Source organism: Coregonus lavaretus (assembly GCF_964263955.1).
Source record: "Coregonus lavaretus genome assembly, chromosome: 4".
Lineage (NCBI taxonomy): Eukaryota > Metazoa > Chordata > Actinopteri > Salmoniformes > Salmonidae > Coregonus > Coregonus lavaretus.
In genome coordinates, this window is record NC_139991.1 from 7,853,640 (window position 1) to 7,958,412 (window position 104,773).

The 104,773-nt window shown below is 44.1% G+C and overlaps 1 protein-coding gene across 1 annotated transcript; it reads right to left on the bottom strand.

The window, feature by feature from the left end:
• Positions 1 to 2,593: 2,593 nt before the first annotated feature.
• Positions 2,594 to 97,239, bottom strand: LOC311127339 (transcription factor 12-like). Its single transcript, XM_084159167.1, has 20 exons — positions 97,182 to 97,239; positions 95,217 to 95,305; positions 94,931 to 95,003; positions 75,393 to 75,475; positions 70,939 to 71,041; positions 43,324 to 43,388; positions 38,133 to 38,268; positions 37,521 to 37,573; positions 23,746 to 23,848; positions 22,895 to 23,034; positions 22,117 to 22,261; positions 21,925 to 21,995; positions 15,449 to 15,593; positions 12,334 to 12,410; positions 10,195 to 10,380; positions 6,714 to 6,834; positions 6,409 to 6,574; positions 6,001 to 6,236; positions 5,727 to 5,883; positions 2,594 to 5,566 (listed from the first exon to the last, which is right to left on the bottom strand). The coding sequence occupies exons 1-19, from the start codon at positions 97,207 to 97,209 to the stop codon at positions 5,738 to 5,740; spliced, it is 2,166 nt and encodes a 721-aa protein (XP_084015293.1). The 5' UTR covers positions 97,210 to 97,239; the 3' UTR covers positions 2,594 to 5,566; positions 5,727 to 5,737.
• Between the last annotated feature and the right edge of the window lie 7,534 nt (positions 97,240 to 104,773).

Genomic DNA, 104,773 nt, shown 5'->3' on the forward strand with positions numbered 1-104,773 from the left:
TGTCGGTCAACCTGTTTGTCAAAGTATCCCTTTATCAGTTTCAAATATACTCTGTTGCGAGCCACAGTTGCAACAGTTAGGCCCTACTAAAGTTAATCGTGCTGATATCAATATGAATAGCCCATATTGATGTTGATTGCCATTTATGAATCAAAATGAAAATGAATACTGTATGGAACACTTCATATGGCAGGGTCCATCACGTTCTATATCATCATCATTAATCATAAGAGAAAACATTGGTGAGCTATTTTACAAAATCCTTTAGGACCAGTTAATGGATTTTCCATTAGCCCTAATAGGGATTTGTGATTATAATAAAGCTACCAAAGAAAACACAACAGAAAAGTCCGCAATTAATAGGTTCACTTTTTTTCTGTTTTTATTTTTTACAATTTGTACGCAGATAATTTATGTCTACTGAAGCATATGGATTCACTGTAATGTGTGGACCACTCCCAATTTGCTAATCTATTTTTAAGACCAATAGCGTCATCTAGTGGATAATCACTTACCTCTGTTCAATTTGCCTAATGAATACTCTGGGTATAGGCTGCTGTTATTACATTTACATTTACATCATTATACAGCATTTTCATACAGTATGAAGTCCGAACTACAAGAAACCTCCCAAAAGTGTTGAAATTGAAATGCTAAAAAATTTGCAATGTTGACTTTGTGATTTTTGTGAACATTACAGTGCTATAAAATAACAAATTACAGAGTTATTACAGCAGAATAACAGATATTTTTATATTTCTATTACAATACTTCCCATAATTTTTTTACACCTAGTTTCCAAGCATGATGATATATATATATTTTTTATCATTCTCATTCTTTAGTTGCTCTGAACCTTGAGAGAGAAAAACCAACAATTGACCTCAGTCCTTGTTGTGGCACAAAGTAGGTATTCCAATGGCTCACCCAAGGACTTTAATAAACGTTAAAATCACAGTTACTTCGTTTAGAGGACAGCGAAGGGCATCAGCCACATTTTATTTGGGGCCTCAGCTGCCCCATCCCTTTGTTGTGGCCCACTATGTTTTCATTTCTGTGTCTGTGAGAGGACTGAGAGTGGGTGGACTGTAAATGTGTCTTTAATCTCAACTCTCTGGCGCTATGTCGTGTTACAGTGCTGCACAATAGGGCTCTGTTCTCCTCCGAGGTGCTGCAGCTGGGACCTCCAAGCATGCTCAGTAGAGTGCGCTGTCTGACCCCGGCTGAGAGAAACTGCAGGCGTTCTAGAATGGCAATGGAACACTATGGCTATACAGTCAGGTCAAAATCAAGATTTACTCTTGTGATGGTGTGGCTGATGTTTTTATGTAACATGTTTGTCCCATTTTGAGATTAATGTTAATCACTGTTGTTCTGGGTGGATGGGTTATGTTTTATCAGTGATAGAGAAAACGTATTTGGGACATGCACAAAGATAACAGGAATGTATCCGTAAGAGGGGAAATTGTCTATTGCGAAAGCAATCTGGGTTTAGAAAAGAAAATGTACCAAGGAACAGATGCTTAATAATAAAAAAGGAGTGGAGACAGATCATTCTGTGGGAAGGAACAATAAACAAACAGACAGACCGACAGAAAGACAGACCTACAGACAGAGATAGGCTTGGGATCCACTGTGTGGCAGTAGGCCCTTTGGTTTGGCTCCAGAGACATGAGCCAAGACTCATCTGTCAGCAGGCCCACCATGGCTCACTCACAGGCAGCCAGACCCACAGGAAGTCAGCCTTCAAACATGGTGGTCCCACTCTTATATAAAACATGCCCATGACTCTAGGTGACCGCAAATAAACACTCCCGGGCATGATAAAAGCAGGAAGGAATAAATACACACACACACACACACACACACACACAGGCAGACACACACAATCACGCGCACACACACACACACACACCACAGGGGAAGTGGGGATATAGAGCCCCAATATGTAACTTTTGATTCCAGATGAAATGCTGTGTTTTAAAAGATGACAGTCATAATTTACAGTGCATAACTTAAGCTAGCCACAGACTTTACAGCAGTCAGCATCTTCTCTTGTCTGTCACCTCTGTCAGTGCTCTGAACTTGGATATGACCTGTCAGGATACCATGAGGAATTGTCTCACACGCTCACGTACAAAAGGATAATGCTCTGCAGCTGTGGTGGGTCACTGAGACAACTTCTGGGATTTAAATCTATCTTATAATTGGACAAGGAGGGCTGACTGATGTCACAGCACAAATATGTGCAGATAACTTCCTAGTTAGGAATGGACAGCTATGCTTCTGCAAATGTCCATGCAAATATCCTCATGTTTGCATGTCTACCCCTGACCTGCATGCCTGTTGACATTTAGTTTGAATGCAACGGGCACCTTTTAAGTTCTTATTTGTGAATGACAAGTGTGGCATTTTTTTTCTTTCATAATTGTAAACAACACACACAGCAGCTGAATTTGACAAAATGAGTTGTCTATTCATTTGTGATGCCGTAATACTTCATCCAAAAGTAATACCCTCTCAAAGTTATTCTGTAAGTGAGCATAAAATGAAATTAAAAAAGAAAACAGCCTTTAGAAAATGAGACTAAATGTATGCTGCTATCACACTTTATTAAAAATAGAAACATATATTCAATACAGACTACAATGGTCCACTGATATTGTTTTAAAAATGAGTAACATACTATAAAACACACTCTTGCACAGAGTTCCTCATTTGGCCTAGATCCACTGTAGAAAAGTCTTCTGATGGGGAAAACCTGGGAAGGGTTGTTGCATCATGGTACTGTCCTTGTATTGAGCTCAACCAAATGCACCACCAGCGCGTCCTTTCATAAAACCATCACAAAATTGCATGGAAATAACAGAAAAATTAAAGATGGAGAAACAGAAAGAAAGATGACATCCAAAGAAGGAAATAAATCCACATACAATTATGTTAAAAAAGATGGCACATTTATTGCTACATAAATGTTATATACATGTTGTGTTTTCTTTTACAGAGACAGATAGTTAAATTTCTTGCTGCTGGTTTTTGATGTGCATCAACAATACCTTGAATTTTTGGACACAAGTACAAATCTTTTATCCACCAACAATGGAGACTGAAGATCAAGGTGGAGAGCACACCTTCAGGAAATTTGAGCATGTACAATACCTCAATGTACTAGACTGCAAGCTACAATCCTATTATGTTTTTGGGATGCTATTTGTACGATTCTGATAATAATGAACAGGTTATGGTAAATAACCGTACATTTTACTATCTAATATAGTAAAATAAAGTAAGAAACTTTTTACTCAAAACTTTCGATTTAAAAAATCTAGAAAGAGTAATATTTAGAATTCAATAAATTTTCTTACAATATTATTGTATAAAAGACTAATAACTACAGTGAAAAATAAGCCAAATGTTTTTTTATCTTATTTTTGTTCTTTTTTCATATATTATACGAGGAAAAGCATCTGGGAATACAGCAAAGTCTAACATAGGAGCAAAGAGACAGACAGCAGAACATTTGAAAATGACGGGGGAAATGAGAGAGCAGGCAGTGACATACATTATAACCTCAATCAGAGTCTGCCAGCAACATCAATACAAGCTCATGAATACTGAAATGATGAACAAGGCCACATACAGTCAGAGAAAACACGACAATACGTTTCCAAGTTTATCACAAAAAGAAAATGATTGTAAAACCAAAAATATATTTTTATAAACTCCTTGGGGTGGTTTTCAATGGCATCCTTCATTCTATTACTTAATTTTCACAGAATAGGCTACTCGTCTCTGGATGTGGCAGCCTTGTTTTAAAGGTGGATAATAATGGAAGACAGTATACAAGGAAACAAATGGAATCAAAACCAGGAGTTAAGACCAAAATACTTTTTTTTTTTTAAAGAAAGTAAAGCATGCACACAGATAAAAAAAGTGGTGACCATTGTTCTTCATCCTGAAAAATAAAATACAAATTCAGCTCAAAACTGCATTTGTTCATCATTGTACTATACCTGTCTGAAGGACCAACTGTTTCTGATGTTTAACAGCATGTGAACTCTTAAAGCTCCCCCTTCCCTTCCCTAGAGCTTACTGTAACCAGTAGCTTCACTGCTCGGATCAAGACAAAGACATTCTAAATAACTTAGAACTCCTCTCTGCTAATTCACGCTTGACATCATATGCTTTACTATGAAGCCTAGAGAAATGATTTGTATACAATTACAAATCAACATATAACTTTTGATTACTTTGAATAATGGTTTTTGTAACTTTTTTTCTAAAGTTATTTTTAACAGAAAAAAAATGATGTGGAAAGTTCATTCAGGCCAGGTGATATTGTGGTCGTCGTTTTTGATTCTACTTCTTCACTAAGCAATCTCTGATAAGACAGCGCTAGGTAATTACAAAGAGCATGACCACGGCTGTTCAACTAACCACAGACCATACTGTAATATAGAAAACAAACTGCAATATCAGAAATATCTCATTGTTTACATTTAACACTATATGGCAAAGGAATGAAAAGGCAGTGAAGTCCCTTTTCCTTTAGTTAAGACACTAAGAAATATGCAGGGAATGCTAAGGTTTGTAAATGGTTTGCTCTCTGTATTTGAACTGCTCACTACTGAGAATAAACTCCTTATAAGTCTGTAGTTGACCTTTCTGGAAAACTAGAGTTTGCCATTTTTCTGTCACCTGTGACACAGAGTTGATAGTGTTCAGGCTAGTGTATGTATGGAACACTATTTAGCTGGGCTCATACACACCACTCACGTTTAGTCCTCTTCCTCTAATTATGTCAGTAACATGAAGACTGTGCTATACCAAACGGACACATGAGTAGGTCGTTTTGGTTTAAACATGCTGTTCATTGCGGCATGAATAAAACATAAATATAAATAATATATGTTCTTTTTTTTTATGGGATGCTTAAGTCTTTTAGCACTCAATACCGCCAATTGATTTTTAGTTGGGCCCTAAAGACTTTAAATTGCCGAATATATACATTTGTGTCTTTCTCAGGAGCCTGAGTATCTTAATCTTAGCTCAGGCTAGCCCGAGACTGGCTAGGGAGGAGGGCTGGGCCATACTAGTGACACTGGCAAACTGTAGATCAACTGAAAAGACACAGGCTTCTTAAAGCATATGAATAACTTTCCCTTTAGACATAGACTTTACAGCTCAGTAACATAATAAATAGAAAAAATTATACAAAAAAACATAATTGCTGTTACAATGCATTCGTCAATTCAGTTTAGGCACAAGGCAAACTTCCACATGGGAGGGTGGAGGAGATCGCGACAGTCTCTGATTGTTCAGATGCGACACGCTGCTTGCAGACAGTGATATGTGCTGAAGTTTTCTCGTGGGCAGAAATTAGTTGGATGTCATCACAGGGACCTGGACACTGGGCTTTTCTTCAATCTTAGGATTGTGTTAGTCTGGGGTTTAGCTTCAAGTGGTCTGTCGCCTCCAATTTGTGTCACACACTGTGAGTCCTGTCTGCCATTGGGAAGCAAGGGCACCATCTCTATCTTACAGAATTGATCTGGATCATTTTGATCTGAAGGGGCAAAAACAGGAATAACTCAGTCACAGATGTCGAACAGCAAAGAAAATATGATGTTTCACAAAGTCAGTAATATGGTATCTCATCACAGCTATTACTGACAGAGTGAGAGTGTGTGGATGGTGCTCCATGGAGATGGACCACCGTACTGTACCTGTGTGCTCCTCAGAGTCGGCCCATGGGGTTGGATGTCTCGGTGAGGCCGAGGTGGACCCCATGGTGGGCCTGCTGGTCCCCAGAGACCCCATGGCCAGACACCTTCTCCTCTTCCCTCCTCTTAAGGCAGGCTGCTTTGGGGTTCAGATTCCGCTCTGCGTGTATAGAAACAGATTCACTTATGTTATAACTCTTCATAAGAGGTGGTATTACTCTTCATAAGAGGTGTTATAACTCTTGTGTGTTATATGTGAGAGTGTAGGAATGCTGACCTCTGACTTGTTGCTCCAGGCTCAGTATGACTGCCACGGCCTGGTGCAGGATGAGCAGCTTGGTCTGGGGCTTCTCGCTCTTCAGGTGCAGCTGAACCATGCGGCCCAGCTCCTTGAAAGCCTCGTTGATGTCTCGCACCCTCAGGCGTTCGCGGGCGTTGTTGGCCATCCTCCTCTCACGCTCCCGCTCAGCCTTCTGCTCCGGGTTCAGGTTGTCATCATCCTCATTGATGCTGCTGCAGAGGGGGAGAGGCCCAGAGGCGCAACAGTAAGACTGAGGCTGATTGTTTTTGGCTATTCACATGTGGAGATCGGACTCCAGAGAGGTTTAGGGACCTTCTAAGGGCACTGAATGTTTTAGACAGAAGGTCATAAAGATTCATGTTTGTGGTTGTCAGGTTTATTTACCTTGTCCGAGTGCCTCCTCTGGGAGTCTTGATGTCTCTCTTGTCGCTTTCGTCTCCGGAGCCGAGGTCGTCGGAGGAGTGGCCATCATGCATGTCGTCTCTGTCCTGGTTCTCTACCTTCAGCTCCAGGGCTGCAGCCACCTGACCAGCCAGACCTGCAGCCAGACCTGTAACACACAGACACAAAGGTAGAGAGTCAGTTCAAATGGAATCTCCTATCATTTACAGCCAACATTTCACATGTAGTTATTTTAGCGCAGAGGATGAGATGGTCATGGGTGAAGTTGGGAGTGTGTCATGTCATACCTCTGAAGGTTTCCACTTGGTGGTTGAGTTCAGCGGTGGACATGCTGGACATGGAGCCCATGCTGGGCGGCCCTCCGTGACTGTTGATCAAACTGCCAGCCTCATCACGGTGAGAACCACCCTGTCAGAACACAGAGAGAGAGAGAGAGAGAGAGAGAGAGAAGAGAGAGAGAGAGAGAGAGAGAGGAGAGAGAGAGAGAGAGAGAGAGAGAGAGAGAGAGAGAGAGAGAGAGAGAGAGAGAGAGAGAGAGGAGAGAGAGAGAGAGAGAGAGAGAGAGAGAGAGAGAGAGAGAGAGAGAGAGAGAGAGAGAGAGAGAGAGAGAGAGAGAGAGAGAGGGAGAGAGAGGAGAGAGAGAGAGAGAGAGAGAGAGAGAGAGAGAGAGAGAGAGAGAGAGAGGAGAGAGAGAGAGAGAGAGAGAGAGAGAGAGAGAGAGAGAGAGAGAGAGAGAGAGAGAGAGAGAGAGAGAGAGAGAGAGAGAGAGAGAGAGAGAGAGAGAGTCAGTGGGAAACAGTACAAGTTCAGCTATAGGGAAGGGTTCTGGTCTGAGTGAGTCTGGTACACTCAGGAAAGGAACAATTTCTAATCAACCAGAGAGAATGCTTTTATGACTCAGATATCTCAGACTTGAAAAGCAGAGAGAGATAGAACGAGAACTTTGCTGTTCAACTTCACTTTAGACTGACCTTCACTCAAACAAATGGAATGCTGAAGGCTGTCTGTTCAAAAAAGAAAGAACAGCCTTCCAGAGCTGTCCATTGAAAACGCTTGCAAAAAAGCATTTTTGGCTTGGATTTCAAAACAGGTTTTTCTAAACACTTGTCATGACAAATTGAACACAATGCCTGACCTTTTTGGTGAGCTAAACAATCATATTTCCTCATATTAAAAGCAGGATCTACAGGTGGAGCTGCAGTACAGGAGTCAGTTTCCGAGAACTAATGATGGTTGTCAAGTCCCTCAGTTCTGACACCGGGGGGTGCTTTGGTGCTGTACTTCACCATAACAAAATGCATAATTCATATTCAGGATAAGGGAAACACAAACACACATTTGTTCGGCTGTATAATATTTTTATAAGAATCAGTGCAGTATGTGATGGTAAACCTATCCCTGTTTCTTTCTGTTTACATTTCTATTGCTTTTCTCTGTTGGGTTAGCCACGGTCATTATGTTCTGAGGGTTCTTCTTCTTCTTCTAGATGTATCTGCCTCTGATCTATTTGGAAGCAATATAAGGCAAAACCCACTCCAAAGACAGACCATTTCCCTATTTTTCCCTCCATATTGGTTGTGAAACAGGGTCCTCCCACCATGCTGCACCACCATCGCTGAGCTCGCTGGGGTTTACCACATGTTCCCCACTCAGCTATCCGGTTCTCTTCTGGGAACTAGGGGAGGAGGAGGAGAGGAAAGCAGTACGGGGGGGGGGGGGGGGGGTATCTTCCCCTTTTCTTATGGAATGTGATCCCAAGTCACTGTTGGCCTCTGTTAACCCCGCTGCCCCCAAACCCTCCCCTCCTCCTCACTACGCTAATCTCTGCAGCGCTCTCAACAGGTGTCCAAACAACTCTTTGTCTGGAGGAGGAGGAGGGGCGCGGGGGTTCTGGCGAGGGAAGAACGCTGCCATTTTCCTGGCTGGGCCTGATTACCATACAGCTGAGGACCTCTATTTGGGTGGAGACTGTGGTCTCAGACGCGCGCTTCCAACCATTCAGATTTGTTGAGTTGGTTAAAGAGAGGCGGTGAAAGAGAGAAAAGGTCTGTCCTGAGTAAAAGGCTGTGGCTGTGCCGTGCTGAGGCGGCTGAGCTCTGTCTGAGCAGCAGTCTGAGGGGACCCTCTCTCTCTCTACCACAGAGGAAGCTCTGTGCTCATTCAGACACAGCCAGTTCTCTTCTAGTGTCACAGCCCACCATCACCATTGTCCCTCTACACTCTATAACCAGCACACCAAACTGAACTGCACCATGGGAGAACAACTAAAAAGCACTTTCAGTCACAGAGCAGGAAATACTATCCTGAGAGTTCCAAGGACCACAACACCAATATCAAAATGGCCATGACTGAAAACACATGGTGCGCTGGGACATTTTCTTCCTGAGTAACAAACCAGAAATACTAGTCCCTGTATTTTAATGATTCTGGGCAAGAGGGACACAGGCTCCAAGCTTGCATGCTGCGAAGGCTGCGAAAGGCTGTAAACTTGTCTGTAAAATGGCACTGGTTTCAGGTTTGGCAGTACAGATACAGGAGCACCAACTCCAATAAATGAACAGTAAGGGGAGAAGTAGTACGGCAGAAATACAGAACACATCCAAACCTTGTCCACTTCCAATAATAATCAAAAGTGTTGAAAATTGGATATAATAATAATAATAATATGCCATTTAGCAGACGCTTTTATCCAAAGCGACTTACAGTCATGCGTGCATACATTATTATTTTTTTTGTGTATGGGTGGTCCCGGGGATCGAACCCACTACCTTGGCGTTACAAGCGCCGTGCTCTACCAGCTGAGCTACAGAGGACCACATATGATATGTTTGTTACCATAGGGCAGGGATCAAATGCCTCCCAATTTTCTTGTGGGTTTGTTGGCCCGATTACCATGTGAGTAATGCAAGGACTAGTCTCACAGATGCTACTCCTCAGCAAGAATGTTTACTAATCAGCGAGTGGAAGGGAGACAGGTTCCTGTGAAGAGCTGGGACTGAGTCTGAGATCTGGACAGTAAATGATGAGGTAAGGAAATGCTAAGCATGTTTCAGTCCTCGGCATCCTCCCCTCTCCTCCTCCATCACATCCCCTGAGTGCCTCCATCCATTTTCTTCAAAAAGGGAGTTTAATCCAAGAGGATCTTAATCCAACCATCCACCCACGTACGCCAGAACTGATTCAGAAAATTCAGGAAAAATACGGCCTAAATTATTTCCCATCACCTAGGGATTAGTGTAGAACTGTCTCCCTCTGTTGAAACTTCCACTACAGATGTGCTCTCCTCTCCGATATGAAATAGTTCAGATGGAGGATGGGCAAACATATAATGCTCTGCACCGAGACCTGCATCCCCCCGTTCCCCAGGAGCCGCCTCATAGGAGTGCAACAGACAAACACTTTCCAGACCAAAGCAGTTTTGCCTGGTTTTCTCATTCAACCCTGTATATGAGGTCTTTCTTAAGGAGAGTAAGCCTTCGGCCAACCATTACACATATGGAAAGTATGTGAGTTTAAATTAAACTGCTCTCTGTGGAAAAAGGCAGAGTTTTTGCACATGGCTGTGGACTCATTCTGAACAGGTGGCCGAGGCTTGTTTATTAGCCTATTTGGAGAAACGCAAAAGCACATATGCCTCCCCTCAGTTCAAAAAAATGACTTTCTTTTAAGTATTCAAACTCAATTCTTAAGTTGCAAAACACATGAAACATAATCTCATTAACATCTAAAACAATCAATATCTTTTTTTTCTGCAAAGTTAACTCATACCATTGCTGCTGTCCGACTAGCAACCAATCCGGCGGCAGGGAAGTTTGCTCCGAGGGCTGCTATTGGCCCATTCTGTCCCAGCAGGCTGTGTATGTCGCTGGGCAGACTGGTGGTGGAGCCCACGGCATGGTTCCGCAGGACGAGGATGGCATCATCCAGTCTGTCCAGGCGATCCTCCATCCGAGACTGGGAGGACCATGAGAGAAGAGGAGAAGGGAGGGGAGAGGGGTGGGAAGAAGAGGGAGAAGGGAGGGGAGAGGGGTGGGAAGAAGAGGGAGAAGGGAGGGGAGAGGGGTGGGAAGAAGAGGGTGAAGGGAGGGGAGAGGGGTGGGAAGAGGGAGAAGGGAGGGGAGAGGGGAGGGAAGAAGAGGGAGAAGGGAGGGGAGAGGGGTGGGAAGAAGAGGGAGAAGGGAGGGGAGAGGGGTGGGAAGAAGAGGGAGAAGGGAGGGGAGAGGGGTGGGAAGAAGAGGGAGAAGGGAGGGGAGAGGGGTGGGAAGAAGAGGGAGAAGGGAGGGGAGAGGGGTGGGAAGAGGGAGAAGGGAGGGGAGAGGGGTGGGAAGAAGAGGGAGAAGGGAGGGGAGAGGGGTGGGAAGAAGAGGGAGAAGGGAGGGGAGAGGGGTGGGAAGAAGAGGGAGAAGGGAGGGGAGAGGGGTGGGAAGAAGAGGGAGAAGGGAGGGGAGAGGGGAGGGAAGAAGAGGGAGAAGGGAGGGGAGAGGGGTGGGAAGAAGAGGGAGAAGGGAGGGGAGAGGGGAGGGAAGAAGAGGGAGAAGGGAGGGGAGAGGGGAGGGAAGAAGAGGGAGAAGGGAGGGGAGAGGGGTGGGAAGAAGAGGGAGAAGGGAGGGGAGAGGGGTGGGAAGAAGAGCAGAGAGAAGGACAGAGCAGCTTAATATAAGCACATTAGGACCAAAAAATGGAGGACATTGTGATTGTATGGCGTGACTTGGGGTGAAAAAACACCACAGGGATACCAAAAGCATAAAAGAAAGACAATCAAAAACAGATGAAGATTTCAACCTGAGGAGGGGCACAAGGGATGCTTGTGTTCATAACAGACAAGCATCCTCGTTTGTATCTATAGAAACTGATAAACGGGCTGGCACACCACTCATTTGGAGTACCATGACTATTAATTTGGCATTAAAGCGTCTTATGCTCCTAAGCTGATTACTGTAGCAAGCTGAAATGTCAAAATATAAATAATAAACAACAATAAAAAGCACAGAAACAAAACATTTGAAATTCCAATTAAATGGAACGGAACGGAGGCCAAGAAAAAGAACTAAGGATGTGAAAAGGTGTCAAACAATGATGGGTAAAGTCTCCATCTAAAGGGCAGGAGTACCTCGCATACATCCTTTAAGAATGACATGGCATCCTGGAGATGCTCATGAAGCTGCTGATGGACTCGAGTTTTCTGCCAAAATCAGATAGAACAGGAAAGCATGTGAGCACAAATAAACATTAGTGGAAACGTCAGAGATAGTGTAGACTGAGATAGAAGGACAGAGAAAGAACAGTCAGACAGAGACAGATATATGGTAACTAATCACTGTGTCAGGCAGCATCAAAACGGTGGTCCTGTTTAGATAATGACTCTGACCCCTCGCCCTCTCCTCCCACCGTGAGGTCCCATCCCTCCCACACATTCATCGGTTTGGTCGCTTCACAAAAATCCCATTGTAGGTGGCATACAAATATAGTGGGTAAATATTTATCCCCACAGCCGATGGTGTGAATGCGTGTGTGTGGGGTGAAAAGTGATCCCAAGCCATGTTTCTGGTCCGCATGCAGACAGGCAGCTAGCGCAGGAATCCTGGAGCAGTGGTGGTTCAGTCAACGCAACAGCTGCCAGGCTCCCCAGCCCCCATAACTCCAGCCCCCCACATCCCACACCCCACCTTCCCCCCAACCCCACCCTGGCCCACGAAGTAGGGGACAGATGGCAGGAGACACGCCCCAAGGGACGGGTATTGTTCAGCACTCCCACCCCCCCACTCCCCCTCCGACATTTGTCAGCCAAGAATCTTCATGTAATGCTACCCCTGCCCTCCGCGAGCGAACACATCTACTGTGTGCGTGTCCATTAAAAAGTGCTCAGGGTGTGGGGGAAGGGAAGAGAGGGGAGGCAGGGAGACTTACCAGTGAGTGCAGGGAGTTCTCATAGTTGGGGGAGGAGGGGGTCTGTCCGGCTGCACCACGAGACCATTGGTTGGTACCTGAGAGAGACAGAGAGGGAGAACCACAGTTATCCACCTGACATGGCTGATTCAGACATCACAACATGGCTGATGATAAGAGACCTGCATCCTGCTACACTCTACAGGGGCTGACTGACACACAGTACATCCACATCCTGTCTGGTCTGTTGTTGTTATGCTGTGAGAGGTATTTTCATCATTGGGGTTCAGCTGCATCATTTCCTGGTGACTGGGCTGCATCCTGCAACATGAGCCAAGGCCGTGGGTGGACGGCCCCAACATACACCAGCACACTGGGACATGGTCTACATCCGCTCATTAATGAGCTAATAGCCCAGAGAGCAATGTGAACAGTGATAAGAGGCCTGGCTGGGACAGAGGCTGTCTTCCCCTGACACTGACAGAGTGATTCTTCCACGACAATAGGAGTCCCTTACTCCCTCCAATGAGCCAGAAAGTTCCAGAAGGCTCTAGCAAGGCTGCACTCGTGGGTGCTCCTCTCGTCCGCTGATCTAAGCCCAATGTGATTGGCTGACAAGTTTCCAGGGGTCACAACACAAATATCCTCTGACCAATCACATGCCAAGCTGAGGTATAGTGTAACAGTCCAACAGCTCCGTGGCTTGCCAAAATACGCAGGCCAAGAGAGACTCAGAGACTTGACCTGAATTAACTTTCCATTCTGAGATTCTAGAGACAACCAAGAGACCAAACAAATGGTGGAAACATCTAACTAAGGAATTCCATTCTATCCCAGACTGGGTGATCTCTAGAGCACATTTGAATTTTACATAAAGCAGAGGGGATCACAATGTGTGGGAATGATTATAATCAGTACATTAAATGTGCAATAGCACATATAAAACAAATCAACTCAATTTAATTAGTGTGAAACTAAAATAATCTGCTAATCAAATTGAGGTATCCGATGCAAAAAAATAAATAATCTTTGTCTCTTTATCTTAGCCAATTTTGTATTAAATATTCCAACTAACAAACAACAGTGCACCAGGAGGTAATGCACTACACCAAGCCTGTGGTGTGCACATGAAAACAGTTCAAGTCTCCTTAATCGATTGTGACAATGAGGAAACCTCCCAGGTTATTTATACTGGGCTGTGTCAGTGAGCCAGCTCCAGCTATGGGCCCTCACTATACCGTCTGGTCTCCATTACTGTGGCAGGAGGCCAACACACAGCCCACGTACTGTAGCATACTCTACAGATGGATACATTGTTTGTCAAAACAAACAGCAGGACCCATTTTCTTCCTGTTCTCCTCTAAAATGGTATTTCAGTATTTGAGAGAGAAAGATTGGGAACCGGGAGATAGCTAGCTAACGTTAGTTTGTTTCTGACAAACACTAGGATTACATCTCCACTTGACCTGGGGGAACTGTTTAGGATTTTCCATTGATTCATCGTCAGCAGTGTAAACTAAGCATTAGTCCTCTTCTGAGAGAAAGTCTCTCCACACAAAGGTCCTGGAAAAGCCAGGCTTTAATTAAGAGGCTATTAAAAGTAACTTTGGAACAGGAAATGAGGGAGCCTCTCTGCTCAGCCTCAGCGTTTCCCTGGCACAAACCAAACAGGAAGTACTCATAACTAAGCCTCCCTGGGCCTCTGGTCCCCACGTGGAGGAGAGGAGGAGGAGGAGAGGGCTAATTGAACACACCAGCCAGAGTTGAGTTGAGCAGCACCAGGGTGTATATCTGTTCCTGCCTGGTTGGGTTATGAAACTAGCAAATTCTAATGAACAGATGGAGCAATTTGTGGTTAATCTGAACATCATGCCAAATCATGCCCCAACTGACCTCTAAGTATAGCCCCTTATTCTAATTAACAAACTTCAAACACATACATTGATATTAGATCGCAAAACATGAAACAACTATGCTAATGAAGAAATACATTTTCAATCATCCCAGTTGCCCTTTCAAGCTACATTAACTTTAGTTTTTATGGAGGCGTTCTATTAAACTAATGGCAACAGATTTAGAAATGGATAGGTTATGACTTTTGGGAAGGGTTTTGGACAAAGGCAGATGTTTTCTCACATGGAAAGGTCATGGATGTGGAGTATTTGTTTTGCATTTGTAAATTGAACAGAAACTGTAGATTCACTGAGGATTATGATTGTAAAGAGAAACTCTGTTTCACATTGTAACAAAAGTTGGTGCCCTTGGTATCATGTTGTCTCATTATTTGTATAACAAAACAATCCACACCCAAATAACTGGTGTTCTCAATCTCCAGGTGACAGAAACTTAACTGATATAATCTAAATGGTTGTTGACATTCTACCTCCTCTGTCCTCCCAGGTAGGGCATGCTGCCCTGAGGCCTGGCTAGCTGAGGTATAAAGTGGGTGGTGAGGGGTCGGCATCCCCCTGTGTGAGGCTGATATACTCCTCCTCATCAGCTGAGTCACTGTCGCTCCTCGGGCAGATAAATGAGGCCTTTTGCAGGCCGGTCGGTCCATGGGGGGAACAGCTGTCCACAGACCAGGGCAACAGCTGAGGACGAGGGGGGCATACGTGGGGACAGCTGTCGCCACTACATCACCACACACGGCACAACTGCCCACTAAAACAACACGCTGGTCTCTCTCTCTCTCTCTCTCAACTATTAAATGTCCCCTGCACATTGCTCTGCTACATACGGACCCAGTTTTAGGGAAATTCATTATCGGAATTATCCGGTTGGTTATCTGGTAGAATGAATGCAGTGACTGAGAGGAGAGGATGACAAACTCTAAGATAGTCTCTTGGCCCCTTTCAGCAACTGAAGAGAGCTGACTCCTTATCACTATGTAGCTAGGGGCTGTCTGGGGTAAACTGCATCAGCAATGTCGTCAAAACAATAGAGACTCGGAAGACCATCGTGAGATAAACATCACTTGCAGTGTTCACCTACAGTACTAAGACAGAGCCTTATGGAGGAAGCAGTGCGGATGCTCTGAGGAAGCAATAACCACCACCTCTCCATGGCATTGGGACTAGTTTAGGCTGGTATAATTCTATAGTGCAGTAGATCAGAGTGCAGACTGATGTTGTACCTGCCCTTCGAGAGGGGGCGCCGGTGGTCACCACTGTACCTGCTGAGGCAGCAGCACCTGCTGTGCCAGTCAGGGGCGACGGAGATCCTACAGGGGTGGAGGGGTTGGATGGAAAACTACTGCTGGTGTGGTCAGGTGAGTAAATCTGTGGAGAGAGAGGGGAGATAGAAAGGGGGGAAGATGGAGAGAAACGGAGGGAAAGAGAGTGAGGGGGATGACAGAAGGAGGGAGAGAAATGGGGAAAGGGAGGGAGAAAGAGAGAGTTCTGTCAGTAAGGCTGAACATGCAGCTCTTTAAAATCACAACCTATCGTTTCCCCATACTTCTTTATAGCCTGTGTCACCATCCTTCAGCCTGCGCACAGCCGAAATTGGCTCATCAATTCTGGGGATTTTACAACTGGGGAGCCCATAAAAATGTTCAGAGCATACATATGGGCCTTTAACAGTGAGCAGCGGCTTCAGTTAAAGCTCAAATAAACGTAGCGTAAACCATATTCACTGTGACACCTGAAGGCTCTGTCCAGTCTAGTGCCCTCCTCCAACTCTGGTTTGTGTTGTTTTATTTAGATCTCCCCACTAGCCACAGCATAGATCATATCATACAGATACTGTATCTACAGTAATATGACTGATACACTATTAGAGGAGAAAGTCAACGTCTTTACTTTGTGGGGAAACAGGAACAAAGCGGTTGAAATCCTTTAAAGCTAAAGTGGACTAAAATCTGCCCTAAATTCCATGAATATCTTTTTAACATGGTGCTATATAACTCCAGTACAAACCAGGGTGGAGGCCAAGAGAGAGGGAATGCCCGGCCATAGACAGGGAGAGATACAAAGGCCAGCATTAATCCCCCAATAGTGATGGAGCGGTGGGGGTTATTCTGAATGAGCTGCACCACCGCACCTCTCCATGCTAGACCACGCCCTGAATTGGGCCCCAGTGAAGGGAGAGAACAACTAAAACTGGATGAGTACTAAACAATCAGATCGGACCAGTTGAGGTGTCTTGTATGGACTATAAAAAACAGAGAGAGAGAGAGAGAGAGAGAGAGAGAGAGAGAGAGAGAGAGAGAGAGAGAGAGAGAGAGAGAGAGAGAGCGAGAGAGCGAGAGAGCGAGAGAGAGAGCGAGAGAGAGAGAGCGAGAGAGCGAGAGAGAGCGAGAGAGAGGATGATGTGATTCCGAAGCAAACAGATTACATCTTTAAAACTTCCACAGGGATTTCATTTGTTTAGAGAAATGATGGATTAAAGCAGACAACACATCCCTGATTTGTTCCCTTTAAGAGGATATTTTGTGCCATAATGGAAAGTGTATCCCAGTAAATCAGGGTATTAGAGGTTTGAATCCCACTAATTAGCAGAGGCAGTAGATCCAGAAGGATTTCCCTCCAAGTAAACATCACATCCTACTCACAGGAAACCGTTTAACTTCAGTAAACACAATGGAATGCCGTTATTAATAATCTTCTCTTTTAAGCTTGATCACCAAGCTTTTGTGTTTCAATCAACTTTTGAAAATCCAAATGGTTTGGCTATTGCATGTCACTCTGTGTACCAAAATATATGTTTTTCCCTGTGGGGACTTAGAATACACGCTTCTTCTTCTCTATTCTTTAAAATCACATTTCTCAGTCAAAAGCATTTGTCACTGCTCAGTATCTTTACCCTGAGACACTAAATCCTGTTGAGAAGTAATGACCATCAACTGTGATCACAAGTGTATGTCTCAAATCAATGGGACTCAAAACGAATTAGCCAATATCTCTTCTCTTTCCAAAGCGGGCCGTCTATAGCCGTGACTCCTGACCCTGCAATATACAACGGGCCATTCTTCTGGTCCCGGGCTACTTCTGCTGTATTCAAACTGCAACACGACTCATTTTACCAACAACAAATGAGGCTCCGCCTCCTCATCGGTCACGCTCCCCCGGGCAGCGGGGGGCCAATAAGCACGGCCCGTTTAAAAGGCCGGAGAACAAAAGGCCCACAAAGGGCGGCCCGCAGAGTTGAGCCACAGCAGTTAGGAACCCCCATCGCCCCCCCTGGCCTCCCCACTCCTCGTCTCACCCCAGCCCAACCGTGTCCATTTCACCGCAGCTTTGTCATGCTAATAGAATTGAGTCTGAGAATACAAAAATACTTAATTTGTGATTATCATACCCCCTCACACACACTTTTCTCTTTCGGGTGCGCGCCACTGAGCCATAGCACTTCCCAAATGTAAACCCATTACGCTTTTCCACATTCTACTTCTCTCACTTTTTACTAGGAATAAAAGCTACGGTGGGTTTCATTTCTCGGAGGTGAGATACACTGTATAGACAAAAGTCTGCTCAGCTCAGTGACCTTCAACGTGGCACAGTCATAGGATGCCACCTTTCCAACAAGTCAGTTCGTCATATTTCTTCCCTGCTAGAACTGCCCAAGTCAACTGTAAGTGCTGTTATCGTGAAGTGGAAACGTCTAGGAGCAACAACGGCTCAGCCGAGAAGTGGTAGGCCACACAAGCTCACAGAACGGGACCGCCGAGTGCTGAAGCGCGAAGCGTGTAAAAATTGTTTGTCGTCGGTTGCAGCACTCACTACCGAGTTCCAAACTGCCTCTAGAAGCAACTTCAGCACAAGAACTGTTCGTCGGGAGCTTCATTACATTTACATTTACGTCATTTAGCAGACGCTCTTATCCAGAGCGACTTACAAATTGGTGCATTCAGTACCAACTCATTCAAGGGTTTATTTTGTACTATTTTCTACATTGTAGAACAATAGTGAATACATCAAAACCACGACACAACACATATGGAAACATGCAGCAACCAACAAAGTGCCAAACAACTCAAAATATATTTTATATTTGAGATTCTTCAAAGTAGCCACCCCCTACCCCGATGACAGCCCCGCACACCCCTGGCACTCTCCCAACCAGCCCCACGAGGCAGTCACCTGGAATGCATTTCAATTAACAGGTGTGCCTTGTTAAAAGTTAATGCGTTTCAGCCAATCAGTTGTGTTGTGACAAGGTAGGGGTGGGTATACAGAAGATAGCCCTATTTGGTAAAAGATCAAGTCCATATTACGGCAAGAACAGCTCAAATAAGCAAAGCAAACTTTGAACATTTCTTTAAGTAAAGTCACAAAAAAACAAGCGCTATAATGAAACTGTCTGTCACGCCCTGGCTCTGGGGACACTTGTATGTTGAGCCAGGGTGTGCATTTCATTTGTTTATCTAGTATGTGTATTTCTATGTTGGCCTGAGTGGCTCCCAATCAGAGGCAACGAGTGTCAGCTGTCGTTGGTTGTCTCTGATTGGGAGCCATATTTAAACTGTCTGTTTCCCATTTGTGTTTGTGGGATCTTGTTTCAAGTCTGTTTATGTTAGACCGTGAACTGTCACGTATCGTTTGTTGTTTTGATCGTGTCTCTAATTAAAGAGTATGTTTGCCTGCAACGCTGCGCCTTGGTCCTCATCTGTTCTGGACGATCGTGACAGAAGATCCCACCTCGACTGGATCAAGCAGCGTGACGAGGAGAGAGGATGGACTTGGGAGGAGATGAGTGCGAGTCTGGCAAGAGGGATGGAGGCCTTGGCCACGGGTAGGAGTGAAGCCCATAAATTTTTTAGGGGGGGGCTAACGCCGTGGACGACGGGGCAGCAGGAGGCCGCCAGGTTACGGGAGTCACTGGTCACCAGGGGGAAGGAGGATGTAGAGGCACGGCGAGAGGTACTGGCGTGTGTTGCCAGTCCGGTCCGGCCTGTTCCTGATCCCCACGTAGGGCCAGTGGTGTGTGTTCCCAGTACGGTCCGGCCTGTTCCTGCCACTCGCACCAAGTCAGTGGTGCGCTTCGTCAGCCCGGCACGGCCCGTTCCTGCTCCCCGCACCAAGTCAGTGGTGCGCTTCGTCAGCCCGGTCCGGCCCGCTCCTGCTCCCCGCACCAAGTCAGTGGTGCGTTTCGTCAGCCCGGCGCGGCCCGTTCCTGCTCCCCGCACCAAGTCAGTGGTGCGCGTCGTCAGCCCGGTCCGGCCCATTCCTGCTCCCCGCACCAAGTCAGTGGTGCGTTTCGTCAGCCCAGCTCGGCCCGTTCCTGCTCCCCGCACCAAGTCAGTGGTGCGCTTCGTCAGCCCAGCACGGCCCGTTCCTGCTCCCCGCACCAAGTCAGTGGTGCGCTTCGTCAGCCCGGCGCGGCCCGCTCCTGCTCCCCACACCAAGCCAGTGGTGTGCGTCGTCAGTCTGGCACGGCCCGTACCTGTTCCACCGGTGGCTGGTCCGGCACCGGTCAGATGCTTCACGCCGGAGCTAGAGCAATCCGCTCCACCAGTGTGCAGTCCAGCTCCGGCCGGCGGGGCCAGACCGGACCGGGGGTACTTTGGGGGGTTGGAGAGGGAGCGGGGATCAGGCCCGGAGCCGGATCCGCCGCCTAAGCGGAGTGCCCACCCGGTCCCTCCCCTGTGGTGTTTGGTGGGCGCGGTCGGAGTCCGCGCTTTTAGGGGGGGGGGTACTGTCACGCCCTGGCTCTGGGGACACTTGTATGTTGAGCCAGGGTGTGCATTTCATTTGTTTATCTAGTATGTGTATTTCTATGTTGGCCTGAGTGGCTCCCAATCAGAGGCAACGAGTGTCAGCTGTCGTTGGTTGTCTCTGATTGGGAGCCATATTTAAACTGTCATTTGTGTTTGTGGGATCTTGTTTCAAGTCTGTTTATGTTAGACCGTGAACTGTCACGTATCGTTTGTTGTTTTGATCGTGTCTCTAATTAAAGAGTATGTTTGCCTGCAACGCTGCGCCTTGGTCCTCATCTGTTCTGGACGATCGTGACACTGTCTCTCATGAGGACCGCCACAGGAATGGAAGACCCAGATTTACCTCTACTGCAGAGGATAAGTTCATTGGAGTTACCAGCCTCAGAAATTGCAGCCCAAATAAATGCTTCACAGAGTTCAGAGCTTCATGAAATGGGTTTCCATTGCCGAGCAGCAGCACACAAGCCTAAGATCACCATGCACAATGCCAAGTATCGGCTGGAGTGGTGTAAAGCTCACCGCCATTGGACTCTGGAGCAGTGGAAACACGTTCTCTAGAGTGATGAATCACGCTTCACCATCTGGCAGTCCGACGGACTAATCTGGGTTTGGCAGATGCCAGGAGAACGCTACCTGCCCCAATGCATAGTGCCAACTGTAAAGTTTGGTGGAGGAGGAATAATGGTCTGGGGCTGTTTTTCATGGTTTGGGCTAGGCCCCTTAGTTCCAGTGAAGGGAAATATTAACGCTACAGCATATAATGACATTCTAGACGGTTCTGTGCTTCCAACTTTGTGGCAACAGTTTGGGGAAGGCCCACAGGGCTCTGTGCACAAAGTGAGGTCCATACAGAAATGGTTTGTCGAGATTGGTGAGGAAGAACTTGACTGGCCTGCCCAGAGCCCTGACCTTAACCCCATCACCTTTGGGATGAATTGGAACGCCCAACCTCACTAATGCTCTTGTGGCTGAATGGAAGTAAGTCCCTGCAGCATTGTTCCAACATTTAGTGGAAAGCCTTCCCAGAAGAGTGGAGGCTGTTATAGCAGCAAAGGGGGACCAACTCCATATTAATGCCCATGATTTTGGAATGAGATGTTCGACGAGCAGGTGTCCACTTACTTTTGGTCATGAAGTGTATATTAGGCCCGGTTAAAGATTAGTTCTGGGAGTTATTAAAATGAGAAATAGTCAGTAAGAGGAGGGACAGAAGAGCTCTCTGTGAGGTTTTGTGGCTGTTGAAACCCAGAGTACTCTAACTGGACGGAGGATATATTCATCCTCAGTAGTGCAAAGGTTTATGAGTTATTGTGTGTCAAACGTGCAGGGAGACATGATCGAAAATGGCACAAATTCCAAGGCTTGATTATTCAAACTGGTGCGTAATCCATAGGCTTTAGGAGTGTGTTTTTTTAACCTACAATTCCCTTTCTTGTATACTCTGAGATTAAGTCCACAATTATCCTGGCTTAGGCCCAAAAACAACTGCAAACACATCCCTCTGGGCTTATTTAATCAGCATTCACTATAGCACTTAATACCCATCGTGACTACCGAGGTCGCTTCCTTTACAGACTAAAGAGGGCCATTAATATACTGCACCATCTCAATTCAACACAGGAATAACAAATATATTTGATATTAATGTGTGTGGAGAAGGTAGTGTAGGCAATAACACAGGATTCACACCCAGAGAGGGGATCAACCTAGAGGGGATATCCACAGAGGATTCCTAGCCATCCATGTAAGCCTAACGCCTCAATCAAACTGACATTCAGAGGGAGAGAGTGCAATTTTAAGTGCTGCATGGATTGTGCCTCCACTTACAAGTAAACCAATAGGGCTTTACCCCAAACAAACAACCTCTGTGGATTTGTAACATGGTTTCTATCTAAATCTCCTTTGAGGCTTTCCCATTTCCCCGGAGGAGAACAGGGGTGTGCTGTACTCACCGAAGCCAAGGCTTTGCCCAGTGCATCTCCAGTCTGCTGGCTTCCAGTGGCGTTCCCCCGATTTGCAGCAACTACATAAACAAGGAGAGGACATTTATAACACAGAGCATAGATTAAAGAAGAAAGCATAATTATGGACATTTATCTCGCCTATTGATATTTAAGAGTAGATCAACCAAATATTCGGCGTACCCATGACCCCGTCGGTGGTGTTGACAGGCGGGGTGTGTGTTGGGTTAACGAATGGTGAAGTGCTGGCGTTGCTGCGGTGGAAGCTGGACATTGGAGGAAGACTGGCATTGATGTCTGTCGGCGATACAGAGTGTGGAGGGTAGTTCTGAAAGACAAAGAGAACAAAACACGTGTACATGAGGACAAAACAATATTGTGTGTGCATACACTTGTTCAGTGGAAAGAATCGCATTTTGCATGGTGAAAAACTATCACTTGATAAATAGAGGTTATATGAATGTGGAGCCCAGACAGACAGAGGGCTTTGGTTGAGCAGCAGCTGCAGGCTCCCCGTGAGTCCCAGTGAGACACAGTGGGCAGACAGAGCAGAGCAGATGAAACACTGATAGAGGGGGTCAGCCGTGTCTTACACAGATACCGCCCAGACAGCAACATCAGATAGAGAGATAGCCAGGCCACGGCTCACACCGACCACTCTCACTACGGGCTCAGCAGAGAGGAGGGGATGTGCTCTGATGGGGCAGAACAGGACATGGATGCTGAATACACATAAGTCACAGTGTTTCCCCTAGCTAGACTTTTTCTGTAGGCAGGGTGGGCAATATTGTGGGCTGCAATATTGCACACCACAAATATTCAATTGAAACCAATGCAGGCCAAATGTTTTATGAGTATGGGGCAATAGAGCTTAAAGGGGAGGGGGTAGACTGTCTAAGAATAGGTAGGGGAAACATTGAGACTTACAGTATGTGCTTACATCACTAGCTGGGTTGCTTACCAGGCGGTCATGTGAGTGCATGTTGACGTAATTTCCTGACTGCGGCATGTGAGATGAAGATCCTCCCAGCATTCCTCCATAACTAGGCTGGTTGATCCCATTGGAGGAATTCCACGGGTCAGAAGAGTTGTGGGTCCCATCTAATGACAACAAACAGAGTTAAGTTGAAATGGATCCGTCTTGAGTTTCATCCCTATTCTTCACAGTATAATGACTAATTTAACAAAAGGATCATCCAATTGAAGAGACGTCCTGGATTTGATTCCAGAAGGGAGCAAAGACGTTTTAATGGCTTTAGTTTAATAACCAAAGTCAAGTTTACATAAAATGCAATATGCCTGAACCGCCGTGAAGCAAACCACAACACACAGCTTGATTATGAGAGCCCAGAGAGACCTTTCCACATAGGGCAGTCCCCCTCCTCTCTGCTGAGTCGCTGGATCACACAAGGGGGTTGTTCACTCTCCCAGTCTGGTCTTAGGACTGAAACACAAGCCCTGTCCTGGACACAGCTGAGATAACACTAAGCCTCCCTTGGCTAACAGAAAGCAACCCCATCCCTTCAAAGACCACTGACTCTGAGCCCAGGCTCAGTGAAATACTGTCTACCAGAAGAAAGAAATGGCTAAATCAAGCTGAACATTTGAAACTGTTTAGCGACATCAGAGAGAGTGACTACAGAGAGAGTAACTGAGTGTGATGTTAGGATGTTTGTCCAGAAATATTTTCTCATGGGTCCACTGTCCATCAACAGGCAGGGGAAGACATTGACAAAGACAGATTGAACAAACAGATAAAACTGGCTTCTTTAGACTCCATGACAGAGACTGTCTTAAGTCAGAATCACTTACCAAAGAAAGTGCTTGCAAACATACTGCTGGGGGGTTTGGGAGATGAGTAGGAGGGGGAATCTCTGTTGAAGTCTTCTGTGGAGTTGGGAGACGGGGCATACACCTGCCAAAGGAAAACAGACATTATCAACATGAATAACAACAGGAGGTGCACAGGGCAGTCTAGAATTTTGTCCAAGTCATTATCCTCTAAAACATAGCTTGTGACTGTTCTCTGTATGTGGTAGGAGCATAATGATGATGATTTGGTTGAGTTATTAGGATGATGCTGAAGAGGAACAATTCTAATCCCACACCACCCTGCCTGGTGGGTTGATCACAATCTAAAGCCAGTGCATTAAGGATGGATTCATTAACCATCATTAGATGAAAACGAGTATCTTTGACTAAATTCATCCCCTATTCCTTACACGACTGTCATCTGTAAAGTAGCGTTGTATGTTGAAGCCAGAATCATGTCTACTTTAATGAATGTAGTGAACGAACTGAGCCGTGGCGGTTTAAGAAGCCAGAGGTGTGGCAGCTGGGCTCATTTGGAAGGCTCATGGAGGGAGGACTGGATTATCAGGGGGTGTTTGCCTTTCAGATTGTCTCAGTTCTTAATGGAACTATAATGACACAAGCACACACGCGTTCATAAAAACACTCTGCAAATTGCAGCTCGCCAAAGAAACAGAAATCAAATCAGAAAATCAAATATGGGGCCTGTGCTTTTCTTTATTTTGCTACCTGGCTGTAAGCTGGCGAGGGATATAGGGAGGGGAAGAGCGGTGAGGCACAGAGCGCTGTTGTGCAGCTGTGGCTGTGCCAGGCTGGGTGGGAGGATCAAAGGGCCGTGAGGCCAAACATTAGTGATGTGGTCTCTGACTTTATCCACTCCAGATGGAGGGAGAGAGAGCAAGGGAGAGAGGGAGCTAGTGAACTCACCACGCCAGAAAGAGGGCTGGTCCCTCAACCCTAACACCATCACCATGCAGCACAAATCACTACCAGACCTGCCACCCAGCCCCCCCCCCCCATCCTCTAGTCACCAGCAACATAAATTCCTCTTTCAATGACCTAATGGCATACTCATCTGTTTGCGTGAACAGAGCCCTTCAAGAACTTCAAAGGTTGCTTCCTAATGCAACAAGATGTGTCAGTGGGCATGGAGAGAATGTTTTGTTGTCCTACTGAAGTATAATGATCTTATTTACGAGACACAACCCCAACAAACTTAATTTGTCATCACTTTAGTACGTACGTCAAGAGAAAGACACGCACATATTCACTCACACACGTGAGCGACATATCAATTCCTTAAGCACCCAGTCAGTCAGCTTAGCCAACAGTCAGGGCCACGGGGTCTTGCTGAGCGAGCAGTGTGTGTGAGCATGTGATTAGCTGTGTGTGTACCTCCAGCACCCTAAATCTCATTTAGCAGGGAGGGGAGGGGATCTCTTGGGTCCTCTGGCTCACACATGTGACCCAGGGTGTGGGGACTCCCGTGGTGATTCCAGGTTAGCCTCACACAGGAGCCCTGGCTTTGTCCCAGTCTGAGCCTCAATGGGCAGCATATGGCGGTGGATGATGCTAATTGTCCTCTTTACCCTGGCCTAGCCAGTCAAGGCATTAATAAAACATCCCAAACACCGGGCGCCTCATTCCCCTAGCCTCTGGAGGAGAGGGCCCGCCTGGCTTTCCTTTTACTACCACATTAATTAAAGAGACGTCACTCAGGGCCCATGCCACCAGGACCAGCACAGTTGTTAGAGTTTGGGTGTTTTGTTTCTGTATATTTTACGCATCACGTTTAATGTAAGAATATCTGTAGCCATCATAATCCATAAGCAATCATTAATTCAGGGTTTGTGGTTTATACACTAAGCTAACTCATGTTTGACTTAATATCAACAAGCATAAGATTTCACTGTCAGATTGGAGAGAATGGGGACAGTAGGTTCTTGGCAGAGCTTCATTCTGCAACTCTCTAGTCTCTCTGTGGCTGATCTGAGAGGGCTGATGAGTCCCTCCACACATCACCAGCCTGCAGCACCCGCCTTTGATCTCAACACCACACCAATCAAAACAGCACATGGAAAAAAACATTAAACTGTCAACATATGGATACACCAAATGACGACGGTGAAAATAACATCTTAAAAATAAATGATCACCGCCGCAAAAAACAGTCCAACAACTGAGGAACTCACAAAGACACAGCTGAAAGCAGTGGGCTGCTGGTGTCAACAGAATATCCTGTCTCTGCACGTCACTATGTGGAATCAAACCATGCACGAGGGCCTTTCTTTTCAAGTCTAAATCTAACACACTTATAGAGGCTTAAAGGCACGCACGCAGCTCCAACACAATGGTCCCCTGCTACACAGCCCCAGCACCACCTTCCTGATGGGGCATGTTCAGCACTGCAGCCTAGTACCAGTCAACCCTTTAACAGATACATCTCACGCCTCAAGCTGTTGATGCTTAAAAGCTCCAAGATTTAAGTCTCAAGAAACACAATTTTCAAAGACCAACTGCACTCTGATAAATGAGGTGATACCAGGTGTTATATATGTGGGAAGATGTGAACATGAAGTTTAAACTCTGAGGCAAAACTCATACACCTGATGTTATCTTGTGCTGTAAACAGTTATTTCATATTTCCTAAGGTGGGAAGAAAAACAGTCATTTACTGGATGCCTCCTTGGTCCAATCCTCAGTGCACTTGAGGGATATTAGACAGGAAAGGCCACACCTTAGATAAACACACTCCACCCACCAAATTCTCCCAAATATCTGAATTCTCTAAAGCTTGGGCTACTCATTTTCTCTGGAACTGGATGAAACAACAGAAGTAAAACTACTTCACACACCATAAAACACAGAAATCAATTTTTTTTGCCATAAAACCCATAATCACTCTCAAACTCAAACAAGTAAATGTGAGTTTTGTTGATGCTCACAATAAACACTATTTATCTCTCCCGCAAAGAATAAAAGATAAAGAGCTTGGTATTGGTTGGTTATTTATCGACTGCTCTGGATCATAAAGTTCAACTCTGACCCATGCTGCCCACATGCTCCCAATTTTCTCCCTCTACTGACCTTTAAGACCTTCCTGGTAATACCTAATATAAAAAGATCAAAGTGATCTGTGGTGCTGTAGGAACGAAGCGTATTGTCCTAATGGGGTATGAGGAGTGCTAAAGCACAAGCATGTTGACCTCATAAAAGTGAATCTCACAATGGTATAGAAATGTTCAACTCCCTGGTTTCTTTAAATCAGAGAATGAGGTCCAATGGGGCCTTGACTCTGAAACGTGGAGTTAATGTTCTAGATGGAGCTGAGTGGGTGTTTCAGTGTTTTGCTCTCTGGAGAGAAGCTGGGAAACAGAGGGAGCTTTTTCTCTCCTCATCTCTTATTCAGCAGCAGTGCCAGTGAGACTTTTACACCTGTGACACAATTACTGCAAGCATCTGAGGAAACTCAATTTAGCTCAGAGGCAGGTAAACCAAAACACAAATGCACGCAACCACACACACACACACGCACACTACACACTCTCCCACATCCACACACTACTACACACTCTCCCACATACACACACATAAAATAAAGTTTTTGCAGGAACACAGAAATCAAAGAGTTTTTTACTGAGCAATCCAGGAATTACATTAGGCTCCCTGTAGAGTCCAGAATGCCGATGTGATTAAAAACAGATGGAATAACAGCAACGTTGGTGCTCAGAGCTCAATCTACAAACAGGAAAGTCTAACCTCAACAGGCAGCCTCTTTTCCTTAATCATTCCCAGACTTCCACGTGTTATTATTTCAACCCAGTCTCAGTGCTGAACCAACCATCCAGTAAAAATACATTCACAGCTAAAAAAAACGATATTTTCAGTGTATAACACTGAAGTCTGTCTACGAACAGAGGTGAGAGAAAAAACATGATGTGTTTTACTTTTTTCAACCACACACATCCACATGTTGAGATTTGTTCCTACTTATATACAATGTATGTGCCTTGCTTATATTCTGCTTGATCTCTAATACAGAAGTATGTGCTGAAATCTACTTTAAGTTTTGACATACATGGTTAGCTAAAAAAAAAGTGAGCCATCTAGATTCAGGCTATAACATGTCTAGAACATATTGAGAGAGAAATTAAGTAAGTCCTCTATTTGAACTGCAAAGAAAAACAAATGGTACTGTCACACAGCTGTAACTGAGGCAACGGAAAAATCAGTCCACAGAGGAGAGAGGGAAAGAGAGAGAGACAGAGAGAGAGAGAGAGAGAGAGAGAGAGAGAGAGAGAGAGAGAGAGAGGGAGGGAGAGAGAGAGAGAGAGAGAGAGAGAGAGAGAGAGAGAGAGAGAGAGAGAGAGAGAGAGAGAGAGAGAGAGAGAGAGAGAGAGAGAGAGAGAGAGAGAGAGAGAGAGAGAGAGAGAGAGAGAGAGAGAGAGTAAAGCAGAGAGGAGTGATATACTCTAGAGCCGAGAAACATGCTGTGCAGCCGGACAACCCAATATTCTGTAACTCCATACCCGAAGGCCAATTACAAACGTGGACACACACACACACACACACACACACACACACACACACACACACACACACACACACACACTCTCCCTCTCTTTCTCCCGCAGACAGAACTCACCGATTTCCCGTTGTAGTAATACATTAAGGAGTTGCTACCCATTCCAGGGACAGGGTAGGCGCAATACATGATAGCTTCGGCTATTAGACTGATGACTGGAGCAAGTGTACTGTTTCAGAACACGGCAGCAGCAGCACACAAGCCTTCTCCCTAGACATACATCGAACCCGTTCAAAAGGGACTAATTCTTTCAGTCCTGGGCTGGCCCTTCACACATGGATCTACTCAGAGGAAACTTATGCAAAGCAGGGCTGAACCATTCGCCACAGCGTTAGGGGGGTGGTTGAGAGAAGGGGAGGGGCTGAAATGGTTCTTCCCTGTAAGCCTCATATGTGCTGAGGCAAAGAGGAAAGCGGATCGGGGGAAGGGAGGGGGGGGGGGAGTGGGGGGTGTAAAAAAGATAAAGCGAGGAGGTGGGACAGAAAACAAATGATTTAGAAAGAGGAGAAAAAAATGATAACTCCCAAGCATAAACATTTAGATTTTCTGCAGGGGAGCTGGAGCTAAAACTATTTAGCTTTGGGCATGGTATCATCAATTTACTTTATTCAAAAGCAAACAAATTACTGGGTAAGTAACTGCAATAAACATGCTCTCCCACACAGGTTTTAATCCTGAGTGGGCTAATCTGTTGTTTTTGTAATAACTGAATTAGTCCGCTAGCAGTGAGGTAAAATGAAGGGATAGGGTTTCTTCAGCTACACAACCATCTGGACAGGAGTTTAACCTGTTCCCACCCTCAACATTATGCCAATTAACAACCAATATGGGAAAGTGGACTATCAACAAGGAAAGGAAAAGATGAAGGGAAAATAAGAGTTTAAATTACATTTGGATTATATTTCTTAGGTAGAATACCCAGAGTAATAAAAACAGACTGGGAGAAGGAGAAAGAAACATTTAGAATGTTCTAGAACATCTTAGTGAGAATGTTCATGTATACTGTGTGCTTCCAAAACAATGAAACTTTCCCTATTGTCAGAATGAACCCACTTCTCACGACGGTGACTGTAAACAGAGAGAGTTGTTAAACACACGCAACAGCTGCAGAGGGGCCGGGCCATGACGTCAGACAGGCAACAGAACTGTGATGCTCCATTTCCTAAACCCCCGGGGGCCTCAGGCTCAGACGTACACCACAGGCCAGGGGGAAGCAGAGGGGTACAACCGAAACAGCCACAGCCATTTCATTTCACTGTCTGCCTGTCACTCTCAGACCGCTCTGCTGTTCCATGTCGGCCTCCATTGAAGGAGGAGAAAGAGGAGAGGTGGAGAAAGAGAAGAGGAGGAAGAGCGAGGCCAGAGGAGAGGAGAGGACTGACCCGTGTGCCATACAGAGCCTTTAAAGCCCACTCCATCCAGCCTCCCTGGAGCCTTTCATGTCTGCCAGTGGAAGCTTCCTGGACTAAACACAGTCCTGTGCACTCATTGAGAGCATTATTGTTATAGAAAGATGAAAGCCTCCCCTTCCCAAAGAAAACAAGGCTTTATTATGTTTTTCCTTTAGTACTATTATTATTTATTCCTCTTTCTTCTCCGAGATTCTTTTAAACTCTTCCAAGGCACTGGGGTCTACATGCTGGTACCACTTTATATCTGGACCCGTTTCAAGTTGATGCTTTAAGGAAAATGTGCGTTTGAAGGGTCCAAAAACGGGTCCGGACACAGAAGGCCATACTGAGAAAAAAAGACTTGAAAGCTCAAAGAGAGTGAGTAAAGAGAGATGGACTCAACACTGATAAAAGCAGACGTGTTACTAAATGTAGCTGCAAACACAGGGACACTTTGGGATCCTTTACATTTGTCTAACAGACAAACAGATATTAGTTGTATTAGTGAGAAGACACCCAGGTTGTCATACTTCATTTCCTGAGCTACTGAACCATGTCAGATCTCATCCTAAACACCAATCTTCTTAAGACAGAGACAGAATCACCACCCTCTATCACACCATCAACATCCAACCTGGGCCCGGCCCCTGACCCATCAGCCACCAAGAAACAGGACAAAGATTTTAAAGACCAGTCTGCATCTGTGTCAAAGTGGGCCAAGTGTTACCTCACTGGCAGCCACCCAGCCATGCACCTGTCCACACAACTCACCTCTAATCACATTTGAGCCACTGGCCATGCTTTTTTCCCTGGGATTTCTTTGGGTGTTAAAAAAGATCCACCGCAAATCCACCAACTGAGGTCACCTCCATCTCATGCATGGATTTAGCCATGATGTCATAAGACAGGATGGGGTGATTGTTTCCTGTAAGAAGCTCTGGTTTTTATTTGGGGGAGCGGGCAGTGGGGGGGTGTTCTTAATCTGCCCAAAACCCCACAAGAAGTTCATAACACAGCGTGGCCTTGACTTAATTACACATTCATTACACGTTAACGCCAATGATTTACGACTGCATAAGTCAGCACAGAACAGGCATTTTCTCATCTGTAGGCTGTTCCAGACCAGGCATACAGTACAGTGCTACTGGCTCTGCTTCAGTTTGAGATGTTAGAGTATCTCTAACTGCTGAATCTCTAACTACAGACACGTTTCCTCCTCTTCCAACTCCCCCTGACCTTATTTCCCTAACGCTTTGCATGTGTGTATGAAGCAGAAAGGTGCTTTAGAGTTATTTATAACGCACTCAGTCTGTGTGACTGAGTAAACATACACATCCTCTAGTGCTGGTTCTGCCAGACATATAGCTATGGTAATCCTGGCTGAGCCACTCCTGGCCTGGCTGACTGATTGACCTGACATAGGAGATACACACACACACGTACACAGAGAGACAGACCGACATACACAGAGACACACAGAGAGACAGACACACAGACACAGAGAGACAGACAGACAGACACCCTACCCTCCCCAGAGTTTACTCAGACTGGGCCATCGATCTCCAGCCCACAGACATGCCTCATATGATCTTTTTCAGTACAACCCTACACTGCTGTGAGTTAATTCACCATAGGCTGGAACACCCACTCTCTCGCTCACCCATCCAAATATGATCTGAACCACATTCCCAACTGACCACAAAATAACACTCCACCCAACTCCCTTTCATCAACTCTGCCCTTTGTCTTCCAAATACTCCTGGACATACAAACCTCACTCCCCCATACAACTGTTCATAAACTTATTTTGTGATAGGAGCCTGCTCTAGCTCCATAGCAACATCACATCAAATTCCTCCCTTGTGTCTTTGTATGTTCTCAGTCATCAAATACGACTCTGGAACCAATGAATTGTATTAATAATATCATGGATGTCACGACAACGACAATGTGTACTCCACAAACACAGAGATCCAATAAGCATTACTAAAGCTGCAGGATGGAAGGAGGCTATCTCTGAGCCACGACATTAAGACTGAGCCTCTCTATCCAGTTCAGCCTAGTACAGTAGGTCAGTGTTTTGCCAGTGTCCTCTAGTCTTTCACTGGGCTAATCCACAACCAGGCACCCAAGAAGGACCAATCCAATCAAAGCGCCCTGACATGGCTCTGACTTACACACTCTGAGGAAACCCCTCACCGCATTACGGGGAGCATCTGACCTACAACTGGGTCTGCAGCTACAACCTATAGCGTGAGCTTCACATGGTGATGCTCTCTTAGACCAGAGGGGTATACTACAAAGCAGGATCAATGAGTTAGCCAGCTAACTTTGATAAACAACTAGGAATAACTATTTATTTTCTGGTTCATTAAGAAGGCTAAACTTAGATATGTGTTTTTGGTTGTTGAGTCAATTAGACCATGGCCATTTCAAGCGTATCTAAAAAAATATATATATATTTCAGAATATTTAGACAAGTTAGCTTGATAACTCATTGATCCTGTTTTGTAGTATACCCCACTGGCCACTCTGGCGTGGCTTAGAGTTCAACGACCTCTGACTAACACACTCTATTAACCTAATCATTAGCGATTGTTGACAGAGCACCGTCCCAAGCCTGCCAGGCAGCAGTCTAAAATCAAGGTCTGCAATAACGTGGTGCACTCACGCAGACAGGCCCTACATAAATAATTTACTACAGGCCGAAATGTGAGTAATGACTTTAATGTGTGCATTCATTTCTGCTTCATGTTCTTTTAACTCTGTTTCTCTCCTTGTAGATGAAAGCAGCCGGGACCTCTGGAGTTGTTGGCCTGCTCCTTTATCTCTGCCTCTCATGTCATAGGTAAATTTGAGCAACCCAAAGACCGATAAACACACCCAGGCAAAGCCCATGGAAGGGAGGGGGTGAGGATCTCTGTTCAGGATCATCCCAGTCAAACGAGGGACATCTATCTAATCAGCCATCTGATGAGCTCATCTCCAGAGGGCATTCAGACTGGGGTCAGAGCACAGCAGAAGAGCCTGGCACACTGCCCCCTGGTGGTCTGACTCTGACCTGCTGACCTGATAGGACAGGGGCATGGTGTTGAGATAATGGGCATCATGCCAACCCAGAGATGGATGTGAGCTGGTCTGTAGCCAGGAGGCAGAGGTAGACAGAAAGACAGTCCTGTTCTGTTTAGTACTATAAATATTCTAGAATTGACTTTAGAAAATGAAACAGACCATGTCTCCTGTAGCTCAGTTGGTAGAGCATGGCGCTTGCAACGCCAGGGTTGTGGGTTCGTTTCCCACGGGGGGCCAGTATGAAAATGTATGCACTCACTAACTGTAAGTCGCTCTGGATAAGAGCGTCTGCTAAATGACTAAAATGTAATGTCAACCCACATTCCATGCACCATAGAAAGTATTGTCAGCTATGTCACAATGACCATTCTCTTAAAATTCTCCTTGAATAAAAAAATAGAGAAATTAAAATAAATGCTTCATCAAAAATGTTTAGATACAAGAATGTCGAGGTACATGACGAATGTTGTCTGATAAGTCATCTGATGCTGTGAAACAGCCAGACAACAAGGGAACCCAGATCACTTGAGACGATACAACTGTGCCTACATGAAAGGGCCACATCAAACAATGATTGTTTGGCTGTATTTGCAGAAGGCTTTGCTGACGCGTTTCATCCCAAGGCACGTCTACTCACAAGAGCTGCCCTCTGCCAGGTCCTGACCTGCCCTGGTTCAAAGAGAACCCAAAATGAGCTCTGCTTCCTGCCTGCCTGCACCATTCTGCTCCGCCTGCAGATGGCTGTCTAGTCAAAATACATGTAGCTGCATCGATGAAAGGGAGCTGTAGTCTCTCTGAGTTCAGCAAAACACACACACACACACACACACACACACACACACACACACACACAAAGGAGATAACCTCTGTGTGTCATTCACCCGACCCCTGCGAGGCAAAATCCTGGGTCTTAGTCTCAGAGCCCGGAGCAGAGCAGACTTCCTCTCTTCTAGTCCCTGTTTCCCTGCTAAGTGCAAGTCTCTCAGAAACAAGGGTGTCTGAGTGATCTGTCAAAAGCAAATGACAATCTTTTTTGTCATTCACAGCCAGGGTTCTCGCTAGCAAAAGTCCCTGAAGGGAGTTGATTCCGCCCCCCCATCTCCCCCCTCTCCCGCCACTTTCTTTCTTTCCCTCCTCCAGACTAGCATCACCACAGCCAAGGAGGAAGTGTCACATCAAGCCGTTGTGCCAGTGACAAGGGCGCGTAAAAAAAGCCTGCCTATTTACACACACCAGCCATGCCCTCCCAGCTACACATGAATATCCTACAAGATACAGCTTTTCCCCATGAGCCACAGAGCTGCCACCGTGGCACGTCTCTCTCCTCTGTCTCCCTGTCAGACGGACCCTTAACGCAGGTGCCCGTACAGCTGCCCGTCAGCAACCCTGCTCTGCAGCAGGCTGTCCATCCAATGATAAACCGTTATGTCTTCACTCAGCGCGATGCTCAGTTTACAAAGTGATACATCTAGCTATGACCACGGACAGTCCACTGTATCATGAAGTAAGCCTTACAATACTTAAGTCTGATACAGTCAACTTCTGATCATCTGCAATGGCTAAGGACCTTGTGTTTGTGTGGATTGTACATTATACTGGATTTATGTTCTACTTTTAATATAAATAACAGAAGCAATAAATAATGTGTTTGAATTGGGACTAGTGGACTCCAGTGCACATATACACTACATCAGGGTTCCCCAATATACAAAATGGTTTGAAATGATTATGTTTTAGTCAAATGTTATATCTGTTTGGGCTTCTTGCGGTCAATTTGCAGTCCACCAATTATTTGTAATTAAGTTCCGGCCCCCTGACCATCCTCTCATGAAACAAATGGGCCAATGGCTGAATCTAGTTGATGATCTCTGTACTACATCATGTTCATGCCACATTGCTCACTTCATTTGTATTTTACTAGGTACACAGTTTATCTATTGACCTACTATTCAGAGGAAAATGGTGCTTATTACATTTTACATTTTAGTCATTTAGCAGACGCTCTTATCCAGAGCGACTTACAGTTAGTGAGTGCATACATTTTTTTCATACTGGTCCCCCGTGGGAATCGAACCCACAACCCTGGCGTTGCAAGCGCCATGCTCTACCAACCGAGCTACATCAGGCTGATAAAGTTGGTGACACGCCTACATACGTTGGACCTTCCTTTGAGCCAGAATAATACAATAATAATCCTGCAGCGACAGGAAATGTGAATTATTATGTGGATTCAAATTAATGGAACTGTTTTGTAGGGGTTGATACATTTTTCGTTAGGGCAAATCAAGTCTGACATTTTAATGTGGAAATTACAAACTTTAGAATACTTTTTAAACATTGACTTTAAACACTACAAGTTTGTATTTCCTTCTGTGCAGGAAAATTCTCAGTAACAAAAGAGCCATCAAATTAAGATCCTACATCTGTACAGTAGCTCCTGTCGCCTAAAAGGAGCATGTACGTAAAATGAACTGCAAAAGTGGGTTAAGGAAAAAGTGTGTATATGAGATGAGATTGGGGTATAAACATGTGAATGTTTGCAATCAGCAGCTGGCTGGCTCTCCCTGATGGCCTCCACATCCTGGTATATACTACAGGGGAACAACCTAAATGCACAGAGGATGTGCTCCCATAAATATTATGATTGCAATATAAATCCTACATATACACACATCATATACACACATCAGCCGCTCATTTAAAACACACCGCTCTTCAAATCTAAACCCCCTCAACAATTTTTAGGTGAGGATAAAAAATTGAAATAAAGTTTGAAATAAATAAATAAATGAGAATTCCCAGTAGGGGGAATAATGATATGAAGCATTGTATTCATTTTGTTTATCAAGCAGCTCTTTAGGCCCGGGTGCTTACACAAGCAAAAGCCTTTCAGCAGCATCTGCAGCCAGCTGCATTTCTGCCTTACAGGTACACTGCAGGGTTCTCACCCGGCACGGCACAGCACAGCTGCCCCCGGCAACCCTGATCTGCTCCAGGTGTACCTGTGCCCTCGACACCCCTAAACCCCACCACCTCCACCGCTGTCTGCCGCCCACACCAGCCTAGGTCCCTGCAGATAACCCCTGTACACGCACGCACACACACACACACACACACACAAACACACCTCCTACCAGCCAGTATATAACCTCTAAACACCTATAACCAGTTGCAAGACAAGCTATGGCAGCTCATATCCCCTCCACCTCCTCGCCCAACACCTTCCACCAGGCCCATACAACACCTCCTAAAAGCCTCCAGACCAGCCCTCCATCACCGCCCACTCAACCTCCATCCCAACACCACCCACAACACAGGCTCTCTCTCTTTACCTTTCCCTGCAACCAGAGGAAATAAAATAAATACAGCCCCTTTTTCCCTGTTAAAGTCTTGGCTCTGTCTTGGGATCAGAGACTAACTCCTCCAAGAGCCAGGCCTTGTCTTCTCCACACAGAGTGACAGACGATGAAGCTGCATTAGCTCCTCTGCTTATTCCACTCAGGATTGTACTGCTTTGATTCTGCTGTTATGAGTCACATAGTGCACCTGCGTCCATGTGTTAAGTAGAGACAAATAAAAGCCCTGCGTCCATTTACACAACAAAGAGATGTACCCCGCAAGGCAACCAATCTTTCTCTGCCTCCCTCCCTGTCTTCTGGCACCGCCCCACACATCCCCTTCACCTACTTCAGGAGAATTTTCCCATGCCGCTGCTTTCCTCCCTCTATTCCTGACAAACTAGTATTCAAACATAAATTCAGAGACAAAACACATCTCTCTCTTTTATGTCCTGTGGCTTGTTCCATATTTGATTTCAGAGGAACAGCGGTGGAGCTCGCGATTATCACAGCTCCCAAAAGCAAATCCAGTCTCTGAGCCACCCTCATCAAAGCCCCCTTTTTGTTCTCTGGGGAAGAATCCTTCAGCACCAAAGTAAAGCGGGATCTCTGCTAAAACCAGTTGGTTTTTTTTATTAAAAGCATCGACTTGTACCAGCGGCTGGGAATTTAAGGCAAGGCTTAATCGCCGCTTTGAGAATCCACCAGGATTTTCACAATGAACATCTGACTTAGTGATTTATGCATATTAATGAGGCCCGGCCCAGGCGGAGGCAAGCTGAGCTCCACACTTCCTCTGCATTCTAATGTCTTCTGCTCCACCGGGATTATTACCCATGGAAATGTCTCTGATTCTGCGCTATTAATCTCTGTCTGTCCTCCTGTTCGGCTACATAATGACTAATTAAACATCAAAAGAGCAGCGCCGGGGATCCGCTCTGACAGCTCTGCTCCCCGCGCCCCGCATAGCCCCTCATCCCAGGAGAGGAGCTGAGGAGACCACGCTGTGACAGGACAGACCCCAAAATCAATCACCCCAATGTACACACACATACACACACTCTAGTACACACACACACACATGCGCACATATACACACACAAAAACAACAAGGCAGGGCTATGGGCTCCTTACACATCAACCAGGTACCACCAGTGCCACTGCAGAGGACGTCTTTGAAGAGTCAAGGAAAACAAGTGAAATCCCAGCTAAGTTTGTGCGACAGTAATGTCAACAGCTCTCTTTGTCTGTGTGTGTGTATTTGTATGTGTGTGCACAGTGTGTGTGTGTGCACGTGTGTGTGTTTGTGTGTGTGTTTGGTTAAGCTCACTGAGAGATCTATTTATATATGAGAAGTATAGCAGGCAGATGAAATGATCTTCCACTCACAGATGAAGGCAGCCCAGGAGGGACCTTACGAACTTTCTTTGTCTGTAGAGGATCTGTAGAAAGATAAAACAGGATTGAGGCAATAGAAAAGGCCTTTGTGGGATGTAAACAACACAACAGCTCATTCACACACTGGCATAAAGAGGGGAGTGACGAAAGGATGCCATCCCTGGCCTAACATGCTTTTCTTGCACACAATCAAGTCAAATCAAAAACAATTTGTCATGTAAAACGCAAAACAATTTGTGCGTGTTGTGTAATCTATTGTAATCATCAGGATAATCATTATTAGCGTTAAAATAGGAGTTTAAATGGCTAAGCAAAAGTCATTCATCCATTGAAAACACAGGGACTCCCGCAGGCTTGTTCATGGAGTTAGTGAAAACAGATCAATGGTCTCTTACAAACAAGTTCACATTCTGTAAAACAAGTGCTCTGGCTTTGGCTTTGCTACATCGTTTGGTCAGCTTGAGGTTTAGAATTGTGTCAGCACATACTGCTCTAAACATGACACTAGACTATAATGCCATTGTCAGGGACTATTTTGTACCAAAAATGAGGACAACTTGCCCTGCTCTGTACCTCTATAGGTATGGGTTAATTGGCACTGACCAATGGGAGCAGGTTCCGGTATGGGGCGTCTTCTGGGGTTGGCCCCGGTGAAGGGAGGGTAGAAGGGAGGGGCCGTTTTCCCCGATGTGGTCACAGGCCCAGGACTCACCAGACCAATGTCCGGTCGCATATTGGCCTGGAGGAGACAACAGAGAAACAACAGATAAGTGGAGCACAGCAGATGTGAAACTAGTGTGTGTGTGTGTGTGTGTGTGTGTGTGTGTGTGTGTGTGTGTGTGTGTGTGTGTGTGTGTGTGTGTGTGTGTGTGTGTGAGAGAGAGAGGAGGGAGGATGTACTCGTACAGTCAGGGGGTGATCTCATGCACTGTCAAATTTTATCTGTGAGACACTTGGCCATGAATCAGCCATTCCCCTAATGATCTATTAAAGAGCATTAATCAATCCATTGAGCAGCTTTATGGAGATGTGCTCCAGTGGGAATAAGGGGCCACTGTGTGTTATGGTACCATAATTCACTAACAATCTGCCCTCAGACAAAATACATTTCTCTTTAACGGTAAAGACAGTAAATACCTCTTTTCACAACAGCAGACGAGCGCAGCCACCTCAATTAATGCATGTCCACTTAGTAGTAAAAGAGTTCTTATTCAAAATGTAAAATATATGTGTTAATGAGTGCTTCCCGTGGAGCTGATAAAAGGTATAATGTTTGTTTGAAAACATTCTGAAAAAATGGTACTGTTCTATAATGCTGGTAAATTATGCTTTGTTATGGAGCATCAGCATAAGAAATTGAATCACAAGATACAAATTTCAGTTACTATTTTTTATACACACACAGTCATTTGTGTACTCCTGTGTGCGCCACTGTTAGCAGCTCCACTGAACTCCAAGGAGACATCGATCCAATCAGTCTGACCTAGTGATTTCCCTCTCCTCCAGCCTGCAGTGGAACGGTATTGATCAGCAGCGATCACGGCCTGAGGGCATCCTCAGACACAGCCAGGGACATGTCCTGACTTGCAGGAGCAGCTCTTTGAAGGGAGGGGGCGCAGGGAGGTGCAGGGGGGTGGGAGGCGCATGGGGGGGGGGGGGTGAGAGGAGGGCAGCTCAAGGCTCATTAAACCATCTGTCTGATCTCAGGATCTGTGAGCTCCCCCGAAAACCACGCCGGCTTAACTGGACAAAACGTCCGTCCCAGAGACCTGGGAGTCACCAGGCCACCAGCCTGCTGGACCTGTGTCTGATCTCAGGCACACGTATCCAATTAGTGGAGGAGAGCCGAGATGACACAGAGCTGTACCAAAACCTGCCTCTGATCTGACAGTCCCAGATTAGTGGGCTGGAGTCCAGAGTCCTCAGCACCCTCCTCTCTTGTTTACTGTGTCATGTGACTGAGCTGAGGCACCCTCTGGAAGGTTCCAGCAGCCTCCAGGCTCCACCAGTATCCACTCCACTCCAGTGACCACTGTGCCCCCAGCAAACAGGCCAAATAAGGGCCTGGACCAATTAGTCTAATTTGCTATGGACCGTAAGTGGAGAAGGAGGGAGGGCCGAGGTGAGTGAGGACACCTCAGAGGAGTGAGCTGCTCTGGAGACTGGAGCCCTCGTGTGCTACAGTAGACTGAGAGGGCTGGGGATTGACACGGTAACCAATGACATTAATCTAACATAGGTCAGAGGGATGACTTTGACCTTGGTCAGCATCATTATTATTATCTGAATTCCCTGGGTATTTCACCTACGATAAATACAAATATTTCCCCAAAATCTAATCAAAACCCCTCACAATAACACCAACATGGTATTGAGGTGGTATTCTAAAAAGACCATAGATTCTGATTTTAACTGATTGAAATGAAGGCCATCAAGTCCTGTGAAAATCAAGTCTGCCACCGCTTTACTGCAGTAGAAATGAGTGGAGAAGCAGGCTCTGCAAACTGACAACCTGTCACAGAGGCCACTGCATTGACATTGACATGGCACAACAGACCAGACCAGACACTCTTCTGCTGCCTTTGTTCAATTATATTAAATCCTCCCAGCAATATTAGCTGGTGTTTCTTTTTTAGAAACTACTGCATGGAACAAAAACCATACAAGAGCCACAAGAGGTCAGATGAAATACCAATTACCATGTAATCTACACATAGTAAAGCATTGGAAACTCAAGCGAGGCCAGGGTTTATTGGTTGTTGATTACATAGATATTTAAATCATCAGAATCCTATTTAAAGATGACAGAAAATGTTGTTATGCTTTCATGAAACTAAACCCAAAATCTTTGATTTTCTGGAGAGAAAAAAAGAGAGATAATTGAGACGAAGAAGAAAATAGACAGATAATTGAGTGAAATTGAGTTAACAGCCAAGGCTTGTTCTGTTCTGTAGTCAGTGTGTGTGTGTGATTGTCTAAGGAGAGGTAGAAAATGTCCTCCCCTAGCACTCCAATAACACACTTGCATCAAACGACATTGCAGTCTATCATGTTGCTAATGCCCAATACCTGACACAAGGCTTTATTATGGCAAGAATCTCCTGAATCACAGGGCTTTCTGCCCAAGCCTCTTCACATCTCAATGACCATCTTCCACAGTGAAATGTCACGCGGATTTGAGGAGATAATGGGAGTCGTCTGTCAACTGCATCCTGTCACTTTAATCAGGCTAATCCGACTCGCAGGAGGCACACAGGAGCTACCTGCGGAACAGAGCGCTGCTGCCGCCACGGCAACACAGCAACCCGGCAACCTGACAACCCCTCTCTCCCCTTCTTTCTCCCAACCCCTCTCTCCCCCTCTTTCTCCCACTCTCTCTCCCCCGTTCTCCCCCTTTCTCCCCAGCCCTGTTCATTACCTCATCCCACTGGGGACATAGGGCCAACTCAACATGGGCACACACAGAACAGTGTGCCCGCACTCCCAGTGAGAGAGAGAGAGAGATAGAGAGAGAGAGAGGGATGATATGCTGAAGGACTTCAATTAAATCAGATTTCCTGCTATTATGATCAAGGCAGAATAACACCTTACCATACCACAAAGACAATGAGTGGATAAACTGGGCTCTTTTTCTTTTACTGGTGTGTATATAACAACTGTCCAAAAAGATAAAGCCTGAAGGTTTAAAACGGGTTGATTATTGTGAGACAGACATGCTCAGTGGAATAGGGGGCCACAGCTGGCTACAACACTTTGAATATTTAACCCAATAAGACGTGGGGAGTTCTTCATCAAGTTCAAATGATGCAATAATCCGTTGCTGAGCGAGGCAATTTGCCTAGACTTGATGACAAGCCCACAACTGATGGTCTGTTTGGCAGATATCTGGCCCTATTACAGGACTTTCCAAAAACCTACCTCTTGATAGATTGTTTGTGTGTTTCGAATTTCCATTCCTGGTCCTCCGAGAAGAAAATACAATGTTACCTTTTATTAGGTTAGTGTGGATGGATTATGAAATCTCCAGCATACGGGGGTTGTGAACATTTAGGCTGCTCATTAAAAGATAAACAACGCCTGATAAACTTAGCACCTGAGAGCTTTGCTTATGCGTGATTCGGCTGGGCAAGATTCAGCGGTGGAGCCCTGTCGATAATCAATAGAAGGGTTATACAATATTAATAATGTATTTTCCAGCCAGCATTCTTCCTTCATTCTCTAAAGAATGAAATGGCTTTTTTGGTCTTCCTGTTTTTTTCTAGGACCAGACAAACTGAATCTCTGCCAGCCTCAGATCTCAGCAGCTGCAGGCCTGCATCAATTCCCCAGTTCCCACACAAAATGTCTGAACTGGCATTCCCTCTCCAAAAAGCTCTTTTATGAATGAGTAAACGAGCTCTCGACTCACATCAGCTATATTTTCACTGTGTCTGACTGGAAGCACAGACCTCTGTATGACCACATAGTTGTTAGTAGTAATGTGTACAGTGTGTACAGTGAGGGGATAGAAAAGTGAAGGGTACTACTCTGGCACATGATTAGCTTGAGGTTAAGCGAGTGGGTTAACAAGTGGGTCAATGAGGTCAGAGGCTCCCTTGATCTTTAGGTTAAGCCCAAAGAAGTGGGCTCTATCTTTTAAAGACATCTTTCAGACGTAGCCCTAAACCTAAGTCCAGACTTGGCATGCAAACCCCTAATCCCAATATCATTGACCATAATGTGGAATATAAAAGCTCAGTACTGGGAACAGTGGAGGGTGGAGTAGACTCTGACGGAAGCCATTTTCTGTGGAACTTCTCTTACTGGTCTCACAGCCAGAGCAGAGTGAAAGGGAATACAGAGAGACTGGCGACAGAGTGGGAAGAGTCAGAAAAACAGTGAGTGAGAGCGAAAGAGGAGAACAGAGAGAAGAATGAACGAGGGAGAGAAAGAGGAGGAAAAAGTGAGAGAGAGAATATGAGAGCTCTCCCCATTGACTTGCTGACGTCAGACCGAGAGAGAGAGAGGGAGCTGTGGCTTGTGCACACAATCAGGCCTTTGTGTTGAACATCTGTGTGGCTGTGAGAGGGGAGCTGGGCTGAGCCTGGCTTAATGGAGGTGCTGATAGTGGTGTTTCTCTGTGGTTTTCGGCTGCCCCTGCTAGACCCTGCTAGACTACACAGGGCACGGAGAAACCCCTCAGCCCAGACAGCGAAGACCTGAGGACGCCCCACTGTAATCACTCACTCATTATCTCTAAGCCTCCACACCTCAGAATATTCTCATGAGCTTTCTTGTTCGCTTTATAAACATTTACATTTTACATTTTACATTTACATTTTAGTCATTTAGCAGACGCTCTTATCCAGAGCGACTTACAGGAGCAATTAGGGTTAAGTGCCTTGCTTAAGGGCACATCGACAGATTTTTCACCTAGTCGGCTCGGGGATTAGAACCAGCGACCTTTCGGTTACTGGCACAACGCTCTTACCCACTAAGCTACCTTAGTGGTAGCTTTTCACTCTAATTATACTACCAACAAAGGCATTGTATCTGATGAGCTGGACATGCCAATTAGTTTTAACAATGTATTGAGAATGCCCAAACAAGGAGAATTAAACAAGCAGAGTTGACCACACTATATTTATATTTGAGTCATTTAGCAGAAGCGCTTATCCAGAGCGACTTACAGTAGTTAGTGCATACATTTTCTTAGCGGTGCCCCGTGGAATTGAACCCACAACCACGGAGTTGCAAGCGCCATGCTCTACCAACGGAGACTCACTAAGCAGAAAATAGCGGATATCAAACTTACCTGGCAGCCAGACACGCCAGGCTCTCTTCCATAGGCTGGAAATGGAGCCCTCTCTGCTGATTTACCTGTGGAGACACAGAGAAAACTGTTTTTAGACTAACACCATTGACACCACATCATGGTCTAGAAGTCATGGTTCTTATTCATTGTGTCTTCAAATACTAAATCATTCACACTTATACCAGTCACATATTAGGCCACTCTTTAGGCCATAAACCACTGCTCCATATCATAATGCAGATCTGTACAATATGTTACGTAGAATACGTATTCCTTAAGCTATAAGAGATCCTCCTAGACAGAGTTGCTCCATCAGTGTCACACGTCTGGTGTGCAGCACTCCTCCTGAGAGAAATGCTTCCAGGCAGCTGTCAGGAAAACAAATAAAACACACAACGCACAAAACACATGAATCATGTTCCTCACAATATACTAAACTCAGCACTTTTACCCCAGCGGGAAAAAACAAGAGGTTCCTACAAGAAAATGATAAACAACTTTAACAACATCGTACATTATTTTTGTCAGACTTTCAAACATTGCAAGCACCAGACGCAGCACTGGAACTAAATTCGGTTGACTCTGGGGAAAAGGTAAATATTCTAGTGAGTTTAAAACTTGCATAGCCAGGAGATTCTGTTACGCTCTGACTGAACAGAACTTCATACTGGCATGCCCAGGTGAACAGAGGCACATGTTGGAGGATTCACGTCTCTGAGTATTGCTGCGGGGCACAGTCGTACTGCATCTGCACACAGTCTCCAGAGAGCTAGAGAGGAAGCTGCCAAAATCAGGTAGGGTGGTTTAACTGACAACGCTGCTTCCCTTTTGGTAGCAACACAACTCATTTGATATGATATAACATTTCTGGGTTAGCTCTCTCGCAAAGGAAGGAGCATTTAGTTGTGGGTTAACTACATACCCCGAGCCACCGCAGAGGGAGAGAACATCTGTTTTGGCTGACTAAAAAGGTTATACCTGTTTTTTTTTTTTTACATTTCCTAAGCTGCACCTCAGCCTCTGCATGGTTTGGTCTCCATCATGGGCGGTGTGTTCAATAGGGCGATATGGGCGACGCACTGCCAAACGGGAAAAGGAAGGGATTTTTTTTCTAATCAATTATATCATGGCAACAGTAGTTCAGTGTTCACGTCTGATCTGCCAGCCACTAAATGTCCAATCAGGCTAAAGTCGTGCTTCAAATGTCCCCGCCCGTTTTGGGGCGATTTCAGTCAGGTTGAAAATCGCCCAGAAGTCTCTCATAGCCTCTAATGTAAAATATTTTTTTTTCAAATTTCTGAGCTTTCAATACATTCTCTATGGGTGTCTGAGGGCTTGCACTTACGCGCTTTCGTCATACGTAACGTAACGTAACCATGAACGGCAGACAGCAACGCTTGGACAGCGACTGGTGTAACCGACATGCACCATCTTTCAGAAAAGATTAAGAAAAATGAGCTGTCAAAGACCCACATTGATAGCTGTTTGAGATTGTCTGCTTTGGTGAGAGTGAATATTGCCACTCAACTGGATGAGGGATACAGGCTAGCTGTCCGCCGCCACAACGATGAGGTTAGCAACAGCAGAGTCGTGAACACTGTCTACGAGAATCGAGACGACCTCATAGAATGTTTTGAAGCCATCCGGACGGGTTCATTGGGTTCATTTGACCAGCCCACCGTACCAGAAGCTACAGAATAAGGACATCGATGCTGTCTTTATCAAACGTGCCCTCGACAGCTTCGCAAGCAGTGTGCAGGCCATAAGGTAAGATAAAGATTAAACAATATCATTCGATCTTTCTCAAAGCAGAGCTTTATTTGAAAATGTATGCATGAAAGGAGACTGCATTTGTGTTTGAAATTACATTATTGTCATTATATATGGCCAGTGGTGTAATCTATCTTATTTTATATACTATGTGTACTGTACAGTGGTGCTCATAAGTGTATGAACACATTCTAAAGCTGACTAAAAAGAGGAATAAAAAAATAAAAAAATCATCTTTTGGAAATTGATCTTAATGACTTAATTAAAAAAGTTGGAAAATCCAACCTTTAAGGACACCAATTTTCTTTTCTTTTTTATTCCTCTTTTTAGTCAACTTTAGCATGGGATCATAAGCTTATGAGCACCACTGTATACTGTGCTGAACATCCAGGCTATGTGAGACACAAAGGCTAACTTAAACACTAAAGACTTTATGCATCCCTGCCCATTTTAAGTGGAACTGAAGTATTTGTACTATACATGGATACATTGCATATACCTGTGCATCACATAGACAACAATACTGTACAAAGCCAACAAACACATTGGTCTGTTTGCCTTCAGGGACTCCTCTCAACAGCAGCTGCAAGAAGCAACAGGAGCCAAAAGACCCAGAACAGCTTTGAGAGAAGAGGAGAAGCAGAGGCTGTCTGAAGAGGTCTGCAACACCATCCTGGATCACACCAAAGAAAGGTTCTCTTTCTCTGGCCACCCTGTGAGTGCTACCTTACTGCAAGCAGACATGTTTGAAAGGTACTGCCATTCAAAAAAATAAAAAATCTGTTCATGTTCATTTTTACAAATCTATACAATTGGCCAGAATATGGTTGTTCATATTTACAAATCTATACAATTGGCCAGAATATGGTTGTTCATTTTTACAAAGCCATACATATTGTTTATGCAGTGTTGAGGAATGTGAAAGAACACCCTTGATTATTTTTACTGTGATAACTTATTTTGCTTTTGTAAGCCAACACTTTTGAGATCAGTCAATAAATGCTTCTGGTATTGACTTATATGCTGCCCCTGTCTTCATGTTGTTGCTGGACATATCTTTTTAAAAATGTGTGTAGGTCACCTAAATCATCAGAAAAATTGCCCCTCCTGAGAATTTTTTCAGGAGCCGCCACTGGTCTCCATCAGTTTCACTTAGTCCCCCTGTCTCTCCCCTGTGAGGAGACGTTCGTGCCCACAGTGAAATATTCATCCCCAGCATGTGTTTTGTTATACACTCTCTGTCCACCGTGAATAATTGATGGCTGAGTGTTGTTGTTTCTAACCCCAGCAAAGCAGGAAGTCATGCTCAGGAAAACCTCCTCTCTCTCTCCAGGTCTGGCTACCTACCTACCTACCTACCTACCTACCTACCTACCTACCTACCTACCTACCTACCTACCTACCTACCTACCTACCTACTAGGGAGAGAGGTAGCTAGCTAGCGGTGTGGCGCAGCACAGACAGGCAGGCAGCTCCCCTGAACTTCTGGAGCACGACCCGGCCAAGCATTGTAACACGCCCAGGGACCTGAGCACAATCAACAACGCTGCAGCTCAGCCCAAACCAAGGGGAAAACATCCCTGAGGAACCCAACGGTAAACAGGCATTTAACTGTTTAGTGTGCCGCCACGCATGATCACACAGTGCTAAGAGTGCAGCATTGGTAAACAAAGAGATGTTCCCATTCTCATGTCACTGCACTTACCAGCACACCACCGTGTTTACCACAGCAACATGTGTAGATACAGAGGATGATAACAATACTGAGATGTAGATAGATTTATTTTGAGTTATATATATATATATATATTAGATGTGTATAACATTTGTGCTATATACTGTCTAGAAATCACCAGCATGTGTTTTTATTTTTAGGGGGAGGACATGACAAAATACTAAAGTCTGTACATCAAAAGGAAAACCCCAAAACACATTGATGAATCTCTATTCAAATGCTAAATATGATATTTTCTTTTTTTGACTGTTTCAAATTTAATGCAACACAGTATATTTTGGGGGTGAGGTTGTACATTTTCATAGGCAACAAATGCTTTCAGTGGATAATGTAGAAACCTTTCAGAAATGTTCCAGTTAGAAAGAAAGAACAGGGTGTGAAAGAGAAGCTTCTGTAGAAGACCGGCGGATCCATTGGTGCTCAAGACACAAACACAAAGATGAGAAAATAATGGGGTATCGCTCATAACATACAGTCATCTACATGATGAAAGCCTCCAAAAAGGAATATGGGGGAGAAAAAGTATCTTGGAATGTCAGAAATCAACAATGTAAGACAGCCCAGCTATTGCAATTACAATTTGTTTAAGTGTTACTGGCGAGTGTTTGTGCCAAGCAGGCTGCTGGCTGCGACGCTGATGTTTGAGGAACCGGTGCCAGCTAGCGCAGCTGTGAGGCTACTGCCCCACCCCCGTCGCCCACCCACCCCAACCCTCACTCACCCTCCACACCCCCCACTCTCTCCTCCATGAGCCAAATGAGTCACTCGGTGGAGAAGGATGCAGGGGGCATTGGCGAGGGGAAGGGCCAAGTGGGAGCGTGGCTAGAGATGAACTTCAGGATCTGGTGTAGAGGTCACTGATTAACAGGGTTCTGGGCTCGGCTCGCCTGCCATGCTGCCTGCCTGATACGGATGCTCCTCTAACCCCCTTTTTATCTAATCACATCCTCCATCTCCCCTTAGCACTGCTAGAGGAGTGACAGGCTAGAGGGGCTCTGTGCTCAATAACCTGCCTGGCCCAGCACTCCCCTCTGTCTCCCCCTGCCTGTCCCCCTGGAAGCCACCAGCAGGCACTTCCCCTCTGTAATAGGACACATCATACATTATAGAAACCCTCTGACTGAGATGATTAATGGAGCCAAATCATCACACTTAAGAGCAGAGCGCATGTGGAGTGTGATGTGTGGGTCGAGGACACAGTACAAGACCTGGGAGAGAGACTCTCACATGCCAGTGGCTGAGGGGAGGCAGAGAGCCAGGGCAGGATCACTGTGCTTTGATTGTAGAGGGCACTGCTGCTGCTGCTGCTGCTGCTACTACCGAGACTGCTAACTCAGCCATTTAGAAACTTGGTTGAAGGAAACTTGGCTCAAGGAAAACCTAAGGAAGTTTTCTACAATACTTTAACAAAAGACTTCTAACAGAGAAGTAAAAGGTAGACTGGATAGCATTCCATCAAAGACCACCTAAACTCTTTATGGCCTGGCTGTCTTGCCATGAAAGTTAGTTCAGGAAAACATCAGTATTAATAGCAATTAACAGCTAATAGGTACTTTCAACGGTATCACTCAACGTTTCTTAAACCACTAATCATGTGAAGTGATGGAGAAGTTGATCACAGGTCTGGTGGATGTGTGTTCAAGATGCTGAAGCAGTGAAGAACAAGTGATGATAAATCAGGTGGAACATATTGGCACTTAGGTTTTTCTTCTAAAGCCGAGCGAGCACCCGAATTAGACCGACAAATACACCCTCATCACAACACAGCGCTCTCCTCTGTCTCTAGCAGACATAACTCAATCTGAGGAGAATAGGTCCCCGTAATAACCTATATTTACAGAGCAAGAACATGACTCGAGCCATTAAATCTTAATTCTCCTTTATGAAGCACTGAAGTCTGAAACAAGACCTCATCCATCAAAGCCCACTAATGTTGTAAGCGAAAAGAGGAATGAAAACCATGAGAACAAGAGACCAATTTCACCAGAGGAGTCGCAGGCCTGACACTTTCCAGGGCATTAGCCATGCTGGTTATTATCTCCCCAAGCAGGCCTGTACTATCACAGCCAGCCTGGCATTCACAACACCAGCCCTAATATCATTATTACAAGATTTGTTCTGAGCAGGTGCAGTCGGCCTACAGAAAGCAATATTCTCTCCAACTGTTTCATTTTTTGATTCTTGTCTGTGACAGTTTGTATTTTGTATATATAATTTTTTTTTACATTTCTGTACTTCCCGAGACTACAGTTGATGGATGGGATGCTAAGTAAATTCATCATTCTGCCAGCGAGGAAGAAGGCCGGGCTGTCCAGGTGTTGACACACGTGTCCAACAAGAACAGTGTTGACACCGGCGCAGACGCAATCCCCCAGACACATGATGCAAAAACAACAAGAATAAACTGGCTTAATTACAGCCATCACTGCAGATGATCTAAATATAAATGAAGTCCACTGGGACAAACACCTTGGATAATACTGTGTCTCCTAGCCAAATCAATTACACTGATGACACCGGCTCAATCTGAAAATCAATTTGAATGGAAAAAGGCTTCCTTCAATTCTGGCATACGACCAACACTGTCTGAATGTATACGTTTCACAATATACATTTGGCATTTTGAATGGTAAAACGTGGCCATTATGATTATGATCGCCTAAATTTGAAAACAGTTTGACATTGAATGCAATGCAATAGAGGTGTTGCGACCCATTATGTTGAACAGTTACCATCAATACCAGAAATAGAGCAGATTTGTCTATGCTAGTGTGTAGCAGTCGAGACATTGATTTTCCCTCCACCCTATAATTCACCCTTACTGAACTGAATGACTTGCTTAGATAGGGTATAATGAGTGAGTGATGTATAAACAGCATCTGTAACATAAAATATTGAAATGAAATTGGGATGCAGCTCAGAATTAAAAGGCAGGCGTTGTGAGGAGTCATTCACAGTACAGCTCCCTATTGATTGGAGCATGGCGGTGCTGTGGAGCGCGCCTTGTTTTGATACTCTGGGAGGCAGTGATCTAAGCATCTCTAGGGATCAATTCAAAACCCCAGCCACAAAAACAGCCAATTAGTGAGCTCTGCTCCGCTCCCTCCGCTCTACAGCATCGCCGATGCATTCCTACCGAGGGCCTCTTTGTTTTTCCACCCTGAGACCCCTCGGCTCACCTCGCTGGTAAGGAAGGCACGGCCCAAATAAAACAAACACACAACACAGAATCAAATCAAAGTTTATTGGTCACGTACACAGATTTGCAGATGTTATAGCAGGTGCAGCGAAATGCTTATGTTTCTGGCTCCGACAGTGCAGTAATACCTAGCAATACAAAACAATCCACATATTCAAAAAGTAAAAAAAAGATCTGAAATATCAGAACGAGCTGTATCAGAACAAACAATGTCAGAGACCGGAATATAAAAATATATACACTGAGTGTACAAAACATTAGGAACACCTTCCTAATATTGAGTTGCAGCCCCCCTTTTGCCCTCAGAACAGCTTCAATTTGCTGGGGCATGGACTCTACAAGGTGTCGAAAGCATTCCACAGGAATGCTGGCCCATGTTGACCACAATGCTTCCCACAGTTGTGTCAAGTTGGCTGGATGTCCTTTGGGTGGTGGTGGACCATTCTTGAAACTGTTGAGCTTGAAAAATCCAGCAGCATTGCAGTTCTTGACACACTCAAACAGGTGTGCCTGGTACCTACTACCATACCCCGTTCAAAGGCACTTAAATCTTTTGTCTTGCCCATTCACCCTCTAAATGGCACACATACACAATCCATGTCTCAATTGTCTCAAGGCTTAAAAATCCTTCTTTAACCTGTCTCCTCCCCTTCATCTACACTGATTGAAGTGGATTTAACAAATGACATCAATAAGGGATCATAGCTTTCACCTGGAATCACATGGTCAGTCTATGTCATGGAAAGAGCAGGTGTTCCTGTGTATATACACTACATGACCAAAAGTATGTGGACACATGCTCGTCGAACATCTCATTCCAAAATCATGGGCATTAATATGGAGTTGGTCCCCCCTTTGCTGCTATCAGCCTCCACTCTTCTGGGAAGGCTTTCCACTAGATGTTGGAACATTTCTGCGGGGACTTGCTTCCATTCAGCCACAAGAGCATTATGCTGAAACAGAAAAGGGCCTTCCCCAAACTGTTGCCACAAAGTTGGAAGCACAGAATCGTCTAGAATGTCATTGTATGCTGTAGATTTCCCTTCACTGGAACTAAGGGGCCTAGCCCGAACCATAAAAACAGCCCCAGACCATTATTCCTCCTCCACCAAACTTTACAGTTGGCACTATGCATCTGGCAGGTAGCGTTATCCTGGCATCCGCCAAACCCATTCGTCCGTCCAGATGGTGAAGCGTGATTCATCACTCCAGAAAATGCGTTTCCACTGCTCCAGAGTCCAATGGTGGCGAGCTTTACACCACTCCAGCCGATGCTTGGCATTCCGCATGATGATCTTAGGCTTGTGTGCGGCTGCTCTGCCATGGAAACACATTTTATGAAGCTCCCGATGAACAGTTATTGTGCTGACGTTGCTTCCAGAGGCAGTTTGGAACTCGGTAGTGAGTATTGCAATCGAGGACAGACGATTTCTACGCACTGTGAGCTTGTGTGGCCTACCACTTTGTGGCTTAGCCGTTGTTGCTCCTAGACATTTCCACTTCAATATAACAGCACTTACAGTTGACCGGGGCAGCTCTCGCAGGGCAGAAATTTGACAAACTGACTTGATGGAAAGGTGGCATCCTATGACGGTGCCACGTTGAAAGTCATTGAGCTCCTCAGTCAGGCCATTTTACTGCCAATGTTAGTCTATGGAGATTCCATGGCTGTGTGCTCAATTTTATACACCTGTCAGCAACCGGTGAGGCTGAAATAGCTGAATCCACTAATTTGAAGGGGTGTCCACATACTTTTGTATTTATAGTGTATATAAATGGTGTGTATAGACAGTATGGACATCATATGAATAGAAAAGGTGTCTACAGCAGTAGTTATATAGGATGAGCAATGACTAGAATACAGTATATACGTATAATGTGAGTAAAATAGTATGTAAACATGAGGAAATAGAGGGTAATGCTAAAGCCAAATGAACAGATTATACAACTGTTCCCCCCTCTTTCTTTCTAGTGTGTGCTGTGCCTGTGAAGGAGCCCAACCCATGCTCCTGTCCGTGCTTTACGAGTGCTAGCCAAGAACCTCATCGCAATCCATTATCCCTGTCAAGTTAATGTTCCATGTTGAGCCATATGGCAGTGCTAACACACGCAATAAAGGAAATTCCTTCAACTTGTTACAATCAGCACTTTCAGCTGTCCAAAAAACAAACATAAACAGCTTTATTGTGTTTGCTGCATTTTCTGTTGATATTCACGACAAAAACAGGAAAGCCGACAGGAAAAGAGAGAGACGGGGGGGTGAAGAAGGGGTGGACTCAGTGACCTGCAGTGTGAAAGGAGAACATAGGAAATTGGTTTTAGACCACTTTAGTACTACAGAGCAGTTCCATTTCCACCCTGATATTCTACACTAATCCTGTAGTGGAAAGTTCTGGTCTCTTTGGAAACCTTGACATAAAGCACTGCATTGGGCATGCTCAGTCGCTCCCAAACACAATCCACTGGCAAGCGCGACATCACAGCCGTGAAGAAAGCAGCACACCCACTCACTGGTTTCCCTGGCTTTTAAAATGGAGCCTTTTGTTTCCTTCTCTCAAGTGTTTGTGTACATCCATCCTGTTTCAGGCTTTGATGTTTCCGCCAGGTTGTGTTGGACAGTAAATAAAAGCTGTGCTGTGAGTTGGGCTGGGGTTGTGGAGAGGTCAACAGGGTGGTGAGGGTAGTACATCAGCCCCTCCTCCCTCTCTGATGTAGCAGTCAGTGCCCACAGTCCAGCCAGCCCAGTCCAGGTACCAGCAAGGCAGAGGCCCACACTGGGGGCACAATAAAGCTCTGGGGAAACAACTCTCTCTTCCCACCCTGAGCTCAGCATCAATTTCTGTTAATTACAGCCTTGTCAGCAGCAGCATTATTCAAACAGCCAGCGCAAATGTTAATGAGTTCTTTTGCATATTTATTTTTTCTTTTGTTGAAATGTCATTGATTATTACGTTCTACGATGATGAATGCCTCCGCTGATGCGCTCTGATATGTAATTAGTCATTAGGTGGAATGAATAGATCAATTAAAAGAGAGGGGCCGGGATTAAGAATAATCAGAATCAAACGAGGAGGAATCTAAGTAGAGCTAAATGAAACAGACTTCTTAAGGTGAGTCATGCTGGACAAAATGAAAAGGCTCTCTTTTAACAGCAAAGACAAGCTTCCTCCATCTCTCTCAAGTTCAGGATGGGGGGAGCATGAAATGGTTTTTAATCATATTCAGCTGGATCAAAGACAACCTTCATTATAACACACAGCTTTTAGCCTTGAAGTATGCCTTTCAAAATGAAGTACTACTGCCCCTCTGACTACCTAGAGACAGAAGGGATTTGATTCCCATGGTGGTCTGTCTCTGTGTATAAGAGGAGAGGTGGATTTCCTGATTGTATTTATCCCAAATACCCCCAACCCCCACCACACAGGATAATCAGATGCTTGGTCTATTTGATTTTTCCGCGTTGGTAAAAAGCAAAAAAAAGGGGAGGGGGGAAATGTTTTCGTTTGGCCTTTCCCATTTTCGGAGCCTCACTATCCTCCAGCCAGTGCTTGCTATTCACAGGATGAAAAAAAATGCATTACTGCAGACCAGATGGGAACATTCCACATGACCAAACCAATCAATCACCTTGGTGGGACGCAGGTGCGACACAGCCGTGCTGCAACACACCATTTCACAGTCTATCGGGCACAAACACATGGCCACCAATCAATGGCACCCCGAGGACCCACAAGAAGGGGGGCGCCTCCCCAGCCCTACTGGTTCATGGCTGATGACTTCATAATCACGCATCCATTCTCTCAGCGGAGGAGGGCTGTGAGCTATCTAACAACCTCTCCCACCACGTGGTGCACACTGACGCTGGCTGCCTGTGATGGAGGCCACCATGGTAGGGTCACTAACACACACATGTAGTCACACCCCTATCAGACATGCACATGTGGGACGGCCATGTTAGGGCAGCAGGAGCATCGAGTGAAAAACAAGAATACATTTAACAAGACATGGAAAAGGGGGGGGGGGGGAGAATTCTTGCATGTCCCTGGATGGATATTAGAGTACAGTCAGTGTGCCACATCAAAGTGTATGTGTGGACGACTGGTATTAGATGCCAGGCAACTGTTAAACAATGAGACATCAGAGGACAGAGATGAAGGACCAGGAAGGATAACACAGGTCAGGAAGTTTTATCCGCCTCTTAGTCACGAAGCACTTTGGGCATATTCCCTTTCACAGAAATCCCAGAGAGACCCAAATGTCCACAGTCCAACAGAACAACCCAAACACTAAACAGCTATATAGAGAGTGTGGCCAAATAGCGGCCAATGGGACCAGTCCTTTGATAATCGTTTCGGAGCTGTGTGTATGTATATATGTGTATGTGTATGTGTATTTATTTATTTGTGTGTGTGTGTGTTTTGTGTGTGTGTGCGCGTGTGTGTGTATGTGTGTGTGTGTGTGTGTGTGTGTGTGTGTAAAGTGCATGGTGAGCGTTTAAGAGGTCTCAGTTAAATTCTCTGAGTTGACTAAGCATTTAATACCCCACCTCCATCTCCCTGGCAGCAGCGGGGGGGGGCTCCAACAGGGGCTGAGAGAGGTGGATAGCAGGAGAGGGGGAGGAGGGGGATAGAAGGAGAGGGAGAGGACGGGAGGCTGTGCTTAGGCAGGAGAAGAAGGGGATATTCTGACAGAGATTCAGCCAGCTCTCTGTGAGGGCTTTAATTGAATCACAGGTCAGGTGTGGCAGAGTTTACGCTTTTTCATGCTTTTTAGTGTTTTAGCATGCACTTAGTATTTGCTCCAGTTCCCCTGTTTCTGTGGCTAACTGAAACCTACAGAGAGAACAGATAGATGCAAGGTTAGAGCTCATGTAGGAGGAGGTGTCACGCCCTGGCTCTGGGGACACTGTTATGTTGAGCCAGGGTGTGTAGATATATGTGTTTTGTTTCTATGGGTGCTATTTCTATGTTGGCCAGAGTGGCTCCCAATCAGAGGCAACGAGTGTCAGGTGTTGCTGGTCGTCTCTGATTGGGAGCCATATTTAAACAGTCTGTTTTTCATTCGTGTTTGTGGGATTTTGTTTCTAGTCTGTTTATGGTAGACCGTGAACTGTCACGTATCGTTTGTTGTTTTGATCGTGTCTCGTAATAAAGAGTATGTTTGCCTGCAACGCTACGCCTTGGTCCTCATCTGTTCTAGACGATCGTGACAGAAAATCCCACCACAACTGGACCAAGCAGCGAGTCGAGGAGCCATCGCCAGGGAAATCCCTAGCAGATCTCCGTGGCAGCCTCGACTGGGTCAAGCCGAGTGAAGAGCAGAGAGAGTGGACTTGGGAACAATGGAGGAAGAGCTTCGACTGGGTCAAGCCAATTGAGGAGCTGAATAGCGGGAGTTGGAGGCAGAAGAGCGAGAGTTGGGCGAGAACTATAGAGGCCTGGCCCACGGGGAGGAGAGACCCCCAGAAATTTTTTAGGGGGGGGCTCACGACGTCGGGGCAGCAGGAGGCCGCGATAGAGCGGTCCAGCGGGTTGGCAGAGGAGGCCGCCAGGTTACGGGGGCCACTGGTCGAAGAGGGGATGGAAGGTGTAGAGGCACGGCGAGAGGTACTGGGGTGTGTTACCAGTCCGGTCCGGCCCGTTCCAGATCCCGGTGTAGGGCCAGTGGTGTGTGTCCCCAGTACGGTCCGGTCTGTTCCTGCTCCCCGCACCAAGTCAGTGGTGCGCTTCGTCAGCCCGGCTCGGCCCGTTCCTGCTCCCCGCACCAAGTCAGTGGTGCGCTTTGTCAGCCCGGCTCGGCCCGTTCCTGCTCCCCGCACCAAGTCAGTGGTGCGCTTCGTCTGCCCGGCTCGGCCTGTTCCTGCTCCCCGCACCAAGTCAGTGGTGCGCTTCGTCAGCCCGGCTCGGCCCGTTCCTGCTCCCCGCACCAAGTCAGTGGTGCGCTTCGTCAGCCCGGCTCGGCCCGTTCCTGCTCCCCGCACCAAGTCAGTGGTGCGCTTCGTCAGCCCGGCTCGGCCCGTTCCTGCTCCCCGCACCAAGTCAGTGGTGCGTTTCGTCAGCCCGGTTCGGCTCACTCCTGCTCCTCACACCAAGCCAGTGGTGTGCGTTGTCAGTCCAGCACGGCCCGTGCCTGTTCTCCACACCAAGCCAGTGGTGGGCGTCGTCAGTCCGGCACGGCCCGTGCCTGTTCCACTGGTGCCTGGTTCGGCACTGGTCAGATGTTTTACGCCGGAGCTAGAGCAATCCGCTCCATCAGTGTGCAGTCCAGCTCCGGCCAGCGGGGCCAGACCGGACCAGGGGTACTTTGGGGGGTTGGAGAGGGAGCGGGGATCAGGCCCGGAGCCGGATCCGCCGCCTAGGCGGAGTGCCCACCCGGTCCCTCCCCTGTGGTATTTGGTTGACGCGGTCGGAGTCCGCGCCTTTAGGGGGGGGTACTGTCACGCCCTGGCTCTGGGGACACTGTTATGTTGAGCCAGGGTGTGTAGATATATGTGTTTTGTTTCTATGGGTGCTATTTCTATGTTGGCCAGAGTGGCTCCCAATCAGAGGCAACGAGTGTCAGGTGTTGCTGGTCGTCTCTGATTGGGAGCCATATTTAAACAGTCTGTTTTTCATTCGTGTTTGTGGGATTTTGTTTCTAGTCTGTTTATGGTAGACCGTGAACTGTCACGTATAGTTTGTTGTTTTGATCGTGTCTCGTAATAAAGAGTATGTTTGCCTGCAACGCTGCGCCTTGGTCCTCATCTGTTCTAGACGATCGTGACAGGAGGATCATTTGTATAGAAGACAACCTTTCATATTCAGTTAATGAAACATAACAAAGGTGAGTACACAATGACAAAGAGAATGGAACCAGATCTGTTCCCAGGTAAATATAAATGTTCCAGCTGAAACACAGGATTAATATCTCATTAAGCCACAGCGCCCTAGGCTAGGACGGGGAGCAATGAATAAAATAATATGTATGTGTAATGAAAGATTTAATATGGATGAACAGGGAAAAAGTGGGGGGGGATTGGTGTGTGCGTGTGCGTGCTCAGTGGAGATGTGTGTGTGTGCATGCTGTTTGACAAACCCTGCAGGTTGGATTATATTACACAGGCAGGGTAGTGGCGCTGTGGATTCCCTATGTATCCTGGGAGGAGAGGGGATTGCGCTACGCTGCTCCTGGGACGAGCACGTCTGAAAACTAACATGATTACATTGATTCATTTGCTACATTCATTTCTCTCCATGAATTGGATCCATGGGGGAATGGGGGTGGATATTTTTAGGGGAGGCTGTGGTGGGCGCTGTGTTTGCCACCTGAGGTCCCTGAGCCAGGTGTGTGTGGTGTATGTGTGGAGTGTGTGGTATGTGTGTAGAGAAGTGCACCTGCATGGCTCTGTAAGAGTACAGGGCACAGACACACAACTGGCCCCAGCACTCTATACATGACTTGTATTTCATAAAGTCCTATGAATGAAATTGGGTTCACTCATCCCAACAAGGCCTTAAACTAAGAGGTTTATGAATGGGTGTATGATCACACTGTCAGTCTGGGTTATGGAGACAAAGTCAGTTATTCCTGCTAGACTCCTTGAAGAAACAACTGTAGTGCAGCCTGTGTGCTCTCAAGGCTACATCTGCAAACTCAGAAGGACAGTGCTAATGACAGTGCCAGCAATACAGTGCCGTGAAAAAGTATTTGCCCACTTTCTGATTTTCTCTATTTTTGCATATGTTTTATACAGAATGTTATCAGATCTTCAACCAAAACCTAATATTAGATAAAGGGAACCTGAGTTTACAAAAAATATATATATAATTGGGTGTAGCAAAGTTATGCAACACCCAATTCCCCTATGTGAAAAAGTAATTGCCCCCTTACACTCAATAACTGGTTGTGCCACCTTTAGCTGCAATGACTGCAAACAAATGCTTCCTGTAGTTGTTGATCAGTCTCTCACATCGCTGTGGAGGAATATTGCCTCACTCTTGCATGTAGAACTGCTTTAACTCAGCGACATTTGTGGGTTTTCAAGCATGAACTGCTTGTTTCAAGTCCTGCCACAACATCTCAATTGGGATTAGGTCTGGACTTTGACTAGGCCATTCCAAAACTTGAAATGTGTTGCTTTTTAGCCATTTTCATGTAGACTTGATTGTGTGTTTTGGATCATTGTCTTGCTGCATGACCCAGCTGCGTTTCAGCTTCAGCTCACAGACATATGGCCTGACATTCTCCTGTAGAATTCTCTGATACAGAGCAGAATTCATGGTTCCTTCTATTAAGGCAAGTCATCCAGGTCCTGAGGCAGCAAAGCATCCCCAAACCATCACTACCACCACCATGCTTGACCGTTGGTATGAGGTTCTTACTGTGGAATGCAGTGTTTGGTTTTCGGCAGGCATAATGGGACCCATGTTTTTATGCTACTGTATCTCATGTAGAAATATCTCATCAAACTTTAAAGGGTCAATCCGGAGTTCAAACAATAAAAAAATGGCCACACCACCACTTGTTTTGGTAAACAGCTGAGGGATGGGGCTTGAGAAATATAACCACTCTCACATTCATAGACAGAGCTATGGATGCAAGGACTGACCATCCATGAGATCAAAATGATAGTTTTAACCATGTTTTAAAGCGATTCAGTTTCTGTTTACATTAACTTTGTTTACAAACATTGGAGTAAAATAAGCTTATATTTTGGATATAATGTATGTAGCAACTCTGGATTGGCCCTTTAAGGAGGAACACCTCTGTAAAAAGTTCTCAAGTCTGTTCTCCCTGAATAGCGAAGAGTCATCCCAAGCTGTACCTAAAAAAGCCATTGTTGATGGTTTGTGTAAACCTGCCTAGGCTTGCCCTTTCGCTGAATCAAAGGACATGTGAAACCTCAGACTACCTCAACTCATGCAACACTGAGTCACAGAGCTCAGTGCAGTACTTCAGCTTTACGACTCTGGTACTGAACTGGCTAGGCTGGACATGGAGCATGGCAAGACTCTCCATCAGGGAAGAAGATAGAGCACAATGCCAGAGTGAGCGGACGGACGGACACATTTCACCAGATATATGGAGGTACAGTAGCCAAGAGTGTGTGTGTGTGTGTGTGTGTGTGTGTGTGTGTGTGTGTGTGTGTGTGTGTGTGTGTCTGTGTCTGTGATGGAGATTCAGTGCAGTAGTGGAGTCAGGAGACTTAAGCTGTTCCACTGGCAGCATTCCTTCCTAATGAATCATTGCCCTTCAACTTTGTGTTTTCATTTAACAATCACTAACATTTTTATTGGCATCAGCTGCCAGCTAGAATAAGGGGAGAGTAAATCTGCAAGAGAGAGAAATGAGATAGAGAGAGAGAAAGAGGGGAAAGAGGGAGGAAGAAATAGAGAGAGGGTGAGGATATGATGGATAAAGAGGGGCGTGGGGGGGAGAGGGGAGCGAACAAAGGGGGCTAAGGGAGGGAGGAGGGAAAGGGAAGTGGCCCAGCAAAGAGAGTGTGACATGGACAAAGTACAGCGACATCATGAAGAAGAGAGAGAGAGAGAGAGAGAGAGATAGAGAGAGAGAGAGAGAGAGAGAGAGAGAGAGAGAGAGAGAGAGAGAGAGAGAGAGAGAGAGAGAGAGAGAGAGAGAGAGAGAGAGAGAGAGAGAGAGAGAGAGAGAGAGAGAGAGAGAGAGAGAGAGAGAGAAAGAAGTATGGATGCTTTCAAATAGTGATTGTAGGCAGATTCTTGCTGTCTTCCTTTAGATGTGTGTACAAAGGGATTGGGCTAAATGTTGGCAACTCATGATTCAGTCATCAAACCCTAGTAAGACACTGCCTCCACTATTCTGAAAATCCTTCCTTGCTGTAGATGTAGTATCTCACATTTGAGTAACGCACCGAGCTACGCTTTTTGATGTGTCATTTAGCATTACAGAGATTTCTATGGTAACAGGCTTGCCTGACTTTAGGTGGGCTTTACAGGAGTGGGTTGGCTTTGTCACCAAGGGAAACAGCAGACACAAGGTAGAGGAGTCGTGGAAAAGACAGAATGTGAATTACTGAACAATCAAACGCCCATATATTTCATGAAACGGGAATAAAAAGAAGAGCTGGTTTTATTGAATGCTTATAATCCACAGTCAAACCAACACCAGAAATATTCCACTATGATGTACAGTATGCTGTGCTGTCAGAATCAGTGGAGGTGAGGTGACTATCCTGTACAATATGACACAGTGTTACATGCAGTGGAAGTGGATGATACTTCCAGATGTTCCTGGACTGATTGGCTGGACCTGTAATTACAGTCATCCTCCCTCCGCTGCTGCAGCTGCCCCTCAGGGACCTGTTACATCACCTCTCCTCTCCCCTGGCCCTCCTTCTTGGACAGGCAGCCCCCTCTGCAGCTGGGCTGGGCAATGCCTCGCAGGCAGCACTGGGGCCAGTGCCTGAGGAGGGCAGGGTAGGGACTAGGAGGGGGTGAGTGGGGCGGGGAGGGGGAGTGGGGGGATGTGGGGGCGCGGGATGGAGAAGAGGGATTTGTGCCCTTTCAGCTCGTCTTCAGCTCTTCACGCTCCACTGAGCACAGTAACAGATAAGCGCACCCTGTAGCTCTGCATAATGACCGGCTACATCCACTAGACTACAGCGCACCACACCTCCTCTCCCCTCGCCTCCACACCCCTCCCTCTCCACCTTCCTTCTTTCTCTTCCTCTGCTGGCCTGACACATAGAATAACACCAAACACATTCAAAGATGCCCAGAAAAACAAGCCACAAAAGAAATGTATTCACCTATTGTTTAGTACCAGTAAACAAATCACAAGTAGCAATACATATGCTTGAAATGGTTGCAGCAATGTGCTCTCACTGTGCTAAGGCCTTGTGCCTTCACGCAAGGGTGGATACATTACAAACCAGTCTTCTCTCTCCATGTGGTACCAAACCAGTGGAGTGGACAAAGGGAAAATATAATCTATTCTATCTCTAGTTCAGTTGAACTAACAGTGAGTATGGCTACAGGACCAACCACCATATCCACTCACAGTCCTTAATGATCCACTGTGATTCACACCTGTGAGTACAGCTCACCATCTGTGTGCGTGTCTCCACACTCCAAAGGCACACCAGTGCTCCCTCCTCCTCTACCGCGGAGGCTGCAGAAGGTGGGCAAATCTGAGCGTAACCAGGAGAAATAGAGGAGAGAGAGACAGAGAGAAGGGAGGGTGCAGGCAGGAGCGAGTGAGTGACAGACGGAGGAGAGGAGAGGGAGCAGCCTTGGCAGCACCTGTGACCCACACTGCAGAAGTACCCGGGTGAACACCTGAGCAGCACCTGGCCGCAATCAAAGCCTGGGTCGGGGGAGGGGCCCTCGCGGGACAGAATGCGAGCACGCCAACACCTGCACCAGTTAAACACGCTGGGGATGCTAGCGCCATGTGGGATTTGGCTCTCCATGATAAGCCTTAAGGAACAATTACAAACAAACAGGAGAAAAAGAGACACTACTGAGGCACAGAGAGAGACTGATTTTTTCGCCGCTGCACAAAAGGCAGAGAGAATACATCTTGGCGCTGTCATGGCCCCTCTTGTGCACAAAACCCTAGGCTACAAAATGCTCTGAACACTTTGCATTGTCACTAAATGACTGCATAATTTAATTTCCTGGAAACCCATTACGTTTCATCAAAAGGAGATGAAAAACAGATGAGAACAATTCTTCCGTGCACTGAGAATTCATTTAGCAGAAAGCCGAGGGAGGAGAGAGGAGGAGAGAGAGGAGGAGAGAGAGGAGGACTAACTGCAGAACACACTGCAGGCTGGCAATGAGGATGAAAATCTCAGAAACTAGTGCTGCATGGGCTCCACAATTATTTTCCTGGTGACAGCATGCATTACAGCTTTAATTACCCAGATAAGGCAAGCAGCATACATACAAACTATTCTTGGACACTATTCAATTTGAACTGTGTGATATGAATCTGTTCCAAGGATACTGAGCAATGCTGCTTTAAAAAAAGGTGTACTTTCATCCACATTGAAATTGACTCTGTATTTTCTACTTATCTATTTTTTACTTAAAAATTTTTTTTCTTAAAACTGCATTGTTGGTTAAGGGCTTGTAAGTAAGTATTTCACTGTAAGGTCTACACGTGATGTATTCGGCGTATGTGGCAAATCAAATTTGTTTTGATTTGATTTGATTTCTTGTATGAAAAGCATTGATGCACTTGGATACATGGTCACAGTGGTCTTGGATACACAAACAGGGGTTGGCTGGCCTTCAAGGACAGGTTGTGATTCAAACTCTGTCTTCACTGCTCCCCTCTCGTCCATCTATCAACAGCGAAAGCATTTCAGGCTGTGGACTTTTCCTGAGCCTATACACAGACCTTAAGACTGATCCAAGCCCTAGCTGCTTTTTATTTTGTGGACATACTGTAGCTATGGAGAAGGCCTCACATTTTCCATAAAGGAGACTGTGGAACCTAGTCTCCACATATTCTGGCCTGAAAACTAAAAAGCACTTTACTCCAGGGAATTATATAAAAAATATAAAAGTGAATCGACTTAGAGACAACACTTTTTCTGAAAAAAGATTGTTTTCATCTGTTACAGATCAATTAGGGTTAGGAGTCCAAGGTATTTGGTGACGGTCACAGTGGTATCAGATGGAAACCCAGTAACCACTGTCTCTAGAGGAACAGGCAGAGAGAGGAGCTGGGCCCGTACCCACAAAGCATCTCAGAGTAGGAATGCTGATCTAGGATCTGTTCTTTTTCATTATGATCTAAAAGGCTAAACTGATCCTAGATCAGAACACTTTGTGGATACGGGCCCTGGGCTCTGGGCTGGTGGAAGCACAGACCACAGAGTAGGGCGGAGACTGTCTGGCCCAATCTAGGGGCCTCCAGTCTGTCACTGGGGGCCACAGCCTCCCCTGCTCCATTAACTGCCATCTAATAGATTTCATCTGCCTGGAGTGGTTAAGCAGGTTAGCAGATTACTTTTCACAGTAATCCCTGGGATGGTGTTCAACAACTGGAAGGCAACACAACACACACCTCTGAGATCATCATTGGTGACTCAGGTGGCTAAATACAGTCCCATGCCACTGCAGACATGATGTAACGTGGAAATACCATAAGCCCACCTACTCAAGTCTAATGACAGAAGGCCTGGATGTGTGTGGTGAGCTAGTTATATTAATCAGATCAGTTTGAATAGTACTACACACACACAGAGCGTATGAGGTGGAGGAACGTGAGGGTGTATCGTAGCAGCTCAGCAGAGTTATTAATACAGACACAGGCACATGGCTGAAAACACACACACATATACATATGTACTCTACTCACACACACACACACACACACACACACACACACACACACACACACACACACACACACACACACACAGTCTTGTAAAGCTAACCTTGTGAGGACACACAATTCAGTCCCATTCAAAATCATTTATTCTCTAACCCCTAACCCTTACCCTAACCTTAACCCTAACCTTAACCCAAAAACCTAACCTTAACCCTAACCCTAAACCTAATCCTAGCTCCTAACCCTAACCCTAAAATTAACCCTAGCTCCTAACCCTAACCCTTAACGTAATTCTAACCCTAACACTAATTCTAACCTTAACCCTAAACCCCCTAGAAATAGCATTTGACCTCGTGGGGACTAACAAAATGTCCCCAGTTGGTCAAATGTTTGTTCGTTTACTATTCTTGTGGGGATTTCTGGTCCCCACAAGAATAGTTAAACACGTCCACACACACACACACACACACACACACACACACACACACACACACACACACACACACACACACACACACACACAGTAACTCTCATACTCAAACTCTCATTAAATCACGTTCAACACACCGCAAACAATGGTCGCCAAACCTACTTCAACTGTCAAGAGGAAGGTTGCAACAGATTTTTCCTGCAAAAAAAAAGAAAAGTGATCAAAAGACAGCAACGATGTTTCATGTTTCTGGATGTCCTTGTAGGACATTTCCACTTCTTTCTCTTCTTCTTTGACGCAGAGCCATCAACGTGACTCACGGCATAAATCCTGTCTTGCGAAATGAAGCAGTGACTTCCAAGTGCCATCTGAGAGCCAGGATGAAAGTCAATAGCTCTTCATAGCCTCTATATGTTAATGGTACATATAGGCCTCGTCTATGCCAAACTGAAGAGAAAGACCAAACACTGCCAAAAGGATTTTGAATAGAACTCACCCAAGGTGAATGAAGAAGCTCAAAGCCAACAGGCTTGAAAGAAGTGAGAGGACTCATTTAAACTGGCACCTGAAGCAGCGTACAGTAACCCTCAACACCTTTCCTCCTCACCTAGGTGGGTGAATAGGCTCTGTGCTTATACTCAACAGAAGAGGCTCAACACAAAGATGGTAATCACACTGCTGCTAGTCTATTTGTATCTTATCATCTGTGCTAATTGTTCAAATTGCTTCAGATTGTTAAACGTTTCCTCTCAATTCTACAGTAAGAGAAGAAACTCAGCAGGTAATAAGATCCTGGTCTGGTACTCATATAGTCATCCCTATGAACCAGCATAGGGCTCTCAGGAAATACAACTCAATGAGTCCTGTCATGCTCTCACTGCAGGAGCAGATACAAGTATAGCTATCGCTCACCATAGCTGAAAAATGAAACAACATTACAGGGCCAGGAGAATTCTCCATGTGCCGATGTTAAATTTAAATATTGAAGATATAGAGCCACTCATATCTACTGAGTGTACAAAACATTAAGAACACCTTCCTATTATTGAGTTGCACCACCTTTTGCCCACAGAACATCCACAATTCATCGGGGCATGGTGTCGAAAGCGTTCCACAGGGATGCTGGCCCATGTTGACTACAATTTTTTTTTACATTTACATTTTTAGTCATTTAGCAGACGCTCTTATCCAGAGCGACTTACAGTTAGTGAATACATATTTGTTTATACTGGCCCCCCGTGGGAATCGAACCCACAACCCTGGCGTTGCAAACGCCATGCTCTATCAACTGAGCTACATCCCTGCCGGCCATTCCCTCCCCTACCCTGGGCCAATTGTGCGCCGCCCATGAGTCTCCCAGTCGCGGCCGGCTGCGACAGAGCCTGGATTCGAACCAGGATCTAGTGGCACAGTTAGCACTGCGATGCAGTGCCTTAGACCACTGCGCCACTCAGGAGTTCAGGGTAGGGGAGGGAATGGCCGGCAGGGATGTAGCTCAGTTGATAGAGCATGGCGTTTGCAATGCCAGGGTTGTGGGTTCGATTCCCACAGGGGGCCAGTATAACAATGGTTCCCACAGTTGTGTCAAGTTGGCTGGATGTCTTTTGGGTGGTGGACCATTCTTGATACACACAGGAAACTGTTGAGTGTGAAAAATCCAGCAGTGTTGCAGTTCTTGACACAAACCGGTGCGCCTGGCACCTACTACCATACCCCGTTCAAAGGCACTTAAATATTTTGTCTTGCCCATTCGCCATCTGAATGGCACACATACACAATCCATGTCTCAATTGTCTCAAGGCTTAAAAATCCTTCTTTAACCTGTCTCCTCCCCTTCATCTACACTTATTGAAATGGATTTAACAAGTGACATCAATAAGGGAACATAGCATTCACCTGGATTCATCTGGTCAGTCTATGTCATGGAAAGAGCAGATGTTCTTAATGTTTTGTATACACATGCAGAGATGAGGACCACAAGCTGACCCAGAATGCATGGTGACACTACAGGGAAATCTCAGGGCTACAGTGCCTTCAGAAAGTATTCATACCCCTTGACTTATTCCACATTTTGTTGTGTTACAGCCTGAATTCAAAAATGTTCTCACCCATATACACACAATACCCCATAATGACAATGTGAAAACCTGTTTTTGTACATTTTTGCAAATGTATTGAAAATGAAATACATTTACATAAGTATTCACACCTTTGTAGAAGCACCTTTGGTGGCAATTATAGCTTTGAGTCATATTGGGTATGTCTGTATCAGCTTTGCACATCTGGACTTGGGGATTTTCTCCCATTCTTCCTTGCAGATTTTCTCAAGCGCTGTTAAGTTAGATGGGGAGTGGCGGGGAACAGCAATCTTCAAGTCTTTACACAGATTTTCAAGGGGATTCAAGTCTGGGTTTTAGCTGGGCCACTCAAGGACTTTCACATTCTTGTTCTGAAGTTATTCCAGCGTTGCTATGGCTGTATGCTTGGGGTCATTGTCCTGTTGGAACGTAAATATTTGCCCCAGTCTAAGGTCATTTGCACTCTGAAGCAGGTTCTCATCAAGGATTTGGCTTTATTTGCCTCCATTCATTGTTCCCTCTATCCTTACCAGTCTTCCAGTCCCTGCCACCACCAGGCTTCAAGGTAGGGATGGTGTTAGAGTGTGAGTGGTGCAGCGGTCTAAGGCACTGCATCGCAGTGCTAGAGGCGTCACTACAGACCCGGGTTCGATCCCGGGCTGTATCAAAACTGGCCGTGATCGGGAGTCTCATAGGGCGGCGCACAATTGGCCCAGCGTCGTCCAGGTTAGGGGAGGGTTTGGCCGGTGTAGGCCGTCATTGTAAATAAGAATTTGTTCTAAACTGACTTGCCTAGTTAAATAAGGGTTTTAAAAAATAGACGGGTGATGAGCTGTGCGTGGTTTTCTCCAGACATAGCACTTTACATTCAGGCCAAAGAGTAAAATGTTTGTCTCATCAGACCACAGAATCTTTTGCCTTATGATCTCAGAGTTTTTCACATCCCTTTTTGCAAACTCCAGGTGTGCTGTCATTTTTCTCAGGAGTGGCTTCTATCTGGCCACTGTCCCATAAAGCCCAGATTGGTGAAGTGATGTAGAGACTGATGTCCTTCTGACAGAAACTCTGTAGTTCTGTCAGAGTGGTCATTGGGTTCTTGGTCACCTCCCTGACCAAGGTCCTTCTTGCATGGTTGCTCAGTTTGGTCGGACGGCCAGCTCTAGGCGGAGTCTGGGTAGTTCCATATTTGGTCAATTTCCCAATGATGGAGACCACTGTGCTCTTTGAAACTTTCAACACTCTAGAAATTGCTTTCCAGATACACTGAGAGTACAAAACCAGGTGAATCCAGGTGAAAGATATGATCCCTTAATGATGTCACTTGTTAAATCCACTTCAATCAGTGTAGATGAAGGGGAGGAGACAGGTTAAAAAATATTTTTAAGCCTTGAGACAATCTTTCTAAATCATGTCCAAACAATTAAATTACTTTCTGAAGGAACTGTAAATGGAGTGAGAAACCTCAGTAACAAGCCCAGATTTTTCCTCTGATTTAGCTGTATATTAAAGCAGAGAGATTTTCCCATCCCAATTATACAATTGAATCTGCTTAGTTATGAGACTATATTTAATGTGCTAAATATTATATGACCCAAAGCCAAAACAAGTGTGTTTTGCCTTGCAAACTGTTACTGATTGTGTCTTGAATATCAACAAAAGACTAAACCAATTTCTCTTTGTGATCATAATCTGTTTGACCAGTAAATACTACACCCGCTGAAGAGGCAGGATTCCCTATCTGCATGCATATTTCTATTTAATCTAAAGCTGGATTAGTGCTTATTAAATATTGCCTCAAACAACTACTCCCAGTCAGCATTATGCAACACCCTGCACTCCTCCCTCAGATAAACACTGTCAGGCAGCCAGGAGAGAGACAGGGCAAGGAGGGCTGGACATAGGCCATAATCATCTTTTACCTTAGAGCTTCTAGAACACTTGTTCTAGGATTCCTTACATGGAATTTACAGTGAACAGAAGAATAGGGGTGAAAATGGAGCAGAGATACAGGTATTTAATAAATCTAGAACGTCAGTGGGAGTCATAAATATTAAGAATAGTGCATTTGTAACACTGGATGGGATTGAACAAGTCATTCCATTACAAGACTCACTCCATCCTTTCCCACTTTGTTTCCAGCTTACCATTATTTACTGTTTACTGCATTTTGTCAAGGAGCAGCATTTGCATACCTACCAACATAGAAACACAATGAGCAGCATGTCCGTGTTGCTCCACCTCGTCATCTACGCAGTCAGGGATTGAGTCAGAGGGATCCACATGGCCTTCTGAGTGAGACAGTGAGCTGATCCTGCACTACTGTATGTATGGATAGTGCAGCATGCTGAGGAGGACATGTCGTCGTGCAGTAAGAGGATTGGAGAGCGGGGGTGGAGGGGGAGGGGGGAGGGGTGGGGGGAGGCGCAGACCGCCTGACCCGCTCTAACTCAGGCACTACGCTAGCCCCAAGAGAGGCTGCTGGTGCCATCACTGGGAGCTCACACGACACCCTACCCTTCTCCTCATCCTAATCCACATTCCTCACCCTCCAACCCTCCAACCCACAGGCTTTACTCATGAGGGACAGATAATAAGGCCATTGCATGAGGCAAGAGGAGGTAATTCTAATCATCATCTATTCATGTGGATTCATATATGATTCCTGAAAGACATTGGGTACTCCTGTTTCCATACATGTAGCTACAGACGAATAGCTTCATTGAGTTTATATTTCCAACACAGTTTACTATTCACTATTCCCAAGCTGTACAAAGACAAAGCCCCAATGAACCAAAGATGACCTATAGAATGAGCCTCCATTATTCAAGTCATGCAGCATATTCTGCTGGTAACTGTCATTAAAATATAATGTCAAATAAACAGTCATTGCCAGCCATCTGTTGGGCCCTAACAACTGTAACAAGTTCATTATCATACACAATAGCTGACCTCAAATAACCCCAAGCTGCTTTCAACATGTCATACCTCTTTGGTTGAATGATGTAGTCAGGTCTGAGCCAACCCTCTCCTCTATTCCATTTAAAACCATGGAATAAAATACAAAGACAAAAATCATGCACACACACACAATACAATCAGGACAATGGCTTGCTGGCTTTTCTTCAACTAAGTACGTCTTAGGAGGTCAGATTTCTTATCTAAACTAAAGCTGATTTAGATGTTGTTCAAAAGCATTGCAAATGAGGTTTCCTGGTCATTGTGAGTCAGGTCTGTCGAAGCCAATGGCTGTATGGGTCTGAACACACACACAAAGCAGTGAGTAAGGAGGGCCATTGTCCCTTTCCACCTGCAGAGCTATCAGTAAAGCAAGGCATACTTAAATAATATCAACACTCAAATCAGAACAATATCCATTCTTATACAATACCAAATACAATATCAAAAATACAGCTCAGTAAATGTGGCAGTGAGTCAGTGAACCTATGCTTCCAATCCTTCAAAACATGTTCTCTTCTTTTACATTTCTTGAGTAACCACATACACGGAGGTATGTAAACAAAGTGGCTACATCATCCAAATGTTTTTTTAAGGAAACTGCAGACCAATGAGATTTGGATTAAGATAATCCATTTAGATGATCATGGCTCGGTTTTAAAACTCCAATGGTGAGATCAAACAAAAATGGGTCACGTAGTACTGTACAACCAGAGGGTTCCCTTGGAAATGCCATGTGTATAATTGTAATGCATAATTGTATAACGTCCATGCATGCGTGTTCCACCTCTTTCATTGGTGAGGAATAACCTTTCAGGCTTGATTTAATAAGGTCGCTCCAAACTAGGTAATTCCATGTAAATCCCAGATATTACTGCTGAAATTAAATTTGATTGAAGACCAGGCTCATCTTCCAATCCCAGCCTCTGATAAGCACAGGCAATTTAGGCCCACAATCAGATTGTCTAATGCCCTGACACGTCATTGTAGCAGATCATTTCCATATTCTGCCACTTATAAGCATAATTACAGCCAGAGCCGGAGAACAGAGAGGAGCCCACCCTCCCAAACGCATCCTGTGATCAATCGCCACGAAGATAACGTTTCGTTTTCAGTCGTCTCCTGCACCAACACCCATCCGTAAACTAACCACCTTGCATGGCAACCAGTCTCCAGGGCAATCTTACAATGAGCTGGGGATTCCGTTGCCCATAAAACTGTCAAGTGTTAACACATCACAATGATGCCAGGAGAAAGGCCAGTGTAATATATAGCTTTTAATTGTTAGAATCTATCTATCACATCAGGGGGGAATAAATAACCTTTAGAAATTCTAACCCACCATTTAGGTTTGATAAATCTATAATATGGTGTTATGATTTGTTTTAAACCAGTGATCATCATTCTTATCTATTCATACTCAACAGTGATTATATACTGGACCAGCACAGTAAATTCAAGCTCGTAAATCTCCAAAAGCATCCTAATCTGAATGGAGTCAATACTGGCTTCAAAATTAAGGCTTTTATTTGGAAGCGAATTATCATACTGCTGCTGGTAGCAGACAAATGGAGGTGGTGGTGCAAGATCAGAGGAGCACAATCAGGCTACGCATGATTTAACAAACCCAAACGCTAAGTCTGCATAAACCATCACAGATCACCTGCCATTCAAGCATCTATTAGAAATCCTAAATGATATCCCACAATGGTGATGGTGGGCTGTTTTTGTATGAAATGGTCTCTGGCACATCTGCTTGGTTAACCCCCCTTCCTTAGACACCCCCTCCCCTGCTACTGGAAGTTGCCGGTGGCTTTTCTGATAGCTAGAAGACAGTCTTTTGTGATGGAAAACTGTACTGATGGCGTGACTTCCACCCTGGGGGAGGGTCAACTTCTGAAGACGGTCACCACAGGAGGAGGAGAGAGAGGGAGAAAGAGAGGGAGAGAGAGGGTGAAGTAAGGAGAGAGTGAGAGGGAGAGGGAGAGGAAAAACTCTCCTTGGCCTAGCAGGGCTGTGGGGGCTGCCACTTCCAGATGTGTGACATGTCTTGTCCACACAGGGCTAAAGGGATTTTTTTAAATAAAATGGATCTCTGAGACCTGTGGGCATGTGAGGGGCGACGCGTTGAGAAGCACCTACTTACCCATTATGCTGGAGTTCATAAAAGGTGTCGGGGACAATCCTTCATGGGACACTAATCGACTGTCACTCATGTGATCACCATAATGAGGGCTGTCTGCCAAACCCTGGGGGGAGAGATCAGAGTATTAAACACATTATTAGGCTGCTTGGTTAATTGAGTGCTATGACAGTACTCTAATTACTGAGGAAGGAGAGCACAATTGGTCAACTGTCCCCTGAAACTGTAAATGTTTCTCCTTTCCGTCATTAAAAAGGACTTTTTAATCTCTGACTGATTGTAAAAGAGATAAAACAGTGCCCTGATGAGCCTCTCAACGCATATGCCACATGTTTCAGGATTAGGAAATACAAGGTTAATGATGCACATCTAATTCTGTGGATCTGAAGAGGCAATGGGCTTTATGAGAGAAGACATGTTGACATGTTAATTGTACACACATTACATGGATCAGAACATGCATGATGCACAAACATGCACATTCACATATGGATGAAAACGATTAGGAAAAACCCTTAGTCCAAATGGATACATAACAGCATCAGTCACTTGTGTCAGTTCTAAGGTGTAGTTGCAGGGATTCATCTTCCAATGCCCTACAAGAGGCTGCCATGAACAAGTCCAAGAGATCCTAGCAAACCTCTCATAAAATGCAATACCCATTTCCAAGATCAGTTTAAAAATGTTTCCCCCATAACCCTTCTAGGTGGTGTATTAGTTTAGCCAAAGACAGCAAGTCTCAAAATGTTGCCAAGCAACATTTACACTAAACGCAACAAATGCAGCTTTGTTTTTTTAAAGGATATTTTTTGTCTATGAATGAAAACAAATCTAACTCGCGATAATTAAAAACCTCTATATACTGTGACAATATTGATTTTAATTAAAAACATTTAATAACAGGGTATTATAGCCTATGACGGGGAAAACTGCCGCCCTCCATCCTACCAAGGTACCTGCAGCTTAAAAAATGGCTTTTTTCTCCTGCAGCTGAACAGTGCCCTTTCATGACAGTTATCAGCTTCAGGAGCTTAGGTCTAAATATCGGTCACAGTATGGTCTTTGAAAACTCAGGGTCCCCTGCAATAAAAGATACTCTGTAGCAGTGCTAATCCAAGGCCCTGTGAAAATCCTCCTGCACTCCAGTCAAATGCGTCCTCCCAAACTACATTAACTCCCACCGGAGGGACCGAGCAGCACTGGGCGAGAATTTCTATAGAGCTTTTTCCCCCAACTCGTACCCTCTGCATTCAACATACAGTAAAAAAGTAAATCTTATTATCCATCTTTTTTTGTGAGCAGACGGTGATGGAGTAATTTCAAAGGCAGTGGAGTGTTGTGCTGTGTCGAGGGAATCCACAGAGATTCCCCATTGTGTTTCTGCCAGGCCGCGCTCCCCGTTAATCACGCCATGAACGGACCCACTAATAACACCACCCCTGTGAGAGGCTCCGAACACAAACACACACACACACACACACACACACAAACACACACACAGTCAGGCAACAACAACCCATACAAACCTCTCCTGCACTACAAATCAAATCCCCCAGGTGTGTTTCAACTGACATTTAACCAAATAAAACAAAGAGTAGTTAGTAATGAATGACTTAATCTGGACATCTCAGACCTCTATTTCCTCCTGCTCTTTTCATCCCTCGTGGAGACAGCTGCCATAGAGCTGGAAAAGGCCAGCGAGGAGGGGCAGGTAGGGAGGACCAGAGAGAAGAAAGGCAGAGGTGATAATGGTCAGGGTGAGATCACACTACCCAGCTCACCCTGTGTCTTCTCCTCTGGGACCATTGGATCATCAATCACAGAACCCTCATCATTTACAAACACTGCTCTCCTACGTTGGCCCAGACACTAACACATGCTGTCACTGCAACCAAAGGGGCCAGTTACCGCCGGCTACATAACTGTCAAATCACTACTTAAGCATGCAGGCCACAGCTCCTGCCTTGCCCCTATCCCTCGCCACGGCGTTTAAAAGTCATCTTCTAGATGGAGTGTGGCATCCCAGGTGAATGTGTGGCTGTGCTATGGCAGCTTGGGGAGGGATGATACGGGCATGATGGACGTGTGCGGGGTGAGTGTCGCGGCGGGGCTGGGGCGTGCGGGCTGCGGGGGCGTCCTGCGGTGGCGGTGGGCACAGCCATGATACGTTGGCTGGCTGGAAGCCAAGGTCAGCACGGAAGGCTGGAGTCTGTTCCCAGTCCACTAATCATACACTGCTAGCTCGAAGAGCCCAAGCAGGACCCGCTCAGACAGACACACTACACTGAACTCTTTGAATAACAGAAACACGCTTTTCCGAAAAGCGTTTCTTCTGGGAAACCTTACTTAGTATGAGTTGCTGAACATAATTTATGAAACAGTACAATGAGAATTATGGAAATATGATTTTTGAGACAAAAGCTGAACTGTAGATAAGTGCTTGTCTATTGTTTAATGGATTTAAAGGGCTCTGTTCCTAGACTCCTCCATGTCTTCCGGCTGGGCCTCAGCTCCATGCTAGAAACACACTGCTTGACCTAATACTCCCTTTATTTCCAAATCAAATCTCAGATGATTTGGATTTGGAAATCTCAGATTAGGGAATAAGCACCATTGTGCTATAAATACCACTGGATAACAACCAAGTAGTAGTCAATACCTAGAGTACATATCTGTACCTGTGTGCTGCTGCAGGCTATTTATCTGTACACTCAGCACATTGCTAGTGAACATTGTAACTGCATTTTAGGTACACTGCTTCAACGTGACTATGGTGCATGAGTGTGGGGCAGCAGAGACACAAAGACATAGCACACAGTGGTTAGTATCGACAGACAGAGTGATGAATGGACTGACGTAGTGGTGCAGGCAGAGATCAAATGTGCCTGGGGATTAAAGAGATTGGCTCCATTCTCTGTGGTCAAAGTCATCCGGATGAACCTTTGACAGGCTGGACACCAGGCAGTGTATAGTAGGTCTGTTGCCTTTCACCATCAATTTGGTGTCCATACTCACTCTCAATTATGTCTACAAAATATCCCAAATAGCATGCGCCGCCAATAACAAAATTAATGGTTTGGTATAAGGTGTAAGTTAATAGGACCCTGCAATTTGCTGTGCAAAGAAACTAGAAGAAATACGATCCTCTATTATCAGAGTGGTTATTTCTGAGCAAGTATCTTCTCTGGCCTACATGAGTAATCAGGTTGATAAAACACCTGTGAAACCTGGACAAACAACCCCATCTCTCTGGCTCTCTGGTATGTGTTTGTGCATCCGCGCGTATCTGTGTGCATGTATGTGTGAATGTATGTGGAAGTGTGTGTGTGTGTGCATGTGTGGGTTTTTGCATGTTTGTGTGCATATATGCAGTATGGAGGCACAAACAGCTGTCTGCTTACTGATGCCCGTCCCTTGCAATGTCAGAAACGCTGATTTATATGCCTAAAGCAAAGATATCTCAAGCGTCTCCATCTTATAATTCAAATCAGGCAGCCGATGGAACCATAGCCTGTAGAGGTTCATTCGGGAAGGGCATTGGAAAATAAACAAGGTAATGCGGGCCGAGCAGATCTGACATTTAACTGATTTCTGATGGAAAGTGACAGGAGATTGACGTTAAATGAAATTCATACAGGGCACCCAGAACCACCATGGTGTAGGAGACAAACAACAAATACAGAGACACAGAGATATATTCACACTTTGAACAGAAATGCTATAAGAACCAGTAGTGGTATTATTTCATGTGATGTATCATTCTATTTTGAATCTCTTTGCATGATGCATGATGAATTCAATGCAACTGATCATGTATCTGAAATACAATTTGAATTACTGCCAAAATATTTCATAATAGTCTGGAAATCCTAATGGAAAGAATGAATTAATCACTCGTTGCTGGTACTGAAATAATTTCTAGGAATATTCATGACCGAATATAAACATTAGTCACAGTTATAATTTCAATCAACCAAAACGAACAATATTTCCATTGATCTCCACTACTATAAATATAGTTTGCACCTTAAATCCTAATATTGGCACAGATCTACAAACAGTGGTGTAATTTTCCCCAATTCAGAAATTCCACAATGTAGCCATAATATTCCAAAGCACACAACATTAATCAGCTTCCCCTGACAAATGCTTAATATTTCAGCTTAGCTCAAATAATCCAATGCAAATGACAAAATATTTAAACCCATCACTTAAGAGGATATTGGTGCCATGCAATTAGGTCATACTGGAAAAGAAAAGTATGCCAATTACAGGTCACACAACATGACTGGTGCTCTCTCCCTCCCTGCCTCCCTGCCTCTCCAGTGAGCTGTGAATGCAACACACTGATGTAATGAGTGTTAAATGATGTGTTGTGGTGCAGAAAGTCCAGGCAGAGGGAGAGAGAGGGGTGAGGTGAGGGAGTGCACGGGGAGTGAGTGGGCCGGTGTTCTTACCCTGGAGGACTGATAGGAGGGACTGGATGACTGGCCACCTGGGGCCCAGGAGGACGCTGCCTGGCTTGGCCTCTCATCCATACCTGTCAGAAGAGGAGATGCACAACTCCATCAGCACCGTGTCCTCAGACTCCTCACCAGCACACACACACACATTAACAGACTGTCTCTAATCTCACACTCACACACAAGAACACACACATAGACAATTAACAGTTAGACAGAGCTGGAATTACAGGTTACACATATAAACAAACACAGAAAAAGAGGGAGCATACAGCACAGGAAAGGAACCAGTGTACCCCGAGAGGAACTGAATTAGACATACACACTATTCAAAATGTGATATAACCCTGGTCATAACAAAAGCATTGCACAAAGTTGCATTGCTTTCCAAAAGTGATTTCTTTACAATCTCTCTTGAATCAAAGGCGAAGGCTGCAGTTAATCAAACAGGGCAGAGATACAGTGCCTTGAAAAGGTATTCATCCCTTGGCGTTTTTCCTATTTTGTTACATTACAACCTGTAATTTAAATGGATTATTATTTGGATTTCATGTAATGGACATACACAAAATAGTCTAAATTGGTGAAGTGAAATGAAAAAAATAACTAGTTTCAAAAAATTATACAAAATAAATAACGGAAAAGTGGTGCGTGCATATGTATTCACCCCCTTTGCTAAATAAGATCTGGTGCAACCAATTACCTTCAGAAGTCACATAATTAGTTAAATAATGTCCACCTGTGTGCAATATAAGTGTCACATGATCTGTCACATGATCTCAGTATACACTACCGTTCAAAAGTTTGGGGTCACTTAGAAATGTCCTTGTTTTTGAAAGAAAAGCAATTTTTTTGTCCATTAAATAACATCAAATTGATCAGAAATACAGTGTAGACATTGTTAATGTTGTAAATGGCTATTGTAGCTGGAAACGGCTGATTTTTTATGGAATATCTACATAGGCATACAGAGGCCCATTATCAGCAACCATCAGTCCTGTGTTCCAATGGCACATTATGTTTGCTAATCCAAGTTTATCATTTTAAAAGGCTAATTGATCATTAGAAAACCCTTTTGCAATCATGTTAGCACAGCTGAAAACTGTTGCGCTGATTAAAGAAGCAATAAAACTGGCCTTCTTGAGACTAGTTGAGTATCTGGAGCATCAGCAATTGTGGGTTCGATTACAGGTTCAAAATGTCTAGAAACAAATAACTTTCTTCTGAAACTCGTCAGTCTATTCTTGTTCTGAGAAATGTAGGCTATTCCATGCAAGAAATTGCCAAGAAACTGAAGATCTCATACCATACAATGCTGTGTACTACTCCCTTCACAGAACAGTGTAAACTGGCTCTAACCAGAATAGAAAGAGGAGTGGGAGGCCCCGGTGCACAACTGAGCAAGAGGACAAATACATTAGAGTGTCTAGTTTGAGAAACAGATGCCTCACAGGTCCTCAACTGGCAGCTTCATTAAATAGTACCCGCAGAACACCAGTCTCAACGTCAACAGTGAAGAGGCGACTCCGGGATGCTAGGCAGAGTTGCAAAGAAAAAGCCATATCTCAGACTGCCCATCTTAATCTTTTATTTTTATTGGCCAGTCTGAGATATGGCTTTTTCTTTGCAACTCTGCCTAGAAGGTTAGAGCCAGTTTGCGCTGTTCTGTGAAGGGAGTAGTACACAGCGTTGTACGAGATCTTCAGTTTCTTGGCAATTTCTCGCATGGAATAGCCTACATTTCTCAGAACAAGAATAGACTGACGAGTTTCAGAAGAAAGTTATTTGTTTCTAGACATTTTGAACCTGTAATCGAACCCACAATTGCTGATGCTCCAGATACTCAACTAGTCTCAAGAAGGCCAGTTTTATTGCTTCTTTAATCAGCGCAACAGTTTTCAGCTGTGCTAACATGATTGCAAAAGGGTTTTCTAATGATCAATTAGCCTTTTAAAATAATAAACTTGGATTAGCAAACACAACGTGCCATTGGAACACAGGACTGATGGTTGCTGATAATTGGCCTCTGTACGCCTATGTAGATATTCCATTAAAAATCTGCCATTTCCAGCTACAATAGCCATTTACAACATTAACAATGTCTACACTGTATTTCTGATCAATTTGATGTTATTTTAATAGACAAAACAATTGCTTTTCTTTCGAAAACAAGGACATTTCTAAGTGACCCCAAACTTTGGAACGGTAGTGTATATACACCTGTTCTGAAAGGCCCCAGAGTCTGCAACACCACTAAGCAAGGGGCACCACCAAGCAAGCGGCTCCATGAAGACCAAGGAGCTCTCCAAACAGGTCAGGGACAAAGTTGTGGAGAAGTACAGATCAGGGTTGGGTTATAAAAAAAATATCAGAAACTTTGAACATCCCACGGAGCACCATTAAATCCATTATTAAAAAATGGAAAGAATATGGCACTGCAACAAACCTGCCAAGAGAGGGCCGCCCACCAAAACTCATGGACCAGGCAAGGAGGGCATTAATCAGAGAGGCAACAAAGAGACCAAAGATAACCCTGAAGTAGCTGCAAAGCACCACAGCAGAGATTGGAGTATCTGTACATAGGACCACTTTAAGCCGTACACTCCACAGAGCTGGGCTTTACAGAAGAGTGGCCAGAAAAAAAGCCATTGCTTAAAGAAAAAAATAAGCAAACACGTTTGGTGTTGGCAAAAAGGCATGTGGGAGACTCCCCAAACAAATGGAAGAAGGTACTCTGGTCAGATGAGACTAAAATTGAGCTTTTTGACCATCAAGGAAAACGCTATGTCTGGGGCAAACCCAACACCTCTCATCACCCCGAGAACACCATCCCCACAGTGAAGCATGGCGGTGGCAGCATCATGCTGTGGGGATGTTTTTCGTCGGCAGGGACTGGGAAACTGTTCAGAATTGAAGGAATGATGGATGGCGCTAAATACAGGGAAATTCTTGAGGGAAACCTGTTTCAGTCTTCCAGAGATTTGAGACTGGGACGGAGGTTCACCTTCCAGCAGGACAATGACCCTAAGCATACTGCTAATGTGCTAATGGAACACCTAAATGGTTTAAGGGGAAACATTTAAATGTCTTGGAATGGCCTAGTCAAAGCCCAGACCTCAATCCAATTGAGAATCTGTGGTATGACTTAAAGATTGCTGTACACCAGTGGAACCCATCCAACTTGAAGGAGCTGGAGCAGTTTTGCCTTGAAGAATGGCCAAAGATCCCAGTGGCTAGATGTGCCAAGCTTATAGAGACATACCCCAAAATACTTGCAGCTGTAATTGCTGCAAAAGGTGGCTCTACAAAGTATTGACTTTGGGGGGGTGAATAGTTATGCACACTCAAGTTTTCTGTTTTTTTGTCTTATTTGTTTCACAAGAAAACATATTTTGCATCTTCAAAGTGGTAGGCATGTTGTGTAAATCAAATGATACAAACCCCCCCAAAATCCATTTTAATTCCAGGTTGTAAGGCAACAAAATAGGAAAAATGCCAAAGGGGGTGAATACTCTCGCAAGCCACTGTATTTCACACGTCTAATGTCTCATAGCAACGGCCTCTCAGTTCTCCAGGGGCCTGGTTTAACAAAATACATAACACTGCATCTATAGTCATGTCTGTCCCTGGGCGAGCGAGCATGCTGCCATTCTCTTGGCAGGAGGACAGACCACAGAGCAGAGTAGAAGAAAGTGACTAATCTGTTATACCTCTGCTGCTTTACGAGCGCCAGGCACATTTTCACCGCGTCATTTATTTTGGTTTACATAAATCACGGACATAAAATTCTGCACTCCTTAGCATGTGTGCATGCTCAAAATGTGCTTCAGAGCACTAGAGCTGGATGATTAGGCAGTGATGTATAGCCAAGCCCTATCAAAACAGCTGAGCACTGAAACTTCATGAAACTCTTTTTTTTTTTTACTCCATGTTCCCAAAGACAGCAAAATAAAATAATAGATAAACAAATAAATCAATAAAGTTGACACAATTGAATGAATTCAACATCTGCTATGTGATGAACAAATATAATATCTGACCTACGAAATGACATTTATGGGGCCTGCTCAGTAAAGAGATATGATTCTGAGATTCTTCACGCTGTTTGAGCCAATATTGTTTTGTAGGTAACAGCATTCCACTCCCGGCCACATGTAAGCTACATAATTGCAGGAGGGGGAGTAACATCAATTTGCAAGTTATTGATTGTTCCCTTTGTCATTTCACCCTGCTTCAGAAAACTGCAATACCATTCATTTGATTCCACCCTCAAATAAAACAGATCAGATTTCAAGGATTTGAATATACAAATAATCAAATCTAGCTATTGCAGGGAGTAAACAAACCTTTAAACCATAACACAGACTCTCAGAGGGCCTGTAATCCACTTTAATTTGTTTAAAATTTCAAAATGTTAGTGACAAAAAACCATAAGTCTTCGGTTGCCTGAACCGTGCCACTTGACTGCATGGCTGGGCACACCCTAAACACCAGCTATCTGCATTTGCATGAGTAGAACAAACAGGCCCTTTAGCGAGGGGAGAAGTAGACTTTTCCACAGTGAAAAAGAGCTAGGCCTACATCACACAATCACAATGTGTGGGCTAGACTCTGACCCCGTGCCAAAGACAATGTAGAGGCCAGCCAGTGTGTGGCTGGCAACACTGCACAGAGTGCAGCAGTCAATTCAACTCAACTCAATTCATGGCACCTTCATTGGCATACTCTAGTAATACACAGCAATACACTTTTCAAATGTGAAATAACATGTTAACACTACACACAAAAATATAACATTCCAAAAGGGGGACATGCTGTACTGTACACTAGCTAAAGCCCTTGGCTCTGCCTGTAGTGCCGCCCTGCTTGGCTCTTTAGGGCACTAGTTGTCACCAGCTCCAGTCTCTAGTCTCTGTCCTGACTGCCAGCTCCTGCCTGGGGCTCCAGGGTCCTCTCTCTACACATGACTACAGATAGAGCTATACCAGTCAGAGACAACACAATATCACTATGTCTCACACTGATTGAGACAAACATAGAGTGGTAGAGTTGTCTTCAAATGAGGAGATAATGCTAAAATAGTCATCTATGGAATAGTGACATGATACGTTTTGATAAGCATTCTCTACAGGAGGTTAACAAACTATTAACAAATATAAATGTGTGAATGTGCTGGTTATATTATGAATGTAAATGTGGTAAGCCGTTTCTTCAGGTCTATACATCCTTTTTGTTCTCTAGCTAAACACTCAATCAAATCTGAAGAAGATAGATATGGCTGCTATTGATAGGTGAAATGTTAGGGAAAACATGTGTTTGGTATCTACAGCACAGGGAAGTCCTCCTCTGAGGAGTAATTAGGTTTTTGTCTTGTATTTCTACTGTGGAATGCATTACTAATATCTCTGGTAGAAATATCTAAATGCACATCTGTGATGTCAATTCTAAGCTAACAGACAACAAGGTTTGAAAGAAAGCGGGCCAGAGACTCGCAGCAGTTCCATTTGGCTTGGAAGGAAGGAACCTTCTCTCTGTGGTTTCTACTGTTGAGTCAGCTGCTCCATTTAACCATCCACCAAATCACTGACAACCAACGTCATGAGACACTGCTACAGTAGCTGAGGTCACTCACACACCAACAGTTAAACAGATAAAAGACAGGCATAGTATTACTGGAGCCTAACAAATGTATTATAAGATCAATTCCACCTGTCTGAAATATCATCCAGGTCTCATCTGCTCTGAATAAAGTCCATATTCACCTACCATTCATCACTTTCATCACGTTTAATGTGTAACAGGTTTTATGGAACAGGGCGCCCATGTCCTACTGCTGGGAACAGAGAGGCTTCAGAGGTTCAGAGGTATGGCACGCAGACCTGTCAGCCCCATCTGTGGCAGCTCTGCTCTGCTCTGGAATAAACTCCATCATATATCCACTCCACTCCGCACCCCAGCACACTGGTCACACACTTAACATAGAAACATACTGCACTGCATTGACAGCCACATTGTCAGCTGTGTCTGTGTGCGTGTGGCAAAGACCCTCTTCTAATTATTTCCAAATCCTAGTTCTCAATTATAGAATTGAACAGGAAATAGACAAAGACATTATGCAGATATGAATGCTTCAGTTTGACTAGAGGGGATTTTGCTCTCTGGCGCGCCCCCACTGCATAAACCTATGCCAAAGAATGTTCATTTACATGCAGTGTCTGTCGAGTAGAGGATTTAAATATGGATTTAACTTGGCACGGGCACTGCTCTGTGTGCAAATCTTTGTCTATCCTGTTTTCAAGTCTGGCAGTCATTAGATATCCTCCTTTAAGTTTTCTTCTGTTTAGTATTTAGGAAGAAATCAAAGCATGTCTTTGTTCATTGATTAAAATAACACTTGAAGGGCACTCTGGTCATAGGAGACTAACTCCTAGGAGAGGTCTTAGGTTGGCATACGACACTTTTATGAAGCAATAAAACAAAATAAAAAAGATCTGATCACAGTCAGTCACAGTCCTTCTTGTGTTGTTCATTTCAAAATGCAGCCTGACACACAACCTGGTACTCATTTGCCTGTAGTCTCTGTAGTCTCTGTAGTCTCTGTAGTCTCTGTAGTCTCTGTAGTCTCTGCGAGCCGATGCAGCCTAGGAACAAAGTCAGATCCAGAACCTTCTTTTCTTTTCAGAATAGTCTTATAAAAACATACTGTACCAGCTTTTAACATCAACAAAACAAGTTAAACTAAGAGCATTTCTAGGGTCTACAATCCTTTCGGTTTATAAAAATAAAGAAGTTGTCTGCTAATATCCTTTCAGAGGCTACCGTTTCTTCAGAGGAAAACAATCCCCAAAAATGAGGACAGGGAATCTCTTGCTGATCTACATGTATGCCTAGACTTAGCTGATCTACATATGTGTGATCAATTACTCAATGTATACCAACACCTCTATCTGCACTATTTAAAGAAATCAGTGGCAAATATATTTACGGTTACACAGGAGCTCGGAAGAGAAGCTTAGGAGCGCAGTTAAAATCACACCTTTTTTCTCACAACATCCTAGGCACTGAATTATTTTCTAATTTTGCAACAAGTGAGATTGTCACAACAGTAAAAATGTCAAACAACCATTGAACGCTAGTAGCTAACATTCCTACATTTCATCTGCTACCTTCCTAAATAACTGCTACATAACTGTATGGAAACCCAACATCTTGAAGAAAAAATTGTATACATCAAAGAAATTCCAACATTGTTTATTTACAGTTTTATGGATATAAACTAAATACAGACAAACAACTCATTGTAACTCTGCTTGAGCTAATAAGAACATGTAATCCAATACGCCACACTAAACATTGGAACTGTGTTAAAGTGAAAAATAAAATCTACAGCATCATTTAAATGAGGTAGCCTGAACAGCAAATGTTTAGTATTATGAATAACCTCACATGCAACAACATATTCCACAGCCTCTGAGCAGTGTTGTTATGTTCTGAGTACTCTGATCTAGTGAACAGGGGTGTTCAGTGTGGGGAACTGCCGCTTGCATCACTGCCAACTGACTGTCAGGAACAAACACGTAATATCCTCCACGTCTCAAATCAAACACATGTGAACACAACCTTGAATTGGAAGGCAAATATTTATCTTGCCAATGTCTGCTCTCCTCTGTAGTTTAATTGTTGAGCAGGTGTCCACATCCCCTCAGACATACAGTCAAAAGGGCACCGCACCGATTGTTCAAACGGACCCTGTTTTCTGGCAAACCCCACTGAAAAAAGAAATGCATTTGTTACTTCACACAACTGTGACCGACCACTGCTAAAAACAACACGCACACCAGATGTGACATCACAAAGCGATGTCCAAGTCATTAGGCAGAACTGAAAACAGAGTTTTTCTTTGTCAAATTGCTAGGAAACCAAACATTCAGACCAAGTGGGCATTGCTTGTGGAATCACTGCGGGCTGCAATCGATTCGGACCTACAGGGAAGCAACCTAATAAATTATGGCAAACAGTTGTGGCTGCCGAGGCATTACCATGTCTTTACCAGTTGTGCTCTGCCTCATCAGAGGGGAAATACTCCTCCAGACATAGTATAGGGGTGAAACATCAATACAGCAAATGTAAACAAGCTAGCCTCTCATATTTCACCTTACATGCCTGAATCTACAGTGTTGTGTTACAATAATAAACTAAACATTCATTACTTTTCTCAGAATCTTAAATAATAATCAATACGCTCAACTGCCATTTGTCTAAAAGCAATGAAGACGTCAGGTATAGTAATTGGTTTTTGATTAATTAAAATAAGTAAACAACACAGTGATTATTTCACATACGGTAGTAACCATCATAAAAATCGGACAAAAAAAAAGTATACAGTTTATTATGTTCACCCCCTCACAATTCATATTTCAAATACACTACTACTACTACTACTACTACTACTACTACTACTACTACTACTACTACTACTACTACTACTACTACTACTACTACTACTACTACTACTACTACTACTACTACTACTACTACTACTACTACTACTACTACTACTACTACTACTACTACTACTACTACTACTACTACTACTACTACTACAACTGCCTTGGCTCTGAAGAGCTCACCAGCCTGTTAATTGAATTAAGTCCAATTTGTGCAATGTACAATGTGACTTCCCCATACACATGTAGCAATGAGAGGTTTGTCAGAGCTAGTGCAGTAGTGTCTTCATTAGACAGACTCTCTCTCTGCACTGAGATCCAGTCATCCACAAAGCACTGTCACAGACAGAGGCCTTGACAAGCAAATGACAAGATGCTTCTCCTTCGGGATCCCCTCCAACTCCGAGCAAACAGTCGTAAGGCAGGCAGCAGGCAGATTAATAAGACATGCTGTAGCGATGGATAGATATACATTTTAATTTGTCACGGTATCTTTAACGAAACGCATCAAACAAGAGTGCTTGCAACCAAGCAACCAAGCCAGCCACGGTGCACAGCTTGAGCTGATTTGACTGTATGCAAAGAAGGGAGCTATTTTCGGTTGTTCACTTCCAATCTAACAGCTACTCTCTCGTGTCACATGGAGACCGGCTCAGCTCCCTGCGAGGGACAACCCCTCATTGGGGCTGTGTGTGTGTGTATGTGTATATGTATGTGTGTGTGTTGAAGTACCCTAAACTGTTCACAACTCACATGGAAGTAGACATAAAAAGACACCATTTTGACTGTGTGCAGAGTGAAGAAAATGTTTCATTAACAAGCATTTGAATGGGATATCAACTAGGGTTGAGCGGTATCCACATTTTCATAACGTCATACCATTTCTGTACCATACTGGGGTATACAGTATTATGGAATGTGCACACAAGGGGCGCTAATCCACCCCACCCCCCCCACCCCCCGGCACAAAACAATTTAGGCAACAGCGATCTTGATCCAGGAGGGAATTGAATGTCTCTGCTGTAACCAAGAAGCTTGATCTTAACTAGCAAGTTAGCAAACCAAATGCATAGGTGGAGCCCTGAGCTGGATATAAATTATTTGACACATCTTAGATTTCTTATAGATATATTTAACTTATAATTAGTTATAAGCAGTGGGGTAGCATGCCCCCCCCCCCCCCCCCCCCCCCCAAAGAAAACATTTATATATATTTTTCAAACGGTATTGAAATCATACAGTATTTCGAAATACCCCGGTATACGGTATATCAACCAAGCCTAATATCGACATTGACAAATGTAATCAAATTAGACCATAATTACTATCAGTTTCAGAATGTAATGTATACTTAGTGATTTGAATTTGTAGAAATATCCCTAGGTAGTTAGATGTATGGAGCCGGCCAAGCTGCGGTATTTGCCCAATGTCCCCCTGCTGAGCACACACAACGCACAACCGATGGCCTCTTCAAATTCATGTCATTAAAAGGCACGAAGAAGAAACCACAATCTCCCTCAGTTCAACCTGCAGAGGGGTTCATGTTTGTTTTGCTATCTCTGTTTCTCTGGCACACTTCGGAGGGGCCTTGAAGGGTCCTGGCAGTGCGGTTCTGCTGCATTTGTCTGGGTATGCCCAGTTCAGACGCATTAATCCAAACTCTCATTCCCTGCAATTTCCACACTTCCTTCCTGTGCTGCTGCCTGCGCCCCTCGCCATATGTTCACAGTCGCTTACGGAGGAAAGGTGCTTCTTCCTCCAACCTTGAGCTCTGGAGGAACTGGAGCATACAGGCTAAAGAGATGGGCTTTATCTCTGCTATAACATAAACTGCCAGAGTGCAGTAGTTATGCAGAATAAATTAGTTTCTTATTTAACATAAATCCATTTCCCTTAGGTTTTTAGTTAGTAATGTGTATCTAAAATGTTTACCAACACCAAATCCACTCATATTTCATTCAAATGGAAAAAGGCCTTGAACTGTTTGAGAAACAGTTTAACTAGGCACAGTGGCAGACTAAATGAGCTAAGTGCTCTAATACTGCTATGCAATAATATTTCAAGTGATGTTACATAAATAAAATAAAAAACATAATTGCAGACTCAATTTACCCTAGAACCTGTACTGTAAAAGCCCTCAAATTGCAATCCACTCAGCAGAAAGGTTAACTACAGAGAAATGCTCTTGTGTGGTCGTACAAGCAGACAAGTCATATCTCTTTATTCATCCACTGTGCGTGAATCTTTTTAGGGTGAAACAAACACTGGAGCACAAAAGGATTAGCCTATCACACCAGCGGGTTCCTGCAATCAGCAGCGGGTTTATTACATCAGGAGGATTTAGTTTTATTGAGCTGCTCATTAGTAGGTTTAATCAGAGCCGTGTCTTATGACTGTTCTAACAGCACTATCAGATCCCTCATCAGAGGGCTGAGTGCTATCTCTCTCTCACACACACACACACACTTCAATCTTTACTGAAATGAAAGCACATGAAAACACAATGAAGAATGTAGCTAGCGTTCCCCATATGGCTTCTGATACAGAGGCCCTTCTCATTCCTGTGCTCCTGGCCATACATTTGCCAATATGGCAGAGGAAGGCCCATCGAGTCCCACTCCTCTGCCTCCAACTGCAGTGCTGAATATAACACAGGCCCTGGTAGGCAGGGGACTGCACCGGAGCCAAACGTTCCCTCATTCTCCCCTGGCCCTGACACCAATGGCAGGGCTGTCAGCACAGCAAGCTACTCTCATGCTACTCATAGAAGGGGGACAGCAGGCTTTCCTGACTCATTTGGGCTTGTGTGATCTTCTCTTCCTCATGACGTGTTTTCTAGTGATGGAGATGAACATGTGGGAGTGAGACAGCCCTTCTTTGGTATCAAAAGTGAATTAACATGATGGGACGATATTAATGATTTAATAAAGTGAGTGACAGCCAATCAGAGCTCATGACCAGTGCCCCTCTGCTGTCCCATCTGTTTCACAGTCAGAGAGGATCCTGGGACGGGGCCAAAAGGAGCCTGGAAAAATGTCAAGCTCTCTCAATTTATTAATGTTGATTAGCACAAGTAATCAAAAAGCTCTTTTAAGTATCCTGGACCTAACTGTCAAATAATGAGTAATTCATATTTCAGTCTTCTAGCTCAGTAATAATTATTAGACTTGCAGGTAGGGAACATATTCCCAGCTGAGAGACAAGGAGAAAAACGGTAGGAAAGCACACAGCGCAGTCTCATCAGTATTTCCTTCAAGTCCTGTTTTTTTTTATTCATATGCAATAAAAAATAAAACGTTAATGTGGTGCCATTTATGATGTAAAGGATGTAACAAATGTAGCTGCTTCCTCTCCCTCATTCAATAATGTAACAAAGCCAGAAAATTATTTCCCTTCATTACAATAATTACCATGGTAACAAACAAAATGAGGTAGCATGAATTCAAAGTTGAGAGCTTTACAAAAGATTTAGCTCGAGTCCATCGTCTTTAATTTATTACTCTAAATCCTTCAAAAGACAAATTAAAACTAGGAACAAATCAGTGGTACGCAGTAATCCTCAAGTATTTTAAAAGAGGAGAGATTGAACTTCAATTTGATTGGTATTTTGCACAGCACAGCAAAAAACAATTTCAGACCTCAGACCTAAAAATAACATGCCACATTGAGTGCAAATGCAGTTGCAACTAAATCTATACATAGGAGAGACTGGCCCAGTCACTGCTGGGGGATTAGGCCTACCCAACAATGACTTGGACTCATCAGCATTTTCTATATCTGAAATGGAAATCCTGATAAATGTATCAAGCCTCAGGTCACGGTCAGCCCCAAACACTCAGTTATCCTCACATACTAGCCACAACACCTGAGAAAATTGTGTGTCTGAGTGTGTGTGTGTGTGCCGTGTGTATGTTTGCGAGAGAGAGAGAGAGAGAGAGAGAGAGAGAGAGAGAGCATTTATGAGTGTGGGAAAGCGTGATAGAAACAGAGATGCCCCATTGTGCAACAATCCACTCTGTGATCTTTAAAACCACTACAACAAAACATGACCCTATGATGGAAATATATCTGATATGATTTTTGGCAAGGCAGTGGTGTACATAGCCTGATTCCTGCATTTAAATCCCTCTCAACACCTGCACATAATGACCAAACAGACAATTTCCTTATCATACCTTCCATCTTCAAACACAAATAGGACACAGCCAGTGAAGAAACACAAACAGCTAGGTTGGCAGAGAGTGAGCTGTAATAAAAACAGTGATAGTAGAGGGGTGACCATGTACTGCACATAACTACTGCACTCTGGAGGGCACATAACATAACATCCTAGGTCGGCGCTCCCACGCAGGCAGACGGATGCAAACAGTCAGGACCTCTACTGGCACTACGCATATCAATACAGGTGCAAGACTTGAGCTGCTACTGGAAAACAAAACACATCTGAATCTACAAATACAAAGCTGTGTTCATAATCACACAGCTTACAATATCACCTTTTCCATTCAATAACAGCGGTCTCTTTAAAAACAGCACATAGCACATGCTCCCTCCTAGCCTGCATCCCTCCCTCCTTCTGAGATCCTTCCTGAGTAGATATGGTTGAACTGGTAAAGGGCCAGTCCCCAACTCAGCATCCCAGCAGCTCCCCAGAGTACCCCCAGTAAAGCTAGGTCCAGGGCTCTCTGACTCCCACAGGGGCCTAGGAGATCAAACAGGGGGCCATTACTCATTCCTTCCCACTAACCCCTGCTCTGTTATTCCTGATCGAAGCCATGAACGCTCCCAGGCGCATCGCTGACACCACAGTTCAGGCCCGGCTAGATGCGATGGCCACGGGCTCTCAGATCATTAGACGAGGACAACCCACCCCTCCTCCTCCCGCTGCCCCTAGAAACGACCTCAGAGGGTAGGGCCAGTAATTAGTGGTCCGGATGGAGGTAGCTAATGCTAATGCACTCTCTCTCTCTGTGTGACGTGTGAATGCGTGTGTGTCAAGGCCTGCTGCATGGTTGACCAATGCAACTCTGTATCTCTTAGGAGTGCTTTCCACCTTACCCCAACATGCTCCCTTATGTCCAGAGTACTCAGCATCAATGTACTATATTTGGGAGTTTAGATTTAAAACTAACAGACATCCTGTGCTTCAGCAGCAGGTGTTCCCGAAGCATACATACAGTGGGGGAAAAAAGTATTTAGTCAGCCACCAATTGTGCAAGTTCTCCCACTTAAAAAGATGAGAGAGGCCTGTAATTTTCATCATAGGTACACGTCAACTATGACAGACAAAATGAGAATTTTTTTCTCCAGATAATCACATTGTAGGATTTTTTATGAATTTATTTGCAAATTATGGTGGAAAATAAGTATTTGGTCAATAACAAAAGTTTCTCAATACTTTGTTATATACCCTTTGTTGGCAATGACACAGGTCAAACGTTTTCTGTAAGTCTTCACAAGGTTTTCACACACTGTTGCTGGTATTTTGGCCCATTCCTCCATGCAGATCTCCTCTAGAGCAGTAATGTTTTGGGGCTGTCGCTGGGCAACACGGACTTTCAACTCCCTCCAAAGATTTTCTATGGGGTTGAGATCTGGAGACTGGCTAGGCCACTCCAGGACCTTGAAATGCTTCTTACGAAGCCACTCCTTCGTTGCCCGGGCGGTGTGTTTGGGATCATTGTCATGCTGAAAGACCCAGCCACGTTTCATCTTCAATGCCCTTGCTGATGGAAGGAGGTTTTCACTCAAAATCTCACGATACATGGCCCCATTCATTCTTTCCTTTACACGGATCAGTCGTCCTGGTCCCTTTGCAGAAAAACAGCCCCAAAGCATGATGTTTCCACCCCCATGCTTCACAGTAGTTATGGTGTTCTTTGGATGCAACTCAGCATTCTTTGTCCTCCAAACACGACGAGTTGAGTTTTTACCAAAAAGTTCTATTTTGGTTTCATCTGACCATATGACATTCTCCCAATCCTCTTCTGGATCATCCAAATGCACTCTAGCAAACTTCAGACGGGCCTGGACATGTACTGGCTTAAGCAGGGGGACACGTCTGGCACTGCAGGATTTGAGTCCCTGGCGGCGTAGTGTATTACTGATGGTAGGCGCACAATTGGCCCAGCGTCGTCCAGGGTAGGGGAGGGAATGGCCGGCAGGGATGTAGCTCAGTTGATAGAGCATGGCATTTGCAATGCCAGGGTTGTGGGTTCGATTCCCACGGGGGGCCAGTATAAAAAAATATGTATTCACTAACTGTAAGTCGCTCTGGATAAGAGCGTCTGCTAAATGACTAAAATGTAAATGTAAATGTAGGCTTTGTTACTTTGGTCCCAGCTCTCTGCAGGTCATTCACTAGGTCCCCCCGTGTGGTTCTGGGATTTTTGCTCACCGTTCTTGTGATCATTTTGACCCCACGGGGTGAGATCTTGCGTGGAGCCCCAGATCGAGGGAGATTATCAGTGGTCTTGTATGTCTTCCATTTCCTAATAATTGCTCCCACAGTTGATTTCTTCAAACCAAGCTGCTTACCTATTGCAGATTCAGTCTTCCCAGCCTGGTGCAGGTCTACAATTTTGTTTCTGGTGTCCTTTGACAGCGCTTTGGTCTTGGCCATAGTGGAGTTTGGAGTGTGACTGTTTGAGGTTGTGGACAGGTGTCTTTTATACTGATAACAAGTTCAAACAGGTGCCATTAATACAGGTAACGAGTGGAGGACAGAGGAGCCTCTTAAAGAAGAAGTTACAGGTCTGTGAGAGCCAGAATTCTTGCTTGTTTGTAGGTGACCAAATATTTATTTTCCACCATAATTTGCACATAAATTCATTAAAAATCCTACAATGTGATTTTCTCGAGAAAATAAATCTCAATTTGTCTGTCATAGTTGATGTGTACCTATGATGAAAATTACAGGCCTCTCTCATCTTTTTAAGTGGGAGAACTTGCACAATTGGTGGCTGACTAAATACTTTTTTCCCCCACTGTACATACAGATACAACTCACTACCTCAGTCCAACACTTAACACTGTGTCCATTCAGACTACATCAGCCAGAGGTTAGGCACAGATAAGCAGGTATAAAAATGTATCTCTGCCTGGCTTCAAATCCAGCTGCCTCAAGTCACGATAAAGGTTGTTTGGTCCCCCACTAACTCAGTGCCTTCACAACTTAATACAACATCAAATACATTACAATAAACTGCTCATTTGAAAAATGAATGGAATCCACATCAAAGGAGCCAAGTCAGACGCCAACTTTCTTCAATCAAAATAATGACAGTCTAGGAGAAGCCTGATAGTAATCTACCTCATATTGGGTGACTGAAGACATTATTTTAATGCTCTAACCTCTTGGCAGACCTGCAAAAGAAGATGCAAAAGCTGTGCCAAGTCACCTGCCTTCAAAGGACTTTCATCACTATGGCAACAGCACGGTTCTCCATAACCAAGTCAGGAGGTGACCTGTGATCCATAAATGAGAGATGTCCAAACTCTCCCTGAATCTTCCCTCCAGTGGCAGGCAGGAGGCCCAGTGTGCCAGGGGAGGGTACCCATCTGAAAGCATCACAAACGCAGTGTGGCCCAATGGTTCACAGAGCAGCCGGCAGGTTATCTAAAAATAAACAGACGTCTCAGGAAGAAAATGATTCCTTCAGCAATACACTCAAAGGCATAAAACATGAAATTAGGTTGATCAAACTAAAGCCTGCTATAAGACCTGATCAAAGAAAAGAAAAGAAAAGGAATACAACTTTTTTTTTAAATATATAGTCTAGAATTTGTTCATGAACTTTTGTAAAACAGGAGTTCTGAGACTACAAACTAACATGAGATGATCTTATGTGGATTTAAATAAACACACTCAAAACAATGAGAGCTTATGAGAAATGAAATCAGTCAAAAGGAGAAATGGAGTGAGAAGCATCTCAAGAGACAACAGCTTCCTGAGCAAAATAAAATAAAGGATTCAGCTTAGTCCTTTTTTAAGAACCTCAGTTGAAAGCTACTGTTGTGGTTACATATATTGAATCTGTTTGAACTAATCCATTTTAGAAGAAAAATGCATGCTTAAATTGAAGACCGACTTAGCAGTTGCTTTAAACAAAAAAAATACAATATTCCAAATCCTTTGAAAATGCTTTGAAGATCAGCTGCTTCAAGATGAGTTTTGTCACCTTTTATATCTTCGCACATTGTGCCATGTACAGTGGAGAGGTTTTGGGTGTGCTAAATTATCTTTAAATGCAAGCTGGGTACTTCGTCAAGTTCTAAGTCTTCTGACTGAACAAAACAATCCTTGCTTAATAATTATGAATGAGAAACAGTCATATTCTTCAACACTGTATTAATAATGAATCAGCAGATAATAATATTTTCTAATCCATGGGGATAGAAGCTGAAGAAAGCGCTTTAAACTGAGAGAAAGTTTTCTCAAGTGGAAGGAAACTGCAGTGTAAGTCTATCACAAGCATATCATTTAAATTATATTTACAAAAAGTATTGTAAATATAATTGAACAGTTCTGACATCCTTGTAACATCCTTGTACAACTTGGCTTCATCTATTCTATAAACAAGCCAACGATAACATGTGGCACATTCTTTGAATTGACTGCAGGCCAACCAGGAATATTTAGGCCCATTCTAAACAATATGGGATAAATAAACATAATTACAGGCAGGCAAAATTGCAGGAGAAATGTATCATAAATTCTGGTCAGGTAGCCAACCAGCAATAAGAGCAGAAATATTTGCCTCAGTCTGTCCCTCTAGGAGCAATAACAACCCAAACATAATTATGGCTTACCAGATTCTTGGCTGACTTCTACAGCAAGTCTAATGTAGGTGGGACAGAGAGAGCAAACCATGATCTGAAACTATTCCTAATATAGCTCTCCAAATATAAAAGTGCCACAGTGAGCTCTGAAGCAAGCTAACTGAGCAGCTTGGACATAGATGTTAATGTGAGTATTGCATCATGCAGAACATTACATTTGATGTATCAGTGGTTTCTAGTTTACTACTTACTGTAGCTCAAGGAGTATAGCAAGCTTGGAAAGCTTGGAACAGACAGGTGTGTGACTCCGACACACATAAAAAGCCTCAAGGAGAGAGTCAGCCCAAAACAGATCCCATATTCTGTCTATTGGTGAAAATAGAACCAAAATACCATCCACATAAGCCTCTACGAAACATGGCTCAATTCTTGTGACTTTTCTTAATGACTAAATAAATACCACCAGGCATTTCAGCCATGACGATGGGCTTTGGTGGGAAAAACAGTCTATTAACAGTCTCCATTTCTTTTCTATTCTAAACAAAAAGCACCATGCTGATGCTGGTCTATTTTGGAAGCCACAGAGTGCATGCCCAACACATCAGGCTTAAATGTGGCTGGTCACATGATGTCCATGAATGCCATGCTATATTAAATTCTAAAGCACACCGCAGAGGTTACTGAGTTCAATTCTTCCACTTCTCACATTAGGAATTCAGAAAATTAGTTCCTTTGTAACACTTTTGAATTGAAGCAACATTCTATTTTATATTCCATTATGGGTGGGGCCAAATGGAATGTATGATCACTGAAACAGAATTTAACAAAAAAATGAAGTAGGCCTATTCAGCAACACTTTAAATAGCATTAGCTACATAGAGCACTATTAAAGGATTGTTGGTAATATATTTGACATAACGTAAACAGACTCAAATTGATGTATATTGATAATGCTCTGTATAGTTGTTAATACTTATGAATGCACAGTGAATGCTTTACCCAAACTGATTTATGAAAGTGCAATGATATACTTAAAGCATCAATTCAGCACTGACTTGACCTGGATCCCATGCTGTTTACCTCTGTGGAGACAGCATCCAGAAAGGGAAGTGGGGATGTAAAGTACTCTGGAAAACATCCTAACACTTCCCAGCCTTTTCACAACAGCTCCCCTTTGGCCCCATTGTGTTGCTGTTCAGTCCATTGTCTTGCTGTTGTTTCCACAAAAAGTGTGTCCTTTAGAACTAACGACAAGGCAAGGCTTTGTTGCTTTACGTAAAACAAGTATTGAGGAGACATAATGCTTGATTGTGCTATGGATTAATGTCCTGGAGCCTTTACAGCGAAGAAATTATCCACATAAAAACAGGGAATTCAAGCAACACTTATCAAAACATCTACGCCAATGACACATGATGCATCATTCTAAACAGCCCACTTCTGCATGAGAAATGCTCCCGGCTAAAGGTACACTACATCAGATCCTCTAGTCATTGAGCCTGTGAGATAGATGTTTGAAGGCCACATGAATGGCCAGGCCTTTAGGGACCTGGGGCTGAGGAACTCACTGCCTTTTTCAAACAGCTCAGCACTAGAAGACGGACACATGCATATGAAACACCACTTGATGAACAGGAAGTAACCCCATACCGTACTTACTACACAACTGATAGACATTGGATATCTTTGGTACAGCTTTTATATGGTGCACAAATCTAGGGAACATTGAATCACAAACGCAATCAATGCCCCACTGTCAATATGAGCAAAATTGATCTTGTGTCATAATCAATAGAAAATGGATATGCGAACAAGCCACCGAGATCTTTTTGCACACAAAACACAAGGAAGGGTTATAAAGTAGTGCTAATTACAATTGTATTACACTGTCAGAGCTGTTAGGTCAATAAGCATTATTTCACATATGTCAAATAAGCCTAAACCATTCCTTATTTCCACATCTTTACAGCAGTCAGTCTACGATAATTCCAGGTGGAGGTGGCATGTTTCAGACACCAGATGTGCAGAGTGCACACACACACAGACACACACACACACACACACCGCTGAGGTGGGAAATGAATAGTAATACTATGTTGAATATGAAACCCTCCTCCTTTGGCTTTTCACAAAATTAATAACCCAAATATCCAAAATACAGTGGAAAACATCAGGAACACTCGTATGAACTGATTTCAAACAGCTGTGGTTAGACAAGACACAACAGGGGGAGAGACAGGACCAGGGCTATAACAGAACAGAACAGAGGACATATTAAAATAGGTTTCTGGGATTAAATCCTACCTGGTGCACTGAACTGGCTGCTTCCAAGGGTGGTTGGCCTGTTTTTCCCACTATTTACAGGTGGAGAAAACATCTAACAGAAGAAAAGAAATGGTCTGAAAAATGTGAAGCTGAGACAAATTCATATTTTGCCTTTGATAATCATGCATCTGTTACAAGCTGTTAAGACTTCCTGTGTTTCATAATCAATTTCTTCACTGGAGAGACATTGACTGATAGAGAATAAACTGGGCTAAACAACAACAAATAAAATATTATAAAAAGATAGATAAGATAACTGTCCTACCGCGCTAAAATCCAGCAAGTCACTCAATTCCTTGTCTGTTCCGATAGCTGCAATCCGCTGTTGAGGATTCATCCTGCCAATCTTTAGACCTAGAGAAGAAACAGATTGTTTGCTTAGGTCCAACTTTGATTTTTAAAAAATTGTCCTAATTCCTTGATTAAAATGTGTTTTTTTCTCCATTCAATAACGAACTTCAGTAAAGCGCAACCTCATTCTATAATCCTACTGGAGTTGACAAGGAATATTCCCAGAACACCTCGGTTCCGAAAATAAATCTGTACAGTGACCCTTGACATTGCTGTGCGAGTTATTTGATCAAAGGTAGGCTACTGCAACAACCGATGAAAGTAATTGTAAATTACCCCTTGTCATCCAAGGTTCCACGCTCCCTTTTAGAAAATGTTATTGTACATTATGACATCTGAACAGAATGAAAAGGAAAAGGTAGCCAATACGTGGTAAGGAAATTCCATCTAACGTTATTTGGAATGGTACAGGCACACTGAAAATTATTGGCGCTGCGTGTGACACTAGTGACACACTGAGACCTGCAGCATCGTTTTTCAACTGTATATCTGACTCCCCAAACGCTACATTTGTATCAATCTTCCGCGACAGACTTAGTTACAAAATAACTAGCCTACTGTAGATTTTCAACTCACGGACTAATGATAGGCTATGCAATATGTTGCTTTGCAATAGTCAATGATGAGCCACGAATTCGATGTGTCACTATTTAGAAAGTGTATAAGCATGGAAAACAAAAAGGAAGATCCACCAATATGCTATAGGCTACAGATTTAAGCTGAGTAAAACGCCCTTTCAAGTAAAAGTAGTAAAGCAAATGCCAACCCTTTACTCCATACCAGCTCCAGTCTCTTGTATCCCAACTTCTTTCACCCAGTCCGAAACCTTTTTTGATTAAACTCACTACAATATTTTACCTTTTCCCCTTTAAAATTCCAACTAGGGCGATCGGGTGTGGCAGTATGGAGCCTCGTTTTCCTGTAACGCGTCTCAAATACTGTAAAATAGTGGTTTAGATTGTAATAGTTAGTAAAATATCCCCTATATGTCACTTGCGAGTTAACCTTAGGCAGACAGACATTTTTGCTTCGCAAAAACCTCAGCACCACAATGGCATTCGGTGTTATATCCTTCCGCTGAAAACAGTGAAACGATATCCCCGGCCTAGCCTACTACAGACACCACGCGGAGTGGTAGGAGATGACAGTCGTTGAGAGGACCCATCATATTACATTTAGCCTATCTTAATCAATCATTAGGCAAAATTATGTGAGACTAGTAAAAAGAGATCGAATCCAGATTTTGTATGTTGTGTCAATCAGAGCATTGGTGTAATGAAAGGTATTGGTGGAGGAGTCTGGGGATATTTGAGACCTCTGAATTCGCTACACTGGTGTCAGAAGTGGGATAATGAATAAATGAGTAGCCTTTGAATGCATATGGACCGAGACATGCATATATATATATATATATATATATATATATATATATATAGAGAGAGAGAGAGAGAGAGAGAGAGAGAGAGAGAGAGAGATCACTTTAAGGTGGTTGCAACTAATTGGAATTCTGGCCCAGAGTAGGCCTAGTTTCTTTAAAAATACTTTTGAGTATCACAGTTATAACCTGTTTGTCCCTATGTAGGCTAGCCTTATGAATTGAGTCCGTCTAAAAGACAGCGAGCATTGTGTGCTGCAGTGTCATGTCTATCATGGTTTGAGCACACTCAAAAAGAAATCAAACTGTTCAATCTATTTTTCTCGTGGCGAACATATTTTTATGAACAGCACAATATGTCGGGACTACTTTTTCCTCCGCTCCGCTAAGGCAACAGGAAAAAAGGAAAGAAAGTGGTGTGAAAAAATGTATCGACATTATATATAATTATTCAAAAACAGCTTGATCGGATTTGGTAAAATGTTAATAGTGGTAATATCCTACCACTTCGGCTGCATGCTTCTTCAGCCATCGGTGTCGAATGGGCTCAGAAAACAATAGAGTTGGGCAAGGGCCAAAACTCTAATGCAGGGGTTCTCAAAGTGCGGTCCGAGGTACTGCAGAGGGTCTGCGGCCAGATAAAACATTTATAAAAAATGTATACATAATAGTTTTTACATACGTTTTTTAACATTACTATTACTAACAAAAACAGATTTAACTAATTTTGGCCAAGGGATCCATGGAATAGGTTTAGTGTGAAGTACAATAAAATGTAATATTATTCAGCTACAATTTATGTACTTAACCCTGGGCAACATGGGCCTGGGAGGCTCACAGGGATATTGGTATCCACCAATTATAAATGTTTCAACTCAATACTTCTTGTATTTTTTATATAAATGGACTGTAATTTAAGCTTTTAAAATGCAACGTTTTCTCTCTGCCTTATGGAACAATGTGTTAGAATTGCAGGATATTAGAAGATGCAACAACAAAAAATATCTCTGCCCAATGACAAAATGTGTAGAATTACAGGAAATTAGCTTGAAAACTGCAATATATTTTCTCTGATGCCAAGAGGCGGGCCTTTAAAATACTACTTCCCAGGGCCCGAGACTTGGTTCATCCATCCATGCATGCACTGCAGAAGTCATAGTAAAACTCCTTGTATGCTATTATTTTCTCATTCGAGTTGTGTTCTGATTATGAATGGGTCCCTGATGAATTTGCTATCACAAAAGGGGTCCCCGGCCACAAAAAGTTTGAGAACCCCACTTCTAATGAACAAAGGTTTGGTGTGGGATCAAAATGATTTCCAACAGTAAGAAAAGTCAAGAGAAGAGACATGACACTTATGGATAATAGAAAATATTGATGAATATTGAAAATATCAAATCTCTGTAGCCAGTGATCATCAGTAGCATATGCATACTGGATGTACAGTTGAAGTCGGAAGTTTACATACACCTTAGCCAAATACATTTAAACTCAGTTTTTCACAATTCCTTACATTTAATCCTAGTAAAAATTCCCTGTCTTAGGTCAGTTAGGATCACCACTTTATTTTAAGAATGTGAAATGTCAGAATAATAGTAGTGAGAATGAATTATTTCAGCTTTTATTTCTTTCATCACATTCCCAGTGGGTCAGAAGTTTACATACACTCAATTAGTATTTGGTAGCATTGCCTTTAAATTGTTTAACTTGGGTCAAACATTTCAGTTAGCCTTCCACAAGCTTCCCACAATAAGTTGGGTGAATTTTGGCCCATTCCTCCTGACAGAGCTGGTGTAACTGAGTCAAGTTTGTAGGCCTCCTTGCTCGCACACACTTTTTCAGTTCTGCCCACAAATGTTCTATAGGGCTTTGTGATGGCCACTCCAATACCTTGACTTTGTTGTCCTTAAGCCATTTTGCCACAACTTTGGAAGTATGCTTGGGGTCATTGTCCATTTGGAAGACCCATTTGCGACCAAGCTTTAACTTCCTGACTGATGTCTTGAGATGTTGCTTCAATATATCCACATAATCTTCCTTCCTCATGATGCCATCTATTTTGTGAAGTGCACCAGTCCCTCCTGCAGCAAAGTACCCCCACAGCATGATGCTGCCACCCCCGTGCTTCACGGTTGGGATGGTGTTCTTCGGCTTGCAAGGAACCCCCTTTTTCCTCCAAACATAACGATGGTCATTATGGCCAAACAGTTCTATTTTTGTTTCATCAGACCAGAGGATATTTCTCCAAAAAGTACGATCTTTGTCCCCATGTGCAGTTGCAAACCGTAGTCTGGCTTTTTTATGGCGGTTTTGGAGCAGTGGCTTCTTCCTTGCTGAGCGGTCCTTCAGGTTATGTTGATGTAGGACTCATTTTACTGTGGATATAGATACTTTTGTACCTGTTTCCTCCAGCATCTTCACAAGGTCCTTTGCTGTTGTTCTGGGATTAATTTGAACTTTTCGCACCAAAGTATGTTCATCACTAGGAGACAGAACGCGTCTCCTTCCTGTGCGGTATGACAGCTGTGTGGTCCCATGGTGTTTATACTTGCGTACTATTGTTTGTACAGATGAACGTGGTACGTTCAGGCGTTTGGAAATTGCTCCCAAGGATGAACCAGACTTGGCTGATTTCTTTTGATTTTCCCATGATGTCAAGCAAAGAGGCACTGAGTTTGAAGGAAGGCCTTGAAATACATCCACATGTACATCTCCAATTGACTCAAATGATGTCAATTAGCCTATCAGAAGCTTCTAAAGCCATGACATCATTTTCAGGAATTTTCCAAGCTGTTTAAAGGCACAGTCAACTTAGTGTATGTACATTTCTGACCAACTGGAATTGTGATACAGTGAATTATAAGTGAAATAATCTGTCTGTAAAAAATTGTTGGAAAAATAACTTGTGTCATGCACAAGAAATTGTTAACAATAAATTTGTGGAGTGGTTGAAAAACGAATTTTAATGACTCCAACCTAAGTGTATGTAAACTTCCGACTTCAACTTCTACTTTGGTATTATACAGTTGAACATATTTATGCAATTTTGTACATTTTGTGAATCCTTCTACGCTTACATTTTTTCCCGGTAGAATAGTAGTATTTGCCTGGCTGCAGTCTGATAGGCCTACATCACCAGGTATATCTATATAGTTATATATCTTATCTATATAATCACAGTGAAATCATGTTGGGAAAATGCATACATTTTTGTGCAGTTTGGTAAGACACTGCATCTAGGTTTAAAAATACCCCCAAACAAGGCAAACACTACTTGTTTGGATATGGCCATTGTCCACTCAATGGGCCTCTACTGTAATCCACTTATGACTTTTCTGAAATCCAGACTGCCACCTGTTGGACAAACTAACCATAGTCGACTATGCTACTCATCTCCAATGTGTATAATGTATAATTGAATGTAGCTCTCATTAATGACGTTTGTAGACCTATTTAATGGGCCTACGTGGCAACTGGCAATATGTGTGAATATTTTATAAAAATAACAGGAAACCCAAAGTTTATAAGAGGCTAAAATGGATAATGTCAGAGTGTTGTTGTTGCTAATCCATACCTTGTCATAGATCATATTCAGACCTTGAGATTTTTCACCTACCAGTGCGTCAATGCAAACTTGCATGGAGTGCATCAATTCTTGTTTTATGTCAATTAGATTATAAATATGGGACCCCATCATGCTTGCCTCAGAACCAGAGAAACCTGGGTTGGAGCCCCAGCTGGGTTAACCCCGGATGTGCTACACTAGTGGGCGGCAGGCCTAATGAAAACAATCATGCATCACATTACCAGATATTCTTTGGTATTATGCAGAAAGCATCCATTAACCCATTAAATGAGTGCTCTGACATTCAATTGGACATTAGTTTTGACATATTCTGCAACTATTCATACAATATACCACTTTGAGACCCCGAACTGTTATGATATTTGAACATGCAGATTTAATGTAGCCTAGCCCATTCAAACCACGGGTTATAGGCCCATTTATATGGAAACAGTCAGTCACAAAATGTGAAATAAGTCAAGGGGAATGAAGTCACAGTGCCTTCAGAAAGTATTTATACCCCTTGACTTATTCCACATTTTGTTGTGTTACAGCCTGAATTCAAAATATTTTTTCTCTCACCCATCTACACACAATACCCCATAATGACAAAGTGAAAACATGTTTTTAGAAATTGTAGTAAATTAATTGAAAATGAAATACAGAAATATTTCATTTACATAAGTATTCACACACCTTTGCTATGCCACTCCAAATTGAGCTCAGGTGCATCCAATTTCCTTTGATCATCCTTGAGATGTCGCTACAACTTGATTGGAGTCCACCTGTGGCCAATTCAATTGTTTGGACATGATTTAGAAAGAAACACACCTGTCTATATAAAGGTCCCACAGTTCATGTCAGAAGGAGATAGTTTGGATCATCAGATGATCCAGCAGAGGAGCAAGTGTGGGAACACAGGGGGAAGTGTTGAGATGGCGGAAGCAGAAGTGTTGTTTGAAGATGAAAGCACGTTGAGTACAGTTAGTGAGAAAGATGAGTGGACAACAGTTTAGCCCAAGGATGGAACAAAAAGGGCTAAAAATGTTGTGGAAAATGAGTCTGATGAATCGTTGATTGTTGGAATAGGTTTTTTGGATTACGATGTTCATTTGGGAAACTCTTTTGAAGTCACGAGGATGGTGAAGAAGGTGTTGGGAAAAGTGGATGCAGTCAAAGTAACCAGGAGTGGTATGGTGTTGATATCAAAGTAACCAGGAGTGGTATGGTGTTGATATCAAAGTAACCAGGAGTGGTATGGTGTTGATATCAAAGTAACCAGGAGTGGTATGGTGTTGATATCAAAGTAACCAGGAGTGGTATGGTGTTGATATCAAAGTAACCAGGAGTGGTATGGTGTTGATATCAAATTAACCATGAGTGGTATGGTGTTGATATCAAAGTAACCAGGAGTGGTATGGTGTTGATATCAAAGTAACCAGGAGTGGTATGGTGTTGATATCAAAGTAACCAGGAGTGGTATGGTGTTGATATCAAAGTAACCGGGAGTGGTATGGTGTTGATATCGTGTGTATCTAAAGAGCAAAAAGGAGTGTGCATTGTGGCTCATGAAATTATCGACGCATGAAGTGGACAGCTTTGATTTTTAGAGCAGGGCACCGGTAAAAGGTGTTATCTCTGGCGTTCCTTTGGACATTGATAGTCAATATCTTCGGCAAAAGAAATCCAGGAGTAGTTAATGGATGTCGCTTGACCCATATGGAGGATGGGGAAAAAGGAGCAAAGTTTATCTGTATTATTGATGTTTGATGAAGAGTATCTACCACCCTATGTAACGCTGTGATATATAAGAGCGTTCGTGCAAAACCCGATGCAAGAAATGTAAAAAGTTTGGCCACGTGTCAAGTGTTTGCAGACAGAAGGAATACGTTTTTGAAGAGTCTGTGAATGTAAAATGTTACAACTGTGGTGGGGATCATATTTCCGAATTCCCAGAGTGCCCTGTTACGGTGAAAGATTTTGAGGTGTCAAGGATCAGGGCTGTACAGCAAATCTCGAATGTGGAGAAGGTGAAGAGAGTTGAAGGGGCAAGAGGCCACAGTTCTGAAGAAGATATGGCAGTGGATGCACCGCAACCAGTTGCAAATGTTATACGTCAATCAAGTGATCTGGATGCACTTATTGTGAAGAAGGTGGATTTTGTAGCATTTATAGCCACAGTAATTAATTGTACTGCACAAGTGTCCAAGAAGTCCAAGAAGCTGGACATCATATCTGTAGCTGAGAAGTTTTTGGGCCTCCAAGACTTCATGGGAGAAGCACTGCAAGGACTACTGTCACCAGAAAATGTCAGACCCTCACAGGATCCTTCTGAGCCTGTGTAGGGACCTGATTAGAACAGAAAAGAAGACTGATTTAGTTTAATAACATTTTTGTTATTGATAGTTTGTATAGATTTTTTTTTAAATATGTATTTTATTTTTACCCCACATTATTTCCTTTTTGGGATCTTTACTATCCACCTGTAAAGTAGGTTGCGGAATGCACATATAACTGCTGCAAACACAATTATACAGAAGAAGAAGTGCAGGTCAGAAAGCATGTGAATGGTTTGTGTCTGGAGTGTATGGTCGATAAAACGGTGGAGCATGTGTTGTTATATTGTTGTAAGTATATTGAAGAGAGGGAAAGATTGAAGCGTAGGGTTATTGAGGTTGGATGGGTTTGGAAGGGATTTTGGGGAGGGTCTATTAGAAGTTAGTAGGGCTCTTTTTAAATTTTCACAGAAGTACTGAGTTAGGTAGGAGGGTTTATACATATTGTAAACTGTGATTGACCACACACTCCAGCACAGTAGGTGGCGGCATGCACCTTTAACGTTTGTTTGCGGACCGCCATTACATCATAGAAGACGAAGAAGAAGAAGAAGAAGAAGAAGAAGAAGAAGTGCATGTCAGAGCAGAAACTATACCATGAAGTCCAAGGAACTGTCCGTAGATCTTCGAGATAGAATTGTGATGAGACATATCTGGGGAAGGGTATTAAATAATTTCTAGAGTGTTGAAAGTTTCCAAGAGCACAGTGGTCTCCATCATTGGGAAATTGAAAAAATATGGAACTACCCAGACTCTGCCTGGAGCTGGTTGTCTGACATAACTGAGCAAGAAGGACCTTGGTCAGGGAGGTGACCAAGAACCAAATGACCACTGACAGAACTACAGAGTTCCTTGGCTGAGATTGGAGAACCTTCCAGAAGGACAACGGTCTCTACAGCACTTTACCAATCTGGGCTTCATGTGAGAGTTGTCAGATGGAAGCCACTCCTGAGAAAAAGGCACATGACAGCATGCAAAAAGGCACATGAAAGACTGTATTGAACTATTTGGCCTGAATGCAAAGCGCTATGTTTGGAGAAAACCAGGCACAGCTCATCACCCGTCTAACACCATCCCTACCGTGAAGCATGGTGGTGGTAGCATCATGCTATGTGGATGCTTTTCAGCGGCAGGGACTGGGAGACTGGTAAGGATAGAGGGAACAATGAAGCCAAATACAGGCAAATCCTTGATGAGAACCTGCTTCAGAGTGCAAACGACCTTAGACTTGGGGCAAATATTTACGTTCCAACAGAACAATAACCCCAAGCATACAGTCAAAGCAACACTGGAATGGCTTCAGCACAAGAATTTGAAAGTCCTTGAGTGGCCCAGCCAAAGCCCAGACTTGAATCCCATTGAAAATCTGTGGAAGACTTGAAGATTGCTGTTCACCACCCCTCCCTATCTAACTTAACAGAGCTTGAGAAAATCTGCAAGGAAAAATGGGAGAAAATCCTCAAATCCAGATGTGCAAAGCTGATACAGACATACCCAACATAACTCAAAGATGAAATCGCTGCCAAAGGTGCATCTACAAAGTATTGACTCAGGGGTATGAATACTTATGTAAATGAGATTTCTGTATTTCATTTTCAATTCATTTGCAAACATTTCTAAACTTGTTTTCACTTTGTCATTATGGGGTATTTTGTATAGATTGGTGAGAAAAAAATATTTTGAATATAGGCTGTAACACAACAAAATGTGTTATAAGTCCAGGGGTATGAATACTTTCCGAAGGCACTGTGTATATAGAAATATAAACGCAACATGCAACAATTTCAAAGATTTTACTGAGTTACAGTTCATAGAACGAAATCAGTTAATTTAAATAAGTTCATTAGACCCTAATTTATGGATTTCACATGACTGGGCAGGGGCGCAGCCATGGGTGGGCCTGGGAGGACATAAGCCCACCCACTGGGGAGCCAGGCCCAGCCAATCAAAATGAGTTTTTTCCCACTAAAGGGCTTTATTACAGACAGAAATGCCTGTAATGCCAGGAGAACGCTACCTTCCCCAATGCATAGTGTCAACTGTAAAGTTTGTTGTAGGAGGAATAATGATCTGGGGCTGTTTTTCATGGTTCAGTCTAGGCCCCTTAATTCCAGTGAAGGGAAATCTTAACGCTACAGCATACAATGTGTTTCCAACTTTGTGGCAACAGTTTGGGGAAGGCCCTTTCCTGTTTC

Bases quoted from the DNA above. Each gene is read 5' to 3' on its own strand.
- LOC311127339 (XM_084159167.1), bottom strand. From the start codon at position 97,209: ATGGCTGAAGAAGCATGCAGCCGAAGTG. The intron at 95,004-95,216 runs GTAGGACAGTTA...TTCTTCTGTTAG, and splicing joins ACTTGCTGGATTTTAGCGCG to ATGTTTTCTCCACCTGTAAA. The intron at 38,269-43,323 runs GTAAGTTTGATA...TGTCTCCTCCAG, and splicing joins CTGGCGTGTCTGGCTGCCAG to GCCAATATGCGACCGGACAT.